The 107,262-nt window shown below is 35.4% G+C and overlaps 8 protein-coding genes, 4 long non-coding RNA genes and 1 pseudogene across 17 annotated transcripts; 7 read left to right on the top strand and 6 right to left on the bottom strand.

Annotated features, from left to right (window-relative positions):
• The first annotated feature begins 10,854 nt into the window (after positions 1–10,854).
• Positions 10,855–14,869, top strand: LOC145611068 (E3 ubiquitin-protein ligase At1g63170-like). The gene is made up of 5 exons (XM_081666297.1): positions 10,855–11,023; positions 12,164–12,965; positions 13,411–13,536; positions 13,618–13,903; positions 14,279–14,869. The coding sequence occupies exons 2-5, from the start codon at positions 12,295–12,297 to the stop codon at positions 14,471–14,473; spliced, it is 1,278 nt and encodes a 425-aa protein (XP_081522423.1). The 5' UTR covers positions 10,855–11,023; positions 12,164–12,294; the 3' UTR covers positions 14,474–14,869.
• Positions 14,870–18,156: 3,287 nt separating this feature from the next.
• On the bottom strand, positions 18,157–19,794 carry LOC145611067 (alcohol acyl transferase 1 allele RGb-like). The gene has a single exon (XM_081666296.1). The coding sequence runs from the start codon at positions 19,665–19,667 to the stop codon at positions 18,297–18,299; it is 1,371 nt and encodes a 456-aa protein (XP_081522422.1). The 5' UTR covers positions 19,668–19,794; the 3' UTR covers positions 18,157–18,296.
• Positions 19,795–20,206: 412 nt separating this feature from the next.
• LOC145611066 (protein CORTICAL MICROTUBULE DISORDERING 3-like) lies at positions 20,207–23,411 on the bottom strand. Its single transcript, XM_081666295.1, has 4 exons — positions 22,263–23,411; positions 21,264–21,479; positions 21,090–21,181; positions 20,207–20,980 (listed from the first exon to the last, which is right to left on the bottom strand). The coding sequence occupies exons 1-4, from the start codon at positions 23,334–23,336 to the stop codon at positions 20,266–20,268; spliced, it is 2,097 nt and encodes a 698-aa protein (XP_081522421.1). The 5' UTR covers positions 23,337–23,411; the 3' UTR covers positions 20,207–20,265.
• A 1,342-nt stretch (positions 23,412–24,753) lies between these two features.
• On the bottom strand, positions 24,754–30,409 carry LOC145611428 (syntaxin-32-like). Its single transcript, XM_081666759.1, has 5 exons — positions 29,881–30,409; positions 27,154–27,404; positions 26,892–27,058; positions 25,788–25,985; positions 24,754–25,185 (listed from the first exon to the last, which is right to left on the bottom strand). Exons 1-5 carry the CDS (start codon positions 30,119–30,121, stop codon positions 25,026–25,028), a joined length of 1,017 nt encoding a protein of 338 aa, XP_081522885.1. The 5' UTR covers positions 30,122–30,409; the 3' UTR covers positions 24,754–25,025.
• Positions 30,410–31,513: 1,104 nt separating this feature from the next.
• On the bottom strand, positions 31,514–33,226 carry LOC145612746 (glucan endo-1,3-beta-glucosidase 8 pseudogene; annotated as a pseudogene). Its single transcript, XR_014106701.1, has 2 exons — positions 32,929–33,226; positions 31,514–32,630 (listed from the first exon to the last, which is right to left on the bottom strand). The product of XR_014106701.1 is annotated as a glucan endo-1,3-beta-glucosidase 8 pseudogene (transcript).
• Positions 33,227–35,667: 2,441 nt separating this feature from the next.
• On the bottom strand, positions 35,668–42,233 carry LOC145612038 (tRNA (guanine(37)-N(1))-methyltransferase 2-like). The gene is made up of 12 exons (XM_081667416.1): positions 41,914–42,233; positions 41,386–41,491; positions 41,104–41,201; positions 40,224–40,328; positions 39,318–39,378; positions 38,335–38,410; positions 37,673–38,156; positions 37,487–37,555; positions 37,247–37,378; positions 36,546–36,652; positions 36,026–36,100; positions 35,668–35,925 (listed from the first exon to the last, which is right to left on the bottom strand). The coding sequence occupies exons 2-12, from the start codon at positions 41,478–41,480 to the stop codon at positions 35,857–35,859; spliced, it is 1,371 nt and encodes a 456-aa protein (XP_081523542.1). The 5' UTR covers positions 41,481–41,491; positions 41,914–42,233; the 3' UTR covers positions 35,668–35,856.
• A 6,059-nt stretch (positions 42,234–48,292) lies between these two features.
• LOC145612098 (uncharacterized) lies at positions 48,293–58,098 on the bottom strand. The gene is made up of 15 exons (XM_081667468.1): positions 57,937–58,098; positions 57,744–57,821; positions 56,806–56,855; positions 56,625–56,678; positions 56,055–56,107; positions 55,161–55,233; positions 54,228–54,289; positions 53,174–53,242; positions 52,410–52,515; positions 51,889–51,956; positions 50,888–50,988; positions 50,178–50,273; positions 50,001–50,068; positions 49,641–49,686; positions 48,293–48,996 (listed from the first exon to the last, which is right to left on the bottom strand). The coding sequence occupies exons 1-15, from the start codon at positions 58,006–58,008 to the stop codon at positions 48,916–48,918; spliced, it is 1,077 nt and encodes a 358-aa protein (XP_081523594.1). The 5' UTR covers positions 58,009–58,098; the 3' UTR covers positions 48,293–48,915.
• Positions 58,099–60,165: 2,067 nt separating this feature from the next.
• LOC145611076 (nudix hydrolase 20, chloroplastic-like) lies at positions 60,166–65,096 on the top strand. Its single transcript, XM_081666309.1, has 9 exons — positions 60,166–60,484; positions 60,587–60,651; positions 61,450–61,636; positions 62,087–62,167; positions 63,146–63,271; positions 63,840–63,919; positions 64,141–64,256; positions 64,395–64,515; positions 64,673–65,096. Exons 1-9 carry the CDS (start codon positions 60,227–60,229, stop codon positions 64,740–64,742), a joined length of 1,104 nt encoding a protein of 367 aa, XP_081522435.1. The 5' UTR covers positions 60,166–60,226; the 3' UTR covers positions 64,743–65,096.
• A 464-nt stretch (positions 65,097–65,560) lies between these two features.
• Positions 65,561–72,379, top strand: LOC145610311 (uncharacterized). Of its 2 annotated transcripts, XR_014106268.1 has the most exons (4): positions 65,561–66,296; positions 66,411–66,482; positions 69,536–69,608; positions 70,206–72,379. It is a non-coding gene; the product is annotated as an uncharacterized LOC145610311 (long non-coding RNA). The 2 variants fall into 2 exon arrangements; XR_014106267.1 differs by having other exon boundaries at positions 65,561–66,482; positions 70,206–72,378.
• Positions 72,380–74,671: 2,292 nt separating this feature from the next.
• Positions 74,672–75,436, top strand: LOC145612745 (uncharacterized). The gene has a single exon (XM_081668042.1). It carries the CDS (start codon positions 74,672–74,674, stop codon positions 75,434–75,436), a length of 765 nt encoding a protein of 254 aa, XP_081524168.1.
• Positions 75,437–80,735: 5,299 nt separating this feature from the next.
• On the top strand, positions 80,736–86,571 carry LOC145611457 (uncharacterized). Its single transcript, XR_014106383.1, has 2 exons — positions 80,736–83,488; positions 85,210–86,571. It is a non-coding gene; the product is annotated as an uncharacterized LOC145611457 (long non-coding RNA).
• An 807-nt stretch (positions 86,572–87,378) lies between these two features.
• Positions 87,379–93,130, top strand: LOC145611271 (uncharacterized). 3 transcript variants are annotated; one of them, XR_014106342.1, is made up of 5 exons: positions 87,379–88,020; positions 88,469–89,887; positions 90,017–90,087; positions 90,241–91,934; positions 92,687–93,130. It is a non-coding gene; the product is annotated as an uncharacterized LOC145611271 (long non-coding RNA). The 3 variants fall into 3 exon arrangements; XR_014106343.1 differs by having other exon boundaries at positions 88,469–90,087; positions 90,241–91,680; positions 91,855–91,934; XR_014106341.1 differs by having other exon boundaries at positions 88,469–90,087.
• Positions 93,131–97,241: 4,111 nt separating this feature from the next.
• On the top strand, positions 97,242–103,141 carry LOC145610391 (uncharacterized). Of its 2 annotated transcripts, XR_014106278.1 has the most exons (3): positions 97,242–97,783; positions 97,887–102,671; positions 102,749–103,141. It is a non-coding gene; the product is annotated as an uncharacterized LOC145610391 (long non-coding RNA). The 2 variants fall into 2 exon arrangements; XR_014106277.1 differs by having other exon boundaries at positions 97,242–102,671.
• Positions 103,142–107,262: the final 4,121 nt, after the last annotated feature.

Raw genomic sequence — 107,262 nt, 5'->3', positions numbered from 1 at the left:
ATATAGAATGGTCTGCTAAGCAAGTTTGATCTAACGTAACTTTTTAAACATGTACAATTCTACTAATTAATAACTTAGATCAAAATGAGAATTTAAGAAACATTAACCTTGACAGACTATATAATGATTCAATTAAATTAGTTTTATAGACATACCCCTTTATGTCTAATACATTTTACATTTGTTTTTTTATGGTTAAAATTTGTAACTTATTCATTAGTATAGTTGAAGATAATAATGCTCTTTCCTCAAAAAAAAAAAAAGATAATAATGCTCAAACACATATTATGAAGGTCACAAAACAGTAAATGTTAAGAATATCACTAAAACAAAATGAGTACTTAAAGATAATATTAATATATGGTTGAAACTTGAAGGTTCTCATGTATATAAAATGAACGAGGTTTATGAAGACGTGGAAGTTTCTAATGGAGTGAATAAGCCAAATTTAGTTAAACAAATACTTTTAGGTATGTCTTTGTATTTTTGACCAATTTTATTTGATTTGATTTTGACACCTGCTTTTGATGCAAAGCCTTCAACGCGTTTTCTATAACTATTTGTTTTGGCATAATGTTAATAAACTTAATTGAGCTATATATTAAGCTCTTTATTTTCCTGGTAAAAGAGTTGGGCTCTGTTTTGGCATAATGTAAAAGTGTATTCACATTTTTTTAGCTAGACTAGATACTTTACTAATCAAATAGCACTGTCACTAGCTAATTGAAGAGAAACCTTGACACTTTAATTTAATGACTTGCATTTACCATTAAGGACCTTGTTCTGATTTACAGAACTGAGCTGAACTGAATTGAATTGAAGTGAGAATTTTATGAGAGGAGGAAGTTAGGAACTGAATTGAACTGAACTTAAGATGAAGAGAACAGACCCTTAGTGCAAATAACTAATGTCACAATGTTACACAATGTGACTATGGTTAGCTAATGGCTAATTGCATGTCATTTTTTTTTTAAATTATAAGTGATTTAAACTGCAATTTCTTTATTGAATAGCTATAACTAGCTGTATTTTTATAAACAAAAAAGTTTAAAAAGCAAAATAAAACAAACAAAATCGACGTAGTAACTACATACCCTAACGCCATTAATTTGCCAGTCATATGTTGCTTTGATCTTCCAGAACTATATTGCTTTGCGGAACTAGGCAGTACATTAGCAATGGGCTAGAATAAACATTTTAATTGATTTTTTTCTACAAATTTATGCATAAAATCATTTTCATTTACCAAATAGTGAAAATTTTTATATACATCTAAATGCAACATGGTGCATATATAGGTATCTACAAATGTGTGCACCCGAATGTATATAAAAAATCTTAGCCAAATAAGTTTTAATTTGTTTTATGTAGGTACATTGAAGGATGTAGGTGCACAAATGTTTAATTTAATGACTACCAAACTCCTCAAATAGCCAAATATTCCTACGCAACTGTTGTGTATCCGTACAAATTAAAGCCCCAAGACACAAGTTTTCACCCGAAAATCCATGATGAAGCTAACTTTTACAGGCAAAATTAAATTGTATTTTGTGGTCAAACTGTAATATGGATTGCCATAGGTGCGTAAGATATAAGAAAAATAGAATAAGTTGAACGAACCACACAATTATATGATATAAATTAAGTTATATCTACTAATTATAAGTCACCTAACAATGAACTCCACCCCTTGATTTTCGCCCCACAAATTTAAGTTTGTGTATAATTCTAAATGAAGACGCAATACCCTTATAGCATTGAATTATATACAAGTCAACGAGTGTATAGTCAATTGATCAATTAATTATTTAGGATTATTTTGGGATTTAATACGAGTATGTAACAATGCAATATGTTATATGTATATTGTCTTGTACTAAAGTCAAGCAATAATATAGAATACAGAAAATAAAACAAATAGAGAATTTACCATGATGAAGTATTCATAATATTTAAATACTAGCTCTGAAAAACACATAAACTAAATAACCCTAAGATGTCAACTTAAATAATAAAAATCAAGCCCATAATAAATAAATACATATTTTGGATCTTATACTTAGTTGTTCGACACGACATGCATGATACATCATGCAAAAATTAATTTAGTAGTTTCTATGTGTTAGCCAGAACATGAACTATTTATACTGTAAATACGTATACGTTTTTTATTTATTAGCTAAAGAGAATGCTCATACTAGAGGAGGAGAAATGTTACTCCATAAAATTATCCATATTCGACCTCTAGTCTCATGCTTATTATTTAGCAGTCGAAGAGCTAGCCGCCAGATGATCTATCTATCATCCTATATACTCGTACCTCAACCAAAACATGCATTAATAAATTGAATATGGTCACTAAATTTTGTGGCCTTAAAATTTGATACTTGGTATGTGGTATATTTAACCTTATCCCGTCTTACTCGTACAGTAGTACGTAGCATCAGGCTTCAACTGCATGCAACGTAAGTTGTTGTTAGTGGCATTGTAGATTTGTGGGTCGCCCTAAATTTCATTTAAAATGTTAGTTGTCATTTAATTAATTTGACATAATAAAACCTTTTTATTTTAATTAATACTACTTGTCACTTCACAAAACATAAATCATGAGACTTTTACTATCACAACACTGCTTCCATGTTCACACTATGTGTCACTTTCAAAGTTTCAAGTTTTAAATTCAAACTCTTGTGGTAGTGTAGTAAAGAGCACAATTAATATAACTATAGAATTGAACAAAAGATTAAAGCTCCATATTTACTTGCTCCAATCCATTCATTTATGTTTGTCCTATTTGATTTTTAACGGTTTATAGTAATATACTGTATATAACTGAGCAACAATGTCTTCAACTATGTAGAAATGTAGAATACAAGGAAAATTATATATATATGGTGATTATTTACAACTAAATATATAATTTCTACATAATTCTTTGTTATACGCATAAATCGATAAATGTTTGTTATTGTTTATTAATAAGGCATGCATATGTATTCCAAAATTGAAAAATAATAATAATAAAAAATTAAAATTTTAGACTAACAAGTAACAATAATGCATTGATAATCAAGGTGACAAATAATGAGATATTAGAAGGGCATGCATGCAATAACTTATAAACCTTAATTGTTTTCTTTAAAAAAAAATGATCAATGAATTTAGCCTAGGCTAGCTTGCAATGTTTACATCAATTCAATGAGTAGTTGGAAATTGACATTAATTGTTAATTATCTTTCAACAAACTTCAGCTTAAAGCTAAGAGTTAAGGGGAGAATGATTAGTGATGCTATGATTTGAGTATGGAATTATTGAGAAAACTCATTGATAAGGATATAAACCTTCATACTATTTCATACCAATAAATTTTATAAGAAATTGGCTAATCAATTGGATAATGTCTTATTCATCACATGGGAAGGTTGAGTGATAATTTATACATATACTATATATCTACTCAAATTAAATAATATATGGAAAATTGTTTTGAAAACTATTATTCGTCATAAATTGTATTTATAAGAGACAAAGACAAGCATAGAGGAGGTTACATAGTTATTCATATTCATAAATGGATGAAATAGTGTCATCATGATTACTTAATTAGATCATTGCAATTGGATCCATTCTTCATTTCTTCACATATATATATTATATAGAAGAGGTATCGCATTTAGATGTACATAAATAAAGTGAAGGGAATGAGTGTCACAAGATTTAATTTATTAATTTATTTTTTACTTTACAAGTAAACAAAATTTCATTAATATAAAGCCATATTACATATACAATAAAATACATCTCTAAAAAAGAAAAAATTTAAAATATTATTAAAACTAATTTCTAAATAAAACATCTAAATGAATATACATTGAAAAATGATTTTGTAATAATGATATAAATTTAGTAATGAAGCTAATTTCATTAACATATACTTAAATTCAATTCTTTGGAGATTGATTTCCGCCTATTTGACTCAAAAGCTCTACCAAAGAGTATAAATTTACTTACTAATTAAGTAGGTCAGTTTTATTGAAGTATAAAAGGATTGTTGAGAAATGGCATGGTATACAATAGTTAGATTCTCGAAAAAATTTACTTACTTCTGGGCTAAGAAACCCTAGAAACTAAAAACCCTAGACAGAGATACATATGAGAGTAAAGAAATGGTTTGGGTTAGTTATTGTAAGTTTATCCTTAACAAATTATGTTAAATGGATAATATGAGATGGACCAACTAAGGGCGGAAAAAAATGAAGAATAATCTTCAATTCTTTTGCCAAAGCAAAACTGAACTAAAATGATGATAAATTAAAGAACTTATAGCGAAATATATACACTTAAAGTGAAAGAGAACTCAGGGAATTGAAGTGTGAAACCAATTTAAATCGAAAGAGGAATAATAAAACTTGTTGAACAAGGTGAAAAAAAAATAAAATTAGAGGGTTCATAACCATACATTATTTTTATATCTTGACATGGGCCTCAGCTTTATTAATGTCTTAAGAAAAATGTTCATAACCATACATATATTATGAGAATTTGTTGTTAGTTCTACATTGATTGTAGTGGTTGTATGGTATCAAGTACTACATTTTTTTTAATTCTACTTCCTATCTTAAAAGCTTCTAATAATAAGAAATGCTTCATTTTTTTTTTTTTTTTTGTGGGGGAGGGGGGGGGGGGCGGTTGCATGCTTATAAATAAAATTGGAAGTTGTTTATTCTAGCAATAATAAAATTAATGTATGTGACAATTATGTTAACCTGTTTTAAAAATAATATATATATATATATATATATATATATATATATATATATATATATATATATATATATATATATATATATATATATATATATATATATATATATATATATATATAAAAGTATTATGTAACTCGATCTGTAAGTACTCCTTCTGTCCCAAAATAACTGACACAGTCAAACTTTGCACACATGCCGATGCACTCTTATGACCTCATATAAAATATTTCATGATAAAATAAATATGTTTTTATTATTTTAGTAAATAAATATAGTCAAAGTTAATATATAAATAGTGAAAAAAGTTCAACGTGTCCGTTATTGTGGGACGGAGGGAGTACATAGTAGTGTGCTTTTATAAGCTTTAATTTAAATTGTATTATTAGAATTTAGGTTAAAAGGAAAAAAAAAAAAAAAAAAAAAAAAAAAAGGTTACAAGCTCACAGGAGAACGAAGCTAGATGGCTCGATATCACACCCATTATATTGACCTTATTAATACTGTTGATGTTAGTGTTGCATATACATTAATTATAATGGTTGAATGTTAAATCAACTTTTGTTTTGGAGTGCAATGTTACATCAAATACCTACGTGAAAGCTAAACTTTTTCCCCATTCTACAAAGTGTGAAAGCAAAGGCTAACGACTATTATTTCTGAATTAAATAATATTCATGCAAACAGCAAACCTAACAATGCGATTGATCATGTCTATTATATTTTATACATTTATTCAAGTGTACCTAGATATAGGTGCATATGTATTTTCTTAAATATAACTAAATTATTCTAAAAAGGATTATTCCTAACATCAATTGCAACTTTTGCAAGTAGAAATAAATTTGATAAAGAATATTAAACATCAATCAGTATATTATTGTCTTTACATGAATACGAGATAAATACAAAGGTTGTCATATACATCAATCGTAATGCTTTCATAAGAGTGATAAGACTGTAAAAGCAACAATGTAAATTAAAGTCGTCAAAAATAATACTATGTAGTGTAAGGTGTGTTATTGTAAGTCTTTAATCCTCAAGTTAGATTGAGGGATCAATTACATATAAATTTTCAATCTAGGCCATATTTTATTCAATTAGCTTATCTTTTATTTTTTTATACTTATTCTAGGATAATTAAGTTCAAATAAGTTTGCTATTCAAAAAAAAAAAAAAGTTCAAATAAGTTTTAATAAGAGTTAAGAATACTCGAGTTCTGTTTCTCAAAAAAAAAAAAAAAAAAAAAAAAAATTGATAATTAAGTTTAAAAAAGATAAAGATTGATAAGTTAAAATAAATTCAGATCAAGTTCAAAATAAATAAAGATAAGTTCAGATAAATTCTATACTCGAGTATATGTATATAGAGTAGGCTAGGCTTCATTGTTGGGGATCTAAGCACCTACGTCTTCTTCCATATTTGAAAAAAAAAAAGTAAGAATAATCCATATAACAAGCTTTACTGCTTTTTAGGGTCAATAATTTAAAATTTAAAAAGATAGCATGATTAATGGATAATGTTGGTAGGTTAAGGTTTGTTGGCCTACAACAACCAGGTGCTACTTAAGTCTCTACTCATTTCATAGTAGGCTTCGTATTTAGTTTCATAAAATTAAAATAAGACCGTTTTATCTTTGCTGAGAAGAAACTTTTGGATGTATTTAAATAATCTTTGTAATTTACGGTATTTGATTTATGTATTAGGTATATTTTACTTAAGTAATCTTAAATTTACATTATAATAAAAGTATAATAGTTTCTTTCAAAAAAAAAAAAAAGCTATTCACTAGTTGAACGATGTCCTATTCAACATTCCACGGGTAGGTCTTGAAAAGGCACCTATTGAGGTGGGCTAGCTAGTTTTTACTTTCATTTTTATGTTTATGGGTTGAATGACCAATTCAAGTATGATCTTCTTTCTTTTATGCAACGCGCGAGACCCTTTGAGGGCTAGAGAAAGCTCTTTCATCGAATTCACCTATATGTTTTAGTTTTATAGATTTTTTTTCATGTTTGCTGTCCTTCCTCGCTTGAGGCGCCTCGGGGAATATACTTTTTGTATAATAGTTAATATTTTTTTTTAATCTATCTCACTAAATATACTTTGTCGATTTTAAGGTTACATATAAAGTAGAGAACGAAAAGGAAACCATATCAATTAAAAGAACAAGAAAATGAGGGAATCTTTGAAGACAAGTAAACGAAAGACACTCCATGGTGGACGAAAGGAAAAATTACTAACCCTGATCCCACATATGAGTATATAGCATATGTGAACGGAGGGAAACCAAACCGAACAAACAGTTACTTATCTAACCGAAACTAATCTTAAACAAATTTATTAATAAGTAGGTACCCTATAATCCCGCTTAAGAAATGAGATAGCAAATCCAATTTGCACAAGCTAATCAAACACTACTATACTCTAACCTTAATTATAGGCAACGATGACAGAATTATACAACTCGGATTCTTGCACAAAATTACAAATAGAGGTTGACCAAGAAAACTCCAGGTTTTAGAAACTTCCAATAAACGGCAAAATTGACCAAATTTTTACTAGTATTTATTTAATTTCATAAAACATGGGGCATATTATGTAAAAATAAATTATAATATAAGGTGTGACCAATAGAAAGTGTGATGTATTTGCATGTGTAATGTGTATGATTTGGGCCATTGGTAGCTGGCTAGTGCACCTAACAATTAAACATGCATGGGGTAGAACAACTATATTAATTTTAGATAACAAGTAACAAGCTAAGTAATTAATGGGAGAATATAGCAAAGGTCTAGAAAAATGATTGGAACTTTATTTCGGAAGTTTACGTTATGTCTTTCTTGTATGCTAACTCTCTTTTGCCTTGTTGAAACTTTGAGACGACTTTGATTAAATTATTTATTTTGATCTCTCAAGACTAGATTTTTCTTACAAAATTGTTCATTATGGTTATGGATGATGCTGTATACATTAACTTAATTGATTAAGTCGTTTAAAATTTTGTACCATATTATATGTGTGTAGCTTGAAAGTTTGTCAAGATTTTGTGAATGCCAACTAACTTGGTTAAGTAATCAATGGGGTGATATACTTGAAATCTTTGATCAAATTATGAATTATATATTGTGCATTTTCAAAATTCAAAGTTTTTATTTTCAAATGTGTTTCATACATTGAACTCTATATATGTTTAAATAAAAAAAATGTTTTGCTTCCAAATAGTTGCCACATAATCTTTCGAAATGCCCTAATTTAATTACCTTTTATTTTTTTTTACAAACCCTAATTTAATTACCTAAACTGCTAAACATGTAGAATTGAAAGTATCATTTTCTGTTTGTTTCAAATTGGAACCCATACCCTACTCGATCACTTTTACTCCGCAGGCATTTTACTTCATTTTATTTCATTATACTTTTTGCTAAAAGTAAATATTGCTATTTATCTGAATCGAAGGAGTCGGAGTTAGTTTAGAGAAAGGAAATAAAAAGCACTATGCAATTGGAATGTTGCCATGTCGTCCTTATAGAATAATAAATTATACATACGAGTATAGAATGATTGAATTAAACTAAGCTAAACCGAAATAATAATGACAAATAGGAAAAGCTCTAAAAACACCATGGCATTCCTTGCTCATTTAGCTTTAGTTGTACAATGATGAATAAAGTAGCAATCTTAATTCGGTGGTTTAATAATTTCAGAAGCATATGGCATGTGATCTTAAAGTTCTCTTATCTACTACTAATACAACTTTGTATAAATAAAAACTATTATAAAATGATTTGTATGTATGATTAAGTATGCCAAGAACTGTGGAGAACTTTCCTGTCTCTTCCTTTTGTACCATGTCATTCCCATCCTATTCTCTTCTTTGTTTTGGCCCACATTTTGAGTGTTTAATTGGGTGTAATTTTAAAGAATAGTCCATACTCTATTACTCACCTAGCAATTAAAGTAATAGACAATGCACATTAATAAGTACTACAAAAATAAGGTTTTGTTCTATTTGACTTATTAAATCCAAAATTTATACTACTTGAACTTACACTAAATGTATGTAACTTCAAGTTACAAACTTACAATGCATAAACTGTGTGATTAACTGATTACCATGCATTGATTAAATGACATGATTTCTAACAAAAATTTACAGGAGTTATGTACTCGATAATGATTTTATGGAGACGCTAATTACATCGGTCTATCTATTGAATGTGTGACATGTTATACAAAAGGACCAATTATCATATATATTTTAAGCAATAGTATTTGCCCGTGCGGCCAGTGCTAATATACAAAATATATGAATTTTTAGAAAGTTAAATTTAAGAGATATGAATTTTTAAAGTAAAGTATGACTAATGATCATAATATCATATATGAAATGATTATACTACTCGAAGTTGAATGGCCTAAACTCAATTTTAGTGGTCCAACGACTAAGCCCATATAAAAAATGAGTGTTCAAGGACAAGAATTGTACAAAGTTTTGACTTGGCTTAATGTTGGACCCATCATTAGAAAATTTGATGGACTATTTAGTCCAATTGCAAGAAATAGGTATAGAATATTATTGGACTATATGCAACATACCTTTATCAATTTTGGATAACATGCCCATAACAAGTTGGTTTGATTATAAAGTCCAATAACACAAAACAGGCAAGTGTTGATGGGCCATGGAATTACCATTAATGGATCTGATGGCACAAAATCTGATATATAATGGACCAATCAGTAACAGTATCAGAATTCAGTAACAGCTGACTGTTGCTAATACTAAATGTCAAATTTATTGAATATGGTAGTCCATTACTCCATTAGGAATTACAAGGTACAACCGTACAACATGGGAGAACTTAGTCACAAGGTAGTTCTTAGGGAGATCACTGATTACCTTGATATGAACGTTGTATTTTGATTATCGCGAAAAATCAATTCAACCATAAACTTTGATACAGAATAGCTTAATACTTGTGGACAAAGATCATCACGAGGTTCTATCTTTAATGAATTGATAATAATTGGATTAGCATGCTAGAATCTCACACAAGCTTGATTGCAACATAATATTTTTTTGAAATAGAATGAAGTCATCTAATGTTAAACAACTTATAGAATACGTGCAAAAGTCCATTGTAGAACACAAGGATGTCATCATGTCAATAGCGCGAGGATGTAGTGAGAATGGGAGGGCTTATTTAGATTTGCAGTATGATAAAAACTTCAACATTGATACCACATTAATAAAAGCAAGTGAAATTTGAAACCAAATATTTCGACCACCCTTCCCATTTACGTGGACTTGAATTATCTACTTTGAAATGTTTACCATCAAGGTAAGATAATAAGATAACACAAAAATCTTGAATGATTGCCCTAAAGGTGATAAGTTAAAATATTTAGAGCATGTAGTCTAATGCTATTTACTCCATATAAATTATATCGGGTGAAAGTCATGTATAATTGACACATCTATTACTACTCTTAATTATTACGTTGCTTTTAAAGTTTCAAAAGATCTTATCAAGATGGAAAAATGCTACATAGTTAATACTCTAATGAAAACTACAAGCAATACATTTTGAAGTTAGATATTGGATGCCAATGCAAACCAAACATGTACAATTATAGTAAGATTATCAAGCCACTAAGATAACAAAGAGGAACATCTATAGCACAATGAAAAGAAAGGGAAAAGATCAAGACCCTAATTAATGGAAGTTTAGCCTTCAAGGCAAAGATTTCTCTAGCATTATTATAAAAAAAAAAAAGACTTTTTGTCATTGACGATTAATAATAATAATAATCACTACTCCGTAGTATAATATTTTGAAATATCCGACACATAATATATATTAAATTAATTGTTTTAGAATATATATTTAAATCGTATTATTAAAAGATTAATATAGGGTTACAATTATTGGGCCGACAAAAAGTTGTTTTTAAATTAAAACAAGTATAATTATATATTCAATAATTCGGTAGGATTAGCAATAGGATTGATATTTAATTAATCTCTCCCTCAAAAAATTAAAAAAGATAAATAAAGAATTTTTTAAAGAAATAAAATAAAAAAAAAAATACACTGGTTGATATTTGACGCTTTCTCTCTCCTCCATCTCTCTTTCTCTCTCCTCAAATCTCTCTCTTTCTGTGTCCGAAAGTTGGTGAAAGGAAGAACAGACAAAACGAAGAAATTTTGCGCACCAAACATCCGATTTTTCAACCAAATTTTTATTGAAATAATTGTAAGTTTTATTCTTTTTCAATATTTCTAAAATTATGGCAAATTTTTAATCCAATTCAATGATTTTTAGCAAATTTTGTTGTTTTTCAGCTGAAATTGGAGTAATATTTGTCAAATATTGTCAATTTATTGGTTAATTTGATAATGTTGATGAAAATTTGAAGATATGAGCTGTTTGAGCTCTGTTTCATAGAGATTAATTAGGGTTTTTGGCGTATTGAATGTAAGCAGCGGAAATCTGTCCTAAGTTCTTTTTTTTTTTCTCCCTTTTTTATTTTGTTGTGATTGGACATTGCTAAATTAGTTTTCTTTAATTTAGCTATAATTTTAAAATTGAGCTGAAAAATTGATTTGAGCTAAAATTTTGAATTGAGCTGGTATTTTCTGGAGTTATTAATTTCCATTAAGTTTTGTTAATTTATTGTAAATATTGCTTGGTAATTTTGGTTAGGTTAATTTTGGTTGGAATTTATGTTTTATGATAATATGATTAGTTATTGTGAGGAAGAAATGTTGGTTGCTTCATCATTCCAATTACATATCACATGAAGAATGGCTTATTCTTTGCCTCATTGTGTGGGGGAAGTAATCATTCTTCTTACATTTGGGTGACCTTGTTTTATAGTCATGGATTGAATATGTGCTTTTTGTTGCCCCTTGAAAATGCATGATGAGAACTATGGAGTTAGTTTTCTCGCTCGAGGGGTATTCCAACATTTGAACATTGGGTGTTTACCTTATATTATACAAGTATATGTTCAAATTCATGTTGAAAATGTTCGCTATAGGCTGTTCTCGTCTTTGAAGTCACTTGGATTATGTATATAAAGATACATGTCTCGTGCTGAAAATTCAAATACGAAGTAAAATTTACCCTGCGCCAAGCATTGTGCAAGCTTGTGGTGTGTTTAGTGTTGCTTGGTTTCTGTTTATACTTGACTATTGAATGCCAGATTTTAAACAGATAACTTAAATCTGTGGATTGTTTCCGCCTCTCAATATTTTTAATTTTTTTTATAGTGTAATTTTTTTTCTAGCAGGTGATTGAATGCAGTTTTTTCTCCTCTTGATTTCCTTTGTATTTCCTCACAATATAAAGGTCTACAACTGATAATTTTATGGCTTGGATGTGGTTTTGCAGCTTCAGCTCAAACGAATATATTTCGACAGAGTTATACTGAATTTTAGTTGGGAGAATGAGATTTTAAAGTGTTGCTCATTCTGGTGAATCACTGCCTATACTTAATATCTTTTAGTAAATATTGGAAGACTATGGCTGTTTCATCTCAGGAGCCAATGCAAGAGAGTCAGGCTGACCATTTTCCGTTGCTTATGGAGGGGCATACTAGCCATGGGAATGATGTGCACGTAATTGATATAGAAAGAGGTGGTGAAGCCTCCTCTTCAAATATATCTAATATAGAGTTTTCTCATGCTGGCAATTCTAACAATGATCATAGGGAAACAAGTGGCATGCAAGCACCTCCTTCAACATCACCTCCACCTACTCACACGATTACTAGGAGCTCCTCTTTTGTTAGGAGAAATGAGGGAATTGGCCGGCGGAATTGGAGTCCTTTCAATTCCGGCTTTTGGATATCCATTGAGCTAGTATTCACATTGAGTCAGATTATAGCATCCATGACTGTCTTGTATTTGTCACGACATGAACATCCTCAAGCCCCACTGTTTGCTTGGGTTGTTGGGTACACAGGTGGATGTTTTGCGAGCCTCCCTGTACTCTATTGGCGTTTCCTTCACCGTAACCAGGGGGCTGAACGGGGTGCACTTCAAGCAAGCCAGACATCTCCTCGCGCAAACCCATCATCAGGGCCAAATTCTTATGTAACTATTTCCTTAAGTCAGCCATCAGAACAAGAAGATCATCAGAATGCACCTAGAACTACTTATGAAAGTCAAACAATGGGAACTGCAACTACAAGGTACCAACTTATTCATGATGAGCCTTTTATTTGAAGTTGTTAAATTGTCCATCAAGATGATAGAACAAGTATTTGCTTGTATCTATAAAGGGCTTATATCAGGAATGTGCAATGTATGAAAGAAGTACATGATGTGTAGAGGCTTTCCACATTAATTATTGTATATTTCTTACCTGGCTTTTTCATTATGTTCTTGCCCACTTCTCTTTGCACTTTCTAAACATCAGTAAATCTTAGAACTTGTATTTATGGGTAGGCTTCATCAACATCTAACTGTGACTTGTTGTAGCCTAGTAGTTTTATTATTTTCCCTGCGTTAGTTCTGCCAGAGAAACATCATCTGCGTTTTTATTTTCATCCTCAGTTTATTTTACTAGTATTTATCATGTGGATGTTGAACATGCTTTGTGCTGAAGTACTTTCATATCTCTTAATCTTTTTCCAGGATTGGTTTGATAATGGACCACTTCAAAATGGCATTGGATTGCTTCTTTGCTATTTGGTTTGTTGTGGGTAATGTTTGGATATTTGGAGGACATGCATCTGCAGGCGAGGCTCCTAATTTGTATAGGTATGTTTATTGTTCCTTGGCATGAAGTTTCAAGTTCCCTTTTGCTCATACAGCATCTTACTATCTTCTGGGTTCTTTCAGGTTATGCATTGTTTATCTTACATTGAGCTGCATCGGATATGCCATGCCCTTTATTTTGTGTGCAATGATATGCTGCTGCTTGCCTTGCATAATATCAGTCCTTGGGATCCGTGAGGATTTAAACCAAGTTCGAGGAGCTAGTGAAGAATGCATAAATGCTCTACCAACCTACAGATTCAAGACAAAGAAAGATGAAGGTGGTACTACAGAGGAAACTGACTATAACGAAGGGGGAATTGTTGCTGTAGGAACAGAGAAGGAGCGCACCATCTCTGGGGAAGATGCGGTAGGTCACAGGACCTTTATCTTTTGATTCATGTTTTGTTCAGGAGCATGTGATTTTAAGTCTATATGCTGAAATAGATTGCAGCTATGTTTTGTCCTGTTGATTGTCCCTCCCTTTTAATTGTCGTTCAGGCTTTTCAATATAGTGCTCTGCAGATTTGCAATTTCATGCAAAGTTTCCAAACTCTAGTTATGCCCTGTTCTCTAATATCTACCTGACTTGATTGTGGACTGAATGAACTGTATGAAACTAAACTAAGTTGAAAAAATTATTCCTTTTTGCTCCCTTTTCCCCCTTGAATCTACATCTCCCTGTACACATTGCCCATCATTGTTCTGTCACATAAATCTGATCTTTATGTTACCATCATCGCAGGTATGTTGTATTTGCTTGGCGAGTTATTTGGATAATGATGAGCTGAGGGAGCTACCCTGTACTCATTTTTTCCACGCAGAGTGCGTAGATAAATGGCTAAAAATCAATGCTACCTGTCCGCTCTGCAAATATGAGATCGTTGAAAAAGACGAGACACCACCAACACCAACAAACGCCACCTCTCCACAATCATGATACATTCAAAGTCTTATCATCTGTAGATTCTCCAGAATTGGATCAGGTTAGTGAAGCCAAAGTTTTTTGTCCTTTGGTTTCAAGTTTCATGGTGGAACTTTGTCAGTAACTCTTCTCTCCTGAAAATACAAGTTAAAGTTGCCTTCCATTCCACCGATCCTCTTGATTTTTTTTTTCTACCTTTTTTTCTTTTAAATTGTGCTTTAGATTGCACAGGAATGTACAGTTGTAATCATCCAAGATTCTGTAAGATGCTTGTACAGATGATAAATCTTTACCTAAATAGGCCATAAAATTGAAGGTGACAACGATTTGTCGACCGACCCCCATCCTAACCTGTAACCTGTAAGGATGAAAAGAACATTGCTTAATACGAAGTATACTACAGTTTCACTACGGAGTATGTTGTAGCAAAGGGCGAAACCAAGTTTTTGTTAGTCATTACCCGATAGCATTATAGCAACTTCTATTTATTGGACTGGCAATTCTGGTGCAATTTTTTTTTTTTTTTTTTTTTTCACCGAACTACTGTACTATTTTGTTGTGAAATGAAGTTAGGAGCTTGTAACAAAATTTTGTTTTAGTTCGGTGTTATAGTGTTATTAATGTTTAACCTTTCTTATTTTTGACGGAATATTTAATCTTTTACTTTTAGATTACATAATGTTTAATCTTTCTACTGTTAGTATATCATTTCTCATTTAGTATGCATCTGTGCATTAGGTCTTGCTAATTTGCTATTAGACCTACCCTATAAACATCTTCCAAAGGCATTACATGATCAATAATTCAACATGTTTATAATAATAATAAAATAAAAACATTATCATTTTGCTAGGGAGTGAAGGAGTCAGGCAATGATGACTTGTAAATTATAAGCTGTAATGATGCAAATGAAATTCAATCTCAATATCGAGTAACTCACAAAAAATTAAGGAACTAAACTTGTTAGATCTTGTACAAAAGTTTTCATGTTAAATCTCAATAATTTTTGCTTTAAATTGTCGATTTTGAATTTGAAATCAAAGTCTAAAGACTAAAGCACAATTTAAAAATGCTTAAAAGAAAGCCTCAATTACTCCTCTTTTCCTCAAGTATGGGGCTTGGACTAATCACACTAATGGGAATTAACCTTTTTTTTTTTTTTTTTTAACACCACAACTACTAAAGTTGGGAGGTGGGACTCTGCTAATGAATTTCCACTGCATAGTGAAATTTGTTAACAATGCTACTGGTCTTTATATAGTATAATTATTACTAGTATTATTTTTTTCCTTAGAAAAGTCAAGTTTATTATGACTTTTATTTGAAAATAAAGACTATTATCATGGTATTGATTTATATTATTGGGTCAATTCCATGTATGTTTTAGTTGTTGAATAGTGGTGGAATTTGTATGTTTAGTCTAAATTAGATTGCACTCTTCTGTCCGGAGCTAGTTGTCATGTTAAATGCGCCATTTAAACTACTTTTCTGACCACTAATCCTAAACGAAGGTAGTACATTATATATCATTGATTTTATAACAGTACCAAGAAATGTGATTTTTGAGGACTTCTTGCACACCTGTTAATAATAACCAAGTGCACATTTGTTGCAAGATTTTTTTTCGGGTTTCTGAATACTACTGATCTTTAGGACCAGAAAATAAGAGAACGAAGCTGGGCAGAAAAACAACCATCTGTTTCAATAATAATTTTCAATTAGGATTAACTGATGTAATCCTGTAACAGAATTCAACAGTTGGTTAACAAAAAGTACCGCGACTAACTAGAAAGTGTAGGATTAGCTAATAACTCAAAATTTTGCAGAGAAACTGTGTACTCTGCATAATCTAACATCCTCTAGGAGCCTAAAATGAACAATAAGCCTGAAAACTATGCAGCTGGTGCGTAATCATAACCATCATCATCGTCATCATCTCCTTCTAATCGTGTTTGTGGAGCATTATATTCACAGCCTTTGGAATGCTTGTCTTCCATACAATCTTCAAAAGCATATCTGTTTGCGTTTTTCAAATCAACAGTTCTCGAATTGATCGACATTCTAAGTAAAAAATGGGGAACAAGGGAGAAAATGTTGATACTGATGGTAATGGACTTGTTTTGTGTTTAAAAGTTAAAACTAGAGTTGCATGTAAGTTGGTGTTTGAGAGGTATATGAGAGATGCTTATATAGATAATGGATTGTAAAGGAAATATTGAGAGTATGTTGGGAATAACTATGCAGCAATCATGGAGGATGCACACAGGCAGACGCCACACGCCAAATGCCACATGACACAAACATGCTTTGTTCCAACACTGTCTAACACACTCAGGGAGATATTCTGGTGAATCAGTATTATCCTCTGACAATCCCTTAAACTTATGAGGCGACGTTCAATTCACGTGTTTCAAAAAAGTCTATTTGTCTAACAAACCAGGTGAGAAAATAAGAGCATGACTGCATGACAAACTTTTCGCCCTGTGTTAGTTGTCTAACTGTCATGCAATTAGTTTGAATCTAAGAAAAGGGAAGTATGAAGGGATTTTTCTGTTGTTGTCTTCTTAAAAAATACACAAAAGTAGAAACATTTACTCCAAGTAGTTTAAGCAGCTCTGTAAAACATCCAATTATTATTTCTGAATACTCTATCTAAATCAATTACTCTATAACACTACTACGAAAAGCTTAATCCTCATTATTATTTTCCCTCTTAAGAGTTGAGCCCCTAGTCCCTACACACTCGTACTATTAGTTATTCCCTTTACTTTTATTAGAATGTTGGATATCTGAACTGTCTCTATATATGCTGAGGCACAAGACTACATGTGTGTATTGCAAGTGATGCTCAATTGGAATGTGCATTTGCCAAATTCTCGGCCTATGTGGAATTGCACAGTCTAGTCACATAAGCGCTCAGGAGACAGCTCAGCAACACATCGATTTGGATTCAGGCATGCCATAAGTGACCTTTGGCATGGATCAAAAGTTATTCCTGATGCAACAGAGATAATATAGGGTCATTATATCGAAAAGTAGTAAAGATAAGGATTTATTCCCCTGTGGTGAAACTGCTTTTGAAGAAGCATCTTGGTCTTAGATTGTTTGGACAGTCAGAGTATTATCATATCTTTGATACAGAACAATGATATCTAACATTGGTTACAGGATTGGTTTTACTTTCTAAGAATTCTGTGATTAATAAAATGATGTATTCAGTTAAACTTAAAGCATTAACTTATAGCATTTGTACAGATGAGAATAATAACTCTAACCTGCACTGCATGAAAAAGGACTAATTTCTGAACTACTTATCCTTTCTGAAACCATAAAACAGAACATTTTTTTTTATAGGCACACTGAGTACACCTCATGTTCTGTTACAGAACAGAATCTGCATTACTTCATAAATTTCCTTTACCACTCAAAATCGCTCTTGTAATGGATGGTAAAGAAAATCTGTTGAAAGCACAGATAATTGGGATGTAAAAGTATTGAGTATATAACAACCATTCTAATATCACCTACTGCCATGAAACTGTATGCTATTTACTTAATTAAACCCTGAATTAGTATTAAATCCTCTCTTTTTTTTTTTTTTTCCTGAGTATGAGAGCTTCCAATTATTTCCCAATAAAAGAATCTCTGAAAATAAAGTGAAGTATAGACAAACAGTTAGACAGAAATAACAACTTTAGTCTTGTACATTTACTTTTTGGTAGGAAACAACTTATACATTTTTTTAAGACAATGCAAGGTCAAGCAAACAAACTATAAATATTCTCTTCATATGGCTAATACAGTAGAATGTATATAGGGATACTTCATCAATCTCGATCTAGGCTTTGTCAACGAGGCAGAAAAGCTCTTCGAACCTCTTACAGGCAGTCTCTGGCAAGCAAAGGCAAACTAGCATGCCATCAGCATTAATCCCACCTTCAGGGAGAAACACACAAACTTGAGGAGTTGGTGTTAAGTCAATAGGTCCAGCATAAGCAGGTCTTCCCCATCCAAAATCAGCTGATTCATAGAGTAGAAACCTAGTCCATTGTGTTATTGTCAACTTGCCCCCAAACTCAAGTGTCTTAGGCCTTCTAACCTCGACATAGTCTATTGTGGACCTCACATAATCCTCATTAACACTAAGCCTTGCCCTGTGAACCAAGTCAGTTGTCCAAGGGAGTGGGTGATCGATAAGCTCCTCAACTTTGCTTGTGGCACAAGCAATGCACACAGCATTTCCATAGAATCCATCCTTCAATGGCGGGTTCTTGAGCATGTGGCGGGTGTTGACTGTGAAAGTGAGGCGTAGCTCATAGTCTAATGGCTTCACATCCAAAGCTTTCACCCATGACCTCCACACATGAGCAGCCATAGCATCAAATGCAGTGTAATTAGTATCTTTATTGGTTTCTTGGGCCAAGGACTTGACTTGTTCTTGGAACTCTTTCGTGACTTTATAGCATTTCTGTACCGGCTTTACTTCCCACAGCGACCTTGTCAGGCTTGATTTATCCACAACACTCATGAACTCAATGTGTGGATAGTTTATGAGTGGTGGATCTCGAGGAAGGAAGTATTCCCGGTCCCAACATGGTTTAGGAGAAGCGACTAAAGTTCCTACTCTAGCCGTGGTAGCCCAAGCATTGAAGAATTGCATAGCACCAATGCCATCACAAAGGCAGTGGCACATTCTCAAACCAAGACTAAAGCCTCCGTCTCTAAAATAAGTCACTTGAGCTATTAACAGAGGCATGTCAACAACTTTGTAAGGCTCCTCATTAGGAAATCTAAATATCAATGGTGACCATGAAGGATTTGGGGTTGATAAGTCACCTAGGTCAGCTAAGGCTATCGATGAGTGAGCTTCAACTATGAGAGCACCTTGATTAGGCCCGAAAAATATCTCTAATTTCCCATTGCTAGTCTCCCTAATCCTCCCTGAAAAAGGATAATAGGGGACTAAAACAAGAGCCAGAGCATCGCGTAGTTTCTCTACCACATTCTTGCTCATGGATGGAGTTGAGTGGTAAAAATACACAGTAGGGGTAAAAACCCGGCAACCAATTATGTCATCCAAGTTGGAGAGATAGAGAGTTTCTCCATGGTTGACAGGAATTGGGCCTGCAGGAAGCACTGCCTCCTTGTGTTTGAGAGTTACAGGGATGGAAAGGTGAGGAAATTGTATATCTTCCATATAGGAAGCCATGAAAATTCAATGAATTAATACTATTATTATGAGCTTGTTTTTATAGAAATATACAATTGGAAATAACTTCGGTTGTACATGCAAAGCTTCTTAGAGAAATAATCTCAGTTTACAAAGAGGGACGGGTTGCAGATCACCTTGTCATGAGTTAAAATAAAGATGCTGGAAAAAACTATTGGCCTTGTGTACATTGTAGAATGCATGAGCAGAAGTGGTTAGACAGTGGAAACAAATTATTCCTCATATAAGATCTATTTCTTGAAGTATTGACATAGACTGCACGCTTAAAATAACAAGACCTTGACTGAATATTTGTTAACTGTATAAGATGTTTGAAATAAAAGAGGCATGCAAATTAAATGTATGAATCATGGAAATACTATGAAGATCAGTCTGAAAAATTGGAGGCAGAAATACCCATTTCTATACGAAAAATATATGAATAATTCATTTGCAAAGGAAGCAAATTACAGATTAATTGTGAGAACTCTAACAAGCTTAAGACATCAAACTATGACACAAGCATAATGGTTCTGAGAAAGACGACGAATTGCTGATAAGAATACTTTGTTATTTAAATGACTAAGGGCTAGACCTTTTAGGATGAAGAAATAGGAATGGAGTTGTTGTTGTCAAAAGTTGTTCCAACATGCTGAATAACGAAACCATAGATCTTCCTCTTGAGTCGTTCAATCTTGTCAGTTAACACTTCATCCCTTTTCTTGACGACAAGATCTAACCAGTCATTTATCCTCTTCAACTGTGACAAAATTGCAGCAATTGATCCACATTCAACTGGTAGTTTCCGGCCACCACTGTTGCCACACTCACTGAAAACACGAAATCCTGCATCTAATGATTCTTCCACAAACTTCAAAAACCACATCTCCATCTCAGACTTTAAAGTAATTGCTAGCTCTACGGTGTCTCTTATTCCGTGGCCTCTTGTCCATGTCTTTTTAGGTGATTCTGACACTGTTGAGGTTTTTGAGTGGTTTTTGGTTGTGCTTCCTATAGACTGGCGTTTTGAAGAGCTCTTTGGTAGGGAAGGTGGTGGTAGAGACTCAGTGTTTTTGCCGGTAAGAAGGGAAACAACGGCAAGGTCAGTGGAGAGAGCAGCTTCAACCCAAGCAGAAGCAGACTTGGATTGGTCAGTAGGAATGACAACATCATGCACCTCAGAACTATGGCTAGATGAAACTGATTCGACATTGGCAGCTGCTCGTGAGGCACTGTCATACATGGATAAGAATCTGTCTATTGTAGGTAAAGGATTTCCAGCTTTTGATGAAGAGCAAAGATCTGAAAACATGCTGAGAAAACAAAATGAAAAATCATGTCACTGTTTATTATTGATACAAGTTTCATCAAAAATGCAAAAATAAAAATCGGGCACATCAGTGTGTTAAAGATTAAATTTACCTCAAACTCCTTACAATAGACTCAGTAGCCAATGCTTCTTGCAAAGCTTCAGCTGCTGCAGTTGCAGCAATAGCCCTCCTTTGGATAGCTTCCTACAATTATTGCAAGCATATGCACAACTGAGAACCTCTGCAGTTCATTAAAAAAAAAAGGATAATGTGAAAAGCTTCCTACCTTCCCAAGCTTTGCAAGGCTGCCTGATACAGCGTCTAGTGGCACGCTACCATCAGTCCATTTCTTGTCATGAATGGTGATTCCAGCAGCCAAAGCAAATGGTTTTTCAGGTGTGACAAATTCATCAGGGGTGCTAGATTTGGACTTGCTATCAGAAGTAGAATCATCCTTTGATTCATGACTATGTACATCACTTAAACGACGAGACAAAGCGGCCTGCAACATTTAGCACCATCAGGAAAGATTCAGTTTAATTTATATAGTATGAGGGCCATGAAAGATAGCCAAGACTCTTGCTGATACACTTAAAAGTTAAAACCATACTGTCAAAAAACAGTGAAATGAGATCATGCTAATTACTGAATTATTTTAGGATTGAAAGGGATATGTCTTGTGTATCATTGCAAAAACTACTTGCTGATCCAGTTTATTACTGCAAGCACTAATTACGCCGTAATTCAACTATGTGTGGAAGATGGTACTTCTAGGCTCACACATCATAAAAACACATCAATTTCGCTAATACATGTCAGTACAGCATGATTATGCAATCACGGCCAAGGGCTATACTATTAGCTATTTGACTCTCCCAATTCTTTAGAAGCATCGCTATTCATACAAGAGGTTAATCTACAATTAAGAATTCTACCATTTTTTTTTAGTTCCCTTTCAAATTTCTCTATACAAATCATGGGAGATATTTCATATTGCATCCATTAATACAAACATGAAAGGTCAAATTCTGAACATTAAAACCCAAAATCACAATTAACTATAAACAGTCATAAAATAATTAAGTTAATCAGCTATAAACTTAAGCTCAAGGAACCAACTTTATTTCACAAACAATCAAATGCAAAGTAATTGAGAAGCATCACATACAAACAAAAGTTCCAACAAACACTAAACAATAAATTAGAAACAAATTACAATTAAAACGAAACCAAATCAAAACATAGATAAAAAAAAAAAAAAAAATCAAGCAATTAGAAATACTACCTGAGTTCTAATAAGAGCTTGCAAATCAGGCTTATTACTCTTCACATTACTACTCTTCTCTTTAACCTCACCTTCATTACCCCAACTCTTCCTCCCTCCACCACTACCACTTTTTCCCAAACTACCCTCAGACACCTTCAAACTCCCAATTCCACTAACAATCCCACCATTAATACTCTTCTTCCTATTCCCTGAACTTCCTCCACCACCAGACAACCTCCTCGCAGGCGATAACGACATCCTCCTTGATGCCGGTGATGCCGCCCTCCTCCCAGCTGTTGGCGACGGCTGCCGATACCGAGACGGCACAACGATAGCCGCCTCCCTTCCCGCCTTCCTCCCTTCCTCTGCCGCCTTCGCCTCGGCCAAACTCGGCACCACACATTTTGATGGAACCGGTGATGCTGACCTCTTAACTTTGGTCGTCGCCGGAGAAGGGTCCCTCTCTTTGACCTTCTCTCTCCTCCCCGCCGACACCGACCTCTTCGCCGGCGCCGGAGAAGTGAACCTTTGTGGGGTCACCCCTAAATTCTCTTTGTTACTGTTGTTATTATCTTCCTTTTCCTTCCTCCCCTTCTTCTGAAAAACCGATAAAATGGGGTCAATTGAGTCATTAGAATCGGAAACAGGCTGAATGACGAAATCCCTCTTCTCCTTCGAAACCCGAATAGTTAACGGCTCCGGCGACCCGATAAAGGGGTGTCTCCCGGAAACGGGTCGGATTCCGGTAGCATAAGGAATCGGAGAAGAAGGGTCGAACACGAATCGATCGAGATAAACGAATTGACCCAATTGAATTCGATTGGAGAGGATGAGATCGGTGTCACGATCAGATAGGGAAATATAGGTTGAGTTCTTGGAGTCGGAGAGTTGAAGAAGGAAGCCATGGTTAGGCCAGAGGTCAAGGTTAGAAGTGGGAGTAGAAGTTATGGTGTTGGATAGAGAATTTGAGGGTAAAGTTGGGAGGATTCCGATAACTTGAAGGAGAGCAGAGCGGTGTTCGCCGGTGGGTTTGGTGTTTGTGTTCATGGATTGGAGAAGTTTAAGGAGGATTCCTGGGGTTAGGGTCGCCATTGTTGAGTGTGAAAAAGCTCGAGTGAAGAAGAAGAGGAGGTGAAGTTTCAGGGAGGAAAAAAATTGGACGTTCTATTTGAGATCTGAAGAAGGAAGAAGGTAAGTTTTTGAATTTGAGGAGAGAGAAAGGATAAACGGGAGTCCCGCTTATTTGAAAGAAGGATGATTTTGAATTTTGGAAAGTAACGTTCGGGACCGTTACGCTGTTGTTGCTCTTCTTGTTTTGGAAGGAGTATTAGTATTATTACTACCTTGTCCCTAGTTTTTGATTTTTTTTTTTAAAGTCGGATTTTATAAACTTTGATCGTATTCTATTACTAATACGGACTTACGGAGTATATAAGAAGAAATATGACTAAGTGTGATAGATCTATTTCGATTTTTTTTAGATGATACTGTAGCTAAAAAGAAATATAAATTGTGGAAAAATATAGCTTGAAAACTGTAAAAAGTCAAATGTTACAATTAATTTGAGATGAAATGATTAATACTCGTACACATTAAAAGGAAATGTGGGTAATTGGGAATCTTTATCTTAGGTTGTAGGATAATATACAATATAATTGTACAAAGTATGGACGTAAATCCTTTTTAAAAACAAAGTTTAGGTGTAAGTAAGTCTATAAACTCTTGATCAATAATTTGGCTTGAGTTAACTGAGTATGAATAATTCCATGTTGATAATCTTAGAGGTAACTAGTCACTAGACTTGATTCTTTCAAAAAAAAAAACAAAAAAAAAAAAAAAAAAAAAAAAAGTCACTAGACTTGATGATGTAAAATCGGCGGAATAAAACAAACTACAACTTATTTATGTCAAATATAAAAATATTGAATGTCAAGATGATAAGAATTTTAGTGCTCGTTTGGTTGACATAATCCCAAATATTGCATGGAGTATTTATGAAAAGTTAGAATCCATTGTTTCATTAGTTTGCGATTGTCCCACAGTTGCCTATAAGGGTATAAGCCGCTTGGATTAACATCACACGAAATCAAATTACCCCAATGATTGGTTTTAGGCCCCAAACCATATACAGTACCAGATAAATTATCTTATGTTTTTTATTTGGAATGAACATGCTATTCAAATTTGATAAAAGTCATGTTCATTTCAAATTAAGTGCAATTATAGTACTGTAATATATTTGGGCACCAACCGCATGGCACTCCCAATAAAACCAAATAATGGTTCAATAAAGTAAACAGACTAAACACCTACTAATACCAGCAAGATTTTTTCACATTTTAACACAATTTGTCAGGGTTATTTCTCGAAACATTTTATACAAGAACTTGCAATCAAAATACTTCATTCAAGCATCCACTACTGTATCTGCAAATGGCAGCACCAAGACTGCTATGACTAGGTGTAATCAGAGATTACATAATATGAAGATGAAGAATATAAAGAGCAATGGCAGAAACAGAAAGATCAGAGAACGTTTCATCTAGTAAAAACTATTAGCAATTGTTTACAACATTCGTGAGATATTACATATTGTTCTGCCGAAAAAATTACCTGTTTCAATACTTCCAACTTAGCCACACACTATTCTCTTCCCTCCAAGAAATAGAAACTAAAAAAACAAGAAAGAAATAAAGCAATCTACAATAGCACCTTTCTTCATTGTTCATTTAAAATTTTCTCAACGTATATACTTAGCCAAAAAGGTTCTATGAATGACATTTATGCAACAAAAAATAGGAAAAACATCAGAAATACTATCAATACAAAGAATATCTTGATCATCAGCCATCTGTTTGAGGATATACTGTTATAGTACCTGACCAACTGGTTCTGAGCCCCTTCAACATTTGCAAGGGTATCCTCCATGTTCTCGTCAATCCTGGAATAATGCAGAATCCAGGTCAGGTCACAAATTCAGATTTACATTGGAGAAGCATGCCAACTTTCCCAAGAAACTGCATCTTACATATATACATGTGTAGTAAAGTTGTTTCATACATCAGTAAGATCTTTTTTAGCTCATACAGCAGGCAATTGGTATATATCATCATATCAAGTGTATGTACTTTTAGCCTTTTAAAGCTAGGGGACAGTGAAAAAAAAAAATCAGATTTGAAGGGGGTTTTTTCAGAAGTTGGTACAACTATGGCCTTTCCCATCAGATACTTGTAACCCAGAAAGGTGATTACTTGTGGTTGATCTTGAACAGAAGAAAAACAGATAATAAAAATTTGTTAATCATAAAGAGGAGTCGGGGATTGGCAAATAAATAGCAAGGTTGTGCTATAACTATAACCATATCCCATCAACTTGATAGTTACGGCATCATTCAATCAAGGTTCAGCAAAAGATCCAATAAACCAATAAAACCAAAAACTAAGTGCTTTAGATATTAAAAATAACTTGAGATCAACTACAGAGACAAGCCGATCATTGGCACATATTTGTAAAAACAGCCATCTTAAGCTACAGGATGCAAACCTGATTGCAATCTCTCCTTGCTGTGATACCATTGTTGCCAATTGTGTAAATATATTACTCAATTCGTGAATTGTAGACTCCACATTCTGAAGTGCTTCAGCTCTGCTCTGCATATAAGTGTCTTGTAATGGAACCATCTGTTGCTGTTGTTGATTCTGTTGCTGCAACAATGGCTGAGATTCCCCATCAGCTGATTTTCTGCAAAATTAAAGAGCACTGAAGTCAGTACCTTAACTAATTTATTTACATATAGAGAAGAAAATTTAAAGAGATTAGTATTTTATACTTCTGTGTATCACTTGCTCCCCCAGCACACATCAACTCTAATTAAATGATTGTCATCAATAAAATTTTCTACTTTTCTTATCTAACAGTAAGAAAAGAGCTAAGTAAAAGTAGATCAGAATAGAGCTCTCAGTCAATACTTTCAGTGCACAGCAGATACAATCCATTAACAGGATTCTTATCCTTGTTAGATGGAAAGTCTGTTGTCAGATCCTAATTCTTATCCTTGTTTATATTTGAAGATGGAAAGTGCACAAAAGGTAAAACATAAGTCTTTGAAGATGGAAAGTCTGTTGTCAGATCTTAATTCTTATCCTTGTTTATATTTAAAAAGTTGCCAGTATGAAAATAGGCTAACATCATGTGAACATAGCAAAAGGACAAAAAAGAAGAGCCTCTCTACCAATTCAGTTAGAGTGAAAAGGCAATGCAATTCTAGTTTCACAGATGCAGTTTGGTGTATGAGTAGTGGGGGGAAGCAATCTAATGTCTAACACCAATCATTAGCACACACTGACAACCATATAAATATAAACTTCCAAAAAACCTTTGTTATTCAAGAATATATTGTTGACCTCTTTGGCCCATGCCTCTTCTATTATAGCTTTAAACACTGACTACGATACTACAAAGTTTTGAATCTAATAGGCAGTAACAAACAAAAATTCAAGTTTAATGGGAATTCAATGGATAATGTTGCAAAAAAGTTACATAATAAGAAATAGCTAACTACCAAGAGAAGAAAAGAAACACTGCTATATGCTTATGATAGAAAGACACCATCTGCACAGCGAGAGCTCCAGCTTAAAAAATACTTACTTCGGAAACAAAGCGGATGAAGTTGAAGCTGCATTAGCCCATGGAGGAGCAGAGGGTCCATTGGGTGATTTGGCTGCCAATGGCCGCTGACGGACGAAAGGATTTGCAGGCTCTTTTGATGCAGTTGACGAATACAGTTGCCTTCTATTCTCATGAACCTTTAAATTCTGCAATCATCCCAAAAAAAAATTTGTTGTGGGAAGTTGAGAGCATGACATTGATTACATTAAATAAGCACCACTTACAGTCCCAAACACCATACCTCAGTTCGCATGGTTAGAACTTCCTTAAACTCCTTGGTCGCTGTCATTAGACGGTTCTTAAGGTTATCTACAACTGTGGTAGAATGACTGGTGGTGTCACTAGATATATTTCCACTCTCATTTTGGGTATTGCACAGAAGCTGCAGGTCTACTACAGCTGAATTAAGCGCAGTAATGTCTTGCTTGATAACTGCAGTCAGCTCTTGAATTTCAAGAGTTGGGTCATCAAAGACAGACGTCCTCTTGGCCACTGGGAAACAGATTAATGAGCATAAATCAGAGTGACATAAATAACACACACTTCAAAATGGCACCACACTCAGATTTTTCATCACCTTTTACTTTAGTAAGTTCTGCTCAAATTAAAGGTTTAAACAAGTATCTCAGGGATCAACAATAAAACAAAGCCACTTTGACAGCAATAGAGACTGTCCAAGACAAGGAATGTCAAAGCTTCTCCAACAGAAACTATTATGACAATCAAAAACCCATACCAGACAAATTTCTAACATCATCAGCACCACACCCAACACTCCGAACCTCATAGAACGCGCGAATATACAAAAGGTACGCGCGAATGTACAAAAGGTAGGAATATTTCACCTAGATACCCTAAGAGGAATATTTCACCTAGATTCCCTGAGATGTCTCCACAAATAACCAGAACATAGTGAGTCGAAAAATTTTAATTTCTCCTATTTCAAACTAGGAACAAAAAAGTACGTTCAACACTATCTAGACCCTCAAAAAATACCCAGTATCGAAATATTTCCTTATCAAGAGAACAAATAATTACAGAAAAGCCACATCATACTTCCTCCATAGAAAAGTTTTAGGAAAAAATTCAACATCAATTATGACAATTCACATCACACATTTCCAATCAAGGACTTCAGAGTGCAACTATACCAAATTCAACAATAAGGTCATTAACCAGTCCAAAACTCATAAAAACAAACCACCTCACTCACTAAAACATCTTTCTAATAAATTAACTCAGAATGCATCAAGAAAATCTACCATACTCAGCACCACTACGTCAAAAACCCATTTCTCTACTGAACCAATAAATAAACTTACATAACCCTCACACTTCCTTAGCTCAATTCAAGTGGAATCAAAACACAAATATAATCACTGACAATAGACAAGCCAGCCAGAACCTCTACAATCTGACTACAAATTGACCAAATCACACTGCCTTGTATATTAGAAAACTAAATAATTTATACTCAAAATAGTCTCACATACTAAACACAACCTAATCATAGCCTACTCGACTCAATCTCTACACCTTGATTAAAAAAATCAGAGTGTTAGTGTCACAGTTTTCCTCTCATTTACGGTGTCTACATAATCCAACATCAACCACTCTCAATCCCATCATAATAAACAAAAATAATAATCAAGCTGCATTAACAAATTCTGATCAAAGTTCAAATATCATCAACACCACATCCAATACTCAGAACCTCATAGAGAATGCAAACCATAATAAATGTAGGAAGGTTTCACCTAGATGTCCTGAGATGTCTCATCAATTACCAGAATATAGTGTGTTGGAAACTTGGAAACATTAGAATTTTTCTTATTTCAAATTTGGAACAACAAAGTATTTCAAAAGTACATTTTGCTGTCAACACTACCTAAATACACACAAACTATACATATCTCTGTCATTGCTTAGTTTAGGTGCAAGGTGCTACAATGGAAAATGTCTACAAAGGAATAGCAAATTATAATTTTGAAAAAGCACCGGTCACCTTCATTGATGTATCATTTACATCACCAGTGAAGCTTAACAAAGCATGATCTATCAGGCTAACAAAATTAAGAACTACACTAAAAAGTACAATTACCATGAAGTCAATCCAAAATCCATCACATACAGTACTGCAGCATTTCCTCATTAACTGTCAACAAAGAATCACAGGAAAACCTCATCGATCTTCCTCCATAGTTGAGTTATAGGTGAAAGTTCAACATCAATTATGATCACTCACATCACACATTTCCAATCAAGGATTTCATAGTGCAACTATACTACTATATCATTCAATATCAAGGTCATCAACCAGTCTAAAACTCATCAAGACACACCAACCTCACTCACTACAACATCTTTCCAATAAAATCTCAGAATGCATCAAGGACATCTACCAAATTCAACACTACTACGGAGTATATCATAAACCCATTTCTCTAATGAACCGAAAATAAACAAAAATAACCCCTCACACTTCCTTATCTCAATTAGAGTATAATCACAACACAAAGATGATCACTAACATTACACAAGCCAGCTTAAACCTCCACAATGCGACTACCAATCGACCACATCACACGACCTCATATACACTACTTCATATAACACCAATTGATCTATACTCAAAAACAGTCTCACATATTAAACACAACCCAATCATAATCAACTCACCGTAACTCTTCCCCAACCCTTGATTAAGAAAATCAGAGTATTAGTGTCACATTCTCCTCTCATCTAAAGCATCTACCAAATTCAACATAAACCACTCTTAATCCCATCAAACAAATACCCAATTTACTCAACAATACATCATTCCAATCAAAACTAAAACCCAATTGCATAAAAAAAATCTGATCAAAGTTCAATTAACAAAACACCAAATTTGATCAACCACATTACACATTCCCCAATTCCAATCAAAATACACACAATACCCAACTACAGTTAGCGAAGAACTTACACTTAGCGAGCTTGGCGAGCTTCTGGGAAGTTTGATGGATACCAAACCCGATCTTGGAAGCCCGTTTATTGAACTCCGATTGAATAACAGCGGATCTAGGCCCATTAACCTGAGAAACACCAACGGAGCTACTGCTACTCGGGTTATTCGGCCCATTTGATGGAATCGACTTCTTTAACCTCTCTGCAATGCTCTGAAACTCGTGGGTTCTATCTCGATAAGATGATTGCGCAGACCTCATTTCCCAAAATTAATGTATATAAACCCTAGAATTTTATCCAGAATTCACCGACAATCATGAAATTGGGGGGAATTTAGATCTAAAATCCCTAATTTCTGAGGTTTTATGTGATCTTTTTGTTTAATTGATTACCCAGATCTCGGGATCTTGGATAGTATAAGAGGATTTTCTTTGAATTTTGTTGTCCGAAAAAAAAAATAAAGAGAGGGAATTAATTTTTCTTCTCTCTTGAAATTGTACAGCAAATTCAGAGATTTTTGTTTTATTTTTCCTTTCTCTCTCTAAATTCCCAGAAATGTTTTTGGTGGGACAAAGAAGAGTAAGGAGGGCTATGATTTGAGATGCCACGCTGGCAGATTTAATTTCAGCCGTTGATCTTTTTTTTTTTTTTTTTTTTTTTTGGGTGTGATGGAAATGCCTTCATGATCATCTTGCAGAATTTGTAATGCTGTAATTTATCTTTAAGAAAATGAATATTCAACATGTACCAAAAATATATAATTCCTCTTATCGATACACTTGAGAGGTGAAATATTGAATGGAAAAGTGTGTTACCAAATTTATATGGCATATACGCCCTTATAGAGCATCATTCTCAGTGCTCCCAGGTGCATGAAATAATTTGTGAATGTTGATATGTGATTTTTTTTGTTCTAATTTGTTCTTTTACTTACAAAACATACCGTAATATTTAGTTATAGCATTACATTACAAGAATTAAATAGAGAATGTACATTAAATACAACACTCCGGCATCCCCTAATTCAAAGACAACATCCCCTAATTCAAAGACAACCCTCCTCATTGTGTATCAAAGGTTGCACTATGAGTTTATGAATCATGTGTTACCAAATTTGTGTGCCATACACCGATATAAGCCTTTACAAAGCATCATCTTAAGTGCTCCCAAGTGCATGAACTAATTGCGACTTATTAAGTCAATTTCTACTCAAATTTGTTCATTTGACAAACACTAAATTAAGCTATAGCGTGACATACTGAACAAAACTTACACTTCTTTGACACTGCCATAGCCATTATTTCAGTCATTCATTTAATACAAGTAGTCAATACTATGTCAGCTTCACTACACTAGTGACATTTCACTTCAAGATTTGCATGTTGTCTAAAAGACTTGCAGTTCTTAGGCAGAAAAGGTGAAAAAACTTAAAAGAAAAACAATAGTATGTCATCAAGCTAAGTATAATGTTCCCATGAAGGGAGAATGTAATTTTTACAGTTCACTCAATTTCAATGTATAATGTTCCCATGAAGGGAGAATGTAATTTTTACAGTTCACTCAATTTCAATGTCAATATACAAGAGCCAAATGCACAGAATTCCTCTACAATGACTATTGTCGCGAAGACCTACAAAATTTCTCTAGTAAATTCACAGAACAAGCAAAAACACGATACATACACTTATGCTTGTCCATAGAACCTCAAAAACTCCCTTGCGTAAAATCCCAGAGGAGCTGTAGTCAATCATGATCGGAAACTGACAGCTTCTGTCTGATGGATCTCGATCAGTGATCATAGCCAGGCCATCAAAATCACAGTCCCAGATATTCTGACCCTTAATCTGATAATACATGTTGAAAGCATAGGAAGCATTCCCTTGGACTGACAGATGGTTGCATGAACATCCATAGCCTAAGGATGTGCAGTCTGACAAACTACAAGCATAGTTTATGTTCTCAGGCAAGTCCCCAAAGTTTGTAGCATCAGAGTTCAAAACACACCATCTTTTCTCCATATAAACCACTCCTTCCACTGGGATTAGTGTCCTATCTTCTTGCATACCGGCTAAATCGAGTTCATACTTTGGCATTCCATCAAACTCGAAAAGCCCCCAATGCCTCTCAAAGTTCCCTGGTGCAATGCTCTTGGCATTCTCATCGATCAAACTGAACAGGTAGACATCAATTTTGCCCTTTCGAAGAGGGGTCCCTTCACCACACATAATATGTTGAAGAAGGCCTTGATTGAACCTCTTAGCATTCTCAGTATTGGCATTTATATCACCATCAGTTGGCCAACCTACCTCTCCTACTATAACCTCCATATCAGGGTACCCAGCTTTGTTCAATGCTGACAGTAAAGTATCAAAATTCGCGTCAAACACATTGGTGTATGTCAAACCCTGGTCTCTTATAGGCACATTTGACCCCTCAAAGAAAGCATAGTCTATAGGAAAGTTCTTATTTCCATACAGACTAAGAAAAGGGTAAATGTTGACAGTAAAGGGAGCACTGTTTTCATGTAAGAACTGCAGGATTTCGAGGGTAAGGTCTCGAACTTCAGGCCTGAAATCTCCAGCAGAGGGCACAGGATCCGACTCAGGAGAGTAGTAAACATCAGCATTGAAAGGAATCGTCGCCTTGATTTGATTACCGTGTCCTGCCCGATTAAGGGCTTCTTGGATGTTCCTGAGGGCTGGTAACATGTACTTCAAGTATGTGCCATTATAGGTCTGTAGTGTTGGCTCATTGCCTACTGCAACATAGCTGCACAACAAAAAAGTAAATCAAAGAATATTGTGAGATCAAAATCAAACCAATAAAAGTAACTTTCAACAGTACACTTTAAATCTTTATCACTTAATTCTCCACAAATTTCATCAAAAAACAATCAACATCACGGAGTAAAAAAAACCATCAAATTCCTAATTCATCAAGCAAGATTCATAAAAATTCCAAAAACAAAAAACCCATCAAAAATTCAGTATTTTTAAAAGATTAAGAACTTAAAAGAAGCAAAACATCAAACAGTTGGTGTGTATTAAAAAAAGTTAAGAGACTAAACTTGATATTTACACCACCAGAATAGAAGTAAGATGTAACATTAGCATCAACCCAAGAAACAGCAGCATCTGGATCACTACTCATCTCCTCCAACATATTATTAGGAATTGCTAACATTACTTCAATTTCAGTACCAATTAAAGCATTCAAAATATTATCATCAGCTTCAAACAACTTCAATCTATCAAACCCATTATTTTTCAGCATCTGAACCACCATATCAGCAGGTAACTGATGAGTTGCCATGGTACCCCAGTTCACCCCAACACTCAAACCCTGAGAAAATACAGCCGCCATTACTAAAAACAGAGTATAACAGTGCAAAAAAGCCATTTTTTAGGGTTCTTTCTAAAATTGTGATGAATCTTGAAATGGGTATCTTTGAATTTAGTACCCTTTTCAAAGTTGTGAAATGGGTAGGTGAGATTTTGGGAGAAAAGGGGTGTTTTTGATGATGGGTATGAAAGAAGAGGAGAGAGAAAGAGAGAGATTCGTTCCTTAGTTCTGTTATTCAGTTACAGGGCCATGCAAATGGAAGTTATAGTGCTGTGATTGCTGTCATTCTCATCTTTATCACATTCTTTTGATTTTGCTGAGGCAAATTGGCATAAAATAGTAGAGTATGTACTCTCATTTTAGATGTTTTCATACTATACTATAGTTAGTTTTTATATACTTGTATTTATCATTCATTACTTTACCAGCTCTATGAAGTGAAAATGACCTCTTGGAGAATTTAATTTAGAACTAAAAGATTCACTTTCTTCAGTCAAATTTAATGGATAAGCATTATAAGTAGAGTTAAAGATTTGGGAAATTAAATTTTTTTGTGTTGTTCATGCATGGTACTTTATGGCAAAATTGAGTATTGACCAATGTAAGAAACTTAATCGGAAAGTTACAAAAATCACTAAGAGTTTAGTAAGTCGAGAGTTATACGGAGTACTGATACTGATTGGACATCAATTATATCTATGAATTCACAATTCCTTATAAAATTATTTATTTTTATATTTTTAGATCTATATAAAAAGTAATTGTACTATTTTAAAAGATAAAAATAAAGCAATGCACACTTCATGAGTATCATGACTCTACTCAAAGTTGTTACATCATTTCACTTTTGATCTCAATCTAAAGCCTACGACATTCATGTGTATATACCATGTTTTCTATATTTTTTTATTTTATATGGATGAACAATCCAATGCGCTAAGAATGCATATCCGATTTAAAAAACATTGTCAGAAAAATAATTTCATATGGAATTCTCATTCCATCTATCCTTCAAATTTTTATAATAATCTTGTTTGATTGATCAAACATACGCCAACATCAAATATTGTAACTTAACTCTTTAATATATCAAACTTTTTTTTAAGGTCAGTTGGGATAAGATCAAGAACATAACTAAAAATTATCATGAATAGTGCTTAAGATTTAATTTTAAAATGAAAATTTAGAAGCAAATCCTTCAATGGCCCCCAAGAATATAGGGTATATCCAGACAAGATTAGCAGGGCCGGCCCGGAGGGGTAGGCCTCGAGTGCGACCGCCTAGGGTCCACACCAAAAAGGGGCCCAAAAATTCAAAAAAAAATCAATTTGCATAGCTGTAGAATTTAAACTATCTAAAATGTAGTTTTTACTCGTTAAAAAAATAAGCTACTTTAAAAAAAGATAATAAATGCATTTAGTTAGCAATTAATATTAAATTACTTAGATGTCAATTAGGTGGAGATAGTTATGCAATATAACCTCTTCTTCTTCTTCTAATCTTCTGATTTTATGAGTATCTGTTTCAAAATATTAATCTTTTCAATTACACCGTTTCATATTTATTCAATTACCGAAATATTATGCAAAGTTATTACTCCAGTATTGTGTATGGAGACTTATTATTCAAATAATTTAAGTTATTTTTATTGTCTTATATTTAAAGCTATTGCGTGTAAAAAAATTTGTTTACGTAAGGGGCCCTTTTCTTCATTATGCATAGGGCCCATAAATTTCTAGGAACGGGGCTGAAGATTAGCCACCCTAAAAAGCTCAAGCTCAACAATCAACATGCATCAGCAAGAAGTAAGCATATTTTTGACTCAACTTTTGCTTAAAAGCTCCACGAAAATATTGTCTGAAATCCCAACTTTCCAGCCTCAGTCTACGTGTTGCTCGTGCGGTCATGCCCATGCAAAATTCCCTCTTTTTTTATTTTTCCTTTTTTAATTAATTTTTTTACATTTTTAGTTAATAAAATTTAAAGAAAATAATCATATACAGTTATTTATGTATACTTTTTGTTGTAAAAGTTTCACTTTTTTTTTTTTTTCTTTTTCTTCACCATCTTTTTTATCTTCAGTAAAGAGAAATTGGTATTGGCCCATGGTGCTATTCCAGTTTGGAAGGAAATATTTAAAGAACTTCTTGTCTCCCATTCTACTGCACATGGATTTTTGCAAACAATAACATTATCCTGATGAAAATTTGGCAATTGGTTCTCACTTTAATTTTTAACTCTCAATCTAAAATGAAGAAAGTTCAAGTCGTTATTATAGCAAAAAGAATCATATTACAATTATAATCATCATAATAATCTCACTAATAATCATAGTCGGTATATTCTAGCATAGACAGACTACGATTTACTCCATAGTATTTTAATATGTATTATATCATAGTATTGCTAGCTTTCTTTCTATTTTCAATAATTTATGCGAATATGGTCAAATGATACCATTAAATACGAGTAAAGTTTAACAATAATATTTTCCATCTCTCTTTGTTTACAAAACATCTCCTAAATTAGTGTTAGTAAAAGTGTTCAAAATGCAAAAGCATGGGTTAACAAAGATAACATTCTTTTAAACCTATCTTGGTTAACATAAAATTTCCAAGGACGCATAAAAAAGTAGGACCACGTTGAACAGATTTCAGGATACAACAGCTTCTTCATCAAGGCATGCTTCCTCGGGAAGTCTGAAGCTTAAGCAAAACATAGCCTGTGGAAGAAACGAGTTGAAAAATCCATAAATAAAGTGTGCCTGGAAATATTGACATATAACAGTAGTACAGTAATGATGGTGAAACAAATTATTTCACCTTGTTTGGTGCAACATCTCTAACCCTGTGGAACACAGGATCATGTATCTTAGCATTTAACCTAGACTCAGCCACCTGCAAAGTAATTTAAATGTGCTTAGTTCGTTCATCTACTTATTGATCTACACGAAAAAAAAAATCTGGAAACATAACAAAAATGGGTGAGTAAAATGCTGGGAACTACATGAATATGATTTAATTAGGAAAATGATAATAACTTTGATAATATAAATAACACTTCTCAGAGTTCTCACAATATCTTGGCTAGAAAAAAGGGGGAAAAAAAAACGCAATTCCTCAATCACGGCTTATGATAAAATTTGTTAAAATACACTTCTTGTAAGTTCCAACACTTAGTAAAAGGGGATACTAACTTCACCAATCAGAAACCCAAAAGAAAATGCTCAAGAAACACAACAGGGAGAGATAGAGGAGGGGGAGGGGGGGGGGGGGGGGGGGGGGAGTGAAGCAAAAGAGTGCTCCTAAAGACATGTGAAAGCATATACAGAGTATGGCTTACTGAAATTATGAACTCTTCAGTTTCACTTGACCGGATGAAGCAGTAACAGTGAATCCAAGGTAGAAGTCCCTTCCAATATTTCCGGCAGATTAGACCTTTAAACGCGTCTGAAAAGAAAGAGATTGCATGATGCCAAAATCAACAACTCTAATTCTTTATTATTAACCAAATCACTTGTACTCATGACTCTTTTTTTACTTCTAGCTTTTGATCGTTTGATGAGGACTGGGGCATATTTACTATCTAATTTGTGGATTAGATAGCCTTTCTTTTTTTTTTTTTTGGATTTTTCGCAAATAAATTCCAAAAAATAGCTCATTCATTGAGTTCAAAGATAGAAGCACCAAAACAGCAACTAATAGAAATGTTCTTTTTTCCAACATAAGTCGTCATAACATGGTTCTCCACTCATATATGCAAACGTAATGTCTCATTAGCAGATAGCCCTTAGCCAATTTCCAGGTTTCAAAAAATAAATAAAATAAAATAATAATAAAAAAGCTAGCCAATTTCCTTTGGATGTTTCCAAAGGCAATTATCATTTTCCAACGTAATGTCTCATCGGAAGGCAATGGACAAGCAAATTATAAATAGCAAGAATTGAAATTTGTATCAACTTAGAGAAGTGAGAAATTAATGTATTATTTCAGGTAAGAATAAGTGAGAAATTAATGTATTATTTCAGGTAAGAATAATATTACCAAGGAACTCCAATGCAGAAGCGGGTAAATTCATGACCACATGGTCAACATGCTCCCATGGCTTCACAGAGGGTTCAGAACCCCTCATCCTCTTATTAGTGCCACGTTTTGAGCTGCGAGAACCAGGTGTTTCTGCAGTTTAACAGGAAGGCACAAGATCAGCTATACATGTTTTCAGATAGTATAGGTAAATGTGTGCTGCAATAAGGTCATGATACCATAAAATTAGATCTATAATACCTTTTTGACAACATTCTGCAGACCTTTTGGCAGGACTGACTGGTGCATCAATCTTCTCACTACTGCCTCCTGCATAATCCGGAATATTTGTAAAATTAATCTATAACTATTTAGCCTTATGTGCAAGTGACAGAAAAAAATATTCAGCCGCAAACATAAAGATGAAAAATGCTTCTCAAATATTACCCTCTATATTCCTATTTTCTGTTTCAGTTTTAGACTCTCTGCTGCAATCATCAGAAGCATTTGGAAGAACAGTCATTAACTGAGACATGAATTTTCTCGCATCCATATTGTATGTGAAGATGCAATCATTGACCTTGTTGATTTCTGCATTTATTTTCAAGAACCGGATACTATCTGGATTTAAATCATTTGCATAAATCAAGCACCCCTTTTGTGCTGCTGGGATAGCAAATGGGCCAATGCCAGCAAACATATCACAAATGGTCTCTCCAGCTTGGAACAGTGAAACTAGTCTCATATGTTCATGTTCTAATCTTGAGTTCCAATAGACCAAGCTGTAATCAAGCTTAAATTTCGCCTTATATTGCTTCACCTCTGTAACCATATCATTGTCACCAGCAAGGATTTCAAACTTTGGAACTCGAAACTCGTTTGTAATTGTGCCAACTTTATTGACCACAGTTTTGATTCTAGGGTAATTTTTCTGTAGTAACAAAATAATAAAATTGTGTCAGGTGATGACTGATGAGGGCATAGCTAGAGATAATTGACCAAAACATTGAAGATAATATTGAAAAAGCTCTGGTTTTTCTTTGCCTGAAAATGATCTCGCCATAATATGAATAATACCCCAAAAAATGGTCAAGTATAAACACACATACATCATAAATGACCTCTGCGATAACATCCTTGTATGGAAGTAGTTCATCAGTGATATTTAGATGTGCAATATGACCTGCATAATAATAACAAATAAAATGTCAATGAACATATCATTAGCTCATGGCAAGAGCCAAGAAGTTTAGCAACACTAATTCCAAATGATCCAATACACTCTCATTCAAGAGCTGTTAGTTATTCCCAAAATAATCATCCTCCAACATTTTTTCAATGCTAGTGATACTTTTCTTATGAAAACGTTAATGTAAGGTAGTGCCAATGTGCCATCATAAAGCATGTATTTGATGGTCACTTTGAGAGAGTTATTTTACTTTAGAAAATTTAGTTTCTAATACTCCCTCTAATCTGGAATACATGTTATTTTAAGCGTCACTTTACACTTTTGGTGCTGAAGTTGATTACTATTCCTATTTAACCCTAACGTAAAACCAACACCATCACAAAATACAGGTATTTATCGATGGTATTTGGGTCTAAGAGTTCTTATGCAAAAGACTAGAATGAAAACGAGCCAATTAATTGAACATATTTAGATATACAGGTATTTAATTATGGTATTTGGGTCTTAGAGTTCTTAAATTCATGCAAAAGACTAAAATTTTAAAATTCATATTACCCTAATGTAAACTCAAACATAACCGACTACGATCATTGCAGGTAGTTAATGATGATAACTGGGCATCTGGATTGATTTGTACTATATAAGAAAGAAGACTAAAATGGCAATTAAATTGGATATGAGGAAGGTGGTCATTTACGGCATGACAAGGAAAGTTATCTACTGCAATCATATTTAAAACTTAGAGCTAACAACCTGGCATGATGATCGATGATGGTTGGCATTTGCCTACAATTCTAATTTCTTTTACTATTAATGAAGCACCTCAGTAGTTAGATAGTCCAATGTGCCAAAGAAGCAAACGGAATGTCCTAAAGATAACTGGAACAGAATGAATACTTAACTATAGTCTCAAATGATGATGGCACCTCAAGTCCTGCAGGTAGAATCTGCTTCAATAAATGATCTGCAAGTGAATAACAGGTCAATCAGCAAAGTGATTACTGTAACAGTACAAAAGCAAATGCCATCAGTTTGCATTAAACTTTCACAGAAACTACCACAAAAGAAGCATATAGCTATTTACCATAAGCACTATGCACACAAAAAAAATACTCCTACAGTCATAATCAAGGGGCAAAAAAATTAAAAGGCATGTCAGACTTCACAATGTATTTATAAAGCCGATTTTGAACTTCAGCAAGAGTTTGATCCCATGCACTGCACCAATCACGACTTATGTTTACAGATTGTATTAAAATTCTCAAGGTTCTGATTCAATTATAAAGCCAATGGTTGAACAACTCATATTATAGTCCTTTGTTTCGACTTTAAACTATTCTTTATAGTCACTGGCTCACTGCTATTTGACCCTTATGTTTACCAAGTTATTATTTGGTTACCTAAAATATCCATTTCGATCAATTTTCTCTCATATTATTGGTAACTTATAACATTTTCAAGTAAGGCTCTACTAAATATCAAATGAGCAATCAGGGAAAATAGAATAACATATTAAGACAAATTCTGAAAGCACGACACTTAGATTTTCTTTAATCTAAAAATGGTCAACATTAAGACATACTTCATCGTCCTTAATAAACTTCTCCTAAGCACAATGAGATTTGCACAAAGCTGCAGCACTATAGAAGTCACGGGAAACAATTATACACCCAGATGCAAAGTATTGATGCTTGATGAGTATTAAATTCCTCGATGAAAGAGCATAATGGAAAGTATCTGATAGATAGACCATGAAAATCAAATGAATCAAACAATGCTTTTTTCATATTCTGAGAGCATGCAACTTACCTGCACCCCAGTAGGAATAACCAAGGGTCAATGAATAAGGAACTACTTCTATCTCACAATGCTTCCGGAGTTCATCAAGTTTCTGCTCGGGGATATCAGACAAATCTGTCCAGCAAAACACTATTCATCCATGAGAGCAGGCTATGAAGGCAAAAGGTGCAAATGTGACCAAGTGTACAAAAACATCAAAACAATCACTACGTTAATCTAACTAGAAAGCATGGAGAACAATCCCATAGATAAGAAAGCATCATCCCAAATCTGCTAATTTTACCCAAACGATCAATCAACAAAAATCAAAGAAGTCTCTCAAGGACAATATTTCAACTTATGGTAGTATTTGAACAACAGGAAATCTCTACGGCCATCTGCTTCTAGTTTGTTTGTGAAGTAGGTCAATTATTTTCCTTTCAGATTAATAGTGTAAGGAAAAAGCTTTTTCATAAATGAAAATTTAAGATTCAAGGTGCCTCTCCACAACTCTATCAGGTAAGACTTACATTTAACTATTTCTCCCCACTGGACAGCTTTTAAAAAGCCAAAAATAAAACTCGATACCAAGGAAGTATATATGATCAAGATGGATTCTTTACTAGATGGAATGACCATTAGCTTGATGGTAAAGCAATACTTCTAATTTAAAATAAACACGCTGGACAAATAAGGATGTTAAATCATCCCTTTACAACCATCAAACAATAGGCACTGCCAAGTGCTGGAGAAGGAACTTGTAGAATTGAGAAAGAAACAACATAGCATGAATAAACAAAAACAATAACACAGAATAAAAGAAAACAATCTAAAAGCCAGTAATTGACTTCCAAAAATAGGGAAAATTTTGTAGCACTTTGGCTACACAAAAGAAAGTATTTCACATCACCTTTATTCTTTATTTTCTCGGACAATATTAAGTAACGATTTTTTTGGGTTGTTGGATCTTCTGCTACCGGCTTCACACGAGGCCTATCCAGCAAGTATCTACATAAATAAGAGCTCAATTAGAACATTCAGCCACATAAATAGCGAGTACTGAAATGAAAAGTACTACGCTAAGCTAAATGAACTCATGTTCTATCTCTTAGAAGATCATGCAAGACAAATAATGTGGGAAATAGTTACTGAAAAAGAATAGACGAAACCTAAAAACATCAGTGGCACATACCCATCAAGTAGCCGAGTGGCGGTTTTGCAGATTTCACGAGGAACTCTAAGCGCCCAAAGATCAAACTTCACATCAAAACTACTTTTGTCCAGCATCTCTACTTTCTCTGCTTCAACCACAAATCCAGCAATGAATTCCACAAATACAGGTTTTCAGTAAAGCATCAATTTAATTTATGAAGCTTCCAATCAGATGGATAAACAAATGAATTCCAGAAAACCCATGAATATTCATGCCAAATTTGACAACCCCATTGAGGACTTTCATCGAACAGTTAGTGTGCATCGAAATATACATACTCATTTGAACAACACACCCTCAAATCTAGTAATGGAAATATCAACTTGTATATACAGAGAATAATATACGAAATTGAACCTAGTTAGCTAAATAAAAAAACCGCAAGACAGAATCGGAATAATTGGTATTTGGTACAAAGTTTACATTTTTGAAAAATTAAAAGTGAGAAAAATCTAAAATAATTGGCAACATTGTGCTTAGGAAAAAGGGAGGAGAGAGAAAACTTACACACAAACACAGAAGTTGCGGAATTGAGATGAAGAAGAAGATCTGGAGATTTTGCTGGTTTACCGTTTGAATTTAGGGGTTAGCGCACTTGTTCAGTGGCAGTTGGAGCTGCTTTTCTTTCTTAGAAGTTACCCGCTAACATAATTAGTTTCCTTTGTTTTAAATAAGGGTATGTTCTCATTGACTGAACTCAGCTGAACTGAACTGAACTGAACTGAAATAAATATTTTATAAGAGAAGGAAATTAGGAGCTGAACTGAACTGAACTGAGCTGAATTGAACTGAACTGAACTGAACTGAACTGAACTGAACTGAATTTCAATGTAAGAGAACAGGCCAAGTTTGGGCAAAGATTATACGAAGTATGGAGTATTTTAAAAAGTGAGTTCTTTTTTATTTATTTAAACAAGTATGCTTTTTTGGTGTTTAGAAAGCCACAAAGATGGATGCCGGGTGGTGAAAATTAATCCCAGGATTCGGAACCGGGAGAAAAGCTCTAGCCACTTAGCTATCCCTCACTCTCTATTTAAATAAGCATGTAAATGAGGTTAAATCGTATTAATTTCATGTACTCAAACACTTGAATAGCATCCTGGGTCATCTTATAATCAGCATAATATACTAACCAGCTCAAAATCTGGGAATTCGAACCCGGGTCATGTTGGGCACCCACAAGGGCATTCAGAATAATGGGGGATGATAAGTTCTTCTTAAGAGCAATTTTCTGAAGGAAAATTTAACAAGAATAATCCAACCTTTCTTCGGTTCTCCCAAAATAATCTAACCTTTCAATTAACTTGGAATAATCCCACCTTTGCTACTTATTCTCCCTTACCAATCCTATTTTACCTGTGACCTATACAACCGGTATTATTTATTTTTCCTTTTTATTTTTTGTTATTATTTTCATTTAATTAACAGAAAATTATAAAATAAAATAAAATAAAATAAAATAAAATAAAAAACCAATCTTTCTCCTTCCTCCCCTTCCTGTTTCATACTTTCATCCTCCTTCAACAGTTCAATTCACCATTACCACTTCACGTCTTCACCTCACCATGATCCACAACCACCACCACTAAGCTCCACCCTCATGACCTCAATCCACCGTCACCTAAACCCCTACACCACCCACCACGAATTGAACTACTACCCACCCACTCACCCCACTACGAACCACCTTACCACCACCACTACGAACCCCAAGCCATCCATGGCCACAATTAACCCGACCACCACCTTATATCTATTTCTCTCTCTTGACAAACCCAACACCACGAACCCCAAACTCCACCCTCACAATCTGATTTTTTTGATTGAAGGTTAAGGGTTTTCTGGTGGATGTGGATAGATTTCAGCGGTGGGTGAGGAGAGGCAATTGCCGCCGGAGCTGCTACTGGAATGGTTGATTACCATAGCCGCTAATACCACGATGGTTGTGGGTGGTGTTTTTTCTGTCTAGGTGGAGGTAGTAGGGTGTGGTAGATGGCAAGATGGTGGTTAATGGCGGTAAAAAAAAGTTACAGTGGTGGCTAAGCTTGATGGTGGCCATGAAAGGGGAGGAGATAGATTGGAGTAGGAAGGGATGAGGGTGAAGAAGGAATTTTATTTTTATTTTTATTTTAAGTATTAAAATTAAAAGAAAAATTAAAAAATAAAATTTTAACCAATAAGAGAGTGCCACATGGCTTGGCAACCGGTCATAAGGGGTATGGTGACCTGCTGGGGGTGGTATGGGAGAATAAGTAGTAAAGGTGGGATTATTCAGTGTTAATTGAAAAGTTGGAATATTTTGGGAGAACCAACAAAAGGTTGGATTATTCTTGTTAAATTTTCCTTTTCTGAAGCAAATTCTGTGCAATTCTAAAGTGGTTGTGTTTTGTCAGCAAATGAATCATAGACCAAGTAAATTCAAGGGAATGCTTATACCCAGAATTCTTTTCAACTCATTCATAAAATACCCATGAATCATATATAATAATCTAATGAAAGATGTGATAATATTTTCTCAACTTTTACTCAACTTCAACTCATTCATAAAATACCCATGAATCATATATAATAATCTAATGAAAGATGTGATAATATTTTCTCAACTTTTACTCAACTCAAATTAGAACCAATTTGGGGTTTGGTTCCAACTACCCTTTAATATAAGGAAAATTTCACATTTACTACCAGGAAAAGCACCATGTTTTACATTTGCTACCCCTTTAAAATTTTATTTTATTTTACTACTACCGAAACACACTAACTTTCATAATCACTACCACTTAACGGAATCCGTTAGGATTTCCGTTAAGTTTATTAAAAAAAAATTGAAAAATTAAAAAAAAATTAATATAATAAATAAATAAATATAAAATGAAAAAACCACCCAAAAAACCCTAGCCCTCCCCGTCATCCACCCTCCCCCCTCCCCCTGTCGGCGGCCAGCACCCAAACCTGCGGCCGGCGTCGGCGATTTGGGTCGGAATCGGACCCTTCCCCCTCCCCACCCAAAACCGACAATCCTAACCCTAATCCCCCTGCCCGAAACCACCCTAATCCCCCTTCCCCACCGTCGCTTAGGGTGGTTTTTGTTGGCAGGGAACGGGAACGAGGAGCAGCTGGATTGGGTTTCGAGGGGAGAGGGGTTGGGATCGACGGTGATTTCGAGGGGTGAGAGGGGCTGGGATCGACGAGGGTAGGGGATAGAGGGGCTGGGATCGACGGAGGTTTTCGAGGGGAGAGGGGCTGAGATTGAGGTGGGTTTCGAGGGGAGAGAGGGGCTGATCGGGTTTTCGAGGGACTGGGAATGCGACGCCGGCGGCGGATAATCAGGGTGGTCGGAGTCGCCGGCAGCAGGTTATTGGGCTCAGGCGACTATGGCAGTGGCTTGGTGGCTGGGCTGGACGGTGAGTGGTGGTTGCGGCGGATTGGCAGCTGGTGGGTAGGAAGGAGTGGTGGCTGGACGGTGGTTGGGTGGTGGTAACGGAAATATTAACGGTGTAAGTCAAGTGGTAGTGATTATAACAGTTAGTGTGTTTGGGTGGTAGTAATATAAAATAAAAAATTAAAGGGGTAGCAAATGTGAAAAAGGGTCCTTTTGCTGGTAGCAAATGTAAAATTTTCCTTAATATAATTGCACAAAGAATTTTAATGGATTTAGTTTTCCTAGAAACAGAAGAAGCTAAATTGGGCATGATAGACTTACAATTGCTGTGTATCCAATTGAAAAAGATCCTTTGCTTTTAATTAAATGCAAGGAGAAGAAATTGGTTCGATGAAAGAGAGGTATTGAAATTTTTTCAAGTTTGCTCTGTTATTTCTTCTCTTATAGGCTTTTTGTCGAACAGTTACTGTGCAAGTGTTTTTTCTGTTTTGGATTTTGGCGTCAAGGATGATAAGTCGTTCGATGTTGAATATTTCGTTGAGGCCTTGAGCTGCATTTAGAGCGTCATTGTAGTCGTCATTGTAATTTGGGTGATTAGAATACGTAGTATTTTCTCAAAAAAAGAAAAAATTTAAATTAGAATGTACTCGTGCTAATGCACAGGATATACATTTTTTGCGACGAAAAACAATCTTACATATGGAGTCTGGAGAATTGTGGTTACAAGTTGACCAAACAACTCATAAATTATTGAATACTTGTAGATAAATTCAAACATAACTACTCCGTAAGTTTATATATTGGTTTGTAACAAACGACAGCATATAGTACAATCAAATTCATTCTTTGGTTAATTTGTTAATATGGGAGTGTTGAGCAAATGAAGAAATAAAGTGTTTGTTGTCTTGTTGATTAAAACATGGTATACTTGCTAAATAATTATTTTTCCAAGTTCAGATTGAATTTATGCTAGACACTTCTAATCAATAAACTTTGACAATTGCACTTATGTTCACTATGTTTCATTCTAGTCATTTTAGATTAATAATGAAATACTTATGTACAAAATTTAGTACTCGTACGTAGCTACCTTGAAGAAATTAACCGTAACTTCACCTTATACTTTGTATAACCTATTTGTCGATGTTGATTCCAACTTTTGTGCACTCCGTATACTCATTACACATTCACACATGCCTGCTACATCGCCTACATGGCCAACAGGGAAACACCCCAACAACCCAACATACAGGAAGGCAACTAAATATGAAGATGTATAACAAATGGGAGTAAAAGATTTCGATTCATACACCGTGAGTCTGTGAGAAAGATGTATTATGTATATACGACTGCATTTTACAATCAATTGTACGGTTGTACTCCTGATTAAATAAGATAATATGGCACCAAAATATTACTCCGTACATGAGTTGTTTCAAATACAATGTGCGAATTAAATTGACTCAAAAATTAATATACCGAGTGTTAGGAGTCTAGGAGATCAGTTTAATCACGTACATTTTCTTGAAGGGTGGTTCAACCTACGAACCCAACATTACTTGTTACTTCATACTTGGTTTCATTCTTGGTTCACCCCACCCCTCCCCAACAGATTCAAACGAACCTTTTGCAAGCCTAATAGATGGAACTAACAAAGTACAAGAGTAGTATATAAATCAATGAACTCAATACTTCTAGTTCAATGTTTGATTTCATGACATTGTGTTCATCAACTAAATAAAAAAGTGAGTACATCATTCATCATGAAAACTAGTCTAATTCACCTAATTAAATTACTGCCCTTAAACTTGCATTTACCAACAAGGGTAGCAAGCATTGTAAAATTAGACACAGTTTATGGCTTATATATACACCACCATCAACATCGGAGTCTTAATCCCAATGATAGGGTCGGCTACATGAACTAAGATTTTATCGCCGTGGAAAACTATTTTTTTCCTGTTGTTTTTTCTTTCTGATGGTCTGAAGGGTTCTAATTTCTTAATAATCTGATTAATCTCCAACTTAAAGATAGCCTTGGAAAAGTCCTGTACATCCCTGAACTCCTGAAAAGGTATCATGATCTTCTAATGTAAAACTCTTAGTACAAATTTAACAGTCTGAAACTCTGAATCAATAATCTGAAACTCTGTGATCATGCCAACAAAGAAGCATAGTGACACAACGCCGTAAAATATACACCCTTGTCTTCTGCTGCTTGACAATCGATAAACACCGCCTTCTGAAGCTGGATTTCCGGTGGCGTTGGCCTCGAGACAATGATCTTTGTGTAGGAAGGAGGTAGGAAAATGTCATGGTGACTAACTGCAGAGAAAGAAATAACAGAGGAAGGTGTGTTAAAATTTGGTTGAGAAATAAGTAATAGAGTTGAATGAATCAAACATAAAATCAGAATCATATATTTATACAAAATCTTTTGTTGACACTTGACAAGTTGATATTGTGGTCCTTAAATAAATAAATAAATTACATCAACGTGATATAATGCTTGCTTATTGTTACATGAATTACATCAGTTATATTATGTACTAACAAAAAGGTGTGTAAATGAAGAGTCGTGTAAGACAGCAATTATAAAAGTTCTCAACTGATTTTGACACTTTTTTTAACTGTATGATCGTATGACAACTCTTTCCACGTATCATCCACGCAATCCAACTTTGTTTTTGTGCACTCCAAACATGTTTTATTCTTTCTTTTCAGAATAAGTGGTTTCCAAAATCATTTTCTAGGTGGATCAAGTGTGATCCTAATCACCTTTTTATCGAGGTTTTAGTTAAATTTACTTTACTTAGAACTCGTTCAGTTCGTAACGATTGTTTCCTTTTAAAGAAATTCTCAAAAACAAGTTCTAATATTTGATAGTTTCTACTAAATTGGATTTCCGTAACTAGTAGTGAGAAAAGTTTGCTTAACAACAATAATCGTATTTCAAAAAAAAAAAAAAAAAAAAAAAAAGGTTGTATTACACATGGAAAAAGAAGATTTTTTTTTTTTTTATTTAATCATATTGCTATTTTATATTCTTACCAAACAATTACATTTTTTATTTGTATTTTTATAATTAAGGGAATTCTTTTTTTGTATTTTTCCACATCAACCACTCCAGGCATTAATTATGTCGGCTATCTAAAATTTGGCCTCAGTATAAAATATTGGCTCTGTAGAATAATTTATACAAAGGGGTTAAGGGTTACGATAAAACGGTCAAAAAGTAGGCAGAATATATGCAACGAGCCAAAATTGATGATGATCTAAACCATTAAGCCGCCTGGTGCCTACTAGTCAACTTGAAAAAACTATATTCTAGAAAAAATACTCTAAAAATAAATCCACTGTATTTTTTTGTTAATATAAAGAGCCATTTATTTGGTCCTACCTTACCTTATCCAAAAATTTAGCTAGTGCAATGTACATATGCTCAAAACCAAAGTATGTTCCAGGAAGAACACAATAATAGACTATTCACTGGTATATATGGAAGCAAATATCTAGAACATTATATGAAACAAAGGCACATACAGCTTGACTACTATAGTACAGTAACAGCCTAGCTAATGGCCAGCCATGAATGGCATTATTGTGATAGTGATACAATTGACGTTCCTAACATAAACGCCGCCAATGCAATGTCTACGTCACAAAGTTATTTATAGAGCTGATCATGGGGCAGGATGAGTCGTACTTTGGACCATAAAGTTAGCACATACCCAGGTTGGAGCAGGCCAGGTGCGATCAAACTGAGGGGATTATGACTACTTCGGTGTAGAAAAGAATATTTGGACCAGGAGAGTGTAAGCCCAAACCCGGCCTGAATGTGCCCAAGCTGGACTTGATCAACAATGCCTTTAAGCGTAGGTGAGCTTATCAGTATCAAAACCTAAATTAAGACTTTCATGTGAATTTGGAACTTGCCATTATCTAAATCATATAATAACAATAATGTTATGTTCAGCAGTTTGGCATTTACATTATTAATTAGACTATACTTGACGCTCATAAGAGTCATAAGTCTTGAGACTCTGAACTGTGGAAGTTAAATAATGCCTAAATGTATTTACCCCAGTGGTCAGTGCTCATACGCTTGGCTATGAGTAAGCAATTCATCACGTTTTAAGGTGGTAGTATTTGTCCAAAAGCTTCTCCGTATACTCTCCGAATGTGAGAGTACTATTTGATGGAATCAACTGGCAAAAAAGCAAAGATAAAAAATTCAATTCGATTATACAGAGCATAATATTAACAATAGAATGAGCAGAAAAGAAAGATTCAAAAAAAGAAAAAAAAAAAAGACAATCTGCAACAGCAACTTCCAATGTCCCAGCATAATTCCACTTTCATCTTGTTCATTACTATGCATATTAATATATTATCTGTATAACATAGTAGCATTTTGATTGTTACTTTTATCATACTACGTACACAACCTTGAATTTTCTTTGGTAAACTTAATGTCATCCATAATCGAGATGCATAGTTTGAGATGGAATTTCGGATATAATAATAAAGTAAAAATATGGAAGTAGATGCAATGCTATAGTCATTCACATTAGACATCCATACCTAAAAAAAATACAATATCATTCTGGCATTCCTTCAATATATAACCTTGTACATAGGACCAGAATTCATTAATAATTAGACCCTGATTAGGCTTTTATGGAATATTAAAATAAAATAGAAAACTGCCAATTGCAAGCACAATATGAAGCACTTCTTCCAATTATACAAAGTAATGGACCACAATACCAGAAAGCCAACCACACTTAACTACACCAGACATGACAAACTACCACAACAAAATGAAGGATAAAAGTTGAAAAAAGATTACCTCTTTGTGGATGTGCATATTCTCTGGAAATTTAAGCTTTTCGCCCCTACAAAACCAGGAACATCATTAAACACAGATCAACAATGACTTCATTAATCAACTGGATGGAGCATTTCTGAGCTAATTAATGTCAAGCCTTCATGAAGCAAGCTTTTTCAGGGTCCAGTCAAAAGAAAAAGAACTTGTTTCACAGTTCTTGGCTTTAAAGAGCTTATTTCAAGGTTATTGACATTATAGGCTGAACCTAACATGTCAAGAATACAAATTCTTTCTTCACTGTGACTACGGGGTATATATTATTGAAGCTTGAACAAAAACAGATGATATTAACACAATTTCCCACTTAAAAGGATATCATACCAGTCAGGTTGCATAAATAACGCAAAAGTTGACCGTTCAAGACCAGATACCCCCTTGCCATTTGGTGCCTGAAAATGAAAGTGATTTGCAAAGTTATATGGCCCCGCATAAAACAGAAAACAAATCTAAGCAACATTACCAAAAAGTGTTTAGGAAACAAAGAATAGCATTAAGTACCCGAACACAATGAGGCGTAGCATGAAGGTAACCTCCTGATAGAATTTCAGTAGTTTCACCAATCTGATATGCAATTTCATCTTCTCCAAACACAACCTACAAATATAATGGTCAATGTCTCAATCTAAGGTATCTCTGACACCATGACACATCACTTAATGGTTCAATGATCTGCACATGCACTCCTGGTTTTATTGTTTTTCTTTTATTTAATCTATTAATCATGACTAACATAGCTCATATCAGTAATGCATAGTACAACTTTGATAGACAGATGGTTAAATGTTGCTCATCTCATTACCATTCTTAATATTAACTAGGCTTACTCTGAAATCGACATAACACTGCAGAAAAATTAAATATTTCTCATAGACCTAATCATAACCAACATATTGGTGGATACTGTTGTCTTTCTTGGTGGAAGTACTCTAAATTTAATCTGCACACAAAGCATCAAAAAGAAATACAAAACAAATAAAATGACCAATTAAGTACTATAAATTTTTAACATGGTTAATAAAGTGCCCCTTGGTTTCACTATTTCAATACTGAAGTTATGTGCAATTCAGTGACTGCAAAATTAAAATAAATCCCTAAAAAAAGAAACAGGTTAGCTATTACAAGAGCATTATAATTATTATTAATATTACTTGGGTGAAGTAATGTCTGCATGAAACAGAAAGAGGAGAACCAGAAACAAAAAGAATAACCTTGACTGTTTCATCATTCCTGGTCTTTACATAAAGACCAGCAGCTTTATCAGGACAAGCTACCTGAACTCCATCTTTCAAAAACATGCCACACGTAAGACCTACAATATCAAACTTATGCATCTGAGAAAAAGGAATAAATAAGCAGAAATAACGAAAAGAAGCAAGAGTCACAGTAACCAATATTTTACAGGTGGTGCCACTACAATGCAGAAAAATATGAGAAAAATTATAGATAGCCCACCAAAGTCAAAACCTACATTCGTCATGCAATTGAAGGAGCAAGTTCCAAAAGCTTCTAAATGAGTGGATATCCTAAATTTCTACAATACGTAACGGAGAACAAAAACAAAACCCAGCAGGACCAGCACTTATGTGGGAATTTATCATTTAAGATTTATTAAGTAAAAGTGCCTTGTGCAAATGAACCTCAAATCACCCTATGACTTCTTATGCTTAGTACGCCTCCATCACAAGCAATAGAGAAGTTTCAAGTCGCATCTTGATATAAACCATAGAAAAGAATGTTAGGAAAATGGAGGACAAACCAATGTAATCAACAGCAACGCTCATTATCTCAACTTAACAAGTTAAGTCTCTTACAAAAAGAATACAACCCCCCCCCCCCCCCCCCCCCCACCCCCAAAAAAAAAAAAAAAAAAAAAAAAAAAAAAAAAAAAAAAAAAAAAAGAAAACTTATCTATTTGTATATGAGGGTTGTACACAGTTTAAAGGAGAGTGAAGGCAGGGCCAAACTTTAGATAATAATCTTACCATCTAAGGATGTAGCAGATAAAATGGTATATGGCACAAAAAGGAAAACGTAGGGAATATAATAGACAGAGAGGTATATAAGGATAAGCCCATCCAGAAACAGTTTTGGGCATTCTAGAGCATAGTGTAAGTGTTAAATTTCACTTGACAGAAAATATTAGAAAATTGATCAATGTTTGATAATAGAGGTAATAAAAGTATATCAGATCTGTCAAGAAATTTCTAACCTGTAAGGGAACCATGGTCGGTATGCCATCCACACCAGGAAGACATCGAGTCGTCTTTCAAACGATCACTGTCGGATGTATGATCATTAGCAACAAGTAAATTGTCCCAAGATAAACAATCTCAAAACTAAACAAAATACAGAAATACTTCCTTCATGACGTATTGCCACATTACTAATTTTTGTTATTCCAGAACATGCCAAAAGACATGCTACACATGCAATTGAAAATGACTGCAAGAGCACAAGACAAATCAAAGTATGACACAATCTCTCTTTCAAAATTTTGGAATATAGAAGTCTGAGAGACACTACAACAGATGCACTCTTATTCTAATTGAAATGTGCCAAATGCTAAATTTGATAACAAGTTCTTGACTCCTTAGATTTGAGTATTCTAAGCAGACAAGTAGTATGCACCTAACTCGCGGATAGTTCACTTAAACACTGAAAGCCTACTAGTAATAACTGGAAGGCTAATGCAGACAAGGTTCTTTATATCAGGACATCACGTTAATTCACCTCTCTTGTGTTGGGAAATAATAAAGAAGCCGACCCTTATGACAGCGTGAACGATGAATTATTTGTTCAAGGCCTTCACCTTTTCCAATTTTCATGCCTTCAGATACTGCAAAATTTGCAAATAAAATGCAAACCATTAATGTCATTATAATTCATAGATGCAAAATTCCTAACACACAAAATCATTTAGCCTAAACTTGGGTTCATATATGAATATCAGACCTAATCTGTGGCTGAAATGTAATGCATCAGGCTTATGAAAAAGGTACATCAGGAATTGTCACTATATTTCAGTTAGAGGTAGCTTGAGCAACAAGAAGAAGAAAACCAAGTAACAGGAGGGAATCAATTGGCAAATGTGTGAAGTCAAAGTAGGGCAACAAAAAAAAAAAAAAAAAAATCTAGGGAGTTCTCATTGAACAGAAATACTGCAGTCTGCAGATGCTTTAGGCTAAATTGATATAACAGGTCAATTTGAGTCAAAATTTACAAGTCATCGAGTTAATGAATTTTACCGGCTGAAAGAAACAAAATATACAGAATAATGAGTAACAAATAGAAAGAAGGCAGAGAGAACAAATTCAACAAAATACTACGCTAGAATTGGAGATATTAAAAGGAGCATATCTAAATCCATACAGCTATGCATCAGAAAATAGATCTGCAACTCTGCAATGCTAAAACTCATAAGAGACGAAGTATAAAGCAACACTGCAACAGACTCAGAGATACTATAAGAATCGAAATGTTTATGTAGAATCTACCATATCGATCGCAGTGATATGCCACCATCATGCCAACATCAAGCATTATCCTTCCAATTGCTTTAAATGCTGCACATGATATTATAAGAAATTGAGAAACCACAGCAATTTACATTCTAATTCAGACATACTACATCTGCAAGACAAGGGAATACTACAATAAGTATAAAATTGACAGAAGTGAAGCTGAGACTTTTAAAATAGATCAAAATTAATATTAGATGATCAAAGTAAGAGGCAATTAGTAATTCATGGCCAACCATAAGATCAAAATTAGAAGTAATATATGACTGCAAAGTTAAGATAATTATTCGTATGAATAAAAATTAGAATAACTAAAAGGTTTAATAAAACTATCATCTAAAATTGGAAAACCAGTGCAAATAAACCAGGGAACAATACATACCAGCATGTAATCCTTACATAATATAAGCATCTAACAAAGCGTTTATAATGATCAGCTATGAAAAAGCTTGAAAGCACATACAATAGAAAAGGCGAGAGACATAAATAAGCAGTGCAGCAGAGACAGAGCACAAAAAGTTGAAGGGAAGATAACAAAACATTGAGGTGGTATCAAAGAAGACAATACGAAGTATAACAATGTTCTCAATTACCATTAATTGCCTGTATAGAGTATGAAGGTATTAACTAGGCCAAATTCGATTACATGTGGGAAAAAAAAAAGTAGGGAATTTAGATTACTTTAAATGTCACTTCCAGAATGAATTATCAGCTGCCTATGGTTAATTATCATACTCTAAAAGTCTAAAACATGATCATATATAGATTCAGTCTGCCAGTCTGGTAGAAATGGAGGGGGGAAAAAAACATAAACATTAACAAATTAATAAATACGTCCTGGTGATGCAGCATAACTATAATTCAACCAACATTGGCTAAAAATGAAAAACACCATAATGGCATCTGTTTTTTTTTTTTTTTTTTTTTTTGAAAGACACCATAATGGCATCTAATCAACAGCCACACACTGTATAGATTAGTAACAAGATTTATATGTTTGTTTGTATGTGTCTGCGCTGGACAAACTTACCAACTTCTAGTTCTGGCAAAGCACTTTGAGGCCATATATTCCGCCCACAATATGCTGGGTACCTAAAAGGCAGGAAATGAGCAAAATGTGAGTAGCTACTTAAGATTGTATCCAAGTATAGGACATCTTAACTATAGAGAATAAGTTATTAAATATGGTACATCCTGATTTAGATTAGAAATTGAGGAACATCAATTCCTTGTCAGATACATGTTTTATTGAGGTGATTCTTAATACAAACTGGACGTAGAAAGTGATTGATCATCCTAGGTTTACATTCCATATTACACTGATGCTCTACCATAACTCAATATAGAGTCTAAACCTTAACAAATCAACATATATGACACAATGAGCTGATTTGTCCTAATCTCGTGAGTAGAAAACTTCATACAAGACGAAGAGGCCTGAAAAAATGACTGTCAGTTTGATATACAAAACATCGAACCACAATTTCTAGGCCAGACTTCTGACGCTCCAGGCAGCAGCATAGTGATTGCATAAAGGAGGGTGACTTTTTAAAGAACCACTCTGGAGTTGTGTGAATTTTTAAAGGGTTTATGGTGAATTTACCTTTTTACCTGGATAAACCCATCAAAAAAACATGTACATAAATAAGCCTGTGGCCTTGCAAATTCATCCCTTCAACTACAACCACCGACCATATTGATCCTTCCACAAACAAGGTCTATTGTGGTCAAATTTACTGTCCTTAAGAGTTAAGACCTTAACCCACATGAATTCCAAAATGTGTCGAATTGTTACCCTCCAACATTAACTATTAGCCACTTTTTTGTGATAAGAAGCTTTAGCAGAATGATACTGGATGATTATAATTACTGAAAAACCGTAGTTATGCCTATATTTCAACAAAGGCAGCAGTGCCATGAAAAAAAAAAAGCACACAAAAACAATATTTCTGACCTCTTTTACCTTTGAATAAGGGCTTGGTCCAGCGTAGGTACATCTAGTAAGGGATTTGCATAAAATGATCCTTTCAACATATCTGCAGCATAGAAGACAGGCAAAATAATCAGAAGATAACTGAAGAATATCATGGATAAGAAAACATTTACAGAATTCAAGAGAGATTCTCCTCATAATACATATTACATATGCATAAAGAAATACTTGGATGCTATTCACAGGTGACATCAAATATAATTTCATGTAGAGTGAGTGAGTGCCGGGAATGATTTATATATTTACTAGAAAAAGTTTGATGCACAAACTACAAGTGTGGATCTGAGATAAAGGCTATAGATAGCAAGATGCACAAACTACAAGTGTGGATCGCAGCTTGTCAAAGTGTAACCATGACTACACATGACAAAGACTATTGGAGGCCCTGCAGGCTGCAGCACCTGCTAGCAGTGAACAGTCTGCCTTGAAAAAACTGACATAGAGGGCAGCAAGATGGAATAGGGAACACAAAGTGATCGAGCTATCCTTTCCCGATAAATAGGTAGGGCAAGGTGAGATAAAAAGATGTCCGGCCCTTACATGTTGCTAAATTTTGGGTTCAATCATTCTGCTTTCTTATTTTTTTAATCCCTTATGGATCAATTTGGAATTGATGTACTATTACACAGCTGATATGAAAGCTCAATGCATGGGAAAGGGGATTTGACAATAATGCAGAGTTCCAAAAGGAATTATATGTTCAACTGCAACCTTCAGTTTAGGGAAAGTATCAAGCCTTGGCCCCACAAAACATTTGTGTTTTCATTATTAAGTCCATAAGAACAGCTTCCAAAATCTCTGCTCCATAACAAAGTAGACAACAGAATCTATAGCTTTATTTAAATTTGGGATGGAAAAACTTGCCAGGATTCCCAGATTCAAGCTTCTCTTTCCCATGACTCCAACCAAAGTTGTACCTGAATATTTTAGTTGAAAGCCGTTAAGTTAAAAGACTGTAAAGCACATGGAACAAAAATTCAAGGTTATAGACCTTATAGTGGAATTGCTTATTTGAAAATAAAAGTCCTCGTTAGATGCCTATGCTAAAGAATGAAAGCCAATCAAGAGATATGGATTTCAGCTCCAAAAGCTGTTAAACTGCACGTGTGTTAAACATGGGCAGCATATAGCGTATACATCTGGGATCTTTAATGATCTCTAAAGTAACACCTACACATAATCAGTGACAACAAAAAACTTAAATTACATTAACAATATCTGGATGCATCTACAGATGCTCCCAAATAAGGAACAATAACGGCGGTTGGCCGGTTACCCTCACGTAATTATTGTCAGCAGAAAAAAAGTATGATGCAGAAAGATAAACTTTGAACACTAAGGACCAGTGAATAGAGTAAATTGCAAATAGGAGTACATAAAAGAAAGAAACATGACTTAATATGCAAAAAGCTAGATGTCTTGTTAAATGGTTACCTACTATCAGGATCCTCAAGTTTTTTCTTCTCTTCCTCTGGAAGTTTTGCTAATCTGAAAACAATATACATATGCAGAACATGATTATCCAAATTGTGATGCAACTCTACTCCTAATTTACTTGACAACTGCCCATATTGTCCTTTACATATGACATTGAAAAACAATATCGAATTCTTACTTGGGTGATAGACGCAGAAGAGTCTGGCGCAATGAAGAATAACCTGGGACCTACGTAGAGATATAAAATACATGTGTACAAGACCAGTAACTCAATAAGTATGTAGGGCAACTGTGTATTATAAAATCACCAATTAAAACTTTGCAGACAATTGCAAATTACAACATTGATTCCACTATGACAAAAGCTATATAAGATATCAAATATGATTGAAGCTAGAGCCTTTAATTGACCTAAACTAATGCAATGAACTCCCAGATCTAACCTCGAGAAAAGAAAATTGACCTTTATCATTCTTTGAGCATGACAATATCGAAAAGGCACAAAACAGGTATGGGCTACATGCCTACATGGTGATATGGTACAATAGTGTACATGGATCCCTGTACTTCCTCAACATCAACAATCCTAGTACAACCTTTACTCTCCAATTATACATGACGGTCTCACGCAAGTCACGGCCAATGTCAAGCTTTAGGAAGCACTAGTGTCATTTGGGAGTGGACGAGTGGTGATGTTATCTTAGGAGTACCATGAATCATGATACAAAATGTATCATCCTAAGAAGGAAATGGTCTTTAATAAAGGAAATGGTAATGCATTGTTATCTTAGGAGCACCATGAATCATGATACAAAGTATATCATCCTAAGAAGGTCAACGAAAGTCAACAAGCCTTATAACATCTTAAGACTCAACTCCATGATTGATTTCGACAATTATTCATAGTAATTCGACTCATACCCGTAGGGCCGTATATATCCTCTATTATACTGGAGTACTTACACATATAAACTCCAACCTCATCACCTAAGGCTTTACAAGTTTGATCAATAAAATACTTCTAAATTAAAATGCAAATTGAATTGAGAAACATAAAAATTAAGCAATTAAATACTAATCATTAAACAAACAATTGAAATTATGAAAAATAATTACGTTGGAAATTGAGATAATCCCGAGTCCATTAGGTCCAAAGCCTTTTTCAATCAAAGCTGACAAATCCTCGTTCTTATCCTTCATATTCAATCACAAATAATATTCAAACAAAGAATGAGCAATAATCAAAGAAATTGATAAATTTATAATAAAATTTTAACCAGAAAAAACACAATTGAAGAAGAAACAATACTTGGATGTCGGAGAAAGGTATGGTGACCGGACGAACAGTCGGAGGATGAGATTGAGAAGAAAGCGACATCATAGAAGCACGAAATTGGGGAGAGAAAACCCTAGAATTTGGGGAAAAATGCGAATTGCGTTGAATTTTGGCGTGGGAAAATGGAAGTGTAGAAATTGCAGAGAGTTTCAAAGACATCGGCAAAGTTTGGCAATTTCAGTTGCTTTTTATAGTAGGCTAGTAGAGTTTGTCTGGTAGTTCAAATATAAGAGGGAAATGAAATTTAATTATAATAACATTCGGATTGCATAAGACTCCAAGTATTACGAGTAAATTAATTAATCAGTAATTGAGCGGATTTGCTAAGTGGGTGGATCGCATCTGCGATTTTTTATTTTTTTTAAAAAAAAGTCAATGTAAATTTTAATATTTTAAGACTTGATTTGTGATTAATAATATTTTATATGAAAAATTATTATATACTCCCTTCGTCCCCGATTGATAGTCACTTTTGAAGAAAAATCACGGGAATTAAGGAGAATTAAAGAAAGTACATTGAAAAAGTAAATATACATTGGGTATGCAAAAAAGTAGAGAGAGAAAGTAATTAAAATACATGGGAAAGTTAAGTTAGCACAAATATTTTTGCAAATGTTAGAGAATTTTGGTAAAAAAATAATATTAATGGTACTTGAAAAAAGCAAATGTGACTAACATTTTGAGCCACTAAAAATGGCAAAAGTGACTATCATTCGGGGACGAAGGGAGTAATTATTAATGAACTGTTAAATTTTTATCAACAAAATAAATAAGCTAACTTGTAAAATCATTTAAATGAAAATGATATCTTATAAAATACAAGTAGAATACTTGTAAAAGCTACTTAGATGTTTTAATACACTTTTTAATCTCTTATGTTATTCGGTGGCATCAAAGTCAAACAATCAAAAGAATTTAACTATTTATATCGCCATATAACTTTAAATTCATTATATAGGTTGATTTCATATATTATCAATAATTTCACTTAGGGTCTAAACTGAACTTAAATTATTGGAGCTGAATTGAACTAAACTGAAGTTTATTGGAGTTGAACTGAACTGAACTTATTAGAGCTGAACTTGAAGTGAACCGAATATTTTATGAGAGAAGGAAATTAAGAACTGAACTGAAAATAATCAGAAGAGAACAAACCCTTAGTTTACCATACTATGAGATTTCTAAATCCATCTTGCTAACTCCAAAGCTTTATTGCTTTAAACATCAATGACGAAATGGATCATAAAAAATTATAAACACCTCTTTAACGATAAGAATTTGACTTATAATAATTTAATACATATTGTAACATGTTGCAAAACTAGGTGGAGAGAAAAAAAAGTTGTTATTCACTTGTTTGCAAAAAAAGGTTCTAATAAATGTTCATAAATAATATTATGCATGTGTTGTCAAACTTTTAGATTGTATATCGAGTCAACTAATCTGACAACTTACCATGTAGAACTTCTAACCTTGTAATATCGTATTCAACAAATTAAGCTTTATTGGCATAGTAATTTACTCTCAAGGCTTGTTCCGATTTAAGCTGAATAGAACATGCCCTTAGAATGACAAAAAATTATCTATGGCATAAAAATGACCTACTCAAAACCCTTCCAATATATAGCAAATAAATTAGTCATTCCATTGACATTTTTCAAATTCCAACCTCTCAACTTTTTCAATCAATGAAGATGATCATGTAAATGATTTTGTCATGAAAATTATTTTTTATCTCAGATGTGATATGATCATGGGCTAGATTGTTACAATACAAAGAAAAAAAGTGTCTTAAACCTTCTCGTTTGAGTTAAAGTAGCCAAGCCGTAAACATTCACCCAAACTTATAAAAATCAAATTAGGAACAACTGTTTGACCTAGTTTCTGAAACTGTTTCTCAATCTAAGAAATAGATATTGGGCCAAACAATGGAATTCTAAGAAGGCCAAAATAGCTTTTAGGGATGGTAAAATGAGAAGCACCAATTTGTAGCTTTTCGCCAAAGGGGTTTCTCGGGAGGTATTCCTGGGCAAAGCATTTCCAACATTTTTCAAAAAGACCTCTAAGTGATGCGTGTCGTGAGACTAGATTCCTCGTAATGTGAATTTAAGCTTAAAAAATTCATTAACTCGAACCATTTGGGCCTAACCGGACTTCTTTCAAGCCAAGCTCTACTCAAAGTCTCCAACTATTGTTTGATCACAACTCATACGAGTAACTCATAAGCTTATTCGAGACAAAGCCATTAGATTTTTGGGTTACAATGGCTTGCAAAAACCTCCCACTCACAAACTATCTCAATCACTCATTTCCACTCTTATCAAAATTCCCATTATCTTCTTCAGCAAAACTTATTCAATTTCTGGGTTATTCAACTTCTAACTTCACTGGTCTAAATTCAACTGTTGTATCATCAAACAATTTCACTTGGGATGATGTTATTCAAATCGGTCAGTTCAAACCCGACCCATCTGACTTAACGGGTTTCTTTGATAAAGTTAGCTCTTGTAATCGAAATGTGGTAACTAATTTTATCTTATCTTTTTTTTTTTTTTTTTTTTTTTTTTTTTTTTTTTTTTTGGGTGATGAAGATGAACTGATGATTTTAGGATTTAATTTGCAGGAAAAATTGCGGGAATTTGTTCCATTTGTTGTTGAAGAGCAAGTTGTTGGTTATGTACATAGTGGGTAATTTCTTTATTCTTCCTTTGTCCATGATTGCTATTGTAATTGTAATTAACTTATTTGAATTTGAAAATTCATGTAAAATTTGATTAGATATTGATGAAAATTATGCCTGAAAATTATCAGATGCTAATTGTTAATTTTGCAATTTCTCGTATATCTTAATGACATTTCAGTTGTATAAGATGTAGTGATTCTTCTTGAGCTTGAAATTTGACATGAATTTGAAATTTTGATTTAGTTGTTGCATTGGTAGTTTGGATTACACTATTAACGTGACTATTAATTCCGGGTGTGAGGGAGTAGTATTCATTTTATTGCCAAGACCGTTTTAGAATTAGTTATTGCATTTCTAGTTTGGATTACACTACTAACGTGACTATTAATTCCGGGTTTGGGGGATTAGTAGTACTCTTTTTTATAGCCAATACAGTTGGGGCTAAGGGATGACTCACCGACGTGGGAGTGTGGAGCTGTATGTTTTTACATATCTTAATTTTAGTTCTTTAATTGCTCAAAAACACAAGATCTTAGTTGCTGTTGTACTGCCATCCGGATCAGCATTCTGATGAAATTTGATCATGAAATCACAATGGCAAACTTGGACTGAGATGATAAAAGCTGTTCATTTCAATAAAGGTTACTGTTAAATTATATGATTTCCATTTTAAGATGTAAAATGGATGTTGAAATGCTGTAAAAATCAAATCGGTAAACTTCAAAGCTGATTACATCCCCCTGATCCCCTTTATCTTGAGAAGATAAGCTGTCAAACTAAATGCTTACTTTGATAATTCATAGATTTGCTGACCACTTGAGGAGGTTCCAAGATGTGTTCTCGTTCCCACGAGATGATTTGCACAATGGTCATTTCGACTGGCATATAACACTACATCCAGAACTAAAATCACCTGAAGATAGGACTTCTGCAGTTGCTAATGTAATCAACTGCCTGGGAGAAGAACTGATTCCAGGTATTAGGAATGAGGTATTCCTGATGGCCAAGCATTTTATATTCTATACAATTCAGCATTGCATCTCTCTTTTTCATGGATTTCTAGTGGAATGTTTAATTCCTAACTTGGAGTAATAAATACAAAGTGCCATCTGCTGATCTGTCCCTTTTAGATGTTCTCAAAATATTTATCAAGTTACATTTTGGAAACTATTGCTGTATGTGTAAATATAAGTTTTATCTTGCAATTTAAAAAGAAAAGTTTATTGAAATTCTCTATTGCAGCTCCAAATCAAGTTATTTGCTTGTCAATATTTTCTATAATGTTTTATAAGAGAAACTTTTGGCTCTTTTCTTATGCATATAAGTCTTAAACAGCACTTGTTTAGAAGCTTACGGAAATATAATTATACTAATCTGTTGACATAACAATGAATATATTTCTAACCATGAATGACTGTGCATGACATTGACTTGAACCAGCTCTTCCCTGTTACATCATGCTTTGGGACACGAGCGTTTTTCTCACTAGAACGTGCTGCGGCTCCTTATTTTGGAATAAAGGTAAAATATTTTCTGCTTTTGATAACCATATTCCTTGTCTATGTCATTTACGGTGTGTTTGGATAAAGAAAGGGGAAGGAAAAGAAAGGGAGGGAGGAGAAGAGGAGGGGAGGGAAAGGGAGGGGAGGGAAGAATGGTAATTTTTTTTCAAAATCTCTCCATTATTGGAGGGATCAATTTCCTACAATTTAATCCCTCCATTTCTCTCCCCTCAAATTCCCTTCCTTCCTCATTTGTTATCAAAATGAAAGATACCTCATCTCTCCATTTCCCTTCTCTTCCTTTCCCTCCATTTCTTTCAATCCAAACACACTGTTAGTCACTTTGTTGCATCTTTTACAAAAGGTCCTCAGTGTCATATTACTTGGATAACAGCATTTTTTTGGCTTGCTGTTCCTAATTATTTTTGTCATTGTCTTGCTAGTAACATGTCTACAAGTCAGAGTATTATTTCCCAATGGTCAGTCTTTTGTGTAAGTGGGCTTTGATTTCTAGTTACAGTCATCTAGAGAACTGGAAATGCTGTATGAGGAGCTGAGTGTATGTACATGAAGTTTGTAGATGCTTCAACCTTATAATAGGTTGAGGTAGTTCAGTGCTCCAGACTCCTATCTTCTTTGGGTCTCTACATCATGCAGTTATTATCCCCATTCTAGGAGAAGCAAGAATCACCAAATTCAATGTGTCACCTGCCCACCTCACTGTTCTGCATCTCTGTGATTCATCCAATTTCAATTGTCTATCTGCATTAGTTGAGTGGAACTAGCATTGTGTGACTAGTCACAGGACTTATTTAAGAGCAAAAGCTTGGTAGGTGATGCTTGTTTTGCTAATTGAATTTGGTTCTAGCTTACACAGTGATTCTAGTTGTATAACTGTATTGCTCCAGACAGTAATTATATTTGTTTTGCCAACCATTTCTGAATTCTTCCGAAGAGAAGAAAACTAATGTGGTTTTGCATTTTCCTTTTATTATAGGCATATGGAGTTCACATGAATGGCTATGTTGAAAAAGAAGGTCAGAAGTTTCTTTGGCTGGGAAAGAGAAGTCAAGCAAAGTCCACCTTTCCAGGGATGCTTGATCATCTTGTTGCTGGAGGACTGGTTAGTTGCAACTTTCAGCTTGATGTTTTATGGGGCTTAAGAAAAACTTGCAAGGAGTTTAGAATTAGTGAACAATTGTTGACATTCTTTAATAGTGATCGAACTCCTATTTGTTATGCTAACATCTCACATCCGCTCTTTGGGTCCAGGAATATCTTTCAAAAATACATGTTAAAAGACAGAATCAAAAATTACCATCTTATCTCATCTTTAAATTAGTTTTTTTTATCGCCTTTTGACATTCTTGAGCCTTTAGAAATTTGGAGCTTTCTTCACAGTTAAAGCTTCAGTTAAGTACTATTCATGCCTGGCCATAGATACAGTCTGGTGGATTTCTCCATGTTATCTTTTGCTTGACTATTCTGCGACTTTTTTGTCCTCAAATTTGATCAATCTCTTTGCATTGGTTCTTTTAAGCATTTGTTAATCTAGTTAGTAATAATTGGATTGCGTAAAGCTATAGCCTGCAATAATCTGTTTGTCTTGATAGTGTACATCTTACTATGTTTCTCATGCCATATTATTTTTGTTTAAATCTTTATCTCAAGCATCTTTGAAAATATTGCAGCCTCATGGAATTCCTTGTGGTGAGAATATGATGAAGGAATGTGAGGAGGAAGCAGGAATACCCATATCCATCTCCAAGAAGTAGCCATCTGTCCAATCCCTCTTTTTGGTCTAGAGTTGATATCATTTTTTATTTAAAACACATATTACAATGTTTAACTAAGAAAACTGCTGCTCAAGTTTTGTTAATTTGTCTTATTCTAGGCTTTTTTATTTCTTCTGTGCACCTATGACCCATAAACATCTACGAGTAATAACTCGCTTATCAATGTATTCATGACATCATGTTCTGTGTGTACCAGAGTTGAACCAGTTGGGGCTGTCTCTTACATGGATATCAACGGAGATAGACTTAAGAGAGATGTTCTTTTCTGTTACGATCTCAAGCTTCCTGAAGATTTTGTTCCCGACAACAATGGTAGGCAGGCTAAGCTGTAATGTCATTATACCCAATATTGAACATGATGGCTTTGCCCTTTTTCATATTTCATTTGTCCTGTCTATTTTTTTTTTAATATATATATATACATATATATTTTTTTTTGTAATATGGCAGATGGTGAGGTGGAGAGCTTCAGGTTGATCCCTGTTCCACACGTAGCAAATGTGATTAAGAGAACCCAATTTTTTAAGTCAAATTGTACTCTTGTCATCATTGACTTCCTTTTCCGACATGGGTATGTATTCTATCTATCTAGCGTTAGTTTTAGCTTATCATATCGAATGGAAGTGTTGGAAATGGGATTATATAACCACTCCAATCTGTTTATTTGGTTGGTTGTTAATAGCTAATCTTATCACTGAATTCCCATTTTCCTGTTATGGCGTTTGCAGATATATATGTCCTGAATATGCTGGATACTTGAAGCTCCTTCAGAGTTTAAGGAGTGGAGACTGCTCCTGAATTGGCTTTAGCATGATTTGTTGTTAATGGGGATGTCTTAAAATAATGTGTACAGTTGGTTCCTTGAATTATAATTATACATTTATACCTTGTAGTATATGGATGAACATAAATTTCTGCAACAGTTGTCTGTATTTTTTGACAAGGACATAAACTTGTACTCCGTAATTTTGCTGTTGGTTACTCTTACTATGTAGAATTCAACTGCACTGAAAAAATTCTTAGAGGGATCGACTGTATCTGAGATTAAAATTGTGGCTCTTTTGCCTCCTTATGAACAAAGGGGGTGCAATAGATGTATGAGACTATGAGTTGTTAGCAAAATGTTGGAGGTTTAATAAAATAGGTTTTCAAGTCTTGTTCTTTTCCATGCTTTACATGATCAGCTTGTATAGATAAATTAAGCATAGAACTGAGGAATTTTTTGAAGAATCAATTTCACAGAGCTCTCACTTGTGTAAAATACGGAGTGTCGGACTAAATATAACCAACACATTGAAAAATCATTATAGCTCGCTAATAAAGAAATACTTAAAAAGAAAAGACTACAATATGAACATATTAGTGATTTTTTTACCATAGAGCAAAATTGTTCATGAGTTACTAGTTTGTACTATTTGTTTTTTGTTTAAACTCACCACGGACCGTGCTCTAACTTAATACGATCTCACCAAATCCGCCCACACAAACCGGGTCAAGGTAGGGATACGATCTCACCAAACCCGCCCACACAAACCGGGTTTAACCCGGAACACTAGGGTTTTGTATATAAAGAAGCAAACAAGCACCACAAGCACAACAACGAAGAATGAGGCAGGGAGAGGTCGTGGGAGTTTCCGAGGACCGTTTGCCACTCTCCCTTGATAACCCACCACCCTTTACGGCGGTCGGTAAACTTAAGCCGATGATTTCTCCGACCACCATTAAAACGGCCCTCAAACAAAGATTCGCTGCTTCAAATATGGCACTATCTTTCCCCTTTCTTCCTCCCTTTCTATCAAACTTGGTCACTAATTGGCCAAATTATTACTACTACTCCGTATTATACTTCGTATTATTTATTTATTTATTTATTTATTTATTTATCATCTTCATTATTATTATTATTATTACTACTACCTCCGTTTTTTCCACTGAGGCTATGATGAGTTCGATCGATCAATTTAATCCAAGTTTTTCTGGGTTTTGGTTGTGTTTTTCGAGGTGGGTATTTTTCCATTTGGCTTGGCAGCAACTTGATCGGCATTTTTGGTTGCGACGGTGTTGGTGTTGTTGTTGTTGGTGGTTGTAACTGGAAACTTAGGGCCTGTTCTTATTTACTGAGCTGAACTGAGAATTGAACTGAACTATTCATCTTATATTTGTTAATGTCGATCTTGTTTGGATGCCGCCATGGTTGATTACCTTCACCTTGATAATGCTCCCCCAAAAAAGCTTTGGTGAAATTCGGATCTGAGCCTCCCCAAAACACTCTTCCAAAAATGGATGAAAAGAAATCAAGATTTTGTGAAATAATGATATGGGTTTTATGTTTTGCATGTGATTTTTTTGCAGGTTTGTGATTTTGTGAGTGTAATTTGCTGTTTGGGCTGTGATTGTTTCTTGCTTAAGTTTACAATAAATGTTGAAAGTAATGTTTTTTTTAAGTGATTTATTGTTGTGTTGCAGGTTTGGGTGAAGTTATTAGGAGGGGCAAAGTTGATGATGAGGTTATGGGTTTTTGAATTGTGTTATTGGATGGTAAGCTTGTATATTTTAGGCTTTTATATAGTTTTACAATGAGCTTGTTATAATTGCATAGCCTGCATTTCTGGGTTAATTGTAAGTTTGTTGTCTGCTTTGAAAGTTTTAATGTTGAATGGTTAAATTAATTTAAAATGCATTATGCTTTTCGATATAGTAAATTAAAATATCTTTTATATGTAGTGCTTATTGATATTGTTTTGGAACGCTTGTAAAAAGCTGTCAAATAATGTGTGTTTCAGTAACTTAGAACACATTCCTGTGGATATAGATGATTAGTAGCAGCAGCAGTGTTGGTAGTTAGAGAATAGAGATTGCTCAACATGATCAGCTAGTATTGGTAAATTATGCATAGAATTGTGGATTTTTTGGTAAATAAATTTCATAGATTTCTCACTTGTGTTTAATACGGAGTAGCCAATATTGCATAGAGTTTTGATGTGACGAAAACATTACAAGATCATTGAAATAAATTGAAATTGCAATCACCTAAAAGAAAAGACTTGGAGTAACACATAAGTGATTTGTTTTCCATAGACCAATATTGCTCATAAGTTATGGAGTATTTTGTTTTCAAACTCACCACGGACCATGCTTTAATTTAATACGGTTTTAGCCATTTAATACAATCTCACCTAAAAGTTGCTCTTACATTAATCCGATCAAACCTGCCAAACAAACTGGGTAAAACCCGAAACAGAATATAGTTTTGTATATAATTATTATTGTTATTGTTATTGTTGTTATTATTATTATTATTATTATTATTAATGCTTCTGTGTTTTCCATTGAGGCTATGATGAGATCGATTATTAATGCTTCCGTGTTTTCCATTAAGGCTATGATGAGATCGATCGTTCAATTTAATCGAAGTTTTTTTGGGTTTGGTTGTGTTTTTCGAGGTGAGTTGTTTTCCATTTGGCTTGGCAGCAACTTGATCGGCATTTCTGGTTGCGACGGTAGTGTTGGTGGTAACTGGGAACTAAGTGCCTGTTCTATTTAGCTTAATTTTAGTTCAGTTCAGAACAGGCCTTGTTCACTTCAGATTAATTTCAGTTCAGTTCATTTCTTAATTTCCTTCTCTTATAAAATATTCAATTCAGCTCCGTTCAGTTAATCAGAACAGACCCTAAGCTTTGTTTAGTTCATTTTATATTTGTTAATGTCGATCTTGTTTGGTTGCCGCCATGGTTGATTTTCTTCACCTTGAAAATGCTCCCCAAAAACCTTTGTTGAAATTCAGATCTGAGCCTCCCCAAACACCTCTCTAAAAGAAGGAAGAAAAGAGATTAAGATTTTGGTTTTTTAATTTTATTTTTAATTTAATTTTATTTTTTTAAATTTTAAATTTATAGTTTTGCATGTGATTTTATTGCATGTTTTTGATTTTGTGAGTGTTATTTGCTGTTTGGGTGGTGAATGACTTGATGATGAGGTTAATGGGGTTTTTCGAATTGTGTTGTTTGGATGGTACGCTTGTTTCTTTTATGCTTATATATAGCTTTACAATGACCTGAATGAGTGGCAGTGTATGTCCTGCGTTTATGGGTTGGTTGTAAGTTTGGTGCCTGCTTTGAAAGTTATAATGTTGAATTGTTTAAGTGATTTTAAAACTCCATTAAGCTTTTCACCAAACTCCATGAGTGGCAGTGTATGTCCTGCGTTTATGGGTTGGTTGTAAGTTTGACCGTGCTATAATTTAATACGATCTCACCTAAAACTTGCTCTTACATTAGTCAGGTCAAACCCGTCCACACGAACCGGGCAAAACCCGAAACATTAGGGTTTGTGTACAAGACCCTCTCCAATGGTGAGACTTGAGGGAGTTTCTTTAGGAGAGAGAGAGAGTATTTTTTGTAAAGGATACCAATAAGTTGGTATCTTGCTAAGTTTAGATATTCAACTTTGAGTCTCATTTTGACAAAAAGTGTGGGCCCTTATCAATATTATAATATGTTTTGTAATTTATTTAAGTTTTAATTTTTTTTTTCAATTGAAAGTGACATTAGTATAGTTTAGAAAGTTTCACCATTGGAAAATTATATTTCATATGAGTTGCTAAATTGAGAAGTGGGTTGGGTATCACCATTGAAGACAACTCATTTTGTATTTCAATACTCAAAGTTGAGTCTCACCATTGGAGATGGTCTAAAGAAGCAACAAAGCATCACAAGCTCAACAACGAAGAATGAGGCAGGGAGAGGCCATGGGAGTTTTCAAGGACCGTTTGCCACTCTCCCTTGATAACCCACCACTGATTACGGCGGTCGGTAATCTTAAGCCGATGATTTCTCCGACCACCATTAAAACAACCCTCAAACAAAGATCAGCAGCTTCAAATATGGCACTATCTTTCCCTTTTCTTCCTCCCTTTCTATCAAACTTGGTCACTAATTGGCTTTATTATTACTACTACTTCGTATTTTTTATTTATTTATCATCTTCATTGTTATTATTATTTTTATTACTACCTCTGTTTTTTCCATTGAGGCTATGATGAGTTCTATCGTTCAATTTAAGTGAAGTTTTTCTGAGTTTTGGTTGTGTTTTTGAGGTGGGTAGTTTTCCATTTGGCTTGGCAGCAACTTGATCGGCATTTTTGGTTGTGATGGTGGAGATGATGGTGGTGGTGGTTGTGACTGGAAAGTGGAAACTAAGGGCCTGTTCTCATTGACTGAGTTGAATTGAATTGTTTAGTTCATCTTATATTTGTTAATGTCGGTCTTGTTTGGTTGCCGCCATGGTTGATTTTCTTCACCTTGAAAATGCTCCCCCAAAAAACTTCGGTGAAATTTGGATCTGAGCCTCCCCCAATCACTCCTCAAAAAATGGATGAAAAGAAATCAAGTTTTTGTGACATTATGATATGGTTTTTATGGTTTGCATGTGATTTTTTGCATGTTTGTGATTTTGTGATTGTAATTTGCTGTTCGGGTTGTGATTGTTTCTTGCTGAAGTTTACAATAAATGGTGAAAGTAATGTTTTTTTTATCTTATTTTATCTTATTTTATTTTATTTTTGTATAAATTGATTTATTGTTGGGTTGCAGGTTTGGGTGAAGATATTAGGAGGGGCAAAGTTGATGATGAGGTTCATGGGTTTTTGAATTGTGTTATTGGATGGTGAGCTTGTATATTTTAGGCTTGTTTATAGTTTTACAATGAGCTTGTTATATCTGCATAGCCTGCATTTTTGGGTTAATAGTAAGTTTGTTGTCTGCTTTAAGTTTTAATGTTGAATGAATACATTAAGCTTTTCGATATAGTAAAATAAAATATCTTGTATATGTAGTGCTTATTGGTATTAATTTTGGAACGCTTGTAAAAAGCTGTCAAATTATGTGTGCTTCAGTAACTTAGAACACATTCCTGTGGATATAGATGATTAGTAGCACCAGCAGTGTTGGTAGTTAGAGATTGCCATGGATATAGATGATTTGAACCAATTTCTTGATGCAAATTTGTACCTTGCCTCCCTTGCTTTTTACTGTGGAATTTGGGGGGAAGGTTCTGTTGTTTTTATGCATTGAGGTATTTCTTTTCGTTGTTTTCCCTCTTCACCTTTCTTGCTCTCTCTGTTGGGGATTGATGAAAATCAGTTTAATTGCCATCGACTGTTCATTTTTGCTTGCTACTTGTTTAAAAACTTCACGCTGTGATTAGAAGTTAGAGCCTTGCAATCCAGAGGATGTTAGTAATGCCTTTCTTATTGAATTGTAGCTTTGTCATATGCTATCAACTTTGTGGAGGCTGTCGGTGTTTCTTCTCATTTTTCAATTGGCATTGTCATGGAAAGATATGGCTCATTGCTTGGATAGAGAAGAAATAAGCAAACACTTTCCTGGATATCTTTTCTCAAAGGAGATCAGGTTTCTTTGCCCCGTTGAATGATTTCTCCCAAACTCACCCCTGGGAGATAAGTTCTAATAGGGCATAGTCAAGTACATTTCACTACTACAATAAGTTCAGGTTAGTGAATTTCGGGTAAAAGGGAAAAGTGATTTCATGTGAATGCCGGCTACAATGAAGTCTATTGGTGACACATTGTGCACTATTCGTATTCACCACTTTGACCAGCGTTGGTGCTTTATACATTAGATTAAACATAGTCTGTGAGTACTTGTCAGAACTGTCTCAATGTATAGTTGGCATTTTTGCTGGTCAAATTGGGATACGTATAACAACGGAGTATAAATGTTGCCTTTTGCTGTTTCTGAAATTTTAAGGCTGTGATGATAAAAAAATTCTACTTCAATTAGTAGACTGGCGCTGGAGATACATAATTAAGGTCGTCCATTGGCTTGGCAGCAGTAAAGCTGAAAAGCTCTACTTGATTTGCCGCCATGGTACTGACTACCAGACTTTTGTCTCCTTATGCTTGATCAAAGGCGAATCTGAGCCTTTTTGTTGGGACTAAATTTTTAGTGGGAAGATAGTACACCTTTATGTTTTCTCAAACCTTTAAGTTTTTCACTCACATATTTTCCCTATCCTTTTTATCCCCTTACCACTTCTCTAAAACTCTCGTAAATTTCATATGTCTTTCTGTTTTTCACTTTACAGTTTACACCCTGTATCCAACTTTTATTCAATCGATTATTTTGCTATGCTCTTTTTCCTTTTTGGACGGTTCCTTGTGACGATTCATGTTAGGTTGTTAACCGAACCCAAATCATTTTGGGACTAAGACTTTTATGTTGTTGGGAAGATAGCATACCCTAATCTATTAATTTACGCAAGTAAGCAAGTCAACTTGCTTTACAGTTCTCCAGTTCAATTCCATTCAATATAGATACATGTTTTCTAATCCAATAAGTAGACTGCTACCGGAGAAACGAATATCAATGATTTTGCCATTGGCCTGGCAGCAGTAAGCTGGCGAGCTTTACTTCTGCTGCCGCCATGGTACTGAGTGCTATCTTTATCATCTTCTAGCTGTTAGTTTAATTATGTGCTGTTAGTACTGTCTGTCATTATCTTGACATCTTCTAGCTGTTAATTTGATTATGTGCTCTTGTTTGAGACTTGGAATGGCTGTGCATCTTGAAAGCCGTTTGCATCTTCTCCTTTATGATCATTGTGGCCGGCTAGGCTTATCACCATAAACAAAAGCCGGTAATTTCTAACCTTTGATTACGGCTGGTTTATCTTTCTGTTTAAATGTCATGATAATAGCAATAAGATTTACAAGTTGGTTCCACTCTAAAATCAAAGTTTACGCCTCTTCTTAATTTTTTTTCTTTTCTTAACTGTTATTTTCCAGGAAATCAAAGTTTCAAAATATTCTATCCTTAAAAATGAAGTCCCGATAAGCGTTGGGTGTTACAAGAGATGGCTATTTCGCCTTATTAGACAATCATGAAACATCTGGTCAAGATAGAATCTGTATTAATTCTGTATGTTTTACCTTAATCTCTTGGAGATTTTGGTTGCATTGGTTTCTAGTCAGACTTCAGAGTAACCAAACCACTGGCCAAGGATGCTTGCAGTTAACCGGCAGCAGCTAATGAGCTAATCTGATGATTGTGGTGCTGCTAGTGGTCTTCTTGACGCCTCCCAATTGCTGATGAAGTTCTCCTTCACGAGCTGAATTCTCACCTATTCACTTGGATGTGCTCCGGGTCTTTGCATGCAAATTAACTTGCACCATTTTTACACATTTTGAGACACTGATGAAGAAATACACAGGATTACAGGAGTGTGTTGGTTCCTGGAGAATGTTACATTTGGTTTGAGTTCAATGAAACATTGTATATCATGTGAAGTGAGATAATCAGTAAAGTATTGATGATTAATTACTTCATTGTACAAGTGCACATGTTCAAAATCAATTAAAAATGCCCCCAAAGTTTGGAAGTGCGGTTTTTGTAAATTTTATTTGAATTGCAAGTGTTTGAGTGTGAAAGATATCCATGTAACACGAAAATCACTCTTAGAGTCTGTCTCGTATCTTCGAACAATAAGTTCAAACATTTGGTTGAAAAGTAAAAACTACAATGGTATGAGCCATAGTTTGGAAGTAGATTAAACTTCAGTAGTTAAAGTAATGAGCCTCTAATGAAATTGCTTTGTAAACCATGAATGGCATAATAGCTCTTTAGCTGCTACGTAAAATGCATTTTTGGGAATTCACCGTCAATCATCCGTGCAAATTCATCCCTCTAAATTTGCTGCTAACGTCTTTAAATCACTAAATAAAATGAAAATGAGATACGAAGCAATCTTTAGACTAATGTTTCGAACCTTGACCCAGCTCTCTATGGAAAACACTCTCAACCTCGCCGCTAACCCTGAAACTACAGACCGAATTGAACGCTCAACCAAGAAAACTAAACGCAAAATCACCCAATTCATCTTCTCCAAAGAGTCACCTGCTGGGCAGCCTATTCCCAATGTTGGTTCTCCTGTGCATCACCCTGTCAATGGTCATACAACTACTGGTATTTCGTTTTGAGACATGCTGAATTCATCTAATTCACTGGGTGCTCCAGGCATCCAACCTCTGATTGAGGATGATGATGATGATGAAGCGCCTCCAGGTTGGGTTCCTGATCCCAAATGTCCATTAATACTGCTATCGAAGGAAGAAAAAGCCAGACTTCGTAAACCGTGGAAGCATACTCTCATTATCAAAATGTTTGATAGCAAGATTGGGTATATGTCACTAATGAAGCGTTTGAAAAAAAAGTGGGAATTGGCTGGAGGTCTAGTTTTAACGGACATTGGTCATGACTACTTCATTGCTCGATTCTCTAATCTAGGTGATTACAATCATGTCCTCACACAAGGTCCTTGGATGCTTGATGACAACTACTTAACCATCAGGAAATGGATTCCCAATTTCATTCCGGATAACACTCCTATGCGTTACTTAACTGCTTGGGTGCGTATCCCTAATCTCTCTGTGGAATACTTTGATAAGGAATTCCTTCACAAAATTGGAAATCAAATTGGTAAAGTGATCCGTGTTGATAATAATACTGCCTTAGCTCAACGTGGCCAATTTACTAGACTTAGTGTTGAGCTGGATTTATCAAAACCTCTGTTATCAAAATTCTGTCTCAAGGGTCGCATTTGGAAAGTCCAATATGAGGGCCTCCGTATGATATGCTTTCATTGTGGCAAGATTGGACATCAAAGTGATAAATGTTCCGCTAAAGACAATTCTTCAGAACAGGAGATGGAGGAAGTCAATGTGATACCTGAAATCACTCCTCCCCTGCTTCAACCAACTGTCGAAGTCCAAGACTATGGGTCATGGATGCAAGTGAAAAAACCGCCACCTCGGAAGCGACCACCTAGAACGGAGAAGCCTACTGCGGTGGCGGGGAAAGGGGGTCAAGATAAAAATTCAAATTTGAATTTTAAAAAAGATTCAGCAAAAGATAAGGGAGCTAATATTGGGGGTTCTCGTTTTTCTGTTTTGGAAGGAGAAGATAATCAAGATAATCCTATCCCTAATAACTCTCCAATTCCAATTCTGGTAGAAGGAGAAGAGGAAATCTCTTCCTTAAATCACGTGGATACGGTTGATTTAGGGAATAATTCTCTTGGGCCAATTGCTCCAATTATTCCTCTTCAGTTTAATTCGGGCAAAGCTACTCCTAAGGATAATTTTCAAGGCCAATTTTTAGGAAATTCTAAGCAATTGCAGCAAATTAATAATTCTAAAAAGAATTCCCAAAAATCTATCTTGAAAGATTCGACTAATGATAAGCCCAAAAATATTCCACTAAAATCTTTTGTAACCGAATCAAGTGGCAAGGAAAATATTCCAGCCAAATCCCAAGCCCCAACTGAAGCCAGTAACACGATCTCTCCAATCAACCTCGACAATCAACCTTCCCTAAGCCAAATTCACCCCTCTCTAACCCATGTCTCCCCTACTCCCGAAGCCAATAGTGCTTCAGATACCTCCAGAAAAGACACTCTGTATGACTGCTCCAATGGAGGAGCCGTATTTGGGTGTGGCAGACCCCCTGACTCACATACTGCAGATGGAGATACACTCATGGACTCCCCCAAGTCCAGGGACGCTGGAGATGGTGGTAACTTTGAAGTTACCATTGGAAATTAAGCATGCCTTGCGTGCTATTGCTGAAGCTTATAAAGCAGCTTTTCCTTCTTCGACTGATTTTATGAATAGAGTTCAAAATTTCGATCCCAATTCCTTTCCCATAACGTGTATGGTTTGGAATGTTCAAGGTGCTGGTAGTAAGGAGTTTATGGTGGTGCTTCGTGAAATCATCCGAATTAACAAGCCTTGTGTTTTTGCTTTGGTTGAGACCCATATGGGTGGTGATCATGCTCAAAGAATTGCTTCGATGGTGGGTTATAATGGTCACACAAGAGTCGATGCTCAAGGTTTTAGCGGGGGTATTTGGGTCTACTGGAAACCCGAACTTGTGACCATTGATCCTATTGAAAAATCGAATCAATACATCACTCTTTCTATCACTAGGAATGGTGAGTTGCCTTGGTACTTATCGATGGTGTATGCTAGCCCAGATCCATCAAAGCGACAAGACTTATGGCGAGACCTCTTGGATTTTGCTCGTCGAAATAACAAACCTTGGTTGCTCGCTGGTGACTTCAATGAGACTCGTTTCACCTGGGAACGAAGCTCAAGCTGTAGAGAATCTACTCGTCGAAGTGCAAAATTCAACGCTTGGGTGGATAATAATCAATTGCTTGAGGTGGAATTCTCAGGCCCATCTCATACTTGGGCTCGAGGGAATACACCTGCCACTAGACAGAGTGCACGTTTGGATCGAGCACTTTGCAATTCGGATTGGAGTGCTCGATTTGATCAAGCTCGAGTTAAACACCTACCCGCATTACAATCTGACCATTGCCCTCTCTTTATTTCCCCAAATGGCTTTGCTCCTCTTGACTCCTTGAACCGCCCTTTTCGCTTTCAAGCAGCCTGGCTTACCCACGAAAAATTCTAGATTTTTTGAATGATAAATGGAATTCTGAAGCGCCTTTAATTCCCCTGCTTTCAACTCTGTCGAAGGATTTACAGGAATGGAACCAAAATATTTTTCATAATATTTTTCGTGAGAAAAGGACCTTAATGGCGCGTATTAAGGGAGTCCAAACTTCTCTTGCTACTGATAAGCACTCGGGTCTGATAAAACTTGAAGCCAAACTCCGTCGAGAGTTGGATGATGCGCTTAGACAAGAAGAGCTTCTTTGGTACCAAAAAGCCCGAGTGGATTGGATTGAGAATGGGGATCGTAACACATCCTTCTTCCATATGAGTACGGTTGTTCGTCGTTGGAGGAACAAAATTTCGGCAATTAAGAACAATGATGGGCAGTGGGTTCACGATTCTGAGCAAGTCAAAAATCTGGTTGTTAACTATTTTGCCTCATTATTTACGGATGATGGTCAAGAAGATGTGTTCGACATCCCTACTGGGATGTGTAATGAACTGTCGACAGCTGAATGGGAGAGTTTATGTCGCCCCTTCACAAGGTGTGACATCGAATTTGTGATCCAAAATATGGGTGCTTTGAAGGCCCCCGGACCAGACGGGTTCCAAGCCCTATTCTTTCAGAAAAATTGGGAGCTAGTCGCACCCAATGTTTGTTCATTAGCACTCTCTGTATTGGAAGGCAATGGTCTGCCAGATTCACTCAATGACACCTTCCTAGTGCTTTTGCCTAAAACTGAAAATCCGGATTCTCCTACTCAATTTCGGCCTATTGGCCTTTGTAATGTCACTTATAAGATTATTACAAAGGCAATAGTCAATCGTCTCAAGCCCCTTCTACCGAAACTTATCTCTACTTCCCAATCAAGTTTTGTTCCGGGTAGACAAATAACCGATAACATCGTCATTGTCCAAGAAGTTATTCATACCATGAAGCGCAAACAAAGTGGCAAGGGGTACATGACTATAAAGATCGATTTTGAGAAGGCGTATGATCGTCTCAAGTGGTCCTTCATCAAAGATACTCTTAAGGAGATGAATTTTCCTATTTGCTTGGTAGACATCATTATGGATTGCATTACTTCTCCATCGATGCAACTTCTTTGGAATGGTGAAAAAACCGAGGCTTTCCACCCAACCCGTGGCATAAGGCAAGGTGATCCCTTATCACCTTACATTTTTGTGATTTGTATGGAACGTCTTAATCAAGTCATCGAGGAAGCTATTTTTAATGGGAGTTGGAAACCTATATATGCCAGTAGAGGGGGACCTCTCCTTTCAAATCTTCTTTTTGCGGATGATTTAATTTTATTTGCCGAAGCTTCGATTGATCAAGCTTTAATAATTAAAGATTGCCTCGACAGATTCTGCTTGGCCTCGGGTCAGAAAGTGAGTTTGCTAAAATCCCGTGTGTACTTCTCTCGAAATGTTTCAAGCACCGATGAAACTGCCATTAGCCTTGCGTTGGGCATGGATAAAACTGAAGACTTGGGTCTTTATCTTGGTATGCCAACCTTAACTAGCCGTATCACTAAGGCCACTTTTGCTCACATTTGTGAGAAAATCGACCGACGACTTTCTGGTTGGAAGACTAAACATCTCTCCCTTGCAGGACGAGTAACACTTGCTAAGTCTACTCTAACTACCATTGCCAACTACTCTATGCAAACGGCTAAAATCCCTAGGGGTATATGTGATGATATTGACAAAAGGGCTCGAAAATTTATTTGGGGAGATACGGATGATCACCAAAAAATTCATTTGCTCTCGTGGGAGACTCTTCAGCTTCCTAAAGACAAAGGTGGGCTAGGCATTAGACCTGCTCGTCAAGCCAACTCGGCCTTTCTAACTAAGCTTGGTTGGCGTGTTCTATCCGAGCCTGATGCTCTTTGGTCAAGGGTCCTTCGATCGAAATATTGTAAGGGTAGGTGTGACATTGATATGTTCACACCCACCTCTTGTATGTCTAATGTGTGGCAAGGTATCACGGAAAATGCTCAATGGATAAAGAAAGGGTCGGCAGTAGCAATTGGTAATGGTCGTCGCACACTCTTTTGGGATCACTGCTGGGCAACGGAAGTTCCTCTACGTGACTTAGCCATTGATTCCATTCCGGAGTGTATTGATGGAGCAACTATTGAAGAAATGTGGGCTGATGAAGGTGAATGGAATTGGGATATATTTGCAAACTTACTCCCTCCTAACACGCTAAAAATGATTGCTGCTCATAAAGTTTATAAGGGCTCTGATGTTGAGGATTTTAGGTACTGGAAAGGGTCTACTTCAGGAAAATTTTCAGTCAAGTATGCTATGAAAATTATGCGAAATGATGATCCTTTGTTGAAGGATCACAAATGGGATCTAGCTTGGCATACCCCTGTGCAACAAAGGGTCAGAATGTTCCTCTGGCTTTTACTTCATGACAGAGTACTCTGTAATGCCAACCGTCTTAAGCGTCATTTGACCTCTGATCCTAGATGTATGCGATGCAACACCAATGCTGACGAAACTATCTTACATTTATTTCGTGATTGTGCTACAGCTAGAGATATCTGGGCAACTGTCGGGGGAGTAGAAAGCATCCCTTCTTTCTTCAATGATGATATGCATACCTGGTTAATTCGAAATTTGAAGGCTGATGGTTCGAATTTTTCTGAAAAATGGCCAGTGTGCTTTGTGACAGGGTAAAGTCGTATCCCCTAATCAAAAGAATTACCTAAGTCCTCTAACTAATGCAGATAGGGAAGTAGGGTCGAATCCACAGGGAAACTAGTCTTTCTATTCCTAATTAATTATTATAATCTAAATTATCAAGGTAACGAATGTTGTTGTTATTTAAAGGAATTATACTACGAAGAATAAAATTAGGGAGAAATAAAAGTAGGAGAAAAACAATGAACAAAAGACCTAGGGCATAGGTTCACCAATAAATAATACTCCAGGGTAAAACATATAAATCAATCATCAATGTATCAATTAATCAGATCATAAAGGGCTTTCGCTACGTATTACAATCACAGAGTTAATTTACCGGTATTAAATCTCATCTCTCGAATCTCGACTTAACCATTTATAAATTAAACTGCCTATTGAAACTAGGCCTTAATATTAATTCTAATCTCTCGAATCTCAAATCAATATTGCGTAACTCATACAATTAAACCAGCGCTAATCTAATTGCATAGTATTAAATCAATCAATAGGAAATTAATTTAGCATTGACAATCAATAATAATAAATCATCCCTTCATATTATTTATGGATCCCCAAGAACCCTAGAAATAAACTACTCGTGCATAATTAAATATAAACTAAACAAAGCAATTAAACACGACATGATAGAAGAAAATAAAATAAATAACTGAGATTAAACCCAGAGTTGTAGAGACATAAATAAGAGAGAAAATAATACTAAGAGTTTAATTAAGGGAGAGAGAGAAAAGTTAGAGAGAGAAAGAGAAAAGAAAAACTAATTAGAAACTAAAACTAATACTAATACTAATAAAAGAACTAAGCTAATAATCACCTAAGAAATTGGCCCCTATCTACGTAACTACTCCTTCCTTTTTATAAGGAAAAAGGAGTTTTATTCCTAGTAAACTTCAAATCCCACTGAAACTTTACTACTGACAACCGACCTAGCTAAGTCATCAGATATTAGGAAGCCCAATAATTTGTAAGCCCAATAATTGGTAATGGCCTAACGCTGAAAAGTGATGATATCCGCCCAAATTAGCTTATGTAACAATAATGGGCCTTAAAATCATTAAGCTGACTTAACAACATGCTTGCATCTTATTCATCCGATCGGGCATTGGGCCGCCCGATCGGGCCCGGTCAGCTGGATCTACGAGCTGGGCTTCAATGCTTGGACTTGGTCTTTTAAAATTTATTAGACCAAGTTTCTTCACTTGTATGGTCCGTATTTCGTATGGGAACTTTGGACCTCTTTTACTATATCGAGCCCTTAATCACCGAACCAAATACCTTTAACTCGGTCTTGGGCTTAAAATATACGGTCATAAAATACGCTCTGTCTCTAATATCTTTGTAGTGGCTAAAATAGTCCGGGAATTATCATAAATCTGCAAATTCCTACAAAATAATACCAACTCTACAAAAACACTAGAAAACGTATATTAGTAATAAAAATAGCTCCGTAGAGCTCAAATAAGCACAAATATGACCATGGGATGGGGAATAAAATATATATAAATTAGACTCATCACTTTGCTCTCACTCTTTGGTGGTCTTGGAAATGGCGTAATTACCATACTTTTGATCGTCACACCGATATCCCAAGTGACAAAGGTGAATTTATTAGAAGCAAAGTGGAAGAGACTTGGAGAATTTTGATGCTTGACAATGAGGATCAAGCATCTGTGAACAAGAGCCCTGCTCGTAGAGAAGTCCTTATCAGATGGTCCTCTCCACCTGGGGTTTGGATTACTTTAAACACCGATGGTGCTGCTAAAGGTTCTCCTGGGGCTGCTGGTGGGGGAGGCATTTTACGTGACTGTCATGGCATGTTTATCAAGGCTTTCTCAGCTAATTTTGGCGTATGCTCATCCTATCGGGCTGAACTTCTAGCTCTGGAAATAGGTCTCCGTATGGCTGTGTCGAAAGGAATTTCTAAGCTCATCATCCAGATGGATAATAAAGCCTGCATAGAAGCGCTTCAACAGGACCAATTACAGGGAGGAGAAGGCTCAATTATGCTCAGAGAATGTCGTAGTATCATTAAGTCTTTGGGGCTTAATTCTTGTATTTTTCATTGTTACCGGGAAGGGAATAGGGTGGCGGATTGTCTTGCTAATTTGGGTGTTACCCAAAGGGAGAGGGTCCTTTATTTTGATACTCCTCCGATCGAAATAAAGGATCTTCTTAGGGAGGATATGTTAGGGGTCACTACTCCCCGGTTTGTAATTTGATTTCTAGTTTTTATTTGAATAAAAGGGCTATGCCTTCGTTTGCACCAAAAAAAAAAAAAAAAAAAAAAAAGATACGAAGCAATCTTTAAAAGACGACTCCATTTCTAAATTTCCTTCTTTTATAAAATATTCAGTTCACTTTAGTTCAGCTCAGTTCAGTCAATGAGAACAGACACTGAGTTAAGATTTGTTGTAATTTTTAGCATATTTTCTTTGATCAACCTCAGAGGTCTATGGTCCTATTCTGGGTTTCACACTTTCACTGTTAAAGTAAGCAACCCATAATATTGAGGGCAAAATTAACATTTCACTTCAAACCAGCACTACTATAAAACCCAAAAAACTAGGGTTTTTACACAACAAAATCTCATTAGTTTAAGAATGAGGCAGGAAGAGGCAGTGGGAGTTTCCCGAGGACCGTTTTGCCCCTCTTCCTTGATAACCACCGTCTACGGTGGTCATCTTTAGCCGGTGATTTCTCCGACCACCATTAAAACGGTCCTCTGAGAAATCGAAGAGCTTAATTTCCACAATTTCGTTCTCTTTCTCTCACCTTTTCTTTTTCTTTTTCTTTTTTTTGGCTGCTCTGAATCTTAGTTCAGTTCAGTTGTTTTCAGTTAATCAGAACAGGCCCTACGTAGTACGTACATATATATATATATACATAATCAAATTAATTAATTATTGAGGCAGTGATGAGTCAATTCAAAGTAATCGATTGTTTGGTTTCTGGAATGTTCTTCGATTTGGGGTAAATTTTGATCATTTGGCTTGGCAGCCATCGAAATGTTGTTGTTGTTGTTGTTGTTGTTCCTGTTGCTGTTGTTGAAACCCTAATTTTGTTGGGGTCGTTTGGTTTGTGGAATTTGTGGGTTTATTGATTTGATTGAGTTGCCGCCATGGTTGAGATTTTCCCATTTCGAGAATGTGCCGCCAAGCTGTTCGATGAAATGCAGATCTGAGCCTCCTCTTTACCCACCCACCAAATGAAAACCCCAGATAGAGGATTGAGCTACGGTATTAAGTAAGTATGGTATAATTTTTTTTATTTTTGTTTGGTTTATTATGTTTAATGAGATTGTTGATGTAAATGCATGAAAGTATTGTTTGCATGTAATTCTTTCTTAAATTTTTCTTGAAGTACGATTTATCTCTTCACTCTATTGTTATGAAATTCTGTGAGTTAGTGTGACAGTGTGATGTTTAAAGTTTATTGTGAAATTATGTGTGATGAGATGATTAATGTAAATTCATGATTTTTTTTTACATTAATATTGAATTTTCAATTTTATGTAAGTTATCTACTTGTGCAATTATTATTAAACTGCGTTAACAATGTTGATGTTTCAAGTTGTTGGTTATTATTGTTTTATTGTGTTTAATAAGATTATTAAGGTAAAGGAATGAGATATATATTTTGCATGTGATTTTTTCTGCATATATATTGAAGTGTGATCTATCTCTTGGTTCAAAAATTATTTAAGTGTGTAAAACAAATTTATTTATTTATTTTTTTAAAGTTGTTGGTTTGTTCTATTGTTGATTTATTATGTGTAGTGAATGAAACATGTAACTTTTTCTGCATCTATATTCAAGTTGATTTATCACTTTCTTCAATTATTATGAAATTGTGTAATCAATGTTAATGTTTTAAGCTGGTCAATTTTAGTGTGAAAAGTTTACATGCAAGGATTATGTTTAACCAAAGCCTGCTACGCATTGGCAACCAAATTGGACTCAATTATCAAAGTTGAATTCTTTGAGTATTTATGCTCAATAGTTCAATAATCCACCTTGGAAGAATCCTAAATTGACTATACTGACAATTAAATTAACGATTAACCCTAGATTGTGAAATTGATATTCGATGATTGAAAAAAAGAATCTTACCTCAGAAGCTGCTTCAATTGAGGATAGAAAGCTCAAAAGTTGCTTCAATGGAGAACTAAAAGTGCGCTTCAATGGATAATTCAGTCCATGATGTTTTAAATGTCAGGACAGAACCATGAAAATGGACCTTTCTCCCTGGCAGACGCCTCCTGCCCTTGTTCAGGGATAGTCCTGTGGTTTACCAAAATGAGGCAGGGAGAGGCTATGGGAGTTTCCCAAGGACTGTTTTGCCCCTCTCCCTAGACGATTACCAACAATGGAGGTCATCTTTAGCCAGTGATTTCTCCAGCTAACATCAAAACAGTCCTGAAATCGTAGGGGTTACTTGGTTAGTGTTACAGGGGTTACTTTGGGCCAGCTTTGTTCAGCTTAATTTCAGTTCAGTTTAGCTCTAATCAGTTCAGTTTAGTTCCTAATTTCCTTCTCTCATAAACAATTCATTTCAACTCTATTCAGTTCAGTTGTTTTTAGTAAATCGGAACAGACTCTTTGTTAGTGTTATGGGTTACTCGGTTTGTGTTAAATGGGGTTACTTTGTTCTACAAGCGGCCATAGCTACATGGTGTCGCCATCCGCACAAAACACACACACTGTTTGGTTAATTTGTCGCCATGGTTGTAAGTAGTTTAAGAATGAGGCAGGAAGAGGCATTGGGAGTTTCCCGACCGTTTTGCCACTCTTCCTTGTAACCATCGTCTATGGTGGTCATCTTTAGCCGGTGATTTTTCTGACCAATATTAAAACGGCCCTATGAGAAATCAAAGAGCTTAATTTCCACAATTTTGCTCTTTCTCTCAGTTTTTTTTTTTTTTATTTGGCTGCTCTGGATCTCTGAACTTTGGCTCTGTTCTTCACCATTAACCATATTCTACCCAAAAAACAGTACTATATACATATATGTATACATACAGTATCAAATTATTAATTATTGAGGCTGTGATGAGTCAATTCAAAGTAATTGATTGTTTGGTTTTTGGAATGTTCTTCGATTTGGGCTAAATTTTGATCATTTGGCTTGGCAGCAATCAAAATTGTGTTATTGTTGTTGTTGGAACCCTAATAATGTTGGGGTCGTTTGGTTTGTGGGTTTTTTGATTTGATTGAGTTGCCGCCATGGTTGAGATTTTCCCACTTCCAGAATGTGCCGCCAAGCTGTTCGATGAAATGCAGATCTGAGCCTCCTCTTTACCCACTCACCATTTGAACCCCCAGATACAGAGGATTGAGCTACTGTAACAAGTATGGTATGATTTTTTCATTATTTTTTTTTGGTTTATCAATGTGTAATGAGATTGTTGATGTAAATGCATGAAATTATTGTTTGCATGTAGTTCTTTCTTACATTTATGTTTGATTATGATTTATTTCTTTGCTCAATTATTAAGAAAATGTGCAAGTAATGTTGATGTTTCAAGTTGTTTCTTTGTGATTGTGTGTGACGAGATAATTGATGTAAATGCATGAAGGTATTATTTGCATGTAATTTTTTGGAGTGTACTTTATCTACTTGTGCAATTATTATGAAATTGTGTAAACAATTGATGTTTCAAGTGGTTGGCTATTTTTATATATTTATTTATTGTTTTTTATTGTTGTTTTATTGTATGTAATGAGATTATTAAGGTGAATGCATGAAAAGTATAATTTGCATGTGATTTGAGTTGTTGGTTTGTTTCATTGTTGAGCTATTATGTGCAGTGAGATAATTGGTGTAAATGAATGAAGGTATTATTTGCATGCAACATTTTCTACATCTTATTCAAGTTAATTTATCTCTTTGTTCAATTATTATGAAATTGTGTAATCAATGTTAAAACTTAAAAGTTTAAGTTGGGCCATTTTTATTGTGAAAAGGTAACATTGAAGTGTTATATAAACCAAAAATTGCAGCGCATTGGCAGCCTAATTTGACTGAATTATCATCAATGTTAAAATTTTCAAGTATTTATGCTGAATAGTTAAATAATTCACCTTGAAAGAACCTTAAATTGACTAATTCTAATAATTAAATTAACGATCAACCCTAGATTGTGAAATTGGTATTTGATGACTGAAATAAAACCTTTCCTTAGCTGCTTCAATGGAGGAGAGAAAGCTAAGAAGCCGCTTCAATGGAGAACTAAGAGTACGCTTCAATGGATAATTCAGTTCATGATGGTTTAAATGTCAGGACAAAACCATTAAAATGGGCCTTTCTCTCTGGCCCAAGGCAGTGACTCTTCATGCCCTTGCTCAGGGATAGTCCTGTGGCTTACCAAAAATGAGGCAGGGAGAGGCCATGGGAGTTTCCCGAGGACCGCTTTGCCCCTCTCCCTAGATGACTACCGTCAATGGAGGTGATCTTTAGCCAGTGATTTCTCCAACTACAATCAAAACGGTCCTCACATCGTAGCTCACTGGCTTAACTGTTTCTGTCTCTGTGGGTTGACTTTGTAACTCTCTTATCTGCATGCATCTCTATCTTCTTACGGTCTTACCCTAAAACAATCATCACTTAGTAGAGGTTGTGGTGAGTGTTAACTGTATAAAGTAGTCAATTGTTTGATTAAATGTGGATCTGAGCCTCCTGAAAGAAAAGAAAGAAAAAACAAAACAAGATTTGGAAGCTCCATTGCTGAAAAGGTTTACATTTTTTTAAAATATTTTTTTTTATTTGAATACTCAATGTATATGATGTGAATGAATTATTTGTTTGCATGTGATCTTGTGGTCTTAAAATTATTATTTTGAGAAGGTCTTGTTTTAGGCTGTGAAAGTTATAATTTTGTTATATTTACTCAATTTAAGGTGGTGAGGTTGTTGGTTATTTCTGCATTGCTGGTTATTTGTGATAAATGTTGGTTTTCTATAATTGAATTTGGCATTCCAATTTTATTTCTAGTGAGGTGTAGTTATTGAATTATGTTGTTGTGATTAGCTGAGTAATAATAATGAATTTTTAATTTTTGTTGCTTTTGTATTTCAGGATCTTTGTTCAGCAATTTCATTAGGTTAAGAATGAGGCAGGGAGAGGCATTGGGAGTTTTCTGAGGACCGTTTTGCCTCTCTTCCCTGATAACTTCCGTTAGTGACTTTCATCTTTAGCCGGTGATTTTGCTCTCTTTCTCACTCTTTTCTCTGGCGCTTCTGATTCTCTGATCATTTGGCTCTGTTATGTTCACCCTCTTCACCCCCGACGTACTCCATAGTCCAGACATATATATGTATATACATGCATAAACAAACAAATAAATAAATAAATAAATAAATGAGGCTGTGATGAATCCTTTCAAAGTAATCGATTGTTTGGCTTTGGAATGTTTAAGGTGCGGGTAAGTTTTAACCATTTGGCTTGGCAGCAATTAAATTGCACTGCTGGAACTCTATGGTCCTGTTCCTTTGGACTTGTTTTCAGTTCAGATCAGTTGAGAGTTAGCTCAAGTGGTTAGAGCTTTCCTCTTGATTCAAGGGGATCCTGAGATCAATTCTCATCACCTGCCCTTGTGGCTCTCGAAAAAAAAAAAAAAAAAAAAAAAATCAGTTCAGTTCAGTAATCAGTTCATTATTTGTACTTGAGTTCAGCTCAAAAGAAACAGGGCCTAATTCTTGTTATTGGTGTTTGGTTTTTGTGGAATTGATTGATTTGCCGCCATGGTTGAAATTTTCCCACCTTGAATGTCTTGCCAAATTGTTTGGTGAAATAAAGATCTGAGCCTCCAGTTTATTTGAAGTATTTGCTTAATCTAATTTGATATCTTGATTAACATCATGTTTTGCATATCATTGAATGTTTATAAATCTGCTATTCTGCATAGTACCTGTTTTCCAGGCTATTAACATTAGATTGAGATGAACACTTGAATGATCCTTGAAGCAAAGGAAGTGGCAATTTGGTTGTTTTGTATAGCTTTAGAAGTTTGATGTCGGTCAAGTGGTCATGAAAGCATTCTGCCATTCCTGTTATGGTTTTCAACTGGGTGTTGAAACTTCAGATGAACTCAAGTGAACAATCCTCAGTTGCATGCTCAGAAAGTTTCAGTCGTTGGTTGTTGCACCATCAGTCCATCATAACATGGAAGAATCACCTTGCATTGGGAAACTTTCCCGGGAATCATTTTGGACAAGAGCAAGGCCTTTCACCAGCCATAGTATATATTTATGGGATAGTCAAATTTACAGAGGTGATGACCTCTACTACTTGCATACATTGTATTAATTGTATGTTCATTTTTGTACAGCATGAATGGATCACCCTGATCATCAAGGGTATTTGTATATTGTTTCATTTTCAATTTGTTATACTACTGTACTACATATTTCTTATAAATAATTACTCTTTTTTTGTTTCCTCGATTGTTGGCTGATCATTAAACATAATTAACATACATAAATGATTTCACTTTCCTAGTTTTGGGGAAATTTAAACAAGAAATGAAAGAGAAATCTGGTTTAAAAAGGCCTTACTTTTTACAGAACAATTTTAGTTATGAGGTCGAAATCTTACTAATACTGTAATTTATACAAGTCAAGTTGTTACATTGCTATTAATCACTCAAATTAACGTGTTACGGACTTGCGGAGTATAACTGTACTATTTTACTACTCCGTACTAAAAACTTGCAAAAGAGTGGATAAGCTATTAGAGTCTAGGATGTATGGACACTTCATCCAATTGCCGTGTCTCTTGAGGGACACACGACGATATGCCTATGCTCGTATTTTGCTATGATATGGATTGTTCAACTATTTTTTATTGAGAAAATTTAAGTTAAGTAAGATAAATAAGGTAATTATTATATAATATGGGTGTTTCAAATATAAAAGTAGTTCATTGTTATTATGATTATGTGATCAAATGAGAGGACGAAATGACAAATATATGGTCAAATTTTTTGTTTTAAATATATTATTATATGAATTTTAACATTCCGTACCCGTGTCCATTTTATTGAGATCGGCGTTCATATCCGTTTCGTAACTGTATCTGTGTCAGTATCCGTTCTTGTGCAACCTAGATTAGAGTTGACCAATCAAAAAAATATACTAGTACATTAATGCCCGTATCTTTCTTCTCTCACACAACAAAACTCAAGGGATAAAAATGTCCATTTACAACAGCTACAGGTTTATAATAGAAAGCAGCACAAAGCACAAGCATCATCATATACAAGAAACTACAGTTCAAGTTTATCTCTTTCATGTTTACCAAGAATGAGGCAAGGAGAGGCCATGGGAGTTTTCCGAGGACCGTTTTGCCCCTCTCCTTAGACGATTACCGTCAACGGCGGTCGTCTTTTGCCGGTGATTTCTCCGACCACCTCTAAAACGATCCTCAAGCCGTCGAATGCGGAAACCCAAACTGTCTTATCTGTTTCTGTAAGCTGTGACAGTAACTCTGCAGTATGTGCATGCATCTTAATCTTCTCTTCTCACCCTTTCCTAATCATCAATCAATCTATCATTAGAGGCTGTGATGAGAGAAAATCGTTCAAAGTAGTCAAATTTTATCTTGGTTTTGAGAAATTATTTGAGGGTTTTGGGTAATTTTTCCATTTGGCTTGGCAGAAAAAAAAAAAAAAAAAAAAAAGAAAAGAAGAAGATACGAGTTTATCTTCATGATGTTTGTTTTGTTTTGTTTTGTGTTTTGGTTTGGTTTGGTTGGAAATTAGTTGGGTGCAATTTGCCGCCATGGTTGATTATCCCACCTCAAAATTCTCGACCTGATTGTTTGATGAAATGTGGATCTGAGCCTCCTATTTGAAAAAAAGGAAGAATTGGAAGCTGCATTGTTGAAAAGGTATACCTTTTACTATTTTGCTTCTTTTTTTTTTAAATAATTTTTTGTTGTGTGAATGTTGGGAGCTTGATGTGATGATTATATATGATGAAAAATCTTGAAATATTGGTTTGCATGTGACTATAAAAGTTTGATTTGAGAAAGTCTTGATTTTTGGGTGTGAGTTTTGTTTTTGTTGTTCAATGATATTAGTGTTTTTACTCAGTTTAAGATGAATAGTATTTTTAAGTTAAGTTTTTGGATTCTTGAATTGGTGAATTTTGGTGGTGAGGTTGTTGGGTAATAATGCATTGTTGATTATAAGTCGTAAAAATTGGTACTTTTATAGATGATATTGGGCATATTAATTGTATTAGAAGCTATGTTTATGGACTAGGTTATGTTGTACAATGACTGGTTCAGTAATATACTAGTTGTAGTATTGATATTTGTTGCATTTGTTTTTCAGGAGTGTAAGATTGAGACTGGGAGAGGCTGTGGGAGTTTCTTAAGGACCGTTTGTCACTCTCTTGATGACTACCAGTCATCGTTAGCCTTTGATTGCTTTGATCTCCCCTAAACGGCCTTATGATGAACATAAAAGCCCATGAATATGAATTTCACAATCTAGTGTTAATTTAATTGTCTGTATAGTAAATTTGGGATCAAGGCTTGATTGATTGATTGATATAGTCAATTTGGGATTCTTCTAAGGTGGATTATTGAACTATTGATTACTATAACTGAAGTTATGAAAGATTATAATGATCGTTTTATTGCAAGAATCTTGCTATGTGCCATTAATGTTGATATAGGGCCTGTTCTGATTTATTGAGCTGAGCTGAAATGAATTGTTTATGAGAGAAGGAAATTAGGAACTGAATTGAATTGAGTGGAGCTGAACTAAACTGAAATTAAGCTGAACAAAACAGGCCCATAATTAATCAAGAAGAATTTGATGTGATTCTTGGAGCCTAATTTGATAATTGAGTCAAATTTGGTTGCTAATGTGTTGCAACTTGCAAGCTGTTGTTTGTAACCCTTTATTGTAGGTTGGAACTATGAAAATGGACCTTTACTTCCCTGCCTAGTGCAGCTGCCCCTCCCGCTTTGGCTTAGGGACGGGCCTGCATATATCAATCTTTACGGCTTACCAAGAATGAGGCAGGAGAGGCCATGGGAGTTTCCCAAGGGCCGTTTTGCTCCTCTCCTTTGACGACCACCATCAGCGGCGGTCATCTTTTGCCGGTGATTTCTCCAACCACTGTAAAAACGGCCCTCAAACTGTCAAGTGCTAGAAACATAAATGTAGAATGCCAGAAACTCAACTGTCTTATCTTTCTCTTTGAGCTGTGACTGGAACTCTGCAGTCTGCGCACATTGTTAACTTTATCAATCATTAGAGGCCGTGATGAGTAAACCGTTCTAAGTAGTCAATCAAGTTGGGTTTGGAGAATTTTTTGAGTTGTTTGGTTAACTTCCCTTTGGCTTGGCAGCAATCAATGATGGGTCTTTTTATTTTTGGTGTTTAGAGAGCCACAAGGGCGGGTGATGAGAATCAATCCTATGATCTCTTGGAACTGGGAGGAAATCTCTAACCACTTGTGCTATCCCTCACTCTCATCAAAATGATGGTCTTTTGTTGTTGCGGTTGTGTTTTTGGGCTCTGTTTGGTTCATCTGAAATGTTCTGGACCCATCTATTTTTGTTTGCCGCCATGGTTGATTTTCCCACCTCGAAATTCTTCACCAAATTGTTTGATGAAATGTGGATCTGAGCCTCCTGGAAAGAAAAAAAAAAAGGAAAAAAAAACAGAGTTGAATAGCAATAACCTATTCCTGCTCCACATCCAGGGGAAACCAATTTGGAAGCTAGCATTGTGGACAAGGTAATATACATACTGAGTTCTGCATTACATTTATGGTTTGTATTTTGGGAGGATTAGACTAGAAAATTATTGATGCATCCTTAAAGAGGGCCTTGATGAGCATGCTTTTAAGAAGTGGTTGGATTCCAGGTCTCCTTTCTGCTTGTACCTTGTCTGCATCGTAAAGTTTCATATTGAAATATCCTTCAGTTTAATCAAAGGTATATCTGATCCTATCCATCTGTTACTAAAAATGTGTATTCATACAATTTTTGAATGACCCGTTAATTATAATTAAAAGCTACCTCTTTCCCACTCATATTTATCAAAGCAAAACTGTGTTACTAACACGTCTAATTTTGACACCTTTGCAGTTGACGTTACAGGCGTGTCATTAATATTCCTCCTAGGTCCATGTTTTCCTTTTCCCGTTTGGAGCTTTTTCACGTTTGTGCTGCCTTGCTGCACCTCCTCTTTCCTCCATTGAAGCATACTCTGAATTCTCTATTGAAGTGGCTTTTGAGCTTTCTCTCCTCCATTGAAGCAGCTTCTGAGATAAGATGTTTTGTTAAATATCAATGTCACAATCAAGTGTTAATTGTTAACATTGCTGTCATAGTCAATGCAGGGTTCTTCTATGGTGGATTGTTAAACTATTGGTTATAAAAAACCGAAGTTATGAAAGACTATAACGAGCAATCTTGTTACTAGAATTCTGCTATTCATATTCTTAAGCAAGATAAATTTAACATATTTTTTCGAGCCTAGTTTGATAAATGAGTCAACTTTAGTTGCTAATGTGTTGCAAATGTAACCCTTTAATGTCAAGGATGAAACCATGAAAATGGGGCCATTACTCCTTGGACCAGGGGCAGCCACCCCTCCTGCCCTTGCTGAGGGACAGGACTGCATTTACCAGTCTTTATGGTTTACCAAGAATGAGGCAGGGAGAGGCCATGGGAGTATCCCGAGGGCCGTTTTGCCCCTCTCCCTAGACGACCACCATAGGCGGTGGGCATCTTTAGCCGGTGATTTCTCCGACCACAGCAAAAAAGACCCTCAAACCGGCACACGCCAGAACCTTAACTGCCTTATCTGTCTCTGTGAGATGCGACTCTGTAACTATTGTCTGTCTCCATCTTCTTACCCCACAATTTTCATCAATCTTTAGAGGCTGTGATGAGTGTAAACCGTTCAAAGTAGTCAATTAATTTTGGTTTGGAGAATATTTTGAATTGTTTGGTAATTTTCCATTTGGCTTGGCAGCAATCAAATGATGGGTGTTTTGTATGTTGCAATTGTTACTAAGAGCCTGTTTACTGAACTCAACTGAATAGAGCTGAAATGAATTGTTTATGAGAGAAGGAAATTTTTTGTACCCAATTTGATTGATATGCCGCCATGGTTAATTTACCCACCTCGAAATCCTCAACCAAATTGTTTGATGAAATGTGGTTCTGAGCCTCCTAAAAAAATATAAACAGCTCCAGATCCAGAGGGAAATATAACTCATTTTTGTGGTTTAAGTTTGGGAGGGTTAAATGGGACAATTATTCATGCATCCATTAAAGCGGGCCTTGATGAGGTTGCTCTTGAGTAACAGTTGAATCCCAGGTCTCCTTTGTGCTTGTGTTTCACCTGCCTTATAAAGTTTAATATTGTATAATGCAAGTTTTAGGTCTTTGCTCTCACCAGTCATTCAGCCAACATTTGAGCTATATCAGTATTAGTACGGAGTATTTGAAGTAATGGATCTTGGGTTCATTTGTGAATACTCTAATAGACTTTGGGTCCCTTCCTGATCTCTAATGAAGGTTGAATTTCTCTCTCTCTCTCTCACTGAATGTACCCTGCTTCAGTTTATTATGTTATTTTTTTTTATTAACACTTAGAAACTATGATGATTTTTTTGTTATGATTTCTGTTATAGATGAATAATTTGATTGGCTTTGGTGTTGTTGCATATCCCAATTGGGTATGTTCTGCAGTCAATGGCTGAGACTGCTGTAAATCGGATGCTAGGGAAGTTTGCATTTTGGTGTTTCTACAAATGCTTAAGATGCTCATTGTAAGTATGTAATTTCATTAGTAATTCTTGCATTATTTTATGAAGCTGATAATAACAATATGAAATAAGCATTTTGGAAACCTTCCATGCCCTGCTGTTTCTGTTCTTGCATCCATTATCGATGAACTTTGGCTTGTTAGTCTAGGCTTCACAATTGCTTGATGAACTGATCATTTTGTATGAGAAAGACCCTAGTCTTATATGAGTCTGTCTCTATGCCCTTTTTAGTGTATTCATGTCACTGTTAATGATTTGGACTTTGGTGATTATTGATTAATAGTTAAATGAGTCGTTCACTATGCCCTTTTTTTATGTGATATTCCCTGAAAATGTGTCCTCCCGTGATGAAATACCCCCATAAATATTCCTGTAATCTCTCTAATATGCTATGTACTCCCTAGTGAAATTTTTAAGCCTTGGAATGATCTTGTTGAATATTATGGTTTCGAAAATATGCTTAAATCTGGTCATTGAAGATCTTTGAAATTCCTTGTTTTTTTTTTTTTAGCTAATTATGGATTATATAAACTACTGTATACATAGACAACATACCACTAAGTTTAGGAAGCAAAGCGCTTGCACATAGCATAAACATTAAAGCGTGGTGCAAACACTTTGGTGGCTTGGCAAAGTTCATTATTAACGAGTGATGCCCTTTTATTCATCCTCTACTCTTGGAACTTATATCACTAATCATGCATTCATGCATTCTTTTCTGAACTTTTGCTATGACCTCTTAAACTGTTTTTCAGGGCGGGCACATTTGTGATCAAGTGGTGGCTTTGAGATTAAATGCTGATCAAAACTTTGCGGGCTTACATACTATAATACTCGACACTATCAAGTGACAGGCGACAGCATCAAGTGTTTAGCTGGTTCAGAGGCAACTTCAGATTTGTACAGTTACTGGTATTAGTATGTGCGCACTTAAAAGAGGGTCACATTCTATGGGACTTGGTGCATCAAAGTGACAGGCAACAGCATCAAGTATTTTGCTGGTTTAAAGGCAACTTCAGTTTTTGTACCATTACTGATACAATTATGTAGGCACTGAAAAGTTACAATTCCATAGTGATTATTGAACGGTCTAGGATCATGTACAGACCAAAGCTTTCTGTATAATGTACGGATTATAAGATTGAAGAAATTATGTTGATTAATGATAATGATGATTGATAAAAAGTTGTTTGATTTGAGGGTGCTTGTGCTTGATTGATTAAATTTTTCCTCCGTGTTACTAACATTGCGACTCTTGCAACTAATTAAGAGTCTAAAATAGTAAAATGCTACTCTTTGTTTGTGGCCATTGTAAATTTGTAACTGCGAATTGAAGCATATTCAGATTACCTGGTAAATTATGGGCGTTGTTTAACTGTTTGGTGTTCACTATATATAGAGGTGAAAATGACAACGCAATGTTACGTCAAGCTAAGAAACAATTTTTAAACATTTTCATGCTTTTAAATTGAAGTACAGTAGTACACTATAAACCAAACAATCATTTTATTTCACAAGGGCTTCATATTTGTATTTTTTTTTTGGAAATTTTGACTTTTGTTACCTGTTAAAAAGTCGATTTCACTTTTGCTACCTATGAAAATTTTTATTTTATTTTACTACCTATCAAATTCTGTTTTTTAAATTTCGCTACCAGTTAACGAAATCCGTTTATAATTCCGTTAGTGAGATCAAGCCACCCTCATTACCACCTTCCGGCCACCACTCCCTCCTTAGCCACCCTAAATGCCTCCCCGTCAGCCACCAAAAAAAAAAAAAAAGAATTTTAAGAAAACCAGCCACCCCTGCCACCCCTCCCCTCAACTGCCACGCCCCTCCACCACCCTCACCCATCACTGCCCACCTCAAGCCAGCCACCCACGTCCCTCCACCACCTTCATCCATCACTACCCAACTCAAGCCACCCACCCACCTCCCTCCACCACCCCTCATCCATCACTGCCCACGAAACCCTCGAAAGCACCCACCCACCCACCCAAGAAATAGCCCAGAAATGCCCAGCTCACGAATCCACATGCGAGACCACTCCATCGCAACACCACCCCATTGCGACCCACCATACCCACCTGCGACACCTCCCAGCCATTCGAACCCCCTTAACGAAACCCCTAAATTTTGAAATCAAATTGGGGGAAAAAATTAGGGTTTTTAATTTTTTCGAATCAAACTCATTGATTTCAAAACGAAAACAACAATTAAATACATGATTTTGCAATTCAAATGTAAACAAACAAAAGCCCTAAAACAATTTCGACAATATTGTTCGAATCATGCCCAAATTCGAACCAATTTCGAAGGAGGGAGCAAGTTTAGTGGTTGGGGTTCGTTGGGGGAAAGGCTATTGGTGGTTGGGGCGGCTGTTCGGCGGTGGTTGGGGTCGGCCGTGGTTGGGGGCGGATTCCGGTGGGGGAAGGGGAAAGGGGGTGGTTTTGGTTCGGGATGGGGTCGGGGCTGCACAAAGGGGGGTCGGGGCTGCACAAAGGGGGGTCGGGGCTGCGTAGGGGTGGGGGAAAGGGAAAGGGGGGCTGCGTAGGGAGGGGGTGGGTTCGCGCGCCGACGCCATCAGGGGGGAGAGAAGGGGTGGTGGTTGAGGGGTGGCGGTTTTTTTTTTTAATTTTAAATTTTTTAATTTTTAATTTATTATTATTTTTTAAAAAAAATTATAAACTTAACGGAACCCTAACAGATTCCGTTACAGGTAGCAAAATTTTAAAAAAGTGCATATGTTAGGTAGTAAAATAAAATAAAAGTTTTGATGAGTAGCAAAATTGAAATCGAGTTGTTTCACTGGTAGCAAAAGTTAAAAAATCCTTTTTTTTTTTTTTTTAATTAATACTTTTGGAAAAATACAAGAATATAGTATGTCAAGAAAAATTGAAAGACATTAATACCCTCATTTTGTTCAAGTTCATTAAGCGGTTAAGCCCAAGAACGAAGGCAAAAAGGGCAATATACAATAGGTGAAAGACAATTCCTTGTGCTCCTTAAATAAGCAAATTGGGAGAAAAATTAGGGCTCATACGATTGAATGAGGCAGGAAGAGGCTTGGGAGTTTCCCGAGGACCGTTTTGCCCCTCTTCCTTGATAACCACCGTTCACGGCGGTCATCTTTAGCCGGTGATTTCTTTGACCACCATAAAAACGGCCCTCAAATCAACACAACAAACCAAAAACCCAAAAAGAAAATAAAAAAAAATAAAAATTCAGTAGTAGTACTAGTAGTAGTAATTCTACCAATAATGAGGCTGTGATGATAAATAATCGTTTAATAGTAATCAATTTTCAGTTCAGTTTTTGTGGGCATTTCTTGTTTTGGGTAATTTGACATTTGGCTTGGCAGCAATTTGATGGGTGTTTTGCATGTTGTTGGGTTGAGATTTTCTCTCTCCTCAAATGCGCATCTTTTCAGGTTTGGTTTGCCGCCATTGTTGATTTTTACCTTGCTTGATTTGCCACAACAAATTGTTTGTTTGATGCTATGCTGATCTGAGCCTCCCTTTTCAAAATGATTTCTTTTTTCTTTATTGGTCAGTACTCAGTATTTAGCATGATAATAGAATTAAATGATTTGAAGATGTTAAAGATGGATAAATGTGAGGTTAAGGCTGTTGGGTATTTTGAATAGTTGAAAGTTAGATGGTAAAGTTTGGTTCTTTATGCTTGAAATTGATGAACAGAATTAGAGTGGACAATTGCAGTGATTAAATAGAATTGCATCGCTTATGTTTCTTTAAGTTTGTAATTGAGATTCTGTAAGTCAAATTGTGCAAAATTGACCGAGATTCATTTTATGTGTACATTTTGTAATTGATATGATTGATTAGCATTATGATTTTGCAGATCATGAGTTGACATCAACTAAATTGGGCATAAAATAGCTTTGACAGTATTTATCCTAGATGAAGTTCAGGCCTTTGTATAACGTTGCTGGGATTTTTGCTTCTTCGGGTTGTGCTTGGCTGCTGATGGCTGTCGTCTATTGATGTTATTTGCCTCTTTGGATTGTTTGTTTTATTTACCCATTGCTTGTGTTGCTGCTGATGATTCTGGGAAACTGTAGGTGTAATACTGATCTGAATGGTAAAAGAAAGGGTTATCTCAGCCTACCTTTGTTTTCTGAGGTTTTGCTGGCAGATCATATCAACCCTTCAATGTCAATGGGCGGTGCTTTTATGATCTATTGGGACTTAGGAGCATATAAGTCAAATACCTGTCAACTAATATCGTAAGAACAGAGTTTGTAATCAACAGGCTCAGATTCAAGAGCTACGGTGTATTGACATTGATTTTATCTAGTAATGTAAGTCACAGGGTTAGATTGGAGGGTGTTTTTTGATGTAGTTTGCTGCATTTTGTACTCAAATAAGATCCTTGAGAATTTTCCTCAAGGATTATGTTGCATTGTATACAATGATGCGGAGTGCAGTACTACATTGGTTTTACTCTGATTGCTCTTAGATGATGAAGTTTCCTTTTGATGTAAGATAACATTCACAGCTTAAAGGTCCAAATTGCTCAACGCGAGCTCCTCTAATTATTCTAGGATGCTTACTGCTTGTGCATTCAAATGTATATGGATCATGAAATGTGCTAGCTGCTAAGAGGAGTTATTAGTTTGAGTTTCTTATCGCAAACCACCATGCAGTTGTAAGAAGCCTCAGAAGCTCAGAGCAGCATATACATAGTAGTCTAGTACCTTGCACATTTTATGCACCGTTTTTTCCTATCATTAGGACAATCGGACATCATTAAATAGCATGATTAGCATCAATATATTACTTATTGAAGCTCCTACTCGCTAGTCTTTGTGTTCATAAGAAGCCTCGAAGCCCTTGCACAATTTATGCACCATTTTACCCAATCAATAGTACAATACTACTACAATTCTTATAAGGACATCATCGAACACCATGATTAGCATTAATACTACTTCCCGATTTTACTCACTTCGCGCCTTTACCTAAACAAAATTAATTCATTAATACCATCTCTTATACTTGTTAAACCCGATTCATATCAGCAATGTTCTTTTCTCTTTTTTTTTTTTCTATTTTTTGGGGGGTGGGGGGTGAACACGAGGGGCAAGTCCCAAAAAGAAGGAAGCAATGTTCTTTTTGTTATAGCCAGAAAAAATAGGAGTAATAGAGGTAGTGGAGTATAATACATTATTGCCCTCATTATACTTCACTCCAAAGCCTAAACAAAGAGGGCAAAATTGACAATTGCCTCAAATCCCCTCTTTAAAAGAGCAGAAGGGGGCAAAAATTAGGGTTCTTACGATTGAATGAGGCAGGAAGAGGCATGGGAGTTTCCGAGGACCGTTTTGCCCCTCTTCCATGATAACCACCGTCTACGGTGGTCATCTTTAGCCGGTGATTTCTCCGACCACCATTAAAACGGCCCTCTTAGAGAAAATATAACTGATATTTCTTCATTAGTACTCCGTATTTAAATACTACTCCATACTACGTACTACAAGTATATACCTCTTCTTCTTCTTCTTCTTCTTCTTCCCCTTTTCAATCTCAAAAAAAAAAAAAAAAAAAAAAGGACCCTTTGAGGCTGTGATGAAATTGAATCGTTTGAAGTAATCAAATTTCAATTTGGTTTCTGGGTTTTTCTGGGAAATTGATTTTCTTTTCCAATTAGTTTGGCAGCAACTTTAGGGTTTAGTTTGCCGCCATTTGTAATTGATTCTCTTTTTCTTGGAAATTTTCCCCCAAATTGTTTGATGAAATGCAGATCTGAGCCTCCTCCATTGAAGCGCAGTCTGAGTTCTCCATTAAAGCGGCTTCTGAGCTTTCTCTTACTCCATTGAAGCAGTTTCTGAGGTAATATTGTTTTTGTTATCATCATATGTCAATTTTCCATTGAAGCGCATTTGACGTTCTCCGTTGTATCGACTTCTGATATTTCTATCTTCCATTGAAGCAGCTTCTGAGGTTAAGTTGTTGTTTTCTCCGACAACCGTTAAAACTGTCCTCAGCTCTAACCAACTGTCTATCTGTCTGTGAACTGTGACTGTAACCCTTCAGTCTGCATGCAGCTTAATCATATTAACCTTCAAAAATTATCAATCTTTAGAGGCTATGATGAGTTTAACTGTTCAAAGTAGTCAAATTTAATCTGGGTTTGGAGAATTTTTTGAGGTTTTGGGTAAAATTTTCCATTTGGCTTGGCAGAAAGATCAAAGTTAGAACTTGTTCCGATTACTGAAACCAACTGAACTGAAATTGAGCTGAATAGAACAGGCCCTTGTTCTCATACAATTATTTTCAGTTCAATTGAGTTCAGCTCCTAATATTCTAATAAGTTAAGTTCAGTTCATTTCAGCTAGTTCAGTCAATGAGAACAGGCCCTTAGTCTTCAACATGAAGCGTAACTTGTATTATTTTATTTTATTTTATTTTATTTTGTGGGGTTGGTTCAGTTGGAAATTATTTGGGTTCGATTAGATTGATTTGCCGCCATGGTTGATTTTCCTACCTCAAAATTTTCCACTGGATTGTTTGATGAAATGAGGGTCTGAGCCTCCTCCATTGAAGTGCACTCTGAATTCTCTATTGAAGCGCCTCTGTGCTATCTCTCACTCTCTCCTTCATTGAAGTGTACTCTGAATACTCCATTGAAATCGGTTGCGAGTCTTGTGACTTTGGGCTGTTCTATTCAGCTTAATTTCAGTTCAGTTCACTATTTCAGTTCAGTTGTTTTAAGTAAATCTGAATAGGCCCTTTGTGAGTTTTCTCTCCTCTATTGAAGCCTTGAAGGAGATTCTGAGGTAAGATGTATTTTTTGATCAGCGAATATCACTTTCATAATCTAGGGTTTATCTTTGATTAAATCCAAGAATGAGGCAGGGAGAGGTCATGGGAGTTTTCGAGGACCGTTTTGCCCCTCTCCTTAGAGGACTGTTGTTTACAACGGCTGTCTTTCGCCGGTGATTTATCTGGACACTATTAAAACGGTCTTCAAACCATCGGATGCCAGAATCTCTGTGAGCTGTGACTGTCACTCTGCTGACTGCATGCTCCTTGATCTTCCAACCCCAAAAATCACCAACCATTAGAGGCTGTGATGAGTGTAAACCATTCAAAGTAGTCAAATTTAATTTGGGTTTGGAGGATTTTTTGAGGTTTTGGGTAATTTTTCCATTGGCTTGGCAGAAAGATCAATATTCCAAAGTTGTAAATAATGTGATGTGGAGGTAGTATTATTTTTTGTTTTATGGTTTGGTTTTGTTTGGTTGGAATTTGGAAATGTCCCAATATGATTGATTTGCCGCCATGGTTGATTTTCCCACCTCAAAATTCTCCACCGGATTGTTTGATGAAATGTGGATCTGAGCCTCTTGTTTGAGAAAAATAAAAAGGAAGCTGCATTGTTGAAATTTGGTAATACTTTTACAATTTTACATTTTTTTTAATTGTTTGTTGTTTTGTGAGTATATGATGTGAAGATTATATTGATAAAAAGACATGAACTGTTTGGTGCATGGAATTTTGATTTGAGAAAGTTTTGAAAATAGAAATTGAATCGTTTGAAGTAATCAAAATCAATTTGGGTTCCTGGGTTATTATGGGAAATTTATTTTCTTTTCCAATTGCTTGGCTGCAACTTTAGGGTTTTGTTTGCTGCCACCATTTGTGTAATTGATTTTCTCTTTCTTGAAAATTCTCCTCCAAATTGTTTGATGAAATGCAGATCTGAGCCTCCTCCATTGAAGCTCACTCTGAGGTCTCCATTGAAGCGGTTTTTGAGCTTTCTCTCATTCCATTGAAGCAGGTATTTGAGGTAATAATGTTTTTGTTATCATCGAATGTCACTTTCCCATTGAAGCGCACTCAACGTTCTCTATTGAATCGACTTCTGAGGTTAAGTTGTTTTCTTTTTGTAATCATCGAATATCAATTTCACAATCTAGGGTTTATCTTTGATTTAATACTAAGATTGAGGCAGGGAGAGGTTATGGGAGTTTCCCGAGGACAGTTTTGCCCCTCTCCTTAAACAACCACCGTTAATGGCGGCCGTTTCTTGCCGGTGATTTCTCCGACAACCGTTAAAACTGTCCTCAGCTCTAACCAACTGTCTATCTGTCTGTGAACTGTGACTGTAACCCTGCAGTCTGCATGCAGCTTAATCATATTAACCACCAAAAATTATAAATCTTTAGAGGCTATGATGAGTTTAACTGTTCAAAGTAGTCAAATTTAATCTGGGTTTGGAGAATTTTTTTGAGGATTTGGGTAAATTTTTCCATTTGGCTTGGCAGAAAGATCAAAGTTAGTACCTATTCTATTCAGCTGAATTTCATTTCAGCTCAGCTCCAATCCAATCAGTTCAGTTGTTTTCAGTAATAAATCAGAACAGGCCCGGTCTCATACGTTGAAATTCAATTCAGTTAAGCTCAGTTCAGCTCAGCTCCTAATTTCCTTCTCTTATGAAATATTCATTTCAGTTTAGCTCAATGAGAACAGGCCCTTAGTCTTCAACATGATGCTTAGCTTGTATTTTTTCTCATTTATTTTATTTTATTTTATTTTGTGGGGTTGGAAATGATTTGGGTTTGATTTTGATCGACTTGCCGCCATGGCTGATTTCCCACCTCGAAATTTTCCACCTGATTGTTTGATGAAATGAGGGTCTGAGCCTCCTTCATTGCAGTGTACTCTGCATTCACTATTGAAGCGCCTTTTTGAGCTATCTCTCACTCTCTCCTTCATTGAAGCGTACTCTGGATTCACCATTGAAATGGTTGTGACTGTGTGAGTTTTCTCTCTTTCTATTGAAGGAGCTTCTGAGGTAAGATGTTTTTTTTCCTTAATTAGTGAATATCAGCTTCATAATCTAGGGTTTAATGTTAATTAATACCAAGAATGAGGCAGGGAGAGGTCATGGGAGTTTCCCGAGGACCGTTTTGCCCCTCTCCTTAGACGACCATTGTTTATGATGATTGTCTTTCGCCGGTGATTTATCTGGATACTATTAAAACGGTCCTCATACCATCGGAGGCCAGAACCTTAGCTGCTTTATTTGTCTCTGTGAGCAGTGACTGTGTAACTCTGCTGACTGCATGCTCTTTGATCTTTCAACCCCAAAAATCACCAACCATTAGAGGCTGTGATGAGTGTAAACCATTCAGAGTAGTCAAATTTAATTTGGGTTTGGAGAATTTTTTGAGGTTTTGGGTTTTTTTTTCCATTGGTTTGGCAGAAAGATCAAATATTCCAAAGTTGCAAATAATATGATTCGGAGGTAGTATTATTTTTGTTTTGTGGTTTGTTTTGGTTGGAATTTGGAAATGTCCCAATATGATTGATTTGCCGCCATGGTTGATTTTCCCACCTCAAAATTCTCCACCGGATTGTTTGATGAAATGTGGATATGAGCCTCTTGTTTGAATAAATAAATAAATAATGGAAGCTGCATTGTTGAATTTTGGTATTAGTTTTACAATTTTACATTTTTTATAATTGTTTGTTGTTTTGGGTGCATATTATTTGAAGATTATATTGATAAAAAGACATGAAATGTTTGATGCATGTGATTTTGGAATTTTTATTTGAGTAAGTTTTGAAAATAGAATTGAGTACTATATGTTGGGAAGGAGAGAATGGTTGATTATTGAAGGGGGAAGCTTCTGCTATTGGGTTGGCAGCACAAAGCCCATCAGCTCTGCTTGGTTTGCCGCCTTAGTATTGAGCTTACACCCAGTCAAAGGTGTATCTAAGCCTGTCTGTCAAACACGCAACCTTCTGATTTTCACTCCAAAGCTCTACAAGTGATTTTTTTTATTTTTCATATTCTAACATGTCCTTGGTTTTCATGGTAACGTCAGACAATTATTCTTTTTTAGGGGGTATGGTTCCATTTTTTACACCAAAGCTTTGTTTTTGTTGGTTTTGTTAATGACAATTGATGTAATGCTATCTGAAATGGAGGTGTGGATTTTATGGGATAAGAGGGCGAAGCTGAGTTTTGTATCAACTTGACTTAAGAGTTTCCAGTTGACAAGGATGGACACGAAGCTTGTGAGTCTAGTGTGATTTGAAAAACTAATTGTGATGGCTATTCTTTTTACCTCTAAAATTTTAACTTGTCTAGTCTTATTTTTCTGAACTGAACTTATCAGAACATGCATGAGCTTAATTAGACGTGGAACTGATTTTCTTAAGTTGAAAAGAACAGGATTGCGGTAATCAGGATACAAGAAAAGGCCTGGAGGGTGCTGCATGTGCTTGGCAGGGCAGCATATGGAAACTCTTAACTTGAGTTTTGTTTGCTTTCCCGTAGTGTCTTTCATTGCCTGATGAAGGGCAAATCTGAGCCTCGTTTCTCCCTTTTTTTTGAAATAAAAAATAATTATTTCAGGGGGTGGTTCTACAGCCCTTCTACTGGTTTAGTGGCAGAGGTAGAGGTATTACCACTAGTTTCAGACTTTCAGTGTGACGTAATATTTAAGGCAAAGTGGGGTTGCTATTACTACTGTGCTAAGATATCAAGTTTACCCTAGAGAGCCTCTCCCCTCCCTTGTGGCAAGGCAAAGTGGGGGTAGGAGGTTTTGCAGCTGTGTACCACACCATGATAGCAGAGCGGTATATTTCTATTGACCTTCGATCAAAACTTGGCACCATACTAGTGTTGCATGCTTTGCCAGCAAAATACTGCTACATTGCTACTATGGAGCTGCCATCATCTTCAAATTGTGGCATGGGGATTCAGGTGAAAATAATGAAGTCTTACTTTCTTCATGATTCAGTTTTATTGGTTCTAATTACTTTTCTGCCTTGTCTGTTCAGCTGTCATTTTGGAGGAAAAACTTGGAACGTACCCCTCATCTCAATCTCCCATTCGGGGCCTTGATTCCTCAGTGTTTGCAGCTGAAACAAATCAGCATTTTAACTTTCAGCGTTCAAGGGGTGATCAAGACACCAAAAAGAACAACTACAACACGTATGTAGCTTATAGTGTTAGCTCCACCAGCTAGTATCAAAATAATCTACTATTTAAGCGGGAGCATTTTAATTTTTTTTGTTAATTTTACCCTAAGCCTTTTGAAATTGTTTTGTACTCTGTATATATGATTAAAATTGCTTAACCGTGTAGTAATATTGTTGGTTAATAAGACAATTACTCTTGTTTTGCTATTCCATCTTACTTCTATGTCATTATTGAGAATGTTTCTGTTATAAGATATTTTTTTTTTTGTTATACGCAGCAAATGTAACATTTATAGTAGTTATTCATGGACGAAGATAGTATAATCAGTGAAACCGAATCATTTCTTTTTTATAGGCTATACATGCCCTTGTGGTTGTGGCAATTGTGTCAAGCGAAGTCTCTTGATTGTGTCAACTGTAGAGGTAATGAAACAATGCACTAACAAGCACTTAAAAGGTATTGACTGTTGAGTGATGATGAATATTTGTGGAAAAACACTCGTTAGCATTACACCGTATGAGTAGAGCTGTCAATTCGGGTATTCAAGTCGGGTTTGGGTCGGGTCAAATAAGGTTTCGGGTTAAATCAGGATCAGTTATATCGGGTCAACTAGCTTCAAATCAGGTTCAGGTCGGGTCAATTTCAGTTCAAGTTATAACGGGTTGTTCACATTTTCAGATATAGGTCGAGTTCAATTCGAGCTAAAATCAAATCGGGTTTAATTTCAGGTTCGGGTTGTGATGAGTCGGGTTTGGATGGGCTAACAAGATGGTACATTCGGGTGCGGGTTAGTGTTGAGTCGGGTTCTGGTTCAAGTTCAATTCTAATAAATATCGGTGTGGCCAAGTTGAAGTATATAATTACGCCTTCCATAATTTGATCAAGCATCAACAAGATTTTATTAAACCTACATACGAGTAATAGAGAACAAAAGTTATATAAGCTGTACAAAAGATTTTATTACGGATTGAGGGTTTACAGACTTATGCCAATATATAAGCTGAATAAAAGGTATATAAAATTTCATTAAACCTTCCATGACTCGGGTTCATGTTTGAATTGGGTCGGGTACTAATTCAGGTTCGGATTATTTTCAGGTCGGATTAAATTGGTTAACGTTACTATCAGGTCGGGGGCAGGTTCGGGTTAAGTCATAAACTATTGGATCAAATGGGTTTTCGGTTAAGATCAGGTTAAGGTCAAGTTACAGGTCACTAGTTTCACCCCATTGTTTGACTACAGGCTGTGTTCAGATCTTTGTCCGTTAAGGTCGGGTTCTCAGGTCGGGTCATTTTAAATTTTGAGGTTTCGGGGCCCGGTGATAAAAAGTGTTGAGACCCAAGGGGATATATCTCGGGGTCATATAATGCCCTTTGAAACCATATATGATCATTATATGTTGTCATAAACGTACGTGGTAGGCTTGACTTTATGAAATCAATACAAGTTGTGAACTGGTAAAATGACCGTTTAAGAGCATATTGGATGGTTTAACCGACCCAATTGGACACCCGGAGGATATTAGAGAATAGAGACCATGGTAAACACCTTGCCAATTTTTATTTCTGGGACAAAAAAAATTACAAAATTCAAGGCTATAATTCAAGCTTTTTGAGGTTTTGGGGCCCGGTAACGAAAAGCCTTGAGACTTTAAGGGATACATTTCAGGGTCATATAATGCCGCCGTTTGAAACCATATATGATCATTATATGTTGTCATAAACGTCCGTGGTAGGCTTGAGTTTACGAAATCACTACAAGTTGTAACGGGTAAAATGACCGTTTAAGGGCATCTTGGACGGTTCCACCGACCCAATTTGACTCCCGGATGATATTAGGAACCATGGTAAACATCTCGGTAATTTTTATAATCCACGCTTTTTGAGGAAAATTTGAGGTTTCCGGGCCCGGTGGCGAAAAGCCGTGAAACCCAAATGGATACTTCTCGGGGTCATATAATGCCGTTTGAAACCATATATGATCATTGTATGTTTTCATAAACGTCCGTGGTAAGCTTGAGTTAACGAAATCGTGCAAGTTGTAAACGGGTAAAATGACAGTTTAGAGCATATTGGATGAGTAACCGACCCAATTTGACTCGCGGAAGATATTAGGGACCATGGTAAACATCTCGACAATTTTTATTTTCTGGCGAAAAAAAGTCAAAAAATTACAAAATTGAAGGCTATAATCCACGTTTTTTTTTTGAGGAATTAGAGGTTTCGGGGTCCGATTGCGAAAATCTTTGAAACCCTAAGGGATACATCTCGGGGTCATATAATGCCGTTTGAAACCACATATGATCATTATATTTTGTCATAAACGTCCGTGGTAGGCTTGAGTTTACAAAATAACTACAAGTTCTAAACGGGTAAAATGACCGTTTAAGGGCTTATTGGATGGTTTCACCGACCCAATTTGACTCCCGGAGGATATTAGGGACCATGGTAAACATCTTGACAATTTTTATTTCCAGACGAAAAAAAGTCAAAAAATTACAAAATTGAAGGCTATAGTCCACGTTTTTTGTGGGATTTTGAGGTTTCGGGGCCCGGTGGCGAAAAAGCCAATTGAGATCCTAAAACATCTCGGGGTCATATAATCCGTTTGAAACCACATATGATCATTTTATGTTGTTATAAACGTCCGTGGTAGGATTGAGTTTACGAAATCACTTCAAGTTGTGAACGAGTAAAATGACTGTTTAGGGGCATATTGGATGGTTCCACCGACTGAATTGGGCTCTTGGAGGGTATTAGGGACCATAACATCTCGGCAATTTTTATTTCCTGGCAAAAAAAGGTCAAAAATTATAAAATTAAAGGCTAAAATCCACGATTTTTGAGGAAATTTTGAGATTTTGGGCCCGGTGGCTAAAAGCCTAAAGACCATAAGGGATACATCTCGGGGTCATTTAATTCTGTTTTAAACCACATATGATCATTATATGTTGTCATAAACGTCCGTGGTAGACTTGAGTTTACGAAATCACTTTAAGTTGTGAACGGGTAAAATGACCGTTTAATGGCATATTGGATGGTTCCACCGACCCAATTGGACTCTTGGAGGGTATTAGGGACCATGGTTAACATCTCGGCAATTTTTATTTCCTGGCGAAAAAAGGTCAAAAAATTACAAAATTGAAGGCTATAATCCACACTTTTTGAGGAAATTTTGAGGTTTTGGGGCACAGTGGCGAAAAACCTTGAAACTCTAAGGGATACATCTCGGGGTAATATAATGCCGTTTGAAACCATATATGATCATTAAATGTTGTCATAAACGTCCGTGGTATGCTTGAGTTTACGAAATCACTGCAAGTTGTGAATGGGTAAAATAACCGTTTAAGGACATATTGGATGGTTCCACCGACCCAATTGTACTCTCAGAGGGTATTAGGGACCATGGTAAACATCTTGGCAATTTTAAGTTCCGGGCGAAAAAGGTTAAAAAATTACAAAATTGAAGGCTATAATTCACGTTTTGAGGAAATTTTGAGGTTTCGGGGCCCTATGGAGAAAAGCCTTGAGACCCTATGGGATACATCTCGGGGTCATTTAATTCCGTTTGAAACCACATATGATCATTATATGTTGTCATAAACGTCCGTGATAGGCCTGAGTTTACGAAATCACTTCAAGTTGTGAACGGGTAAAATGACCGTTTAAGGGAATATTGGATGGTTCCACCGACCCTATTGGACTCTTAGAGGGTATTAGGGACCATGGTAAACATCTCGGCAATTTTTATTTTCGGGCGAAAAAAGGTCAAAAAATTACAAAATTGAAGGCTGTAATCCACGCTTTTTAAGGAAATTTTGAGGATTTGGTGCCCGGGGCCTTTACGTCGCCGGATAATGGTCCACATAATATTATATGATCCCGGGATTCATCCCGTAGTGTTCCGTGAAATTCCAACACCAGCTCCTGACACCTCCTGAATCGCTTCGATTTCGTGTATTATATTATTGGCATTATTAATACGACCCTATAATGTGTAATTGTGCATGGCTATACCTGAGGGTGTTAATTAATCCAAGTTATCACTATCTCAATAAAACTAAGCAAGAAAAAAAAAAAAAAAAAAAGACTTGTTGACTTAACCTAACTTAAGATTTCTCATAACTTCATGATCATGAAATCAAACCTCATCTAGGGATCCTCTAATTTTTGATCCCTTTACCTTAATAAATTTGAGCAACAAAACTAAACTAGTGTCAGATACTCAATAATACTTGCACCATTTATTTATTTTACTTTCGCTACCATTCACAAAAGTTACTCTGATTTCATTTTGTGATTTATTTTTAAGAAAAAAAAAAATTGGTTAATTAGAGTCTCAATTGTATATAATTAATGATACTTTTATTGAA

The sequence above is a fragment of the Chenopodium album genome, chromosome 24, assembly GCF_948465745.1.
Source record: "Chenopodium album chromosome 24, dcCheAlbu1.1, whole genome shotgun sequence".
Taxonomy (NCBI): domain Eukaryota; kingdom Viridiplantae; phylum Streptophyta; class Magnoliopsida; order Caryophyllales; family Amaranthaceae; genus Chenopodium; species Chenopodium album.
Note: the sequence above shows the minus strand (reverse complement) of the source record. Positions and strands in the feature narration are given on the sequence as shown.

Excerpts from the sequence above, each read along its gene's own strand:
- LOC145612038 (XM_081667416.1), bottom strand. The coding sequence starts at position 41,480 with ATGCTGGACAAAAGTAGTTTTGATGTGAAGTTTGATCTTTGGGCGCTT. Across the intron at positions 41,202-41,385 it reads GCCACTCGGCTACTTGATGG|ATACTTGCTGGATAGGCCTC; the intron begins GTATGTGCCACT and ends TTATTTATGTAG. Across the intron at positions 35,926-36,025 it reads GAGATGTTGCACCAAACAAG|GCTATGTTTTGCTTAAGCTT; the intron begins GTGAAATAATTT and ends TTTCTTCCACAG.
- LOC145612098 (XM_081667468.1), bottom strand. The coding sequence starts at position 58,008 with ATGATGTCGCTTTCTTCTCAATCTCATCCTCCGACTGTTCGTCCGGTC. Across the intron at positions 56,108-56,624 it reads CTTGAGGATCCTGATAGTAG|GTACAACTTTGGTTGGAGTC; the intron begins GTAACCATTTAA and ends TAAAATATTCAG. Across the intron at positions 50,069-50,177 it reads CTACGCCTCATTGTGTTCGG|GCACCAAATGGCAAGGGGGT; the intron begins GTACTTAATGCT and ends TTTCATTTTCAG.
- LOC145612745 (XM_081668042.1), top strand. The coding sequence starts at position 74,672 with ATGGTTTGGAATGTTCAAGGTGCTGGTAGTAAGGAGTTTATGGTGGTG.
- LOC145611066 (XM_081666295.1), bottom strand. The coding sequence starts at position 23,336 with ATGGCGACCCTAACCCCAGGAATCCTCCTTAAACTTCTCCAATCCATG. Across the intron at positions 21,182-21,263 it reads GCCTTGCAAAGCTTGGGAAG|GAAGCTATCCAAAGGAGGGC; the intron begins GTAGGAAGCTTT and ends CAATAATTGTAG. Across the intron at positions 20,981-21,089 it reads TCTATTGTAAGGAGTTTGAG|CATGTTTTCAGATCTTTGCT; the intron begins GTAAATTTAATC and ends TTGTTTTCTCAG.
- LOC145611076 (XM_081666309.1), top strand. The coding sequence starts at position 60,227 with ATGGCTTGCAAAAACCTCCCACTCACAAACTATCTCAATCACTCATTT. Across the intron at positions 63,272-63,839 it reads ATCTTGTTGCTGGAGGACTG|CCTCATGGAATTCCTTGTGG; the intron begins GTTAGTTGCAAC and ends AAAATATTGCAG. Across the intron at positions 63,920-64,140 it reads CCCATATCCATCTCCAAGAA|AGTTGAACCAGTTGGGGCTG; the intron begins GTAGCCATCTGT and ends TGTGTGTACCAG.
- LOC145611067 (XM_081666296.1), bottom strand. The coding sequence starts at position 19,667 with ATGGCTTCCTATATGGAAGATATACAATTTCCTCACCTTTCCATCCCT.
- LOC145611068 (XM_081666297.1), top strand. The coding sequence starts at position 12,295 with ATGGCTGTTTCATCTCAGGAGCCAATGCAAGAGAGTCAGGCTGACCAT. Across the intron at positions 12,966-13,410 it reads ATGGGAACTGCAACTACAAG|GATTGGTTTGATAATGGACC; the intron begins GTACCAACTTAT and ends ATCTTTTTCCAG. Across the intron at positions 13,904-14,278 it reads CCATCTCTGGGGAAGATGCG|GTATGTTGTATTTGCTTGGC; the intron begins GTAGGTCACAGG and ends CCATCATCGCAG.
- LOC145611428 (XM_081666759.1), bottom strand. The coding sequence starts at position 30,121 with ATGAGGTCTGCGCAATCATCTTATCGAGATAGAACCCACGAGTTTCAG. Across the intron at positions 27,405-29,880 it reads GCTCGCCAAGCTCGCTAAGT|TGGCCAAGAGGACGTCTGTC; the intron begins GTAAGTTCTTCG and ends TCTGTTTCCCAG. Across the intron at positions 25,986-26,891 it reads TCATCCGCTTTGTTTCCGAA|AAAATCAGCTGATGGGGAAT; the intron begins GTAAGTATTTTT and ends TTAATTTTGCAG.